Here is a 142,650-nt window from a genome sequence, read left to right on the forward strand (position 1 = left end):
ACCTAACAATTCTTTGACATATATCCTCTATATTGTCCTCATGTTTTATTAATATGCACCTCAAGTTTAGATAATATATTATTTAAATTATCATTTTTTAAATATATAGTTCCCATCAAGTGGTAGATTTTCCTTTTTTTTGTTTCTTTTTTCGTTGTATTCTGACCTCGCATGAAATTGCATAAGTTAGAATTGCAACTAAGCAATATCTTACCTGCATTGATATATTATTCCAGCATGCGATGATCAATGTCATCTTTTCTCTCATATTAACAAAAGAAGAATAATTTGTAAAAATATTCCTTTTTCGGTCAGCAAGAATGATTTCGAAGGAATGTCTCATTCCTGGCCTTTCAATATAAAGCATAATATAAAATAAAAATTTACCTTAGATTGGTCGATAATCTGCCTATTCTATGATGATGCTTTCTTTTTCGATGGAAAAAAATTGGACAAGAATTTGTTCAGATGATTTCTACCCCCGCAGAGAAATTTTATGCTGTCGTTCCCAATGTCGCAGCTCCTCCTTCCGTGCCGTATTGCCAACCCTGGTCCACGTAGGATAACACGTCATCGACAGCTTGCATCCAGATTCGGGCCCGCATGCGCCGTGTCCTAAGCCCTGCCGCTCCGTGCCAGGACAAAACACGTGCCGCTTTCACCTAGCATGTGACCCCCACACTCCGCCTCGAGTCGCCGCCGCGCCCCACGTTTCCAAGTGCTCCCCGCCCTCTCAATTCCCACGATACCCAACCCACGTTCCCAGACTAACCCCCCAAAACATAAAATAATAGAAAAAAATTCGCCCTTTCCGTAAAATAATAGAACAGCTCGCGATTTAATAGTAAGAGTATTCCATTTTTAACCCTCATATTTTCCCTTCCCAAAATGCACCCCGTTACCGTTTTTTCCTCTATTTAAACCAGCATCTCCTCCATCCCTTCCCCTGTTCCAAGGACAAACAGAGAATTGGTTCCAAAGGATAACACCGAGAGAGAGAGAGAGAGAGAGAGAGAGAGAGCGCTCTTCAATGGCTGAGAAGCAAGAGGTGGAGCAGGAAAGGTGCCCAGTGGAGGAGGTGGCCCTGGTGGTGCCGGAGAACGACGACCCCTCTCTCCCGGTGATGACTTTCCGGGCTTGGTTCCTCGGCATAACCTCATGCACCGTCCTCATCTTTCTCAACACCTTCTTCACCTACCGGACCCAGCCGCTCACCATCTCGGCGATCCTGATGCAGATCTCCGTGCTGCCCCTCGGGCGGCTCATGGCGTCGGCGCTCCCCAACAAGGAGGTGAAGGTCTTCGGGAGGTGGGGTTTCAACCTCAACCCGGGGCCGTTCAATGTAAAGGAGCATACCATCATCACGGTGTTCGCCAACTGCGGCGTGTCGCCCGGCGGAGGGGATGCCTACTCTATCGGGGCGATTACGGTGATGAAGGCTTACTACAGGCAGAGCTTGAGCTTCCTGTGTGGCCTTATCATTGTGATTACCACACAGGTTATGGAAAGAACTCCTTTAGATTTTCCTGTTTTCTATTAATTTAGCTTAACTAATTTTTATTGATGTCAGGAGGAATAGAATATATGCATAATTCTTTGTTGTTTTTCTCCCCATTTTTCTAATTTTAATATGTTGAAGATGTTTGAATTTATCTATTTTTTAGGTGAGGAAGGACGCGTTTATCTTCCTTTTTGATGTGTTAAAAGCCTCTTCCTTGACTATGCTTTTTTCCTAATCTAGTTTTATTTGAATATCTGTTAATTGGTTAGAGCTTAGGATTTAATTCGGATGTAAAATTTGTTTTCATGCATTTGTTTAATATAAAAGATACTACTTAAAAAAGCTATTTTTGCGAACAATTCAGCTTTCTTTTCTTCTTCTTCTTCTTCTTCTTCTTCTTTTTTGATGAGAATTCTAGCTTTTTTCCATTTGAACTTCCCCCCCTCTTCTCTGATTTCCTATCTATTGTGCAACCTATTTGCTGTTTCTGTATATCTGAATTGGTTTTTCAAAGCAAAACAAGTGATCAATAAATGTGGATACAGCCATCATGCCAGATTTTCTTCATGGAATTGATATCTTTGACGTGTCAAATGACTGGAATGTTATAAAATTAATAGCTAGCTAGCTAGCTAGTTAGTTCATGACTATTAACAATTTGAGGTGGCTCCCTTCTGTTTCTAACAATGGACTTTAATTGAATGGCATGACATGATTACTTAGAACTGACCCTATATAATTTCAGTGACTTTCCATCTAATGTTTATAACTTTTAACATGCAGTTGCTAGGCTATGGATGGGCTGGCATGCTGAGGAAATTTTTGGTAGACCCTGCTGAAATGTGGTGGCCTTCTAGCCTGGCTCAAGTTTCCCTCTTCAGGTTTATACATTTACTTACTCATTGTTTCAGACTAGTATGAGGATAAGTGCTTGATTGATTTTTTAGGTAGTAACATAGCTGGATATCAGCATCCTAAGTTATTAGCAGATTTACATGAAGATCTCATGTATAAGTACTTACAATTTAACCCCTTTTCTGTTATGTTTGCGTGATACTGTACTTAATTCTTGCTTCTTAGCTAATGCTGGAATTTATGTTGCAGAGCTCTCCATGAGAAGGATTCACCTTCCAGAGGACCAAGCAGGATGAAGTTCTTCCTAATATTCTTTGTTGGAAGCTTTCTCTACTATGTGCTGCCCGGCTATCTCTTCCCCATCCTAACATTCTTTTCATGGGTATGTTGGGTGTGGCCTCATAGCATCACTGCCCAGCAGATTGGATCAGGATACCATGGCCTTGGCATTGGAGCATTTACACTTGATTGGGCTGGAATCTCAGCTTACCATGGTAGCCCTCTGGTGACCCCATGGTTCTCCATTATCAACACTGCTGTTGGCTTCATCATGTTCATCTACATCATAGTGCCCTTGTGTTATTGGAAATACAACACCTTTGATGCCCGCAAGTTCCCTATATTCTCAAATCAGCTCTTCACCTCTAAAGGGAAAAACTATGACACTACCAAGGTGCTGACCCCTCAATTTGAGCTAAATGAAGCGGCGTACGATGGTTATGGGAAGCTCTACCTGAGTCCTCTCTTTGCACTCTCGATAGGATCAGGGTTTGCCAGATTTACTGCAACCCTCACTCATGTCTTCCTGTTCCATGGCAGGTAGGCCTTGGAGTTCTGCTTGCAAAATTTATACCATGTTGATTTACATGTGCCTCATGATGCTTTCATCATTCTTCATTCCTTTAACTTCTCGATATATGCTACTCATCATCGAACAACCATGGAGATCTAATGGAACTTGAATTCTTTAATGTCGACCGTTTATTCTCTATATGATTTATCCAATCATTTCGATATATAAACTTCGATATTCTTTTCCTTCATCGAAGTAGAGTCATCTGATATTCGAGATCAAGGTAGGCGTTGGTGCATCACAAATACATCTGTTCTTTGTGTAGTGATATCTGGAGAAGGAGCAAGTCAGCAATGAACTCCTTAAAGCTTGATGTCCACGCCAAGCTGATGAAGAACAACTATAAAGAAGTTCCTCAGTGGTGGTTCCTCATCCTACTAGCAGGAAGCGCCGTTCTATCGCTGTTGATGTCTTTCGTGTGGAAAGAGCAGGTGCAGCTGCCTTGGTGGGGCATGTTATTTGCTTTTGGATTAGCTTGGCTTGTAACTCTTCCTATTGGAGTAATTCAAGCAACCACGAATCAGGTAATTGAATTTAAAGCTCACCGAACTCAAAGTTTTGATATCACCAAAAAGTTTATGCGATATCAGCTTGCGCAAAGCTAACATGTTATCCTCGGAAAAAAAAAGCTAATATGTTATGTTGTATTATGATTCAGATACAGATTCATAGAGTTTAATCACAACAATAATGATACTGTCATCGAAGCTATTTCATTCAGATACTAAACATTTTTCTCATTTATGAGTTCTACCAGCAACCTGGCTACGATATCATAGCCCAGTTCTTGATCGGCTACATCCTTCCTGGTAAGCCAATAGCTAATCTCCTCTTCAAAATTTACGGGCGAATCAGCACTATCCATGCCCTCTCCTTCCTCTCTGATCTCAAACTCGGCCATTATATGAAGATTCCACCAAGGTGCATGTACACTGCTCAGGTGAGCCGCTACTATAACCTCTTATCCATGCATCAATGCTCATGGTTCTTGTTATTTCACTAACATCCAGTCCTATTATCCAGCTTGTAGGAACCATCGTCGCTGGCGTCGTCAACCTTGCAGTGGCATGGTGGATGCTCGAAAACATCGAGAACATCTGCGACACCGACGCATTGCCTTCTGATAGCCCATGGACCTGCCCAAAATACCGTGTCACCTTCGATGCATCTGTTATATGGGGTCTGATAGGCCCAAGCCGGCTCTTTGCTCATGGCGGCCTCTACCGGAACTTGGTGTGGCTGTTCTTAATTGGTGCAGTCCTTCCTGTGCCCATTTGGCTACTGAGCAAGATGTACCCCAAGAAGAAGTGGATCCCTCTTATCAACATTCCGGTCATCTCTTATGGGTTTGCCGGAATGCCTCCTGCAACACCAACCAACATCGCTAGTTGGCTCATTACAGGGACGATCTTCAACTTCTTCGTACTCCGATACCGGAAGGAGTGGTGGCAGAAGTATAACTATGTCTTGTCTGCGGCTTTGGATGCGGGAACTGCATTCATGGGTGTGCTGCTGTTCCTTGCTCTCCAAAATCAGCATATTGGCGTGCATTGGTGGGGGACGGAGGTTGATCACTGCCCCTTGGCATCATGCCCGACCGAGCCGGGGATCGTTGTTAAAGGATGCCCTGTGTTCTGACTATGTGATGCTTAGAACTTGCGAAGAAAATTTGTATGGAGAGCGAATGAAACTGAATGGTAGTCTTGCTCCTGGCCTTGATGCAAAGGAATTGTCTGTAGCATCTGTTATAGTCTTCTTATACTTCTACCTCTCTCCTTCGTACATATTCATGATAATTAATAATAGTTGAGTGAAGTAATTCACTTCCTCCATACTCTCTCTCTCTCTCTCTCAAAAACAGAAAAGAATGAGACTGAATGGCAGTGGAGAAGGAAGAGTTAGAACTATCAGGTAATTGGGTGTTAAGTTTTAGTTTTTAAAAGTTTCTTCCCCTCCTTTGCACATATTAGTGATAATTAATAATAGTTGAGGGAAGTAATTCACTTCCTCCATGTTCTCTCTCTCTCTCTCAAAAAAAAAAAAGAAGAACGAAACTGAATGGTAGCGGAGAAGGAAGAGCTAGAACCATCACGTAATTCGTTGTTCAGGTTTAGTTTTTAGAGTTCCCCTCTTCTTGCTGTGAGAATTTTTTTTAGTAAAATGATATGTGAGTATTCTTTGAAGAGGTACGATATCAAGTCTCAATATGACATTTTTTTTTTTTTTTGATGCAGCAGTTACTCGCACCAATCATGTGTGAGCGCACTCAATAAAATCAGAAAAAAATATACGGCGAAGAGAAGAAGGATCCGAGTCCTGATCCTTCCAAAGAAGCTCTCCCGAATGATGCGCAACATAGAAGACGACCCAATCCGTTGCACTATTTGCCTCCCGATAAACATGAGAAGCTCAGAAGTTGCTACACTCTTCTACGAGCCCCAGAATATCTCGAAGAAGTGGGTGCCGATCATCACAGGTATGCTGACCTCGGATCCACTCAATTTTTGTTGTTGAGTATCCCTCCAGATGGATACTATCTGCTCCAAGCACCCGCCTCGCATAAATAATCCTCTCCCAGGATGCCCTCAACTCAACTCTGCATACTGACTCCTCAAAGGTACATCGCCCTTCGGCCGCAATGAGTTTGGCGCCGTGATCCCTGATCACAAAGCCAATACCCCCACTGCCTCCAGCCTGAGAGCTATTGCCATCAAAGTTAACCTTGAGAGTGCTAGAGAAGGGGGCTCCCAGGATACAAAAATCACCCTAGTCGTTGTAGCAGCTGAGTGAGAGCCCCAAATGTCCCTGGCCACCCAAAGTGAAGCCACCGCAGAAGTACTGGTAATCTCTGAAGCATGAAGTAGACCCCTCCAACTTCCGAACCAACTGACTCATCTACCGAATCAACGGCATAATCATCAGAACCGACTGCAGCTTCATCGACTGAATGAACTAGTCTACAACCGTCCTCGGGTGCGCCCTTCTATCCTCAAAGATCCAAGCATTCTCGTCCATCCAAATGTGGTAGGCCACATAAGTGCTCCTGATGGCACACTCTTCCCTATAAGGCCTTTGCTCGGACTCCTTTAGGTGGCCTAAGAAGTCCTCTATCGAGTTTATGGCCTGCAGCATGTTGGGTAGAGCTATTGGGCCACGGAACACCTCCATATTTGAGCTGCCCACGGGCACCCAAAAAGGATATGGTTGATCGTCTCCACCACCTTTGGGCACCACACACAAACCGGGGTGACTCTCACTCTCCTCCTGACCAACATATCTCTAGTCGGCAAACATCCCTATACCACCTTCCATAAGATCAAGGTGACACATGGATGGATGCGTAACCTCCATATCTAGCCCCCCGCAATATGCCGGATCATCCTCCCTCGGTCAAGGTCTCGTAGGTCCCGAGCACTAATCTTCGATCTCCCAATCCCTCTCCATACTCTCATGTCCGCATGTTCTCTTATGGGTATCGGCATAGCCAGCACTTTCTCGGCCAGCTACTCTTTGAAGGCTCGATGAACCAAGTCCATGTCCCATCGCCTCTCCCTCTGAACGAACAAGTCACAAACCTTAGAGCCCGTCAGGCTCCCAATGTCGACCATGGTGGGCCACCAGTCAAGTGGCTGCTATGTCAGCCATCTGTCCTTCAAGACATCAATAGGTCCGCTCATCTCCATTCACCCAACTGGTCAAGAGGGACACCCTCGGAGTCCGGATGTAAATCTCCCTCTAAATGAAGGAACTGTGGCCCCCAGCGCGAAGGCTAGGGTCGGGGTCTCCATACTTGGCCCTCATCAAGATGCACCATAGACTCTCAGGCTCCAGAATAAACCGTACCGCATGCCTGGTTGCCAGAATTTTCCACCTCGCCACCAAGAACTGAACACCTAGCCCTCCACTCCTAATCGGTTGATAAATGACATCCCACGCCACCAAATGAGTGCTGCTCCTCCCCTCCTGGCTTTCCTAGATGAATCTCCTAAAAAACTGCTCCAATGACTGCGGAGGTGCCAGTGGCACTATGGTATTGGATAGCAAGTAAACCGAGATCGAGCTCAACACTGACCAAACAAAGATAATCCTGCCCATCATGGATAGAGATTTCGCATGCCAGCTCTCCAGCTTGTATCTGATGCTCATCTCAACGGACGTGTAGTTGTCTCTGTGGGGGTGTCGGCTGGTGATGGAAACCCCAAGCTTCCTTTTTCTTCGAGGAAGCCATTATCTTAGCACAAAAACACAAGATTTTTTTTTTTTTGAAAAAAAGAAAGGAGATCCACACCCTATAATTACCTAGAAACTAGAATCTTTAGTTGTCAAACGAAGGGTGTTATCACTGGGCAAGTCTCGGTTCACTTAAAAACATAAATTCTAAGACCCATAGGTTTGGATTAGCTCATATTGGAAATGTCGAGGCTCGTAGTTTGGAAACTACCAAATGATGGCCAAAGGCCATATAACTTGCACTTTCTATACTAACCTGGTAATTAGAGAATCTTGTAGAAATATAGATACTGAACAAATACTCATAGGATAAGACTTGTGAAGATAGCTTTTAATTTATCCGACAGAAATATATCATTACAAAAATTTATTTTCAACAATATCTAAATAATTATTTGCTCGAGCAAATAACATCATTGTTTTGAAACAGTAAATGATGATTTTGGACTTTAGAGGGGGTTCAATTTTTTAAACATTAATTAAAATGAATCCCTCTAATATAATGCGACATCAATCTTTTCTTCCATCTTTATCCTGGGATTGTATTTTTTAAAATAATTTTTTTAAAATTTATCCATCTTAGTTCAACTTTCTTTCACCTTTTGGAGAGAAAGAAGCTTATCAACAAAAAGTTATGAAGTGCATACTATCAGTCTTAACCCAGTTTTTAAACTAGTTGAGCGGACCTGAAGAAGCCTGGATACGTTGTTTGTGCATGCCTCACACATGCCATGAGGAAGAGGACTCTAGATTGGAGTTTGTCTTTATCCCTGACTCTGTCGGGTGAAGGAAGTCTAGGGCACGCTAGATTCAGGCGGAGCCCTAAGTTTTATTTATAAAAAAGACCCTTGCTTCCTCTATAGCACCCCACCACATCCCACATTCGAGTTTCTTTTATTAGGGTCATTGTTTTCAAGCTCTTTTCCATGAAAAATTTCCTTAGGTTTTCATTGATCCACCCTCGAAACCTCACTGAAATGGAGGTAATAGGCCCTAGTCCTTCTTTTGCCCATTTGATAGCCCTAAAGACGTCATCACCGGCCGATCACCGGCCATATTGGAGGTGGCCAATCACTGGATTGCCTTGAATAGCACTCCAATGTTCGGCCTTATCCCCTATTTTTCGTTTGTTCATCCACCATCGACCACCATGGTTGTTGTTGCTGCGCTGCCTTCACCGAAGGCTGAGCCGAGACGGATGCTTGCTATCACCGCTGGCCATCTTGAGGTCTCCATCAGATCAAAAGCAAGACCACTTTTCTGTTTCTGTTTTCTTTTTTCTTTCCGTCCTATCGACCACGCCGCCGCCACTGTTGCCATTAAACACTGCCATGGGCCACCACTATCTTGCCATAGCAATTGCTCGGGTAGCCTCCCTATTCCCTTGATGTGAGGAAGAGAGAGACACCAAGTCTCTCTTATTTTCCTCTTGCTTCTCTCTCTCTCTCTCTCTCTCCTCCTTTCTCTCTTCTTTCTTTCTTTCTCTCTCCACTCTCTCTCTATATGGTTTATTAGGCCCAATGGAGGATCCGAAACTTTTACTTTGTGAATCCCAAATTGACCGTAGTAGATGGTCTTGGATCGATATTTCTCCGACCATCCACTCTAGCTTTCGTAGAACACCCATCGTTGATAATGCTGCCTTTGAACTGATTGGATTCTTGCTTCATGATCTACTAGTTGAGTCACCCAGATCCAGCCCACTCGGGCTTTATCTAGGTAGTCATATCCTTTTCTCTTATAAGTTTTCCACTATCGACCATAATCACTTTATGATTTTTTCTGATTTCGATTATATATGGATGCAATCAATTGGACAAAAAGATGTTGAGCAAAAGGTTTTACATTCTAGTTCCTAAACTAAGGTAAAATTCTAATTTCTTATTTTTTTTTGAATTAAGATGGGATAAGAAATTTGGGATTAAGAATAACTCGAATATTAAAACTCAAAAATAAAAAAATTAACATTTTAGTAACTGATCAAGGATAGACTGATTATTTATTGGTGTAAATTAATTAGACATGCTAGACGTGTACTTGAACTGGTATGGTACTATTATAAGGCACGAGAACTACTGCAAAAAGATGTGATATATCAATCTTGGGGGATTGAGGGAGACCCAGTAACTACCACCAATTGGCTTTCTCTATATTGGAAATTACTAGTTTATCAAGAGGTTGATCAGTTTGCTAATTGGCTCTTGCTCGACCCACCATAGAATTATGGGTAGACAAATTTCTCCCGCTCATCTACGATCTACCTAGGATTGTTGAGATTTTTGACTGTCTTGTTAATGTTAGTGTATTCCAATTTTGCACAGATACCCTCCCAATACTACTATTTATATATGCTCTTTAAAATCTTTTCCATTTACATGTGTGCCCCTACCATCACAATCCAACGTTAGCGTGAACAGAAGTTAATTGAGTTAAAATTTAACCAAAATTGAAAGTTAACTGTTTGGCCCTTTGTTAAAATATTGAGCACCCAACAGTTTAAAAGTCCTTTTGTCTAGTTTCTAATGATGTTGGATGGCAGGCTAATCACAAGATTAGATGTGAAAGCAAAAAAAAAAAAAGGTTTCAAAAGCTATACTTGTAAATAGAATATTTGAAAGGTATGCAAGCAAAATCAGATGTTCGTTAGGATATATATATATATATAACTTATAAAAATATAAATTTGATGATGATCTCAATTGTCTGCCATTCTTCTTCTTCTTCTCATGCATCAAATGCGCTCAGTGCCCATCATCATTGCCTTATATTCAAAACGTGTATAACCCTCTTTTAGGATTATTTCTCGTCTCCTGATTCTCATGTATACTGAGATTAGAACTGAAATAAGATCGAATATGGATCAAATATTAATATCTCTCTATATATATTTATTTTATTTGATGAATACAGATATAAATATGGATATAAATTGAATAATTAAACTTTATAACCATAGAATCAAAAATATTACTAAGTGGATAATAATCAAGTTTATAACATATTAATATAGTAATTTATTTTTTTAAGAAAATTATAAGTGCTATATAAAATTAAATAGAATTACAAACGAGATCAGATATTCGGATATAGATCGTATAGTTGTCTATCAAAATTAATATCTATTTTTTTATGGATATAGATATGAATATGGATATTAGTCAAAAATGGATTCGAATAGATATTTTCAATCCACTTTTATCCCTAACTGGGATTGGTGATTGTGATCTCAGCTTCTCTAACCATCAAATTACGTAACGGATTGTGGTGCTGGTTAAGTACATAGTTTTATTATGTTCTCTTAGTTTGGAATGGAAGATGTTCGGAAGACCAACCTCATGAAGCAACTACAAAAGGAAGCCCACAGGGACTTCTTGTTTATAGGTATTTTCGCAGTGTCTAATTTTTTCCCAATTATTTTTGTGTCATAACTCCTACAGCCTGCGAATAAAATTTTAGAGTAGGTCATTTCAAATCCTTTTGCTTATTTGTCATTGCGAGGAGTTGGAGGAGCAGCACCCATGGAATTGATATTGAATGTGGAGGCGGGGGCAGCATGGAATTGCAATTGCTGGTGGAATTAATCTTGGCATGGCGATGGTGGACGTTGTGGTGGAATGATTAATTAGCGATGGTGATATCACGACGGAGAGCAAAGGACATAGCTAGGATGGAGTCTCAATTGGTGGTGATGACCTTGGTGGAATTAATATTAGTAGGGACGGCAATGGTGAAATGTGTATAGGTGATGCCTGTATTGGTGGTGGTGGTCAGGGTGGAATTCACATCGACGCCTTTTCAGCTGATAAATGGAGTACTTTCTAGAATGGGTTCGGAGTACTCCGTGTGTGTATTTGGAGCAAGCCTCTGATGTGATGCGAGAGGCACACCAGGAGTTGCCGGAGGCCATGGGCGGGTGGTGATGGTAGCTTTTAACAATATGTTTGATGTTGGTTTATGGCTAAAGATGAAAATGTTGCCCAAGCAAAGGCCCTGAAAAGGGCTTTCACTTAGTTCACTTGGGAACAACGATACCGCCTGTAAGAGTGATCAAACAGGTCAAAAATTCAAACTTGAATCTAATCTTTGTGTTAAACATGTTATCTAGCTCAACCCATATATAAACTATTGAATAAATGGGTAGAATCAGGCTAAATAGATTTTGAATATGTTTAAGAACTTTTAAATAAGTTTGATGTGTTAAATGGGTCTTAAACACCTTTGGTCGCTATTAACTAGGTCAAAATAGGTTAAATGATTCGAAACTCTGATCCATTTAATAAAAGATTACATCAAACTTATTTATTCGAAAACTGAATCACTTATAGCAAGTGGGTAGCAGGTTGAGTTGGTCGGTTGGGTCATAAATTGCTGTCTGAAATGATCCACTAGTTACAAATAATTCTATTTTCTAAATGAGCTGCCAATACATCAACCAACAATGCTCGAAACTTACAAAGCCAGATACCATTCCTTGGAGTTCAGTGATTCTCGTGGATCATGCTGAATTCTCATGGCTTTAAGTATGATATATGCTCGCCCCTACCTACAATTATTGTTCATGTCATCATAAATTCCTGCGACAGGCTACTCACTCTTGGTCAAAGAATGCAAAGCTAACACTTGATAGTGATTAACATACCATCCATTGGGCATAGAACCATATATGCTGATGAAAACATAAGCCTCCCTGGGTTGTCATCTTAATAACCATATCTCAATCCCAAAAGGGCCAGAGGGCAAAAAAAAAAAAAAAAAAAAAAACTCAATAACCATACTTATAAGAAAAATCTGAAATACCAACCATGGCACTCAACACCTGAGCCACAAGGTAAGCACTACCAACCGTCACAATGATGATGAGGATTGCAGTGATGGGATTCTTCAGTAGCTCCAGTATGGGTTGGAATATGGTGTATATGACCCCAGTGCTGACTGTAAGGAAGTATAGTGCATACCTTCTCATGTTTTCCCAGAACTCCTCCACCAAGGGCCCCTCAGGCCCCAGAGCCAAGGCATCTTGTTGCCCATCAATTCCCAAAAGAAGAAAGGCAAGGCCAATGGAAACACCTCCCAAGAGCATCCATCTAGGAATTCCTTCTGTGGGAGCTTTTATAGGCTCATTCCCAATGGTCTTTGGGGATTTAGGCCTGGCTCCAAGGGTTGGCTTGGGAGAGGACTTAAGGGACGTAGGACTGGTGTTTGTTGCTGCTGGTTTTGGCTTTAGAAATAATGAGTCTATTGGGAGGGTGCGGATGGGATGGGCATGCTTTTGGAGATGGAGAAGGTGAGGTTTGGGGTGGAAGGCAGACACTTTCATGGCTCTCTTTCTTTTTGCAGCTTGGAGTTGTGGGAGAACAAGAAAAGACTAGAGAGACATGATAAGCCCCGTGCATTAGGATAGGCTTGTTGGCCTTCAAGCGAGTGGCTGGGCGAAGAGTTGGTGGGTCACGGTTCTTGCGTCTATCTCCTAATGATACGTTAGGAACTGAAGAAGATATCGGCAGTGGTAGAAAACCTGTGGTATCGGCAGGCTCAGGAGTAGTTTAGAGATAGGTGGATATTGCCTGATGGGCGACAAGTTCGCAAATAACTCCATTTTGGCTGAGGGTGAACTATGTTAGGTTACAAATAATCTATTAGTTTATAGTTGTGACAGTTGTCCCAGTAATTTTTTGAGGGTTATTTATAATTGCACTGGAGCTGCCAAGGTGATCTGGCTCCTGTGGAGGATTTCTTAAAAATATCGAAAAATTGAGGCCCCATTCTAGAATTGACTGCAATTTGGTGTTTAAACCTGTTGCCTAACCATTTTATTCTCAACTTTTAATTTTGATGGCTATTTTGGTTGTAGCCCCTCTTGCATGGATAAAACAAAAAAAACTACGTGCATAATTACATAACCATATGAAGAAACAAATCTAATTGTGTGCAAGAGGCTAAAAATAAAATGCTAGGTCAAGGACTATCCATGGGTTAAATAGCGAAAGAGGGTCGGGTGTTAAGTTGTCCTCAAAACTAAGCCACTCTCTGTCCATGTAGACTAGCTTCGAAAGGATCCAATGGAAATCCATCATCAATTGCATGAGAGTGTAGCCTAGAAGTTCTTATTTGAGATTTAATCAAGAAATTATCTAGCTATTTTATATGGATGATGGTTAATAGACAAGGAAGAACTTTTTCTTAGTCCTGTATAAGTACCTAAGATCTTTTCGGCGAATAACCGATGTGGCACTAAACACACACTAGCACGGGTTTTCACATACTCTCTCTATCCAAGCCCTGACGTCCTTGTTGGGCTAAGGGTTTAAATTCATTCAAATATAATCCCAACTACCACGATCGGCTTGCAATCAGCTCCATAAATCCTTGTTATAGTTCCCTAGTTTACATAGGCTATAAGCCGAATTCACTTTTATACCATTTGTCACAAATCAGAAACTCACCCAAAAAGGCTAGCTGGAAGTAATATTTTAGGGTACCTTAGTCCTATATAAGTACCCAAGATCTTCTCGGCGAATAATCGATATGGAACTAAACACACACCCGTACGAATCTTTACAATAAATTTTCTTAACTCTCCCATGACCTTAATACCTAACCACGAGCAATGTACATTTGTGCCCTTCTACATAACACTTGGCTCTACCATACATCAACTAGAGTAGTATTGCCTAAGATATTTTAAAGAGTAGCTATGAATTTGATCCGATCATGGAGATGGAAGAATTTACTCAATCGGCTTAATTTGAATCTTTCAAAGAAAATTAAAAAAATAAAAAAATTGCAAAACAGAGTTTACATCCCCTCTATTTATAATAGTAGTAAGATTTTCCGTTGCACAATTCGGATTGAATTCCTCTCATAGTTCGAATAGGACTAAGTTTTTGAAAATAAATATGACTAATAAAAATAATCATGAAAAAAAACTAAAATTCTACAAAAGGGATATTCCGACTTTTACATCAATTTTGTCTTCTATCAATCCACCTAATTCTTCACAAATTGGAACATACATTCGCTCAAAATCTTTTTGAAAAAAAAAACTTTTGATTTGATTGGCCTATTTCAAGATCCAAACAATTGAATTTCAGCTCATTTTAACCCGTTAAATAGTTAATATTATGTTGTAAATCTTGAAAAGTTATTTATTTTTTTTAAAAAAAATCATTTTAATCGAGCTTCGCGATCTAACTTCTTGATATAGCGAATCTTACTTCTAGATCTTATCCATCTCTATTTATAGTAATCAAAGTGGTCTATATCGAATCTATAATCCTCTTGCATCAGAATAGAAGCCTTCTTTTCATAAAGAAAATATGGATTGAAGATTTAAAAGAGGCTCAAACGGCTAATTCTAAAGTAAAAGAAGGTAATTTCAAATTTGCAAGAGATTTCATTATTAAAAACAGCTTTTGTTTCAGCCTTTTAATCCATCCAATGATTTAGTATCATTTATCTCCACTGTCAATTCTAAACACTTCTTGGTACCTTCGTCATGCTCTCATGCCTTCGTTGATGCTAAAGCACTGCTTCTATCGGCGAATGCGGTATGCATATCCTTTTTTAATAATTATTGTCATGTTATACCTTGTTTAAGGAAGAGGGGACAAAGTGTAGTAATTGGAAGCGGGAGTATACTCTATTTGTCTCATATAAACACTGCCTTCCTGATTTGCATCATTAGCCTCTTGTAGATAAAAATACAAACACATACATTTTTCTTTGTTAAGCTGAATCATTATACCAATCTAGCAAAAATACATTCATGAGAGTAAATAACAAAATAAATTATACAAAAACAAATGCTTACATTGAATTGCTAATGAAAGATGGTTTCTCAATATGTTAAGTTAGCCAGTTAATATATGTATGGCGATAAAATTAATTATTTAGGAATAGGTGGTTATTTTTTATGCACAAGTTCTTTTATCCCATGCTACGAGAGGAACGAGGTGACTCATGAAGATTAGTACCATACATGTGATTTGCGAACCAAGCACCATGCGGGCCCTAAAAAATTTTGGTGCCTTCTAAGGTGTGTGGTTGCAATGCATTTTCCACAAATAACTCACTTCTCAACAACATGTCTTCTATCATGCACGCAAGTCACATGATCGTCATACAAAATCACCACAAGTAATTTCTAATTGCAAAAACCCTAATGTCACATGATCATCATACAAATCACCGCAAATAATTTCTAATTGCAAAAGCCTTAACGTCACATGATCATCATAAAAAATCACCACAAATAATTTCTAATTGCAAAATCCCTAACGTCACGTGATCATCATAAAAAATCACCACAAATAATTTCTAATTGCAAAGGCCCTAATGTCACATGATCATCATAAAAAATCACCTCAAATAATTTCTAATTGCAAAGCCCTAAGTAACATTAAAAACCATTTGGAATGGTGCGCAGTGTGCGCACGATAAGGGCCGGGGGGAGATTCCCGGCCGTATTCCTCACCCACCCCTCATTGGACTTGATTTATTCAACCTCTTAAAGGAAGAGAGAGAGAGAGGGAGAGAGAGGGCGTTCTTCTTCCCTTCTTACCCGCTGTTTGCCGCTCCTCCTCCTTCCCTGCGGCGCGTGAACTCCGTTCTGAGCCTCCACAGCTATTCTTCTTCCCTTCTCCTCTCCTTCTTTTCTATCTCCAAGTTTAGGGAGAAAGCTAGAAGAAGACAAGAGCCGACCTCTTCTCCCTCACCCTCGGGCTCCCAAGCTCTCAACCGCATCCCCCGGTCGGCTCTTTTTTTTTTTCCCCCTCCTCCCTCAGAGCTCTCGTTTGAACTCTTTTTTCTTGCTTTTTGGCTCCTCCGCCGCTGTGGACAAGGCTTCCCCTTTGGCTCGCCCTTTTCTGGTTGGTTTTCGCTTCGGATGGAGCCTTGGAGGACCCAGGTTTGATCCTCCTCTTCTTCCCCCCAGCTTTTGGTAAAGATTGGAGGAGACCCCATCTTTTGATCCTTCTCTGGGCTGGATTTCACCGTCATGGAAAAGTTTTTGCTCAACCTAAACCCGTTCCGGTTCAAGCAGACGGTGTTGATGAGAAGCCCAGTTTTGCACGGTCGAGTTCTCTGAAAAAGGTGATGTTTTGGGGGGATTGTTTGTTTATTCGGCGCTTTTGGTTCAAAAGATAGGCGTGCGAGCGAGCCCGGTTCTTAGATTTTTTGGGGGTTTCCCGTTGGAATGAGTTGACTTGTGGAAACCCTAGTTACTGACTCGAGCTCTCTGACATTGTTGCTCGAAATCTCCCAGAGTTGTTGCCCTTTTGTCCCCCCCTTCGTTTCCTGCGCTGGTTCTGAGATTTTTGAACTCTCTAAGCTTGATCTTTTAGGGTCCCATAGGTGGTTTGGAATGCTACTTTGATCTGGTGTTGGTGTTGTCTACTGCCACGATGTCAGGAAACAGTCCTGATTTTGTGAAGTGGAGGGAGGAGTTCGTCTCACAGGAGCGTGGAAGCCGAGTCGTCCACTACTACCTGGAAGACTCCAAGGGAGATTCCCATCTTGCCGTTGTTGGCACCGAAAGGAGCCTGAGGCACATGCTTTATGTGGTTTCGGAGGAGTTCTGTCAGGCCTACGGGCCGGACAAGTCGGGGGTCTCTTGCCTCAAGTGGAGATCGAGAAGAGAAGTCGTAGATTGGCTGACTTCATTTCTTCCAGCAAAGACCAGCACCGAAAATAATTCAAGTACTTATCCTCTCCAAACGCAATTCTGTACTTGAAAGTTCATTTTCACTTTTTACCTGGGCATTTGAATACGCTAATGTTTCTCTACTTCGGCACCTCACATTTAGATTTTATGCCTGGATTAGTGCATTGATATGCATTTGCTGTATTGCCGGAAAGCTCTTTAATATATTTGGTTTGCATTGTCCTATTTTTCCTGTCATTTGCAGACTTGTGCTTCTGCACCTAGTAATTTGATGCTGGTTCATCATCACAAACGTTATTTTGATCAAAATGATTCGACATATATGTGGAAGCTTTTACTTGTCACAAAGGGTTGATTTGGTCTCTTTCTTCTTATGTTTTGCCTGCTTGGGTGGTGAAATGTCCTGCAAGATATTCATCTTCTGGTGTGTCATTGCATATTAATTCTCCTACTCTAACAAGTTGTCTTGCAAGTAGTGCTTCCTCGGGTGTTGCTGAGATAATATGAAGGATATGAAAATGCCTGATGATGGTTTCATTCCATTCATTTAGTGATGGACTTCTTTAATGCTAATTCCCAAATTTCTATACTTAGACTATTGTCAGGCTTTCAACCATAGTTTTTCAGTATAAGCATGGGAGTTATGCAGTGTTAGTGTTTATGTCTCTTTACACCCTTCCTTCTCATTTCTTTTTTTTTTTAAAGGTAACTTAGGGTTTGAATGGTGTAAAGTGTTAGCCTGTAAAGCTTGCCAGTTCCCTAGTTTGCCTCCCTCATGCTAACACATTTTTCTTATTAAAGTTACATGGTGATTGAGACTTGTTTCTAGCCTCAGATTGCTTTGTATCGTCGAAACCTGACCTGAGAGTTGGAATTTGAAATTGAATATTGTATGTTTCTAACTCCATTCGTCATGAGATGCAAAGGTGCCAATATCCATTCTGGTTTAAATAACCAAAGGAATGAACTCTTATCACAATATACAACAACCTAAAACATTCCATTGGTTGTTTTCATATGAATCTGCCACCTCATCAAAGCCTTTTCATCTGTTACTTATGTTAAATGCCATAACTAAGCCTATGAACCGAAATTCTTCATCTGTATCACCATATGGTAGGCTCAACACCTCAGGTGAACTTCTTGCATGCTGGTAGCAACAACTCTGTTCTTCAAAATCTTATCCAATCATTAACAATAATGCATATTTTTTTCTCTTTTGCTTTAACATTCTGTTTAACCCTAAGTAGCTTAAAGCAATGAATCTTAAATCAACACACCAGTGCCTCATGGTCTTTATGCTTTTTTATTTTTTGGTTATCCCAGTGTGTATGTGGATATATTTTTCCCCAGCCCACATTTATGTGAGGCCAGATGCAATATGCTAGATTGGCTATGCTGAGAGATAACTATCTGAGGGGAAAAAGCAGGCACTTCAAAATAATCATTTTCTTGTTACTGAATTGATAGTGATATTAATCATTAAAATGTGGGATCAGTATAGAGTAATGGATTCCACCCAAATAAAAATCTAAAACTTGATTAATATCTGAAACATAAGTTCAGTTTTCTGGTTTTGTCTTGATATCTGTAGTCTGGGTTGTGTCCATGTCTCCATTACTAATGAGGCAACTCCATTTCCCAATCCTGAAGCATAATCTTCAAAGAGAAGAAAAAAAGATGAGAAATACTTAGTTTGAGTTTGTTTTACATGAGAAGAACCGCAAATTATAACAGTAAGACTTATTTTAAACGAAGTACCTTCTTTTTTAACTTGGTCTCTTGACACAAGACTGTCTTCCCTAGGTTTTCTCTTGAAGAAAGAATAGAAGAAAAACAAAGGGCTCAAGAAGTCCAGGTGAAGGATTAGGGGTTGATAAGGATTCGGCCAACAAGAGGTTTCTCTATTATGACTGGCCCCAAAATTTAGTTGCCCCTGATATCTCCCACTGCGTGTATTATGTGGGATTTCCAATTAGCTTCCCTCAATTAATTGCTTCTTTTGACAAGAAAATGGGCTCCTTGATGCTAAACCATGGTACTTTAGACTTAAAACTAGAAAAAACAAAGAGTTAAAAGGACTACTGGAGACCTCCAATCTTTTTTTTCTTGATCAACTAAACACCTAAAATCCTTGGAAAATTAGTTTTAAACCACTATCGGATTGAAATCTCAAAAACTATTTTTTATGCTGAAAACTCCCTCTTTTCGTCAGTCGTATGGCGATCTTCAAACTAGTCTAAATTCCAATATCAGCTTGAATGCTTGATAGTCTTTATTGGAGGGTGTGTGGGATATTTGCAACTTTACGTTGTGAAATCAATCTTTGCTCACCCAACATTAAATGAAAATCCTAAAAATTTGACAAGTTGACCTTGTTATCTAAAGCTTCTCGATCATATAATGGTGAATTTTTTTCATGTCAAAGAAGTCTTGTTAACATTGCTTTCAGCTATCAACCTTGCTTTAATTTGAGGTATTGCAGTACCAAGGAAGACTTTCTAATGGCCTATGCCACATTGCAAGGACATGCAACTAGCGTCTGCTTGTCTTGTCGAATTTTTATAAGCAACCTTATGAAAAGAGAGAAACAAAAACATTGATCTACCATGTGATGAAAATGCATTGGCAAATGTGCTTTGTGATTATAAATCAGGATTATGAAGGTGAGAATGGGGTCACATGGTCAGCCTACTGGTAGCTACTGCAGGATGTCCAATATAAGTAGTTCGTAAAAGTATCGGACACTTTTGGAGATCAGCATATGATGCATTACGGATACTTTACAGACTTTATGAGTGGCTACTGGGAGAATGAAGTCACATGGTTGCTATTATCTTGAGTGGCAAATTAGATATGGCATGAACAAAAAAAAGTTGCCTTCTGATAGAAGATGATATTCTTAAACCACAATGCATGGTCAATTAGCAATTTTGTATAGATAATTTTCTTGATTGTAAACACTCTAGAATATGGCAGAAGTCTCCTTAATGCTTCATACAACCAGGCATGGCAATTGTTCCATGACCAGCTTAAACATGGGAAGTCCTACGTGACTTCATGGGCCTTTTTCAGCTATTAAGCTAGGTGACAACTGGTCCTGCATGTTAAACATCACAACACAGATTTATATATGCCCGGTGAATCCTTTCTTATATCTCCTTGTCATAGTATCAAAAAATTCTTAATCCTTGATATTCTTGTGTTGAAGTTTATTTTGGTGAAGCTTTTGTCGCTTCAAATAGTTTTTTTTTCTGTTTTATTGAGCAATGTCATATTTCAAAGAATAACTATGTCACAACACAATTCTTTATTTAAAAATTAGGAGGCTTTTGTTCAAACAGGTCATTTAATTTTGTTCTTGCTGAATAAAGAGTTCTAGCTGATTCATTTGAGAAATCTTACTAATCCAATTATGCTGTGTTTGTCAATATGAAATAAGTACTTAACTACCCTTTACCATGTTACCTTAGAATCGGAAAAATATGAGTTACCACAATCTTTGATTGCTGATGTGGAGGTGAATGGATTCAATGAGACTGGAGGATATCTATTTAAACATATGGTAATAAATTGTTGGTCAAATTCTCAGTTTACACATAAATTTATAAGTCTATTTGTGTAACTTTCTTAATACTTTGTCTTAGGATAAAGGCCACAATTCAGACATTGTGTGGTCTGGTGTTTCCTGGACTTGTGGCAAACAGCTTCGGCATTACCAAGCATTCTGTCGCAATGGAACCACCATAGCTGTAAGCACCGTCACTTCCATGTAACTTAATTCCCCCAGTCATATTTTGGTGCCAAACAAAGATTCTCTATTGTGCAGACCCATTCGTTTGTTCTTGTCATGTCTGAGGTGGTCAATCGCTATCTTGCTTATTTAGAAGATATGTATGAAGACAAAAAAGGGCAGAAGAAGGTTAAAGTACGATGGTTTCATCAAAATCAAGAATTTGCTTGTACAATACCCCCACCTACTCCGCATCCCAGTGAAGTCTTCATCACACCTTACTCTCAAGTCATCAGTGCAGAGTGTGTGGATGATATAGCTACTGTTTTAACTCCTGAACACTATGAAAAATGCTTGGCTTCATTGCCATGTGCTTCTACAGCAGGAATCCGTTTATGCTTTCGGCAGTACAGCAAAAACAAATTCAAACTCTTTGATTTAAGAACTTTGCGTGGATATTTTAATCAGGCAGTTCTTGCACGCTTGGATATAAGCACCGTGTTTGAGAAGGAAGAGGAAGAATCTGGTCATGGAAGAATCACAAAACGTGCTGGTCCCAAGAGAATAAGGTTCATCAAGGGGCACCAGAAATTTTCAGCAGACCGTTTAGCTGCAAAGATGTCAAGCCATATAACAGCCTGCAGACCAGCTTATGAAAACCTAAGGTATGAGTTACCTGGTAGAAGACCACTGTCGGTGAAGTTTGTTGGACCACGCAATTGGCCTACCCCACCTTTTAAGGTTGGCGAGAAGATAGAGCTGCTCTGTCAAGATAGTGGCATCAGAGGCTGCTGGTTCAAATGCACTGTTTTGCAATTATCTCATAAGAGGTTGAAGGTTCGATATGATGATTTGCAGAATGTTGATGGCTGTGGGAATGTGGAGGTAAAGTAGGCCATTTTAAATTGTTGGTGGGCCATAACTTAAGAAAAAGAAAATTTCATTTTTCAGATTTCATATTATAGGCAGATGTCAAGCTGCTTCCTTTGTCTTGTTTCTAGCTGCAACCTGCTGTTGTTCATGTGTTACTTGCATATTTTTATTCATCTGAAAACAAATGCATATATGCAGCTCCCCACCAAGTAAGTTGGGATTAGTTTTAACTATAGCGCATTAAATTTTATATGCGCAGATTGATTTCTATGACTTATGAACAAAGAAAAAAATTAAGAATATTATTCTAGGTTTGGAAGAATAGGCACTCAGACAGCATTTTTGTATTTTCAGTATGCAACTTGAACTGTGTATTTAAGGAAACAAAATACTGCACAGATTTCATATCATATAAATGCGGATAGATATTTTGATTGTTCTCTTTATCTTGTTTCTAGCTAAATTTATTGTTATGCATAATTGCATACCTACTCATCAGGATACAGACATACGTCTACTAGTATAGATGGTAAGCTGCAACTACGTAAAATATGGTGCCTTAAATTCTTATTTGCACCGATTAACTATTACAATTTACAACAACTATTATTCCTGAAAAATATTATGATATTGTTTCATGAACAAGAATTTCCACGTATGTAGAAATCCTCTCTTAAAAATATATTTGAGATATTTTCGACTCTGCTGATTATCTGAATGCTTCTCTGTACAGTTTTTCAGAGACAACTACCTAGACTTGGATAGTCCCCCAATTGCTCCACATAGGACCAATTGCCAAGGCGGCATGGCCACCTAATAGGTGCCTAAGTAGCTCATCTAGGCCTGGGTCCCGGTTTGGTAGGGTTTGAACTATTACTCTGGGGTGGGTTGGGTATTATGTGGGACAAGATAGGGTATCATGAGTCAGCATATTAAACAATTTGATGAGGTCGAGCTCGGTTTGGGCTTGGCTTGAAATAGGCCAATTCAGCTTCGCTTTGAAGATAAACAAGGTGGGCTTGAGCAACAAGTCAGGACTGAAATTATTTTCGAGCCGAATGAAAAAAAAGAGCCGGCTCAATCAAGCTTGGCTCAATAAGGCTCAGTATTACCTTGTATGCATACACACACATATATATATACATCCATGTATATATATATACACACACACATGCATATCTATATCTACACACACATACACACACACACACACATATATATATGTATATATGTATATATATGTATGTATATGTATGTATATATATGTATATATATATATATATATGTCTGTGTGTGTGTGTGTATATATATATAGACACACACGTATGCATACCCGTTGGATTTATGAGCCAACATTCCACTCTATTAGAGACTTACGGCTCTTACCCTGCATACCTCTTCCGAGTCATGACTCCCAAGTCACTCTGCACTCTCCTACAACTCCCCAAATTCCTTTAGCTCCACACCTCAACCTCCCTTCTTTTCTCCTCGTTTGCCGGCCATCACTGCCACCAAGGCCCTGTTTGGGGGAGCTGTTGGCAGTAGAGCTGTTTGAAGTAGAACTGTTATAAAAAGCTATTTGCTGTTTGGTAACTATATTGCTAAAGTACCGTGGCACTTTAACATATGTTTGGTAAACAAACTGAGAAAGTACTTTTATATGACAAAATTACCATAAAGGACATTGCATAGTATTATACAACAGAGTATAATAAAACATAACATATATTAATACATAATATACGATATAGTATAATATTACTATAATATAAAATAATATTATTATAATATAGTAATATGACATTGCATAGCATAGTATAATAGTAATATAATTATTAGAGTAAATTAATTTTTCATAATATAACATAATATTAAATTATTTAACATAATATACTAATGTATTATGATATAATGTAATATGTATTATATTTATAGTATAATACAATAATAAAGGTATAAAATATTATAATTATTAGTATTAATTAATTTTTCATAATATAACATAATATTAAATTATTTAAAATAACATATTAATGTATTATGATATAATGTAATATAATATAATATGTATAGTATAATACAATAATAAAGGTATAAAATAATATAATTATTAGTATAAATTAATTTCTCATAATATAACATAATATTAAATTATTTAACATAACATATTAATGTATTATGATATAATGTAATATAATATTATATTTATAGTATAATACAACAATAAATATATAAAATTTTATAATTATTAGTGTAAATTAATTTTTTACCCTTCCAATGACAATTTATCTCTTTAACAGATTATCTCTTTACTTAACTATTTGCAATGGTGACAAATTCACTGTATTTATCAATATCATAAAGATCAGATTATTTGCCACTCACTCATTATTTTTCTTTTTATTTATTTATTTATACGTTCATTCGTATATTTATTTATTTATTTATTTATTATTTTATTCATTGAAATATATTTATTTATTATCTTATTTATTTATTCATCCATTCATTCATTTATATAAATATTTATTTATGCATTTATTTATTTCTTTATTTTTTCTTTTCTTTTCTTTTCTTCTCTCTTTTTTTCTTTCCTTTTCTTCTTTCCTTTTCTTTTTCTTTTCTTTTTTTCTTCTCTTCTTCTCCTTCCTTCCTCTCCCCCCTTCTCCTTTCTTCTCCTCCCACGCGGCCGGCGGCGCCAGAAGGAGGCCAGCCCACGGCAGCCGCAGGAGGGGGTCGGGCCGTGGCCGGCGACGCCTGCGGCAGTCTCGGCTGCCCCCTTGGGACGTGTTCTCCTTCCGCGAGGCCGACGGTGCCGGAAAGGGGCCGGATCGTGGCGGACGCGGGAGGGGGGCGAGTTGTGACCGGCGACGGCTGCAGAAAGGGGGAGGGCGCCCCCTTCCTCTTCCTCTTCTTCGGCACCTCCCCACCGTGGGGAACTCCTTCGGCAGACGCGGGAGGGGGGCGAGTAATGACCGGTGGCGGCCGCAGGAAGGGGGAGGGCGCCCCCTTCTTCTTCCTCTTCTTCGGCACCTCCCCACTGTGGGGAACTCCCTCTTCTTCGGCACCTCCCCATCCGTTCGTGACGGAGAAATCGTGGCCGGCGGCGGCCGCGGAAAGGGAAAAACCAACCCGTCTTCCTCTTCTTCGGCACCTCCCCACCGAGGAAGGGGAGAGGGAGGGCGTGCGGCACTGCGGCGGCGGGGGAGAGGGAGGGGGTGCGGCACTGCAGCGGCGGCGGGGGAGAGGGCGGCCGGGGTAAGGGGTGGGGAGGAGGGTTGGGTGGGAGAGGAACAGGCGGTGGGAGAGGATTTTTTTTTTTAAAATGGGGGTATTTTGGTCAAAAATAGAACTTTCCAACAAAGCTCAAAATAGCGTTTTCGGAAAGCTCCAAAATGGAGCTTCTACCAAAGAGCTGTTTTCAGTTTCCCGCAAAAGCTGAAATAGCTTTCCAAAAATTTTACCAAACACCATTTTTTATCTAAAAGTACTTTTGGAGGGCCACAACGTACTTTTTGGCCCTCCAAAAGCTCCCCCAAACAGGGCCTAAGTCCTTGGCCACTCTAGCTCCCACGGCCGCCACAAACTCCTCTCTCTAATCTCTTCCTATTGTTCTCTCCATCTTCTCTTGTCACTTTAAAACCTAAATTCTTGACCTTCCACGACCACTATGACACCATGGCTTCCACCACTATTGTAGTCTCCTCTCTGGTGAACTTTCTTACCTGTTTCTCTCTTGTATTTGATTAATTTTTCAAATCTCTGCTTCTGTTCTCTAAAACCTAATTTCCACAAGATTTTCGCAATATTTTGAGCTCTGGCTTTGTCGTCGGTCACCACCACAAGTGACCACCACTACCTCACCACCACCAATGCCACCACCACCTCCAAGGCAGGCAGAGAGGTACCCTCTCTCTCTCTCTTGCTTTCTTCCTCTTTTGAATCAAACTTGAAGTCAAGCTTGAATCAAGCTTTGATTCAAGCTTAACCAAGCTTGGTTCAAGCTTGAATTGATTTCTAGCTCGATTAAGGATTTGCAAGCTGTTCGTTTAGTCTTGCATTTGTTTTGATTCAAAATTGGGCTTGAATTGAGCTTGAAATAATGGTAAACAAACCGAGCTTAAAATAGTGGTAGACGAACGAAGCTCTACAATTTCCGGTTCGAAATTAATTTCAAGCTGAGCTTGATCATTTCCAGGCTCGATCAAGCTCGGCGGATTGAAACTCCTAATTATGAGTTTTAGGTGGATACTGGAACTATTTCTCATTTGGCACTTGGACTAGCTTAGTTATATGTCTAGCAATTCTTGATTGTTTGTTTATTTCTTACTTTGGTTGACTATTCAACATGGATAGACTTTCTAGTTGAATTAATCCTCTTGAATATTTGATCATGTATTTATGCATGATAAACTTATACTATTCTATAATTTGTGGGGACGACTTGTAGTTTTACTAATTGACATGCCATGTTATGCTAAAATAAGTACTCCAATAAATATGATAGTGTTTCCTTAACTTAGTTTTTTCTTTATCGTTTTTTTCTGATTTATTGATAATTTTAGTTATTTTATACGTGTGATTCTTTATTGATTTTTGGTTTTCTTATAATACAATACTAGGCATCTGCCTTCTACCTAAGGACCATATGGTCTCTGCATCTAGGAATAAATTTACTACCTGTCTTGCCTGTATTTATGTTAGTTTGTGCTGTGTAGGAATGGATCCCTGCCTTCAGACCAGCAGCTCCTGACAAATTGGGCATGAGATTCTCAGGCCGCCCAACAATTCGTCCTTGTCCTTCATGTGATTGTTTACTCGATACTATTGCTTATGTTAATGGAACCCCGGTGGATGCGTGGTGGAATGATGGTTGGTGGGAAGGAGTTGTTGTTGGAACAGACAGCTGTGAAGATGATAGTCTGCAAGTATATTTTCCAGGTATGTGCTTCCTTATCTGTTTTTAGTGCTAAACTGTTATCCCCTTTTTTAAGCCATATTTTTGTTAGTAGTGTTGTTTTGTTCAAACTGCCATCTACTCTATTTTTAGTCAAGAATGGTAGTGAGACACATACAACTTGTGCTCTCCATTTTCAGTTTCCCATAGTCTCTCTTCTCACAGGGTGTTTTGGAATTGCCAGTAAAAATAAGAATTCAGAGCAAGGGGTCTTTCAGGAGGAAAAACAGTATTTATGAACCATTGCACATCCATTTATCTAGTTATGTAGCAATCCATTATTTATTTTATCTAGTAAGCTTGTCCGGAGTTGTTAGTACATTTGATGTTTCAATTGCATTTTTAGATAATGGATAGGAAATATTGTGAGGCACCACATATTTCTGAAGGGCAGGTTTTTTGGCCATTTCTATCTTGATGCTCTAGTAGATTAAAAAGAGAATACACAAATGTACTCAATCATAAGCACATTTTTCCTGTAGTTCCAGTAGGAAGAAATGGTAAAGGAAGAGTTGAGCTGATCCCAAATAGTTGGAGAGCTGCTAGTTATGTTATAGTTTATGCAGATTAGGTATATTATAAGACAGAAAATAGCAAAAGTTCAATCCCAGCCCTAAATTTTCTCATTGACCATTGTCTTAAAGAGATCAATAGAAGTACAAAGACTAAGATTGCTTAAATTCCCGGGGGTCTATTTTGCATTTGTGCTGATTGGATGCTCCAGTTTTACTCTCTGAAAAGTCGGATGTCCTTTATGAAATGTTCTTTTTTAAATAAGTAAAACAATTAGTGTCAGATAAGGGGAAATAGCATAGACATTTTTGCCTAGGTTAGTAATTAGTAGGGTAAGAATATGACATATATATGTTGTTCTTAAATTGCAAAGCATTCTGTAACCAAATACTTTGGCAATTTGCTGTTTCAAAAAATACTGCATTCATTGTACTCAGATGGACATCTTAGTTTTAAGAGGCTAGCTTTTTCATATACTTGAAGTAGAAGGGAATAACCACCAGGCCTTAATTCAACTATTCAGATCAATTTTGTCAATCCTTCACTACTCATTCCCATTTAAAGGCTATTGATGCAAAGTATTCCATATCTTTCTCCCAACTTTCAGCCCTGTTATCTTGGGTTCTTGTTTCCTCTCTCTTGCCCTTTGACACAAGTCCAGTCAAGACCACCCCCACCCCAATGGCCCAACAAAAAAAAAGAAAGGGAGGGGGGGGGGGGGGGGATAAAAGATCCTTCCTAGGTCAAGTTATTCCCAGAAAAGAGGAGAATTTATAGATTTTGGATGGGAAATATCTTTCAGGAGAAGAATGGCACAATCATCTTATTACTTGTCAAACAACACTTCAATATAACTTGCACTAAAAAAATAATAAATTTTTCGAGTGTACCTCTTTTGTATATTTAACATTGCTTGAAAGATACATTTGGTATTTTTGATGGCTGGATTGAAACCAGATATGTTAACTTTATGTACAACACAGATTTTGACTAAAACTATATACGAAGCCAAAACTATCTGAAATCTTCCTAGACCGGTTGATGTTGGTGGCCTTCCTGGTGGATTCTTTTCAACATCTGGTCAAATGTTTCTGACCCTGTGCTAACTGATACATGCATCAAGATCATACTTTCTACCTTCCAGTTTAATTTTATAGCTCTTATCTTGATATATAACATTAACTAATGATTGCAGCATTCCTTACCTTCTTCGCCGCACATTCACATTTTTCAAGCATCTCCTAGGCTGTCGTCGCCTAGAAACCATTGGCCTCTCTCCCGCATTTTCAGGCTTATCATTCTTCAGTCTGGATGTCTACTTAAGTCTGATTTAACATGCTTAGCTAGCCAATTTGGTGAAATAATTATTTTGGCTGCATTTATGTTTTGTTGTCTGGACTTCAGCATTAATTTTAAGTCCACATTCATCTAAGGCTAGTTTAAATGGGAACAATTTATCACATGTCATCAAGGTTCTGGCAGTTGCAATGAGAATTCATAAAGCTGACAGGAAAATAGTGTTGGGACAAGGCTGAATGGTTATGTATCAAGGTTCTGATGATTTGGCTGATGCAGACAAGGTACTAGTGTTATACGTGAACTAGTCAGGCATTTATGACTAAACACCCTATTTGTGTATATGCAAATAGATGAAAGTACATAACATAAAGAAAAGCCTTCTGTAACCTTTCATTTTTGACAAATATATACAAATCAACCCTGATATGCAAGCAAGATTTCAACAGGTCAATACTGGAATTTTCTTATTAACCACCTGCAGTCTCCTTGCAACATATGCTTAATTTTGATTAGTAATGTGCATCAAATCCTTGTCTGGTGCCATTCAATTGGGCTCTCAGAGCTGCAATTTCTAGTTCTGTTTTTAAGAGCTACATTGACACATCAGAAGGGGGAGAAATGATTTATGAATTTCATGTGATCCAGGTGAAGATGTCTTCTTAATATGCCAGAGAAAAAATTTAAGAATTTCTAAAGACTGGGTAGGGAATCAGTGGGTCAATATCCAAGCCAAGCCAGATATCTTGTCAGCAATATCTTCAGTTAGCCGTGGTGCAGAGCTAACTGAATGCTTAATCTTCACCAAGAGGGCGGAATCCGGCAGTTCTATAATGTCAGACCAAGAAGTCCTTGCTACACAAGCCAACTCAAATGAAGAAGATAAGCAAGCAGAAGCCAGCTTGAGTGATAGAACTGACCTAAACATGAGGCAAGTTAATTCACGAAAGCGGCCGAAGGATGAAGGTGCTGAGGAAGACTCTGAGGAGAAGGTAGGCATAGGTGGCGATGAGAGTTGAAGGCTGGCAATTGTAGTTGGAACCAGGCTCGCTTTCAAGTTTTTCTCTTTTTTTTTTGTACATAGACGTGTGAGTATAAAGTATCATATACAAACACGATGATGTTACTTTCTAGTGCCAAGTTAGCTGCACTATAATTAGGAGAACCATGGAGGTGAACTGACTGAAGACTTGGTGATCTTTGTGGCTTTAGTTTAAGCTTTTGACATTCTGTTTAGCAATTTAATTCCAGATTAAGACCATGAATATCTGGCAGGGAGTGGCTCCTCCAGCTTTGTTCGCTGACCATAACATCCAGTGACAGCTGCGAAGCTGCGAACGCAAACATACTTCTGGATGAGGGGGTGGCACAGATTGAACAAAGCGATGGGAACCATGTTCTGATGCAGAAATTAATAATTCTAAGCAATTGGAGGGCTGCTTTGCAAAATTTTTGACGAGGAAAGGAGGAAAAAGAGAACATTTTTACAACCTTCTATAGGCAGATGGGGATTGCACTTCAAAAGCCAGCATGAAGCAATGTAAAGAACACTGAAGTCCAGCAACAAGAAAGGAAAGATAAGAAAAACGCTCGCCAAATCAGAACTCGCTGACCGCATAACCAATAGCTTGTTTAGAAACACAATAGTATTTTTAAGTGCTCCTGGATTGAGCACCTAAGTTAATTGAAAGCACTGCTCTTCTTTTTTTATTTTTTTCAAACTGACAAGCGCAAACAATAAGGACCCATGTAAAACATTGCATAATGGGACCCTGGTCTCTTCAAAAGAATGAAAATTCAAGTTTGAGAAAAGAGATACAAGGACTAACGGGCATTACGTAATACCACATGGTTGCATGCAATGTCAGTCCAACTGATATCGGTAGATGTACCGATGATCTATCGGATTGATTCGGTACTGGTTCGGTTCGGGCCGTACCGAACTGGTACCATTGGTTCGATTGAATTTCGGCTACCGCGCGGGGTTTTTTTTTTTGTTGGAGGGGGAGAGAGTTTTCTTTCTTTTGGATCTTTTTCTATGAATGTAAGTTCAATTTCTTTTTTTTTTTTAATGTTTCTATGTTTAGGGTTTGAGATAGATGATGCATCTTATTACTTCCAATTTATGATACAAATCATAAAATGAACAACATAAAATATCTTCAAATCAAGATACATCAATTACATACTTTTACAATATTCTCGGATATCTAAAATCAGGATGAGTAATGATAGCTCCCGTAGATATCTAAAATCAGGATGAGTAGTGATAGCTCTTATAGATATCCAGATCATAAGTGCAATCCAGAGGAGGCAGATCAACCTACGCCTCTACCCAAGCGACCTTGTAGTCTTGTCTGCTCATCTTAGAAAGAATGTGTGCCGGGTTATAAGAATTTTCGGATCTCTTGCTCAAGCTCTGGCTCTATGGAGGGGCCCATCTGAATATAGCGGTAGCAAAATCCAACCCATGAGATGCTCCAAACTGCGTAGGGTAGTAGCCAATGGAAGATGCCTCTGACGCACCATATCCATATATGTATCTGTATGGGTTATGGGCTGCCTCAGGCTGCGGATAATAGGAACTAGTATATGACTCGGAACCCGATACGTCTATGGATCCTACTCCACCTGCGAGATCATCTGCAGCTACATCCTGTCCTTCTGAACGACCTCGAGGAGTCCGTCTCCTATATGCAATGATATCCTCGCAGGCTCTATAAAATAGTTGATCATAGTCCATATCCTTTGTAGCATGTATAAACTGGGACTCACCAATGCATCGAAGACTAGCCTTCGACTGTATCTCATAAGAAGTACCATACTATCTTCACTCCCTCTATGGCTAGCAGATCCATCACCACCAGAACCTTCATCGGTGCTGCTCTGTCTCCTCCTCGACACTCTCCATTGAGGCCCTTTATAAATTCAGAAAAAGAAGATTTCTATCTCAAAAATTACTTTTGAATTATGTAGAATGTACTACTATTTTTTCAATTTTTTTATTTTTAATATTTTTTATTATATTTTAAATTTAAAAAAATTAAATAATAAAATTTTAAAAAATAAAAATATTTATGTCAACATCCACATCCTCTATAGAGCTACAACATATATAAAAAAACATGTCCAAATCTAAAAATTTGGCATGATTTACTTTTATTTTGTAATTTTTGAGCTATTTTTTCTGAGCCCTTTAAAAAATATTAAAGAACAAAAGATAGGGAAAAGAAAACCATAACTTTGGGAAAGAGAAGAATGCTCTCTTACCTCCTCAATTTTTTTTTCCTGAATCAATTTTGGGAAGGCCTTCTTTAGCCTTCCCTTGCCTCGACCATTCGACTTTTATAGCCGAACGTGCGAGGCGTCGAGAGAGACTGTGGCCAAAATGGCCACAGTGTTAAAATGACAGTGCGCATGCATTGTCGCCGAACTGGCGACAGCGCGTGCGTGCTGTGGACGAAAGGGCTAGGCAGTGTAGCCACACTGTCCGCCACTTTGGGCCACAGCGCCGCGCGCTGTAGTCAAAAAGGCTACAACGTGCGGCGCTTTGGTAAACTGAAGGTGTATCGATGCGAACCGGACTGGTTCGCACCGGTACATGCCCTGTGGCAAACTGAAGGCATACCGGTGTGAACCGAATTGGTTCACACTAGTATAAGGCAGTACCGGTCTTGTACCATTGCGAACCGGTACGCTTGGGGTCGGAACCGTTTTTCACCGCAGGGACTGGACCGGTCTGGTATGTGTCAAGCTGACCGGTATGTATCGGTTCAGCATATCATGGTTGCATGGCTTCTCTACGCTCACTTATATACTCCTGGAGAAATAAATATATTCACTCTCTCCCCTTACCATTCGGAGCTATATCCGTGCTCCCTGCACTACCCTCGAATCGCCATTGCCACCCGTCGAGACCCAGATGACCCAGCCGTAAGCCTTATCGTTAAGATTTGAGTTCCCAGAGTCAATCTCTGCATTCAGGTCATCCCAAGAAATGAAATCGACGTCCTGTATTTGGTTTCGCTGACAACTGAAGACCCTGCCTAAAGCCAGGACTAAAAAACTGAAAACAAAGTCGGGTCGCTGCTTTAGAGCTTAGCGTTCTTCTGGGTCCCAAAAAAAGTGGAAGTTAAAGGGAGTGGAAGCGTAGAAGGGGTGGGAGACCGATGATGGTATTAAACGTCGAGGAGAGGATGGTGGGGTGCCTGAAGATGGTGATGATGACCCATTATGGAATGAGGTCTTCGAATTGTTGTTCTCCTCTCCTCCCCCAGTGCACCCACACTTGTTGAGATGATGCTATGTTGAACTAGAATTCGTGTGGGCATATATTTAGTTTCATATCAGCCGTATATTGGATAGATCTTGGATACCTGTATGAGGCTAAGAAATTTAAATAACATCTTTCAGTACATTTTTTTTGGATGAAATTCTGACTTGCTACAAATGTTATCAAAGCAACTCGATCGATGACCTAACAGACTAAAAGGCACTGCAGCACATGCTCATTAGATCGATTACAAACTGATCGTGATGTTTATTATTGGATTTGCAGTACTTAGAGCTTGAACGTGAGGAGCATATGAGGACCCATATGGGCATGTGTTTAGTCCCATAACAGCTATACACTGAATGGATCTTGAATATTTATACGAGATCAAGGAATCCAAATAATATATTTTGGCTAACTATCTTTGGATATTTATATAAAGCCAAAAAATTCAAATAACATCTTCTGATTACTTTTTTGGATGAGATCCTAATTTTTTTTACCCAAACTATTCATATGCTAGGTAGAGTCATGGGTCATGACTGTTTTAGGATGACCATGATGATATTCCATGCCTTGTGTGATATCATTACCTAGCAACTGCTGACACACTCTCTTTTCAGCATAGGGCGCGGGATCATGAGTCTGGTTCTTTTGGAGACATTCCAGCATATTGGAGACACAATTGGTCGTCACTTCAACGACTGTGAAGAATAGGAACAAACACATTATCACAACAGGATATGGTGGACATCACATAATGTGATAACGCCATGTTGATTCCATTATGCATTCATATATGTTGGTCTTGTTCTAGGCCCTAAAGGATGGAAGGTGTTGTGGTTCAAATCTGGCCCGAGGGTGACCACGCTGGAGGAGTCGGAGGAGCTACCGGAGCGCGGAGAAAGACAAGGGGAGCCACCTCCCGCGACGGACCGGGGTACCTGCACAAAGCCTCACTGGTGTTTTCGGTGAGGGCTCTCCGACGATCAAGTTAGAGTGGAGCTTAGTCGATCCAGCCAAAAGTCCCCTCAATATTACCTATCGGAAGTTTTTATAGTCCCGGTAGGGGTACTCAAGTAGCAGAGGTATGGCCCGTTCCCATCATTAAGGGGAGTGGCACGCAGCCAGAGCTTGCTTGTAGCGCGCAGTGGAGTCCGTTCTTGGAAACGGTAAGGCGTTGACGGTCATAACGGGGTATGGCCGGAGTAGCATGATGCTGTCCTTGGACTGCCGTAGGCCAGCTAGCAAAGCACGGTATAGTGGTGTTGCGATATACGACCACGTAGGAGGGCATGGGCACGCACATGGGTGCGGCCATCAGCAAGGCCGAACTCGTTGAAAAGTCGCATCATGCATTTGGTGAGGTCGGCTTGACGGGTGCTGAGGTATGTTTGGCAAAGTGCCCCGAGCTCAGAGGTCAGGGCGTGTAATTGGAGAGAGTGCCCCAAGCTTGGCCGGGGCGCATCGGCGAACAAGGAGGGCGCCCCGAGCTTGGCCCGGGCGCGTCGGCGAATATCCGAGGTTGAAGGAGCTTTCGGCGGAGTCCGAGGCTGGGCTGATTTCAGGCCAGACTGAGGACACATCTGGTTAGGGTTGATGCCTATCAGGCCGAAGCTGGGTGGCCTCTTTTGTCCTGGGCTGGACGATCCATTTTACCCCCCATCAGAAGGTTTTCGATACCTAAACGTAAGCTACTTTCCAATTATCTCCCATATGACTTACTTGAAGGTAAGCCTACTTTCCAGTTATTTCCCATATGCTTACTAGCGATATATCCATCAGTCTTATCAAACTGGACAATCGATGCAGTGACCCTACTTGTAAAAGAGAAACTATATCCTGCACCACATGCACCAATATGGCATGCACCATTTCAATCGTCTCGTCTTATTTTTGTAGGCTGTTTGTTGAGACAGGCGCATGATGATTAGGACCTATAAAAATGAAACGAGATGATTGGCATAGTGCATAGCCATGTGGTGCATGCAGTGCGAAATATTATTTCCGTCGTAAAGGAGCTTTCTAACAAATCACCTCCTATAGGCCACTATGGTATATCAACCATCCCTCTCGCACCATCCATCTCATGGCCTGCATCCTCCTACTCGGTGCAGCTCTTCTGCTATCCCATGTTCTTGCATGATATTCTTGTTTATGTAGTTTTCGACATGTATCTGGTGACTTGTGGATGTATCTTATATAAGATCAATACTATGTTCTATGCCTGCTAGGTTTCCACCACGAAATCCAGGATGAAGTAACTCTTGTTTATTTTTTTCTTTTGTTATTTGGGTACTTTGTGCTACTAGTATTGCGAACCATTACTTTCCTAGTCTATATATACAATATTTGTATCGAATTATATTCATATGCATTGGCATTTGGTCATATTTATATACATGTGGTAACGCCATGTCATTGTGCGCTAGCGAAGAATTAATTAACGCGAGGCTACTGGCGAATGGGAGGGGGAATCTGAGGAACGAGAATCTCCATATTTGCACCACAACAAAATGCCTCCATATTTGGCCAATTTTAAGTAGATAGGAGAAGGGTAAATATTTTAGAGCATCAATATATATATATATATATATATATATATATATATATATATATATATATATATATATACATACATACATATATACATAACATTGGACGAACCCAGGGGCGAGATAAGGAGGGATGGGTAAGTGGTGTGAGAGTTGGGAATCAGAATAATGGACATGAGAAAACCCATCCATCCATAGCCAATTTTTTTTAAACAGAGATTGACGATCAATAGCATCGCTTCAGGCCGAGGGTGGTAGGACGTGGGGAAACGTTACAGGGGAGGTAGAAGGGTGGCTCAAATTTCCCCAAGATAAAGCCTCCATATTTAGCCATTTTCCAATAATTGGTAGATTTTTTCAGTTAAACTTTCAGACCATATAAAATTTCAGTTAGCCCTTTTGACATGTTCTGCCAAATATATAGCATCACGATAGGACTACCCCTCCCACTTGTTTCTCCAACCAAACACCATAAATTCCTAGAGTGGGGAAAGTCTTCCGTGTTCTCCAGCGAGAGCCCGCGCCAGGCCTGGAGTGTGCTTGGATCTGACGATTCGAACTTCACCCGAAGGTTGCATTATTTTTGTGGAAGATGGTCTGGAAGTACCTTCTGATGAGATCGATGCTGAGTAGACGAGGATTAAGGATTTCCCCTCAGTGCTTGGAGTATAGTATTGACGAGAGGTGGATCACGTGTTGTTCCGGTGCTCATGAGCGAGAGAGACCTAGAGGCTTACTGGGATCTCACAAGATGCTTGGAATCAAAAGGATCTCTTCTTACTGGCTATCTGTCAGTGGTCGGGCTTCCCTCAGATGCGTCGGGTGGCTATTGGAGCGACTTGCACAGTTTACCAGATTTGGCTGGCAAGGAATGTTCGGACCTTTAGCGAGCGCAGCCAGTCCTCGAGGTTCGTTGTGGAGCGTGCGCGGGCATAGGCGGCAGAAATCAGTCATGCTACCTCATCATATGGGTCTTTGACAGCTCAGAACACATAGGACCCCTATTCTACTCAGGCAGTGTCCCATATAGTGTTTTTCATCTAAGAGCTCCCACCCTCGAGTTTTCTCAAAGTCAACTTTAGTGGATCTGTTTTGGAAGAAGGTAGGAGGGAAGGTGCTAATTTTGTCATCAGGAACCCGAACTCCAGGGAGACGGATGCCAGCTCTTTAACATCTCAGCTCCTGGTGCTAAGTTGCGGGTTGCTTGGCCCGCCTTTGTCATGCATGGCGAGTGTTATAGGTCAACTCGATTATATTAAAGGATGGCTTAGCCATAGTAATCAGTTGGATCTAAGAGGATCCGAGCAGTGGTAGGGCGGGTCACCCTCTGCTTCGAGACATATACGCGATGGTGAGGGATGGGGTGGCCTTTCAGGCTAAGCATGTATGCAGAGAGGTTAATGGAGCTGCGGACTGGGTGGCTGCTTATGTTGCCAGCCACTCCGAAGGCACCCTATGGGCCGGAGAGGAAAAGTTACTATGGGCACTCCATGACCTATTATTTTCTAATTTTATTGAATGTATCCGTACTCGTATTGCATGAAATACCTATTTTATCAAAATAAAAAACCACAAATTCCTTAATCTCGTGAAATAAATCCTATACCCTCTACAGTACCGAGATTACAACTCTTTGTCCCCTCAATTTATTCTACAATCAAACCTAAAGAAAAAACCAAACCACCATCTAAAGCTCATGCAAGAATACAAAAGATTTGCAAGTCATCCAACATCTATGGTGTCACAGCCAATTTACCTCGTTTATTACATGAAGTGGTGTGCCCACTGTATTTAGTTGCATGAGACTAAATATAAAGAATGTTTGGTCATTCCCAATGATATAGCAAGACCATGTAACCATAACTTTAATCAGACATGATTCATGCAGTGTCTAATATATGCGTACAAGGCTTGAAGGCATCCTAGGGATTTTTTTATTAAACCCAGAGATTCCAAATGTCAGTATGATCAAGGAATGCCATAATTAAGTTGCATGTTATTAGGAGTGCAACATTTACTGGAATATGTTATATTCAAAATCTTAAAGGATTTCTTATTCAATCCAATACATTATTTTTCGATCCATCTAAGCACTTCTATATGTGCCCACCAAATTACTGAAAATGATATCCATACTACAACAGTAAATCAAATTGGGAGATAAGTTAGTTGAACAATTACATTTATAAAGGATATTAACTCACAAAGCCAGGACAAGGCTTCCAGTTACAACTATGGTTATGCACATATAAATTCACAGCTGCCTTATTTTGTTGAAGCTCATGTTGTTCATGAAACCAAATAAAGCATATGGAGTAGTTTTAAAGAGCACTCACATGGCAAACTCTTCCCAGATTCTAATATTAGTGAGAAAAATAAAGTAAGAGTTACAGTAATGATTCATTGGTGTAATTCTTAACTGCGTGGCATCTTGCAAAAGCTTGCCTTGAGCATGCACCCAGAGCTAAAATTTAGAAAGCAGGAAAACAAATTTTCTGCATGCTACTGCTTAATGAGGAAACAACCTTGGCAAACTTGAGTACATGAAGCTGTTGATAGATCATACTCAAAAAGAGAAATCTCCGGGCCCAGGAACATTTGCCGCAGCTTATTGGGCTCCCATCGATGAGAAGGCTGATGGTTTCACCTTAGGCTTGCTGCTGCCATCCCTTTGAAAATCCTGCAGTTCGGCATTCTGCAGAAAGAAATGCAACATACCATTATACTTCTTTTAATTGATGCAGAGAATTATTCAGAAATGATTTGAGAAGCTAGCACCCCAGAAAGGACGATGCAATGGCCCCAAATTACAAACACTGGGCTATATGTGTGTGTGTGTGTGTGTGTGTGTGTTACAATCTTTTGTTTTCGGCCTTTTAGAGGATTTGATTCAAAAAATTAAGAACAGAAAGTCCAATTTACTGACATAAAGGTACAAAAGAATGAAATGGCATATTGGTTTTGAACAATGAGGAAGATAATCACATTAAGCTTCAAGGTCTCAGAAAGCAAACAAAAGGTCATTTATAATTAAATCTAAAGCATAAAAATAATTATGCCAACTAGAAGCTAAAAGAGCCGAACAAGCAACTAAATACCAATAACAATCAAAAGAATATTCCATTCTAACTATCATAGCACAAACAGTATGTCATCTGTCTTGTGTTGGCTTCATGTAGTCCATTCCAACATTGTTCCCAGTCTATCACTGAAACCTCTTTAGAACTTTCCCAAATCTTTGACCGGTGCAAAAACCTTCCAACAAACTCAGCCATACAGAAAAATCAAATCTGAAGGAAGCTAAATACATTAGTCTTCCATGTTGGGTTTTGACCCACATGACCACATCGTGGTCAGTTACGATTCCGTGAGAAGTGGAAGCATTATCCTTGATGGTAGGATAACATAACGGGTCTCACCCTCTGCCTGGCAAGCGAACAGAAAATTGGACTCCATCTCCTGAGTGTTCGAACAGGGGCCAAGAGGGAGATACGAACTAAGGACTTGATCATCCAGAAAACAAAGGAAGCTTTGATCGTTCAGTCTATCATGGATCCAGGTATGCTTCCTTTCAAGATTGGTTCTATTATGATCCTATTTATAGATGTTTCTACATGTGGTATCAGAGCCTGGTTCATCCTAGAACCAGATCACTGTAAAGGGTAGAACTAGATCATGGTAAAAGGCCCATTTTTGACAGTCCATGGATAGTCCTCCACGGCCGCAGGGACTTGGCAATGGGATGGTCCGACCCTGTGATGGCCGGCAAAACTTCCCATTCCAATGCCGGATCTGGCCGGCATGTGGCGCCGAGAGCCATCAAAGGATCCGGCGCAACCGCCGGCCATGGCCTCCATTACACACAAAAAAAAAAAAGATAAAACTCACCGGAGTCAGTGCGGGTGGTTCGACCGCCCGGGTGACGCCGTCGGGCGGCGTTTCGTCCGGCACCGGGCCCATCCCGGTGGCGTCGTCGGGCGGCACTTCGTCCGGCGGCATGATCGCCGCCCGCTGCTCCTAAGAGCCGACGGGTTGGGTTCGGCGGAACCCCAACCCGCCGGCGTTGCCCTGCTGGCGTGCGACCGCCGGTGGGCTCGCCATCGGGCGGCGAGTCCACCGGAAGGAGGCGGCGCGCTCGCCGCCCGGAGACCGGAGGCAGGCGGGCTGGGTTCGGCGGAACCCTAGCCCGCCGCAAAAAGAGGAAGAAGACGGGTCGGGCCGACCCGTCTCCTCTTCCCATTTAAAAAAAAAAAAAGGGTTAATTTATGCTCTAACGGGTTTCGGGCATGGGTTTCGACCCGAACCCGGAATAGGTAACCCGTCTGCATATTTAAAAGGGGCATAACAGGCATAACGGGTTCGGGTGTTTGGGTTTCGATCCGAAACCCGAATTCGTTTGACCAATAAAAGAGGAATTTTCAGTTAAGCCCCTATGGAACATTTTATTTATGCATACAGCCCTTCCAGGATGTTAAAAAAGAATGAAAATGTTTCTGTTAAGTACCTGTAAAACATTCTATTTATACTGAAGTCTTAGAGGGCTGTTAAAAGATGAAAATGTTTCTATTAAGTCCCTGTTAAATATTTTATTTATACTGAAATCCTTAGAGGGCTGTTAAAAGATGAAATTGTCTCTGTTAAGACCCTGTAAAACATTTTATTTATGCTAACATCCTTCCAGGGCTATAAGAAACAAAATATTTTGATTTAGTCCCTGTAAAGCATATCACTTATTTAGAGGTCCTCAAAATATGTTAATTTAGTCCCTATAAAACATATTATTTATGCAGAGGTCCTTGTAGGGTAATGTGATAAAAAATTTTGTCATTTATTTTACATTTTAGTATACTTGATAGCATGATATGACATATGTACTGATTGTATAGATTAGTAAAATATTAAATACATGTTTTATTTTAATTTGTCATATTATGAATTGTCAATTATGTGCAATGTCATTATTTTAATTTGATGTCTATATTATGAAATAGTTTGGTAGTTGCCAAAGTAACCCAACTAGAATGTTTAATAGACATCAAGTCATCAAATACTCTAATCCCAGGTATTAAGATAATGACTTTGCAAATTATGACTTACAGTTTTTCAATCATGAGATATTATGGATTGGCCCAAAGGTGCACCACTTTCAAATGATTGATTTGCTGAGTTAGGATAATTAATGAGTATTCTTGATTTAATAGGTTTTGGATGCTCAAAGGCAACAGACCTATTTGAATTTTGGACCTATATCATTAATTATTCCTAGGTGAATTGGGAATCACCATAATAGTAATTTAGTATTTCATAATTACAACCCAAAGGTGTATTATGGTAATACTGTTTATGTTATTCATCATTATTGCTAACTCAAAGTGTTAATGTTGTAAGCATTTTCTTATTGTTAATTTTCTTATTGCAGTATCTATTCTTGTTTCGCTTCATTCGCAAGCTTCATCTGTTACGATCTTTAATGGATCTAATTTCTCAGAGTGGAATGAACAAGTCCAGTTTCACCTAGGTGTTCTGGATCTTGATTTAGCACTCCGATCTGAGAAACCGGCTGACATTACTGATTTGAGCAGCTCGGAAGAAAGATCTTTTTATAAGACTTGGGAAAGATCGAACAGATTGAGCATTATGTTTATGCGGATGAGCATAGCGAACAATATCAAATCAACGCTTCCTGAATGTGACAGTGCTCAAGCATTATTGAAAACTGTGGAAGAACGTTTCCGATCTGCTGATAAGTCTCTGGCTGGGACATTAATGGCTAAACTTACCACCATGAAATTTGATGGTACTTGTGGGATGATGAGCATATCCTTGAAATGACAAATATAGCTGCTAAGCTGAAGGCTCTTGGGATGGATGTGAATGAATCCTTTTTAGTTCAATTTATTTTGAACTCCTTGCCTCCTCAATTTGGATCATTTCAAATTCACTATAACACTATTAAGGATAAGTGGAATGTGAATGAATTGACCAGTATGCTTGTACAAGAGGAGACAAGACTTAAGCAACAAGGATATCATTCTGTCAATCTTGTAAGTCATGGAGCCAAGAAGAAATGAAAGAAGCCAAGAAAGGGCATGAAGAGTGGACCATCCAAGGGTAAAGAGCCTCATCATGATACCGAGGTTCATAAAAAGAAACAAAACAAAGATAGATGCCATTTTTGCAAGAAATTGGGACACTATCAGAAGGACTGCCATAAACGCAAGGCATGGTTTGAAAAGAAAGGTAAGCCTTTGGCTTATGTATGTTTTGAATCAAACCTTACTGAAGTTCCTTCTAATACTTGGTGGTTTGACTCAGGTTCTAATGTTCATGTTTCAAATACGATGCAGGGATTCCTTACAACCCAGATGCAAGATCCAAATGAGAGTTTTATCGTTTTGGGGAATGGGGTTAGAGTTCCTGTAACAGCTGTTGGAACCTATCGTTTGCTTTTAAATACTGGTTGTCATTTAGATTTGCTTCAGACTCTTTATGTTCCTTCTATTTCTAGAAATTTAATTTCTGTTTCTAAACTTGATGTTGAAGAATATTTCTTTAAAATTGGGAATGCTAGTTTGCGTCTTTTCAAAGACAATGTCTTTCTTGGTTCTGGTGTTTTGTGTGATGGCTTATATAAAGTAAATCTTGATAATCATTTTGCTGAAACTCTTATGACCTTGCATCGTAATATTGGAATTAAACGAAACATGATAAATGAAAGATCTTCTAACTTGTGGCATAAAAGATTGGGTCATATATCCAAAGAAAGATTAGAGAGATTAGTAAAGGATGGGATTTTGTCAAACTTAGACTTTACTGATCTCGGTATGTGTGTAGACTGCATTAAGGAAAAGCAAACCAAACACACAAAGAAAGTTGCCACAAGAAGTGAAGAACTTCTTGAAATTATCCATACAGACATTTGTGGGCCTTTTGACTCTCCATCATTTGGTGGAGAGAAGTATTTTATCACCTTTATTGATGATTTTTCACGTTATGGTTATGTCTATTTGTTGCATGAAAAATCTCAGGCAGTGGATGTCCTAGAGGTATACATTACTGAGGTTGAAAGACAATTAGATAGAAAGGTGAAAATTGTCAGGTCTGATAGAGGTGGTGAATATTATGGTAGGTATGATAAAACAGGACAACACCCTGGCCCATTTGCTAAACTCTTAGAAAAGCATGGCATACGTGCTCAATACACTATGCCGGGAACGCCACAGCAGAATGGAGTAGCTGAAAGGCGTAATCGTACACTTATGGATATGGTTAGGAGTATGTTAAGTAATTTTCCGTTACCCATATCGTTGTGGATGGAAGCCCTTAAGACCGCTGTATACATATTAAACCGGGTTCCTAGTAAGGCAGTTCCAAAAACTCCTTTTGAGTTATGGACAGGAAGGAAACCGAGTTTAAGACACCTGCATGTTTGGGGTTGTCCGGCGGAGGCCAGAATTTATAATCCACATGAAAAGAAATTGAATTTTAGAACGATTAGTGGATACTTTATAGGTTATCCCGAAAAATCCAAAGGGTATAGGATTTACTGTCCTAACCATAGTACGAGAATTATAGAGACCGGTAATGTCAAATTCATTGAGAATGGTGAAACCAGTGGGAGTGATAAACCACAAAATGTGAAAATTCAAGAAGTTAGGGTGCAAGTCCCTTTACCCATGACTTCTAAGAAAATTGTTGTTCCTACAATTGTCACACAGTTTAATAACAATGAACAACAAATTAATGATCAAACACTCCATAATGAAGTTATCACCACTGAACAAGTTGTAGAAGAACCACAAGGGATGACATTAAGGAGATCTCAAAGAGAAAGAAGATCTGCCATTCTAAATGATTATATGGTTTATCTACAAGAATTTGATTTTGATATAGGGACAAGAAAAGATCCGATTTCTTTTAAACAAGCCATAGAAAGTATTGATTCGACTAAATGGATTGATGCCATGAAAGATGAGTTAAAATCAATGGATCAGAATGAAGTCTGGGATGTCGTTGATTTGCTCGAAGGTTGTAAGACAGTTGGGTGTAAGTGGGTCTTTAAGACCAAGCTCGACTCAAAGGGTAATGTTGAACGACATAAAGCCAGACTGGTGGCCAAGGGTTTCACTCAGAAAGGAGGCATTGATTATAAAGAGACCTTTTCTCCTGTATCTAAAAAGGACTCATTTAGAATTATTATGGCTTTGGTTGCACATTATGATTTAGAGTTGCACCAAATGGATGTAAAAACTGCTTTTCTAAATGGGAGTTTAGATGAAGAAGTCTATATGGACCAGCCCGAAGGTTTCCCATTAAAGGGAAAAGAACACATGGTTTGCAAATTAAAGAAGTCAATATATGGTCTTAAACAAGCTTCCCGACAATGGTATCGCAAGTTCAATGATACCATCACTTCCTTCGGTTTTAAGGAAAACACTGTTGATCGGTGTATATACCTGAAGGTCAGTGGGAGCAAGTTTATCTTTTTGGTCCTATATGTTGATGATATATTGCTTGCCAGTAGTGATCTTGGCTTATTGTATGAAACTAAGGTTTTTCTCTCAAAGAACTTTGAAATGAAAGATATGAATGAGGCAACCTACGTGATAGGCATTGAAATATTTCGTGATCGATCACGTGGATTGTTAGGGTTGTCTCAAAAGGCATATATAGACAGAGTTCTAGAGAGATTTGGTATGGAGAATTGTTCAGCCAGTGTTGTTCCAATTCAGAAAGGGGATAAATTTAGTCTCATGCAATGCCCACAGAATGAATTGGAACGTAAGCAGATGGAAAATATACCTTATGCTTCTGCAGTTGGTAGCTTGATGTACGCTCAGATCTGTACCAGACCGGACATCAGTTTTGCAGTTGGAATGCTAGGAAGATACCAAACTAATCCAGGGATGGATCACTGGAAAGCTGCAAAGAAGGTGATGAGATACTTGCAAGGAACAAAGAATTACATGCTTACATATAGAAAGTCAGATAGTCTTGAGGTGATTGGCTATTCGGATTCAGACTTTGCTGGATGTGTGGATAGTAGAAAGTCAACGTTTGGCTATTTGTTCCTATTAGCTGGAGGAGCAATCTCATGGAAAAGTGCCAAACAGACAAGCACTGCTTCGTCCACCATGGAAGCAGAATTTGTGGCATGCTTTGAGGCCACGGTTCATAGTTTGTGGCTGCGTAACTTTATCTCGGGACTTGGGATTGTCGACTCTATTGCCAGGCCGCTGAGAATCTTTTGTGACAATACTGCAGCCGTCCATTTCTCCAGAAACGACAAATATTCTAATGGTGCCAAGCACATCGAACTTAAATATTTTGTTGTCAAGGAGGAAGTTCAGAAACAAAATGTGTCTATAGAAAATATGAGGACAGAGCTCATGATTGCAGATCCTTTGACGAAAGGTTTACAACCGAAGACTTTTAAAGAGCATGTTGAAAGAATGGGTCCTAGTTGTAATCCATGATATTTGTTGAGGATTGTATTATGTTTATTTCTTTGACACTCAGATATAATTGATTATGTTTCTGTTTTTCCTGTTCTTCAAATATATGTACATGTATGGGTTTGAACGTATGATTACAGGAATTGTCTCTGACAAAGACATAATGTTTGACCATTAAAGATACTTCTCATTTATGGACTATGGTTAAATAATTTGCTAGTGTTGTAGTACTTGGAAGGAACTATGTCATTATATTGATGTGGAACCGCCTTGACTCGCATTAGTAAGTTGTTTAATTATGGTATTATGATGACCCAACTGACTATGGATTAGAATGATGCGCGCCTAATGTTTATATCATTTCTAACCAAAGTATGGTCATATGGGCCAAGTGGGAGAATGTTGGGTTTTGACCCACATGACCACATCGTGGTCAGTTACGATTCCGTGAGAAGTGGAAGCATTATCCTTGATGGTAGGATAATATAACGGGTCTCACCCTCTGCCTGGCAAGCGAACAGAAAATTGGACTCCATCTCCTGAGTGTTCGAACAGGGGCCAAGAGGGAGATACGAACTAAGGACTTGATCATCCAGAAAACAAAGGAAGCTTTGATCGTTCAGTCTATCATGGATCCAGGTATGCTTCCTTTCAAGATTGGTTCTATTATGATCCTATTTATAGATGTTTCTACATTCCACACCTCTGAAAATGCGCAATATCTTTTATACATGAACCAAAAGTTCGTATATAATTCAGCTCACCCCCAAGTGCTAACCCAGTCCAACAAGAAGTAATCAATACATATACATAACAAATACCAAGAACTATCGACTTCAAATTTCAGCCTTAATCTCATTTCTTTTGTGTTGCTTTCAATGCATTATGCTTCAACATTGATCCCAATTCATCACTAGTAGTCTAGTTCCAATATAAAATTTTACCCAATATTTCACCAACAACACAACCCTCAAAATAAGTGAACTAACAAAAGATCAGATGAAAACACTGGTGATTTCTGATTACTTCAGAGGACCTCAGAAGGCATGAATTTTAACAAGAAATTGAGAACTTAAATTTTGACCTAACTCCTAATTCACATGATCCAACAAGCAATGATCAACACATGGTTTAGAAGCAGTAAAGACTCGAACTTTCAGCTCTAATCTCATCTATCTGGGGTCGATTTCGGGCATGAAACTTCACTATCATTCTCAATTCATCATCGATTTCACTATAAAATCTCCCACGATATTCTATCTGGACCAACAAAAGATATGAGGGAAGCACTGAAGCACTGAGACGAGAGTCTTTATTGCTCCAGAGGATCTTAAACAGCTTAAATTCGAACAAGAACATGAAAATTTAAGTATCCGCCAATGAAACATTTCAAGAAATTAGACAGAAAACCCCAAGGTGAGGGGTTGGATCTGAACCTTCGGATGGCGAGGCGGGGGCTCGAGATCGACCATCCGCATCGACATTCGGACGATCTCGGAGACGGCGGCGTCCCGGACGGCCGGATCGTCGCTGGCGAGCTCCTCGTAGGCCGCCTCGAAGGCCTGCTGCCAAAATCGCGGCAACCGGATCCGGAGACTGTGCGCGTAGATGTCCCACATGTGCCTCACCACCTTCTCCCTCTCCTCCATCTCCTGCGACGATAATTCCAAACAAGAGTACGAGAGATCGATCAGAGAAATGAGAGAGATTTCCAGTAGTGATCGAGATGGAGGGTGGGGGAAGATTGGGGACTTGGAGTCAGACCAGGACGTCCAGATCGGCATCGCGGAGCGGGGGATCGAGGAGGTCGTCGGAGAAGCGGTTGAGGCTGCCGGCGGACCACTTGAGGGTGACGGTGCCGGTGAGCATGGACCAGAAGGCGAGGAGGATGATGGCAGCGAGGGCCCAGAACTTGTAGCGGCCCTTTCCGAAGAGGGCAGCCTCGGCGGCGGCAGAGGGCTTCGCCGACGTCGGGAGCAGATCTCCCTCCTTCATCTCATCAGAAATTGGACGAAAAGCGACCGCTTGCTTGCTCTCTCTCGCTCTTTCGCTTTCTATGGAAGAAATAAAGGGAAAGTGAGTTACGGGAGCATTTGGTTTTCGATTGCTTAGAATTGGGAAAGTGGGGGATTTGGACGTACGTTTTGGCTTCCAGAGGGAGTAGAAACACGATACGGAGTGATTCGTTTCCTATAAATCATAAGGATACGCGGTTAAGATGCAAAATTTTGACCTTTTGTCTTATATGATATGATTCCAAAAGAGTCACACCCTCTCGGTTGCAAACAGCAATTGCCTACCAATATTTTTGAATCCATTCCATCACCGTATCCGAATCTTTTTCAAGATGAATGTAGAAATTTTAATCCTTTAAAAGTGATTTGTTTTCTTTTTTTTTTTTCGGATTATGAAAGGCTGATTCATACCTTCTACCTTATTTTTATCTCGCATTGAACGTCCATTCTTTTATCTAGGGGTACAAATGGGTCGGATCGGGTCGGGTCCTAGGTGACCCCGATCCGACCCGATTTTTTGTTCGGGTCCCAATTTGGACCCGGACCCGACCCGGTTGAAGATCGGGTTGGGTCGGGTCGGGTCCGAGTCGGGTTCGGGTCGGGTCTGGGTCTGATTCGGGTCGGGTTCGGGTCCGATCGGGTCCAATTTTTTTGTGCTTTTGGAAAAAAATTTGAGCAAATCTAATTTGGTCATATCATAATTATGAGGTGCTGGGTGACCCATGACTTGAAAGACTTGCAATTGAGCTCCAGTCAGAACAGATGACCCATGACTTACTAACTAAGTCGGTCTACAAGCCAAATTTCATATCACACTATTTTTTATCTATATGACTGATTGGACGGAACTCGGTGTCCCCCAGCTCCCCTCTCACGAGGACAAAAAAAATCCCAGACCTTCTTCCAAAATCCAATTCCATTATAGAAAACTGGCACATGACCCATATTCAGTTGCAGTGTTCCCTCACTTTCTCCCTTCAAAAGTTAAAAGAAACAAAAACCAAAAAAAAAAAGGCAGCTACCGAGACACCAGAGGTCTCAACAGTGTAATAGATCGAGAGAGAATCCTGACGGGCCGACGTTCCTTTGGATTCTGTGAACCTATGCTTGTTGCTAACTTGCTATCCTCCCACACTGACCAACAGTACCACAACCCACGCCAAAAAAAAAAAAAGAAAAAGAAAAAGAAAAAGAAAAGACTTTCTTTTGCTTTTTCTCTCTTTCTTCGAGTCCATTCGGATCGGGTCGGGTCCGTTTGGTAAACCCAGACCCGACCCAGAAAATGATTCGGGTCCAATTTTAGGACCCGACCCGGACCCGCGGGTCCTAAAATTCGGGTCGGGTCTACGCGGGTCGGGTCGGGTCACGGGTCGACCCGACCCATTTGCAGCCTTACTTTTATCTAATGGCAAGTGGTTATACCACGGATGGTGATAGATAAAGAACCATGGAAGCCAACCCTACTAAAATCAAATAGCTTGTATTAATCGATACAATCTGCAATGGACCATGCGTGTATTATTCAAGCGTCAATAAAGCTTGCAAAAGTTATACTGACATTTGATCGAATGATTTTTAGCAATCCAGCTAGCAAAGTTATATCTTCATTAGTTGATAACCAACTGGCAGAGCCTGCACATGATGCTTACTCCTATCTTTCCAGATGATTATTAATCAAGCCCGCAAACACTCTTCTTGTCCTTGTTTCATTTGCTTTGCGTAGTCTCACCAATTTAAAATGTTCAATATAAAATAAAATTATTATACTCGCATTAAATAACTTTTTTTAATTCTATATTAGAGAGGAGTAGCTAAGCTTATCCCCTTACTACAATAAAAAGTGAACTTTAAGGACTACGCAGTAAGCACATTCTTTAGACATGCAATCTATAATCAGATTTTCTATTGGATGATTATAATCATTTTCAAGTGCACCAACACTATATATTCCACCAACCTGCAGTTTCCATTCATCGTAGAGAGTAGATAAGCAAACTTCCACCGGGCCGTGAGTTCGTTCGCGGGGGCACCGACAAGCACAAAGCTCGATGGAGTCCTCAGAATAACATCTATGTCCATGGTAAAAAAACACTAGCTTTCGCTGCCAACCAACCCTTCTATCTTGTACCTAAGGGTGTAAATTGGTCGGGTCGGATCTTGAATGACCCTGATTTAATCTGATTTTTTGTTTGGGTCCTAATTTTGGATCCGATCCAAAAAATTCGGATCTGAATCGAGTCTGGTCTGGTCCGGATCAGGTCTAGTTCGGATCTGAGTCAGGTCCGATTCGAGTCTGGTTCAGATCAGGTCCGGGTCGAGACCGTCATAAAGCCCACTTTTATGAAATGGATGCTCTCGTGACCGTCGGTCGAGTCCGAAATAGAGAGCCAATTGAGAGACGAGTGCTTCGAGATGCATCATGTATGTTGACTGCTTGAAATGCACCAGTGGGATCGCTGCACATCTCAATGTTGTCTCTTCACCTCCTCGCTGAGCAAACCTACCTATGCTCATGTGTGCATGAGGCCAATGGGGGCCATTGAGTCTGCTGCTGCCGACACCCCCATCTACCGCTGAAATTATTTGCTGCTGCCGACGCCCCCATCTACCGCTGAAATTGTCAAAACAGCTCCCTAGCGTGTATGGAAGGGAAGAACTATTGGAGCTGATCTTTAAACAAAGGACGAAGGAATTATTCTCAATGCAACATATATTACGGTTGGAACCAATGGACATCACAGATGGAGATGTCTCATTTCTCCCATAGAAAAAAATGCATTCACACAGAAAGTCAAGTGGAAAATAGAGCCAAGGCCAGCACTCAGAAGCCAACAAATGACATCGACCAACACCATCTTTTAGCATTCGTGCAGCCCACTTATGCATTTCATCAAACATATTCAGCACAGCATGCATGAAAAACAAAATACCAATCACCACAACATCAAACAATAAACAGTCAAAAACATTAAAAAAAATGCTGAAACCTAGGATTATACAAGGACCCGAAACGGAGTAATATCTCAAGAAGGAAGACCTAGGGTTTCGAAGAACCGAAGAAGGGAGGAATATCTAGAGGAAGTATCGAAGAAGGGAAGATGGAGGATAACAATGTAGGGCAAGTTGCAGATCTGGGTTTCGAAGGAGGGAGATACCTTAGGAGAAGGGACAAAGCGCGCCAAAGTCGTCGGATGCCAAAGAGACTCGCTGAATCGCTGCAGGCTCTAGAGTTTTGCACAAGCACGAAGGGGGAGATTGATCCGGAAAGGAAGGGTTTTCTCCAAATGTTCCTCAGCCTCAGCCCTCAGGGGGAGATTGATCCGGAAAACCGACTGTCGGAGCAATTTTTCCTGCAGGCTACATCTGCAACTTGTGGGCTTGCGAGCCTAAATGGGTATCGGGTTTGGATCGAATCAGATCAGGTCGTTGGGTAAACGATCCAAAATTGACCCAAAAAAAAAGGATCGGATTGGGTCTAGGTTGGATCGAGATTCAGTCAACTCAGACCCGACCCAAAAAATAAAATGGTTCTAATTTTAGAACCCGACTCGACCCATGGGTTTTCTAAAACAAGTCGGATCGGGTCACGGGTCAACCCAACTCATTTGCAGCCTTATCTATACCCATTATACGATGCAAACTTGTAAGTCAGACAACAAAGAAATCTTCTAATTGCTCGTGATGGAATGGAAGTACTTTAAGATACTCTGTACTAGCAAGAACCAAACGAATGGCTGCCATGTTTGTGACTTAGGACCATTATCGATCACCATACAAATAGACGTTATGATATCTACTCAAATATTACAGGGTAACCCTTTTTTTTGTTTTTTTTCTCTCTTTTTTTGTTACAGGGAGTGCAAAGAAACACTGCAAAATGAAACACCTGCAGCATTTGCTCGAAGAAGATGAGCCGATCAATAAAGCAATTCATCACTCCAAAATAATTTTGTTACGGGATTTTTTGGGCCCACGCAACAGCATAGCCCCAACCGAGCCGAGCAGAGAAAGAGACTGCGTCCCTCACGAGGTATTGTCCGCTTTGGGCGCTCCAGCCCGCGCGTCCAGTGCTGACGGGAGGATACCCTCACGGTTTTGTCCTTCAAAAGGCGCCTCGTGAGGAAAGGTTTTGGCCTTCCCATTACAAAGCACAGACCTTTCTGCTGAACGGTCGATATGGGACTAAATTCGAGCCCTCCCACAACAGATTTCAATTGACAAGAAGAAGCCAAATTCGCAAGATAGCCTGCTACCAAATTAGCCTCTCCAAGCACAAAATAACTTTGCTCTTTCGGTGTTGCACGGTAGAAAGAATAACACTTGCTACCCAAGTCTAAGGTCCACAAAGTAATGTCCTTTGCGCAAGGAGGAAAGAAGAAGACAATATTCATATCGCATAGGAGTTGAACCGTGATACGCTATGGGGGACCAACCACCAAATCAAAAAGGAGACTCTTGAGATATTGACGCATACCAAACCACCATTTTTGGGGGGAGAGAATAGACCAATAAACAAACAGCAGGCCTGCCACTTTGAAGGATCTCTGCAAAGAAGTCACACTAGTCGGCAGAACCCACAGATGACTTCATTAATTTTGGCACGTTTAATTGCTACCATAAATCATGCAGTCACAGTAGCATGGAATCTGAAGGACTGCCAACTAGTATTCTTCAAAAAAAAAAAAAAAAAAATAGAATTTTAAAGAAATAGAGAATGGCTGCATGTGACCATATTATTAGGTATAGCTTGAAATTTTTAGCACATAAACTGATGAAAAAAATATTGGACATCTCAACCTCAAACCAGACCAACCGTATTGACCTTGGATATAAACTGAGAAGAAAAACCTTAGCACCAGCTGAGCAACTAATCAACCAAGGTGAGCGACTTCGATCCCAATCGAGAAGAAAACATCAGCCGAGGAGAACAATCAATATATGCCGACAAGAACTGACGGTCCTAACAACCGGCAGCTCTGGCAGCCCATGGTCGTAGCAACTCCAACCAGCACTGCTCATTGCCCACACGGAGTGGCTCCCACGCAGTGGCCTTACTACTGGTGTTACCCGACCATCATTGCACACCACATCACGTCAGGTAACGACAAAGTAAGCTCCTCTATATAAAAGAATAGCCCGGGAGACTTCAGGTACACAATATATGACATTCATCCCTCACAAAGAACCACACTGTGCTGAAATCTCTTCCTTCCACGGTGTTACTTCTCTATTCTAACTTAGGCATTGGAGGATCCTCTGCCGAAAACTCACCGGCAAGCAGACTTTCTTGTAGGCTATCTCCAGAGGAGCCCAGCACCCGGCACCCCAACCGGCCTACTCAGCTCGTCTCTATCCGACCTCAGGATAGTCCGAGCTGCACTCCCACTTCGGTCCGAATTTAGCGGCAACGTAAACCATATTGCAATATGTATTTACAGTTATTATAGGCTTGTATCAAGAATCAATACTAAACCTATATATTTTTTTACGTTAATTATGGATCAACTTACTGCTGATATTCAAGAAGATACACCATGCTGTATGCTTTTTGTGGACGATATAATATTGATTGATTAAAAACTAAACTGGACTTATGGAGGAAAGTATTAGAGGATAAGAGCTTATAGATTAGTAGAACAAAGAGCATATGAAATGTAAATTTCGTGGGAACAGAAATGAAGATGATACCAATCAAGACTGATAACCATGCAATAGCACAAAGTGCTGTTTTTGTTACTTAGAATATATTATACAAAGATATATGTAAGAGAATTAGAGCCAGTTGGATAAAATAGAGAGGTGCCTCCGGAATATTATGTAATAGGCGCATACTTTGAAGACTTAAAAGAAAAAAATTACATGATAACAGTAAGACCTACCATGTTGTATGGCTCAGAGTGCTAGGCAATAAAACACACATATGAAAGTAAGTTGAGCCTAGTAAAATAAGAATGTCAAGATGACCATATAGTAAAAATAGAAAAAAAAAAATATATATATATATATATATATATATATGAGGAGATGTAAAAGTTACATAAATTAAGGACAAAGTATGAAAAATTGATTGAGATGATATAGATATACATTACGAAGATGTGAAAAGTCTCCGGTAAGGAAATATACTTAAATTTGTATTGAAGGTAGGAAGAAAAAGAAAGAAAGGCATAAGATGACATGGATGAAGAAATGCAGAATGGAGAATGCATGCGATATCAGGTATAAATTCAAAGGGGGAAAAGAAAGAAAAGAGCAATTTGACAATGGTTGGATCAGAAATCAGTGATGGCATTAAAGCAACTAACTTGGTGGAAAATACCGAGGGAATCATATCTATCAGAACTCAGAAGGCGACCTCGCAGATGACACATTCCAGAACAATTTGTTACATTCTGAACAGAGGATTTTCCAGATAAGCTAGATTACCATTTTCCAATAAATGGACCTTTAAGAACTAGTTTTGTCAAACAGAATGCCAATGGCATTTCTTAGAGCTAGTTTTGTCCAACATAACTAATCAGTTTAGAACAATAAAACAAAAAATACCTGCATTAGAGTGGTCTTTAAGTGGAATCTCTGGGCAAACTTAATTCAGCATGCCTGGATGACCCATAAGGAAGCCAATGCTGTAGTTGAAAGATTGCTTTCAAATTAGTGGAGATCAAGAAACTGGACGAAACATGGTGCTTCTAACATGGCTCGGTTCTTTTTGATGGCTTAAGCTAAACCCTTCTAAGCAGTGGCAAGGGTTTATCAGCATGATTGGGACAAATGAGTTGGGAATGATAATAAGAGAAGACTCCATAGCCACTAATTACTAAATGAGATTCTTTTCCAGAAAATTTTCTTATAAAAAAGTTGAATCCATGTAAAAAAGGAGAGCATTATGACTCATAGGCTATATAGAAAATCCTAGATAACAGTAAGAAGTTGTTTATAGCTTGTCGAAATAGTATCTATATAACTCCACAATTTTGGACCTGTTTGGGTGCCTAAATATGTTATCACTGTATAAATTGCCCATTCAACCAAAGATTTAGAAAGAAGAGGCAATGGGAGAGAAGAATGCAAGGGGAAGCCTTGAGATCAAACAATCCCAAGAAAATAGGGATTCTGCATTCTTCTTAAGAGGTGATTTATAATATTCCCATTTTTTAAGGACTCTAAGATCAAAAGTTGCCTTAAATGAATAAAATTCATTTCTCCAATGGATGATCTGTTCTAGTCCTTAAGCATATATGGTTTATTTGAAGGATTATTAATGTGGACATCCAGACAGCTCCTTCAGGAACACAATGCATCACTTTGCTGGCACTTCCAGCTGTATCTACTAGACAGAAAGCTTAACAAAGAGCCATATAAAAGTGGTTCCACAAAGCTGCTCAAGCAAATGCAGTTGTAGGAAATTAGTGTTTTTGCTAGAGAATGGTTACCAAAATTTCAAAATCTATGATAAGTATTTACTTAATCACAACCCTAATAGAGGAAGAGAAGTATAATCACACTGAATTTTTGAGCCTTTCATGTTTGGGTTTATCAATATGAGGACTAGGAGAAGGTAAGTCTAGAAACAGGTATGGAAGAAAATGCAATTTTAAAGATTAAAATAGCAGAACAGCTGTCAAACGGTGATATTAAAGTAAATTAACAAATGTGAAACTTAAAGTATACTAACATACTTAAAGCCATCCAAACTTCTATTTGGTTATGTAGATATGTGAAGCTCGGACAATCCTAAAGTTACCTTATATTATTTTAAGTGAAAATGATTCATCAAGAGGTTGGATTTGCATACAACAGGCTTTAACTTGGAATTCAATCTGACCTCTAACTGCCAAATAGATCATAGAGGTCATGAATTGAAAGAATTTTTGTCTTCTTCCAACATACAAAAAATTGTGATAAATTATATTTAGACAAATCCCAAGTTCTTAGTGGATTAGTACATTGAACTAAATAGAGTGAGAGGAATGAGCAAAATTAAAAAAGAGGTTAGGTCAAATAAATTCATAATTAAAAAAAAAGATTAAAGGGCTTATGAGGACAGAATAGTGTATACCAATATCCATTTTCCTTCAGAGTCAAGGCTCATATGACTCCTATCATTTTAGACATACCAAAACAGGATGGTGAAAAATCTTGTGCAATGCTCACAGAAAGTTGGTGCCACAAATGGTCTCTCCATTTTGAACTACACAAAATCTGTAGCCTCCAACAATAAGCAATAAAGAGGCCATTAATGTCATAAAGAAACAACTAAAATACAGGTCTCTCCATCCCAGGAGAACTATTGTAGACTGGGTCATTAAAGCTATCATAGGTGTACCTAACAGTAAACTAGTGATTGAGTTGATAAGGGTGCTTCTAAGAAAGTTGGACCATTTTCAGTGTTTAACAGAATTGGGACCAATGATTATGGGGATAAACTTCTGCCAAGCTAAAATACTCTCAAAGTCTTCAATGTCATAAATTTATACGAGTATAGGAGACAATTGTTAGCAAAAGAGCAATCTGTTTTAGCATTCAGTATTCTGCCGAGTGGGTTAATAAACTACTTATCAAGGTCACTTCAGTTGTGTGAGAGCTAAAGAAGACTCATCAAAAGATTATTGAGAACTATGGCACAAAAGAAGAGAAACCAAGAAAGAGTTTTTTTCAATCGAAAGGGGATCAAGGTTTTTAATTACAGAGATCTTGGCCATTACAGAGGGATCCGGATTCCAAGGTGGACCAATATCTTGGTTTATCTTCGCCAAGATAGAAATTTGGAAGAATAGGAACTAAGCAAGATTTCCAAAATCTAGGCTCATAGTATAGGAACCAAGATTTCCGAGATTTTAGTTATTATAGTAAACTTGGCTTAACTTCCATGTTAAGACAGTGACTTGAATGTTGAATAACTAAAACATCAATTTAAGATTCTAACAGGAAGATCAGGAAATTAGACAATATTATGATATTATATCGTCCTATATAATAAGGGCCAAGATATAGGTTATATCATACTGGTGGAAGCCTGATACTAACACAAACCAATGTCTCTCTCAGCTGAGATATCAGCTCAGATGAAAACTTTGAAGGGGTCGGTTGCAGAATGCCAGGTTATCAAATTCTGTAACCAAAAGGCCGATGTTCGCAGGTGATCAACAACTGAGACACTCAAAATGCTCTAAGATTGATGTAGATACATTTTTGTGATCATATGCTAGTTAATGTTCACTGAGGTTGGGAACCAAAAGAAGTCTCATTTACATTTTGCGCAAGTTTAAATAAGTATTTGGGTGTATATAGGTTCATTCGAGTCTTAGTTTCCACTCAATCAGTTGCTTAGATGCTCAAGCTGGCCAAACTGACAGCTGACTAGGAATGTCAGTTGAAGTTAATTATGATCAGCCAACAGAACAAAAATTAATTAAGGCAAGATTTTGATTATTTTGGCAAATGGTCTTAAATTAGGTTGAGCAAAGGAAATCATTTGGAGTACAATTTATCAGCACAAATATAAGAATAAGGCCTGAGATAAAATAAGAAGGCGAATTACACCCTACACTAAAATTGCAAAATGAAGGAATAGTAAAAAATGCAGCATAAATAAATAAAAATTCATGAAAATATTCACAACAATTCATGATTTTTTTAAGGTAGCACTGGCCATATAATTTAATTCCAATAGCTCATATAAACTCATAAGAGAACATCTTACAACCCTTCAAGCATAGCTCCAATATATGCCATCAATCCTTCATACACTTACAACTTTACTAAATAGGATCCTTGTTTTACACAATGCTTTCAGTAAATCCCACTCCTTTCGTACATATTCGAATAATTGAAAAGCATCGAAAAGATAACGTCGCCAAGCGATCCTCAAATACTATGTTTATCGACGAAGCAATGCATGTGAAGCTAATTAACTTAATATTGTTAAGTCTTCACATATAAAGGAACAATCTTGAAGTCATACAGCATAACAACAACCATTTCAGAATCAATTAGGACAGCAGAAAAGTAGCCAAGAATTGACGCACCTACGGAGCTCCGTCCTCCGAAAACCGGGCATCGAAGGGGGCGGATGTATGGGGATGGGGAGCGGCGCCAGCGGCGGCTCCGGCACCGTGCTGGAGCTCGATGACGAGCCACCGGACGGCCTTGCTCATCTGCTCGAGGCGGACGGCGCTGATGGGCGGGATCCCGGAGGCGGCGGGGGGGCGAGCGGGGGCGGCGCCGGTGGCCTCGTCGACGAGGCACTCGGACCCGATCCGTTGCTTCATGGACTCGACGAACTCCTCGGCCTGGTCGCAGGAGACGCGGAAGAGCTCCCAGCGCTGCTTGAAGAGCTCAAGGGCGGCGTCGGTGGCGGCCGTCTTCTTGCCGCCGGACTGCTCCTTGGCATCCAGGACACCCGCCGCCGCGGCGACGAACTCCTGGTAGGCAGCGCTCAGCGCCTCCACGGTGCTCTCCATGAGCGAAGTCCGAGCAAGGGATCGGGGAGGAGGGTGAGTTGGGGGACCAGAGGCCTACAAAAGGGTTCGTATCCTGGTACTGTTCGAAAGAGAAGAATTCTTTACCTACGCTTTTTTTTTTCGCTCCGGATGATTAGTGGCAGCAGATGTAGAATATGATAAACACATTCCTTAAAGGTTTGTGTAAATAAGCATCTGAAAATGGGAGATCGGAGAGCACTTGTTTGACTCTATAGTGGAATTTTCTTAAAGTTCCATCTCATTGCTGATTTTGTTTAGAAAAAAAAAAAAAGCTTTTTGTTGGGGGCTAAATGATACATATTTAAGGATTTATCAATGATTTTGTTCCTGAATGTAAATGTGAGAGATGGACAGATACTTCCAACAAATAGATATCAAATATTCAAATATTTATATAATATATATATATATATATATATATATATATATATATATATATATATAATTTTTCACAAAAATGTATCCAATATTCAGTAAAAGTACATCTTATTTTAAATTTATTTATTATCTATTTTTACTCAGGTTCAAGAATAAAATGCTTCAAAATATTAAACATGTATTATTCTTAAAAATATAAATTCAATCTTTTTCTTGCAAAGTCAGTAACTAAATGAATTTTTCATGCTTCTGTGAAATGAAAAAATATATACTAATTTCCACTAACTGAACAGGAGCAGAGACAAATTAGAATAAGGAGAAGCACGGCAACTTGTTCATCATGATTAAGGGTGCTAGGAACAAATCAGAGACATTGTCGAAAGAAGAGTTTGAAAGGTTGCCTTTACAAATGAAAGTTTGCTACAATTGCTACTTCATAATTATCTACTTAGCCCGGCAAATAGTTTCTGATGTATAGAAGGAAAGATAATTTGCCCATGATCTACATTGTTAATCAGTGTTCTTGAGTTATCAAGATTCTTGAAATAAGGAAAATATTTTTTCTTTTGGTAAGACAAATCGATCATGAAGCCCTCGACAACTAGCTTCTAATTCATCCGACACATCACAAGCGTCGCAGCAGCGAGAACAAATGGCTCTTGGGACAGAACTGGTTCGAGGACATTTCCAACTAAGAAAGCTAAGACATGCTGAGCACACTCCTCCAAGAATGGAACAAAATTGGCAGAAACTCAATTGCAAATAATAATTTTCTACACCTTAAATTGGCATTATCCATTTAAATTACAAGACAAGTGAGTTAATGATCAGATAATTCCATTTAAACTACAAGTTGTTTGGAATAACCCCGGCCAAGCTTGATCAGCAGGTTTAGATTTGGGTCCCGTGAAGTAAAATTTTTAACAGTCATAGATCCGAGGACAATTATGCATGAGATCATTAAATTGGAGACTGCTGCTGCTTGCTGAGTGAAGGCTTTGATTTTCTGAGCTCAAAAGTCCACCACTGGAGATAAAAGGAGACAAACCAAGCATCAAAATCTGCAAATTGTAGTAAGTCGACGTCCAAGTGCGGAATGCCAGATCCACGAAACTATCAGACGGAAAACTCTGGTTTCTGACCAATACCCCATCGATAAGTCCAAACTCCAAGGCCTGAAAGGGAAGCAAACAAGAATGTAAGAGCACATCACCAACTTCAAAATATTGGTCAAAGATTTGTTATAACCTGTCTGTAGCTTGACATTTGCCAGGGGTGAAGTACCGAATATGTATCCCAAAAGAGAAACTTACATGACGAGATTGAACAGCTTCTTTCACCTGCTGCCTCACATCCTCCACATGACCCTGAGACAAGATGTCAATGGTCAAGAGACAACAATAAATCACTCAAAAGGTCAGCAAGAATGACAGGTTTAACACTTATTATAGATTAGCCCTTTCAGTGTGATGCAATGACCTACAGCATGATATTAATTCATACCCCACATCCACTTTGTGGTTGATGTATCATTATGTGAGCATTTGGCATCGCATGGCGCATTCCCTTCTCTCCCCCAGCAAGAAGAACTGCACCTTGGCTTGCAGCCACCCCAAAGCATACAGTTCCAACCCTGGGCTTTATCTGGTTATTCAGTGAGACAAAAAAAAAAAAGCATCACTTAGCTTCCAATAGGTAGTAAATATATAATATTCTTCAAATTGACGAATAATCATCAAAATCAAAGAGTCTGCCTACTAAACATTCAATATTATGAAGAGAATGAGCAGATGAACAACTATCTTGGGGATGGTAAAGCAAGCCCACAAACTTAAATTGCATTCCCGTATGCCTAGATTTGTGCTACCTCTGATAATTATAGAGCAGGAAATGGTACTGATGTTAAAGAATGTCGAGCAAAATAAGGGGCAAATGTTATTGAAGATAATGCAATTATTTTGATATTGTTTGATAAAATGTTATTTAATCAATAGTGTTTCACAAAGAAAAGGAAAGGATTTGGGGAGAACATTTGATAGGTACCCAAAATTATAAAAACATTTAGAAGATACCGCAGTACACGACTCCTTGGTATTCATGATGATATCCTGCTGCCAAGTTTTCTTAAAAGCTTCAACAAAGTATGTGTTGACGTACATTATGAGGAAAATGTCGTGTATTATCCATAGATGAGGAAGTAAGATGAAATTATGTGAAGGTTATCTTTATAGTTGAAGTGGACAGCAAGCAAGAATATCTCACTTCAAAGACTGACAGAACTTACCTTCAAAATTTTCATCTCTCATCATGGAAAAGAGTTGCTAGAGAAGGAAATTAAGAATGTGTTATTTGTGATATCTATCCAAAATATAGTTGACACTGTACTAAACATAATTATAACCATCAAGCATCCGCACAACTATTCGGGGTCAGCTTCAACATTGTACTAATCAATATCTTACTGTTTTCTCAACTAATAATAATCACTAATATCAAATAAAATTCTGCAGAACCAAGTTATCTCCTTTGTTAATATCTAGTTATCTCTACTATGTATTAAGTAGTACTTTTTTTGTAGAATGTATATGTGAAATTACATAATAGTATGTTAGATTATGCACATATAATCTGTGCTGCCATCTTAACATGCATGTAAATTATGTCTTATGTAATGGGTACAATGTTTATCCTCCCATATGTGTAGGAAAACTATTTTATGGATCTCATAGTTATTCATATGTAGCATGTCTGTGTTAGTTTTATATAGAACATGGGTTATGATCGACTCAGCCTATTAGACTTCATTATTTACTACGATCATTTATCCTAAGCCTTGCAACTTGATACGGTGGTAGTGGGGAAGGAGCCAAATGACAAAGGAAGCTATAATTTCTCTCTCTTTACCACCTCAATTTTCCTTAGTTATGAAACACGGGATGATGAATGATTGGGGACTGAGTCATGCTTCATCTTCAGCCAGATGCAACTCTGAATTGGTTTCATGTCAAAAATTTGGATCTACTTTAACCCAGTTAGCTCATGACATCCAGTTGTGTTTTGGGTTAAAAGTCAAAACTGAAACTTACAAGATATAAATTCTTCAACTTTTCTTCATTTTCCCCTAAGTTCTTCTAGTCAAGTCTAGTTTTTTGAGTTTTAAGTATTTCTGCATTTCTGCATCTGTGTCTTAAGTAGTAGAATGTGGGTGATATCGAAAATGTGATTGTTCTACAATTCGCATGATTACAACATCTTGAATCGAAACAATTTAAACGAAGTTGCAAGTGCAACAATGATCAACTTCATGAAGAACCAGGAATTGATATTCTTTGACCATCGTTTGGTTGGTAATTTTGGTCGCCACCATCACATATTTAGACAAGCCAACAGCATATAAGCATGACAGAAAAATATATTCTGGTGCATTGTCTATAAGCCCGACATGGACACTTATTGATAGCAACAATGCAAAATTGGTTGAGCTCTAGCCCAACTTGTGTTGTAGCCTAAGACATTTTGATAGTGCCTTTCATGATTGTCACAAGAAACACAAACAAAAACACAAGGACTCAGAACAATGAATTCATACATGCAAAAAAAAAAGGATTGACAAGGAGACAAGACAGACAGCTTTACAGTAAAAATCTAGAGCATGGTCAATCATATAAAAAATAATCAACAAAACTGACAAAATTTAAGTTCTTACCCATGACATACAGTCATAAATTGCTTAGACAGATTAGGTACTTCCACCAGGGCAGTTTAGGTAGACCGGGTAAAAAAGGTGTGTGTCTTGCAGTTAACCACAGAAATCGAGAGAGGTTGAAGCAGAAAGAAATATAAGTCTGGGGTCAGCTAAAAGAGTCAGCTCAAAGCTTTTTATCAGTAATTCCAACAACACATGGAAATAAGATAAAGAGGTACTGAAATATTCCTCACCAGAATATCAGCATCCTCATCAATAGAAGCAAGTGTTAGAAGCTGTGAAATAACACGTTGTGCCACTAGCGAGTTAACAGGCTGTCCTATGAAGATAATACGGTTGTGGAACAATGCAGATGAAAGATCTAAGGGTCCTCCTGGAGTCATGACAGCAGGCATTATAGGAGGGTTCCCCCTTTTTGCTTTAATGTCTGCATCATACCTGGATGCATGATGAAACTTCGTGATGCTAGAGAAACCCAATCAGATAATACAAAATCTAGTATGACAAAACATGGTTTCAAATTGTATTTGGAACATTATAGTTCTTCGAGATGTCAGCATTGTAGCCAACACACAAGGCAACCAGCATATACCAGTTATTAATATGCTCTTTTTCACGTTGTTTCAGAAAGAGGCATGGTTTCATTCGAGGTTTGCTATGTTGGTACCAAGAACCATATCAATACCTTACCAGGTTAGTATGGCACACCCAGTATGGTTCGATACCTCTCCTGTACCGACATAGGGTCAGGAGACCCTTTTTTCACACCCAACCATAGTAACGTCCAAACAGTGCAGTACAGCTTGGTACAACATGAAGCCAGGCTGAACCATTCAGTTTTACCTGGTTGTAGGCTGGTTTGGGCTCTACACCATATCGAAACTTGGTAAGTTGGTATCATACTGGTACGGTAATGGCACCTCCAATACCAAGTGATATGAGTCGGTATGGTGAACCATAGTTTCATCCAAGAGAGGTAATGTTTCAGCTGTTTTCTATAAAGCAAGCAAAAACAATATGTTTCTTCCATAAATCGATGAAAAAGAAGTAACCAACCCATATTTAACATACAAAATCACTTGATATATAAATTTTGTCAGCCAAAACATATCTAGACACACAACATGAAGGGAGACCAGTTGCTTTAAATTACTCATGTTCCCATTGTTGAGGATAACCCACCCAAGACTCAAATTCAGGACCTTTGCTTATTAAGCAATACCACTGCAGCAATATCCAGTTCACACCAGGATCACCAAACTAATAATAATATTGAGAAGTCTGACAAAACTTGCTTTATTGGGCTTTCTAGGCTGGACACATGATTTATATTTATGTTAAAAGATGTCTTATTCCATGCATGTTATTAATTCATATTTTGGTTAATTTACCTTCTTTTCCAGCACAATTCTTTTTCCTTTTTGGTTTTGTCCCAAGCAATTCATTTACATATTGCTCATGTATGGCCTCCAGAACCAACCAAGATTTCAGAGAAAGAAATACAAAAAGAAGTAAACTTTAAAATAAGGGAATTCTTACTGCCTCCAAAGATACAACTAAATCATGCAACAAGAAGAGAAAGCACTAAAGCAGAGATGCAATTCCATGAAAATATTTACCACCTGCCCCATAAAACTTCATAATTCAGGCTGTGCTAATATATAAAATTACTCAAATTTAACCATCTTGAGTGAAATTGCCATTAATTCCTACCTTTTCTGGTGCTAAAACTGGTGTCCGCCAGAGTTGCACAGCTTTATCGCACATGACAAACTTTATGACTTTTATTCGATGCAGAAAACTACCAACATTTAGGTTGATGCGAAGATTCACATTGCATGAAAGTACATGGTTTCATTTATAGCTATGTCTTCTAAGGAAATAAAGGTGAATATTGGGATTCACCTTTTAAGGAGCGCAAAATGGGTATTTCTGAGAAGTTAGCAAGCAACTTTTTACCTTCCAAACCAATTTACCCCACTTAGCCCCAGAACAAATTACTCCATCATGTAGGATGAAGTTATTTATTCCAAAGTAAAGAGGAGTCTGAGTAAATTAACCCATTTACTCTGGGTTAACTTATTCCGCTTGATTTTCCTCTTTTAGCACCCTTCCTTTATTCCAACAACTCTCTTCTTTCTTTTCTCCTCTTCTAATCATCCCATATCCATTTTAGTCAGAAATTGCCCCTTGTTTATCACTCTTTCATCCATTCCAAAATTTCATAACCAAAAAAAAAAAAAAAGCTTGATGTCCTATGCTTATAATCGACTTGTCGTGCTGATATGGAATCAAATGTAGGGCTGTTAACGAGCCGAGCCGAGCCCGAGCCTCCACAGGCTCGGCTCGGCTCGTTTCACTAATTTCCTGGCTCGGGCTCGGGCTCGGTACCGAGCCTTGTATTGGGCTCGGGCTCAGGTGGCACAGCCCGGCTCGGGCTCGGGCTCGTAAAGCTCGTTTGCCCGAGCCAGAGCCCGAGCGGCGAGCCCGAGCCCGTCCCATCCCCATCCGGCCATCCCCATCCCCATCCCCATCCCCATCCCTGCCCCCATCTCCGTCGCCCGTCGGAGAGAACAACGAGTAGCCGAGCTCGGTTCCGAGTCCCGACGGTTCGTCATCGGAGAGAAGAACGAAGGAGAGAAAGAAAAGAAGAAAAAGAAGAAGAGAAGAAAGAAGAAAAGAAAGAAAAAGAAGAACGAAGGACTCACCTCATCGCGTGCGGCGGCCGCCGGCTTCGGCCGCGAGCACCTGCACCGCCGGCACGGGCATCGGCTGCAGGCACGGCCGAGGAAGCCGCGGGCTCGACCGCGGGCGCCGCCGGCCTTGGCCCGACCCTCCCGTGCGAGGGACTCCTCGGCTCCTTTCCTGATTCGCCGGTGGAGGAGAGCTTCTCATCCCCTCCTCTATCGCAGTCTCGCCGGTAGAAACGGAGAAGAAAGAGGGGGAGGGGCCTCGCGTGCTTCTTTCCCAGGCGGTGGAAGGAGGCAGCAAGTCATCGGCGGCGGTCGGCGGAGGAGGAAGGCGAGAGGGGAGTCAGGGGAGGGACACCGCCACACTGACACCAGGTGCGGGAAGCTTCTGAAAAAACCCGGAAGGAAGGAGAAGAAAAAAAAATAAAAAGAGAGAGGAGGTGGTCAGGTGGAGGGAATGGGTTATTGGTTGGGCTCGTGAGCTGCTCGGGCTCGAGCTCGGGCTCGGGCTCGAATTTAAACGGGCCTCATTTTGGGCTCGGGCTCGGGCTCGTTTGACTAACGAGCCGAGCCCGAGCCGGGCTTTTACCAAACCGGGCCCGAGCAGCTCGGCCCGTTGACAGCCCTAATCAAATGTCAGACCTCAAACTATGAAGCAGGAAGCTCGGCCAAATACTAACAGAATTGTTCTAAAACATTCAGATGATAAACTGAAAATCACCAATTACCATTTCATTTTCTCCATTCATTTCAAAACAAATCCACCTGCTGGCATCCAAATGTTTCGCTTTTTCGGAGAAATCCATTCGTGATAATTTTAACGACCTGGACAACGAAATCAATCGTCCATAGTATATAAATTCCTCTCATAGGGGATAATGGAGACAGGGAGATCAGAGATGAACTCACCTCCGTGGTCGAGCGAGGCGGAGGAAGCGAATCTGAGCAAGTTTCTGGGAGGAAAGACAAAACCAAAGAAAGTCGAATTCTCAAACGAGTGAAGGAAAATAGCAACGGAAATCGAAAGAGGAATGAGCGGGCGAGCGAGAGAGCAACCTGGGAGCGGATGGCGAAGGGGAAGCGGAAGCCGGGGGGGGCGACCGCGAAGCCCAATGGCGTGGAGATGGACATCGACGCCATTAGAGCCGCAGGCGGAGGAGTTCCACCGAGGGAAGAGACCGGGGAAAAGGGATGGCGGAAGGGAGCCGGGCCGGAGACTCGGAGGCTGAAAGCGACGATAGGCCCAAGGAATTGAGCCAGAGCCCGGAATTGATGTCGGAATTCGGAGGCTGAAGGCCCGCAGGTTCGGGTTCGGATTCGCCATAACCATCTCGCACTTGAGGTTGTATTTATCAAAATTATATAATTAATTAGAAATTAATCAGACTGAATGATCATGGTATTTATGGTGTTCCTCACATTCTTACATTAACTATTTTTCATGACAAAAATTGCATGTTATCATCAAAGACAGCTTGAAGTATGTCTAAGCAAAAATTTTCTTCAAGTTATAAAAAATCTTGCCAAGTTGCAAGGGCTAGATGTTGAAAGCCTTTTTTTTCGTTAGAGATTGAAAGAAATCCACCAACCTCTCGGTTTGAAAGGATGCGGAGGTTTCTAAGTCGAAAGTAGGATTATCAAATTATATGAATAATAGAAAAGTTTAATTACAATAAAGGATCTGAGCTATTCAATTTTCGTACTGTTTTTTACTTTGGAATGAGGATGGAATTTTTTTCTTCTTCTGCATAATAGAAGTATATTTATGAATATAACATTATTTGATTAAATTTTTCATGGATGGTGCACCCACCAAGATCTCTAGTGCATAATCAAGAATAGTTCCTTCTGCATCGATTATTCAATTTTCAATTCATATTTCATGAGTTGACCATAAAACCGTTTCATGATCACCGGATGAAATATGCAAATTGAAAATTAACAATGAGTAAGAGGTTCCTTAGTTGTTATTTTTGAAGTGGGAGATTTGCATAAATCTTTTTCAAGATCTTAATTCCCCAATAAAAACTATAATGTAATTAAAATTTTATAGAACAAGTTGTTGAGCTTGTAATTTATGAGGCCATTTCTCCCTCAGTCACGTTTAATAATGGATTAGGAAGGTTTTGTTTTCCTTTACCCTCTCTACAAACTTGAATACAGTTTGAGCATGAGCTTTGCGACGTTTTGCAAGCATGAATCTTAAGTAGAAGCTGTTTGCTAAAGAAGGAAGAAGAGGGAAGTAGTTTGAGGAACCAATAGAGACATTGCACCTTGGACTTTTCAACAGGATAAATTCATCATATTAATTAACTAGTTGATCCGAAAAGCTTCAATTCATCAGACTTAACAACTCGAAAAGATGACTATTAGTTCCAAAGTTTTGGATCCATCCTTTTGCTTCATTTCTACATTCTCTTGGCACTTTCAATGGGTATTGTAACATAAATAATGTCATAGACATGACTTATCTTTTAATTTATACCGAGCAACGGCTATCATATGAAAGAATCGACCTTCTCGAATAGAGGCTGTTCTTTATACTCGAGACATCATTAGCAGTCGGATCCTCCCTAGAATTTGTGTACGTATGCGCATGTATTGAGAATGCTAAGAGCTAATGCTTGCTCACAGGGCTCGTTTGGTTCGCAGGAAAAGAAGGGGAGAAAGTGTGGTCAACGGAAAAGTAATAAGATGCCTCTTGTTTGGTTGGAGTTTTTAAAAAAAAGAGATGGAAAAGTTGTATTCCCATAGGAATATGATTCCCACATTTCGGGCTCGTTTGGTTCGCGGGAAGTATTTTCCCTCCTAGGAATATGATTCCTGGGAATCAGATTCCTAGGAAGAGGATACCTAGGAAAGTACTTTTGACATGTTTGGTTAACCATGGAAAAGTGACTAATTTCCAAAGTGCTTATGTTTGGTTGACCATCCACTTTCCTAGGAAAGTTATGTATAATTCCTATTATGCCTTTAATAAAAATTAGGTCTTTAATGCCTCTTTAATGCTTCTTTAATGCTGAAGGGTCTTTTTGGGAAAAAATAAAAAAGGAGTGATTCCCACCTCATGGGAAAGTAACTTTCTCATGTTTCTCATGGGAAAGACTTTCCCATGAAATGTGCGAATCATATTCCCATGGGAATACAACTTTCCCATCTCTCTCCTTTGAAAACTCCAACCAAACAAGAGGCATTTCATTACTTTCCCGTTGACCACACTTTCCCCCCTCGTTTTCCTGCGAACCAAACGGGCCCTTCATGGAAAAGTCTTTCCCATGAGAAACATGGGAAAGTTACTTTCCCATGAGGTGGGAATCACTCCATTTTTACTTTTTTCCAAAAAGGCCCTTCAACATTAAAGAAGCATTAAAGAGGCATTAAAGACCTAATTTTTATTAAGGGCATAATGGAAATTATATATAACTTTCATAGAAAAGTGGAAGGCCAACCAAACATAAGCACTTTGGAAATTTATCACTTTTCTTTGGTCAACCAAACATGCCAAAAGTACTTTCCTAGGCATCCTCTTCCTAGGAATTTGTTTCTCAGGAATCATATTCCTAGAAGAAAAAATGCTTCCCGCGAATTAAATGAGCCCACAGAGTCACAATCTCCATTTTCCGAAGAAGACCATCAATATATCAATACTACTCATACAGGATGGAGAAAATGCCACGGCAGCCCTATCATGGGTCCTTCGAATCATCCAAGGTACTGAATCTTATGATCCAAAAATAAAAGGAAGAGAGACTTCCCACGTATTGAGCTTCATGGAGAACACACAAATAATAATGATGATAATTCCGTGAGATTTTTCATGCAATTATGTTGGCCCTCGTGACCCATAGACTTTTTCAGCGGCCATGACTTATAGGCCTTCTCATTTAATGAATTAATGTGGCTGGTTGAGTTATGAAAAAAAAATTTTACTAAAATATTTTTTTTGAAAAATTGACATTTGAATATATGATGTATGGAAAAAATTGTTTTTGCATATTTGGCTGTCCATTGAAAAATAACATATTCTGAAGTGGCTTGTGTTTGATTGAGCATTTAGCTTAAGGCCATTTTCGAAAAAAAAAAAAACTTTTCTATTTTCTATATAGATTTTTTTTTAAGGAAAACTATTTTTTTGTTGAAAATTCTAATTAAATATGACCGGGCAAACCCTATTTGCTATCCCAATCGGCTAAATCTGCTTGCAGATCAAAATAGGATACTGGAGAAAGAGATCCCTTGAACAATTGGATCGTACATCAACATGGTCAACCAGGGCTCTGGCATGAACCGTTGCTCCATATCGCTAAGAGGTCTCATGGAAAGGCTTAAGTTGAAACTTGAACGGCTAACTAGAGATTTTATGCCTGAAGGCCAGTTGGTGGATCAAAAGAGCCCATTTGTTTCTGCTGGTTTGAAGTCATGTAGGTAAAGCGGGGTTCTTGATATTTCTGGTGCACTAGAGAAGCATATAACTGAGAAGCGTAGTCAGCAGTAATAAAAAAACATGGACCTTTGGCCACAGGGTCATATAGTCAAAGTGCATCACAAACTTAAATGACCATTATTTACCATGCGTTATGCATGTCCCGTCCACGGATTGCAGGGCAAAGAAAAAAAAAATCATGAGAGAGAGAGATGACGTAGAACAGCTTTCTAGAGAAGTACGAGAAATCATGCAGAAAGGCATTTGTAAAGGAAAATGATTCATTGTGACGAAAGATGATGTGAGAATGTGAATCGGAACACTTTGTGGATCAAAACCACCCCTTTGAAACTTAATCCTTTCTTTGAATTTAGGCATTGAATTCCCTTGCATGTTTCATGTCAAGAGGAGATTGCAGTCATTATATATTGCGAGCTAAACCAGTTCCTCTGTGAATGCACTCAGAAGTCAAACGAGGGTAGAGTCCTCTCCTCGAAGTTTCTATTATAATAGGAAAGATTGATTGGTTAATCATGCCAAGCTTGCCTCAAATACAAATGAAATTAAAATTATATTTTCCAATAGGTTTAATCGCCAATATCTGGCACGAACATATATACTTATATGCATGTATGTATTCGCCCCCTCCCTTGTTATGACGTGATTAAGTGAGTATAACTATATCAATCATTCTAGCATGCATGCCCCCACGGTTCTTTTTTGTTTTTAAGCCATCAAATTCAAGTTGAAACACAAATGTTTTGGCATGATTGAGCAACATTAGTGGCATTTTCGGTATGCCATATATTGTTATCTTGTATGTTCCATTTTTTGATGCACTAAGGCATAGGTTATTGCCATGTTCCATGATCTCACAGAAAGATCACTTATCTCGTATTTTAAATATATGATATTGCAAAAAAAGAGAGAAAAAAGCCTAACTATAATATATTAAGCAACCGAATGAAACCTGATCTTTATGGAAGATAGAGTAAATTTGATTGTGAAATGCCTTTCTTTGTGAAACCATTACATTTCATATTTTTCGATTAGCAAATTCTTATCATAGGGCATACTACTTTATTATCGCCATTAATGAAAATACAAGGAAACATGGTACTTGGGCAGTCCATGCTTCGGCAAAGTAAGGACTAATTGTTATACCATTAATGGAAATAATGCAAGGAAACATATTAGTTAGGTCATTATTGTTAGGGTAAAATTGGATGGACCTCAGTTAACGACCGTCATCTCCGTTTATAACGGATACGGAGGGCTTACACAAGTGTTCCCCTTATACGGACTCACACGCTTTTTCCACCGATAATATCTTCTTTCCCCAATGCCCCACCACAGCCCATAAAAAAAAAAAAAAAAAAAACGGCTGGCACCGGCCGACGAAACACGCTTCTCTTTCTCTCTCTCACAAAAGAAACACAACGCACTGAACCACACATCCACCGTCCAAATGGTCCACGTCATCGATCCGCGAGTTCTAATTCAACGGTTGCCATTGGCTCCGCCGCGCAAAATAAAAAAAGAGCGCCCCACCCCTAGCTCGTTCGGACCCGGTTCGGCGCCGCCGAATAGTTGCCGGCTCGAACCCGAGACGTGACCCCGAGCCACCGAACCCATCCAAAAATTAAATAAATCAAAAATAAAAACTCGAATTAAAATAGAAAAAGAAATAAAAGGGCGAGGGTGAGGGTAGAGGAGAGAGAGCAGGAGGGCGGAGAGGGGGAAAGCAGGAAAAGTGCATCTCGGACTCGTCGCGAGGGTTCTCTTGCTGGAGAGCTCGCTGGATAGAGGAGGGAGGGGAGAAGAAAATTAGAGCGAGAAATTTTGAATTTCTCCAACTCCTAGGGTGAGAATCAGGGTTTCTTCGCTCATCTCCTTCTTGGTGAATCTAGCGTTCGGTCTTCTCTTTCTCCTTTTCCAGTTCTCCTTGCTTCCTTGTTCTTCGTTGATGAGTGCAATCGATTGATTGTTATATGTTGGGGTTGGGGGGAGCTTGATAGATTGAGAGGTCTTAATCGCTTATTCTTGTTTTTTTTTTTTTTTTTTGGATTTTTGGATTGGGATTGGGAATATAAGGTTTGTGCATTGGTTTGTAGGAATGGACGAGGCCTGGGAGAGAGCCGTGGAGGCGGCCCTCGAAGGACAGGCGGACTTGTCCTTGGCGCCGCGAACCCTAACCCTAGATGGGGCGGTGAAGTGCCTCCAGGGGCGGCTCCCTCCGCCGGGGCTGCTGGAGAGGTACCAGAGCCTGGAGCACCTCTCGATCGCCAGCATCGGGGTCTCGTCGTTGGAGAAGTTCCCGCGACTCCGGAACCTACAGCGGCTTATCCTCTCCGACAACCGGATCGCCGGCGGGCTCGAGTTCCTGGTGGAGGCCGGGCTCGATTCGCTTCGGGATCTCGATCTCTCCAACAATCGGATACAGTTCCTCGAGGATCTCGCGCCTCTCGCCCAGCTCCGTCTCGTGTCGCTGGATCTCTATGAGTGCCCCGTCACCAGGGTCAAGGACTACCGATCCAGGGTGTTCGGGATGATCCGGACGTTGAAGTATCTTGACAAGATGGATGCTGATGAGAACGAGCGGCCGGAGTCGGACGAGGAGGAGGAGGATGAGGAAGATGACGAAGAGGAGGAGGAGGATCCGGGGAGCGTTGAGGTTGATGGCGGGGATCGGGTTGGGAGGTCGGTGGATGGCGTTGGAGGAAGTGGTAGAGGGGTTGCGATTGTCGATGTGGATGAGGACGGTGAGAGTGATGCTGATGAGGAGGAGACAGAGAGTGGTAGGAGGGTGGAAGCCAATGGACTGGGGCGGGGGTCTCATCACCACCTATCAAATGGGTTCCGGGTGGAGCCGGTCGGAGCAGCTTCCACTGATATGGAGGACGAGGAGGAGGAGGAAGAGGAGGATGTGGAGGATGACGATGAGGAGGAAGAGGATTTGGTGGAGGAGATTGATGAGGAGGAAGGGGAAGATGATGATGTGGTTGAGGTGCATGATGTCGGGGACAGTGATGATGATGCTGACGGGGTCGAGGAGGTTGGGGAGGATGAGATAGATGAAGAGGGGGATGATGAGGAGGATGGGGATGGGGATGAAGATGAGGAGGATGTGGAGGATGAAGAGGATGATGGTGACCCGGGCAGCACGGGGAGGTTGACGAGCACGGAAGGGGAGATTGATGCGCATGAGCAGGGGGAGGAGGATGGGAACGGGGAGATTGGTGAGGAGGATGAGCAGGGAGTGGAGGAGGATAGGGAGTATGAGGAGGGTGATGGTGAGGATGAAGATGAGGTATATTCCCATTTTATTCTACTTTCAATAACTAGTTTATATATCATTTTGATTCATAAATATATTCTCTTCATTGATTTAGAGATGTTGTGGGTTCAGTGCCTTACTCTATTTTGTTATTCATATTTTATGCAGAATTTTTATGTATTTTGTGTTTACTATGTTGATCTACAGGGATTCATTTTCTTCGTTTGGAAGCAGTGTACTATTATCCTTTGTATTTTGCCATGCTCTTCGTATACTTCTGTTGTTTGTTTTTTTTAATCTTTCATTGCAAAGACATGCTATGTCTAAGTTGGATTGGCCTATAATTCCATATTCTGTTATTTGTCTCTGATTCACTTACAAGTAGTATGAAACTAGAAGATGTTGCTTCTTTTCTAATTTTGCTGTTCTTAAATATCTTCTGTAAACAATATCTACGATGGTAATATGCTTTGATTACTGTGTGGCATATGAAAATACCAAGCAATGGCATATTTTGATTAATATGTTGACAGGGTTCTAGCTGGGTTAGTCCTCGTGAAAAAGCTGTAGAATGTGAGTTGGCATGTCTATGATCTGACAGCAGTATTCTTTAGATCTCACTGCCTGCATGGATGATAATATTTTTTTTTCACGAATACAGTGAAGCACAAAATTATGTTTGCCTTCCTCACAGAGAATTTCAGTCTTTCGATCGAGATGGTTTAATGTTTCTAATCAGTGATCACTTGTTATGGAATGCATGTTTGTTATTAATAGCCTCAAAGTTCTCTTATGCTATTTTGGGTTTAGCAGTTATCTGTAAAATTTTTATTCTGCTATACTTTTGGTGATTTTATGAATCTATTGATTCTGGCAAAGTTGATTTCATTGGCAAGTAGGTTAACTGTTTCTTATTTTCAGGTAGCAGGGCTTTTGCCATGCTAGTGTGATGTGTTTGACTCAAAAAGTTAAAGTCAAGGAGGTTTTATGGGTAATTGTGATTCTGGTGAGCTGGCTTTGCTGGTTGGTAGTATGGCTTAAGAAATGGGTTAGCCCTTTTGTATTATCAGCTAATGTAGCTTTACCATGCTACTAATATGTGTCTTGACCCAGAAATGGTAAAAGAAAAGGGATTAGGTTTTTGCTTCGTTTTTTGTGGCTTAATAGCTTACAATTGCTATCCGGACATGAATTGTTAGATATTTTACATGTTTTAGCAGATATGATTTGGAAGGCTAGAAGAATATGGACGTTTCAGTTCCTTTTTTCTTTTAAAAAAAAATTATTACATAGGAACAAGGATATATGGATTTGAATATATAAATAAATGTATTCAAAGTATCATAATTGTACATTAATTTTTTACCATGTTGTGATGTCTTGGAATCTTTAAGCATTTTTTTGTCCTTGGTCTGGATATCGGTACCCCTAGGTCAGTTTAGGTTTTATGAGTTTAGGTATGAGTTGGACAAATATTTTGGCATATCTAATGCATGTTTTTAGGAATCTGCTGGAAGTATTCTTCATTTCCAGGGTTCGCTATTAATGTCTTAGCAGTGCTTTTGAACAGGTTTTTACAATTTTATGGTTGACGGCTTTTGCCTAGGTCATTGACTCTGTAATTATATATCTGCTGTGTAGTATTTTATTTATTTATGTTTTGTAATCTGTTCCTCTTTGCTTTCATCCTCGCATCCTTGTTTTGTCTACTGCTTTTGGGTTATTGCTTTGTCATTGTTGTATGCTGACAAGTTGTTTCAGCTAGGTGGACTTGGTTAATAAATATTGGAGGATTTGGCCGATCGTACATGTTTTTCTTTTGGATCATTATTCTTGCTTGATTATTAGTTCATAAAAATAAGTTAATTTTGAATATTTTCTTTGTGCATAATCTGTTACTGACCTTTTATTATAATTTTTGTAAATTGAAAGTATGCTTTCTAATATGCAATTATGATTTACATTTTGGATGTCATGCTGAAGAATTTTGAATTTAATATGTTTGTGCCTGATGTGTGGAGTAATTTTGCTGTAAGCACTAGTAGAACTTCTGCTATTTCCCTGGCATTCGGGATTTCTTCACTTGGCTAGATATTGATATGCATATAGGTTCAACTTTGTCCTTTAGTTCTTTACAATCATATTTCCTGTTCCTGTTTCATTGTATTTTTTTTTTTTTTGACTTTTTAATGGATACTCTGCTGTTGTTCGTCTGTTCTTCTTTTCTTTTCCTTTTTTTTAATACTTTTTTTTGTTCTTTTTTTATTGTTTTAATGTGTGTTTTTTTTTTTAAACCTTTACTTCCCAATTTAACTAATGCATGCAATGGCGGTTTCTGATATTTCTGAACTTATGTTTTTTTGTAGGAAGAGGATCTCGGAACAGAATATCTAGTGCAGCCGATTGCTCAACCTGTGGATGAGATTGGAGGAAGTGATTTTGATGCTTGCAACGAAGAAGATGAAGATGAGGTTGATGATGATGAAGTTGATAATGAGGACAATCACAGCAATGGTGTCCTGCCACACCCTCCTCCGTCTTCTCAACCCAACAAGAGAAAGAGAGATGAAGAAGATGATGACTGTGTTGAGGAGTTGAGGTCTTCAAAGCATCACTGATGATGATTCAGCAGCAGTGTACATGGATGCTAGTAGAAGAAACAAGGGGTGGGTTTTTTTCCCTATATCTATGTCAGTGTAGACTTGAATTTGGTAGTTTAAACTTGGAGGGAATGAATTTGTCGCTTGGTTTATTCCCTCCTCCTTTCAAAAGTTCGTTAGTGTTCTTGTAAGAACACGGTTCCTTGGTCGACCGTTGCAACCCTTACTTTCAAACGACAGGTATATATACATATATGGGGTTTGAGTTTTCCCTCCAAATAGCTCAGGAAGTTCAAAAACAAGTAGCCGTTGCATGCTGTTCAAATTTTGTAGATTCCGCTGTGAGCCAAAGTTGTTACTTCGTGGTTAATTTCTCTGGTACCTGTTTGGACTGCGACTATTCTGTTCCCGCTTCCCTCAAAGCATTTATTCTGACGCTCTTTGTGTTCGGTGTTCGTGTGGCGTTGGCGGATGCTTTCTTTTTCTTGCAGGTCTCGCGGCGCATACGGACGGGGGAGTTGCACATGTATTGCAGGAAATTTGATGCGTTGATGAGGGCTGGTAAGATTATTCTACGACTACCTTTTGTTGTGTGTTTCACAGCTGAGTACTTTAAACACATCCACGTCACGTCTATTGGATGCTGGGGCTGAGATGAGCTCCACATCTTTTTTTTCCTTCTTTCGACCAATTGCGAGTTAGAGGTGTCATTGCAGCAGCCTTGACATCTCTCTCGCTCTCAATATTTTTAATAATGTGGGGTTGGATGGTTCCGCCAATCCACCACTGACTTCTTCTTCTCGTTCTGTCCACCACGTGGTCGTGTTACCTATCAGAGTGAAGGAATTGGCTTGGGCGTAGGAGCTGTCTTTTGTCTGGACGTAGCGTAGGACGCTGCTCATCTGGTGTTGGGATATATATAAAAAAATGATGAATATCCTGTTGGACGTCAGATGGCTGCAATCTGGTTGTTGACCGGTTGTGGTGGATTGGCCTTGCGTATCGGTTACGCATTTCCAAACACGGTTGTCATGGGCCCCGTTCTGTCGTGTATAAAGGGAAGGTGTTTTGAAATTTGTCGCTCTTGGGGCCCGAATGGACCGAGAAGGCCCCTGACGACGCGCATTATGCTCCGATTGGATCTGTTCTAAATGGCTAACCCACATGGCTGTCTCTCTCATGATAATCGTGTAGCTGTTGGATCGTAGAGCCTGGATCATTTATATCTCCATATCTCGGCCTTTGTAATCATCCGCACATCATTTACAGGGTGTGAGTGGGTTTGCTCGGCCCAAACCAATGCAGCAAAACTAGATTTAGGTTTTGATCTAGGAGACATGGTTTGCAGGGTTCGGGTACATGATAGTTTGGGCCTTTGGAACGTATCTGGACTGTTGGATCATCTCGCGGTGACCATGTGCAAAATTGCTCTAATTGAAGCCTTTTGTTATTTTGTGGCCCGTGATGAAGTGCTCGGAATTTTCTTTCAGAAAATAATTACGAACCTTGGAGCGGAACAGCCTACAAATCTTGCCTCCTTAATCTCCTCTAAAAAGGTGCCGAGGAGTCCCATGTGGATGGAATCGATGTTACTTACGTTATTAATTATAAATTCTTTGAATTTTTAGGGCGTAAGGTAACCGTCAACATAGGAACTGATGGGCCTCTATGTTATTCATATTTGGTGGGTCCACGTCCGCTTTCCAGTGGTCGCATGTCTAATAAATCGAACCAAACTTGACTAGGAATAGCGGCCTGGCCGAGCAAACCGCACCCCACTTCTCAGTTTTCACATGGCCTGAATTTTGTGGCTGTCCTAATCGGACGGTGGTTATCATCTTGTGGTGCAGATCATCATTCCTGATCTTTAATCGGACGGTCGGAGCTCACGAGAAACGAATGGTTTCTCGACACCAACGGGAACGAAGGCGAGAGCCGAAGACAGCCCCGGGCTCCCTATCGTAAATGGCGTCGTCTCTCAGAATGCTGCGGTCACGTGCAAGGCGAAGGACGCGGGGATTGGCGGCGGTGGCGGGCCTTCTGGTGAACCCGGTGATCGGCCTGTCGATGTACGCGCTCAAGACGACCGGTTGCGTCCTCCTGCCGGGGCCTGGGGCGTCGATCGGAGCGGCGGAGGCGGTGAGCTACCTGGTGGCGGCCAGCGTACGTCATGGGCTGGTCTGTCTACAGTAAAGTGCGAATTGTTCGGGGCCGTCGAGGGCCTCCTCGTCCCACTCCCTGGCAACCAGCGCTTTGGTTGAGGCGATGAGTTTCCGCCCTTTGTCCCTTGGATCTACGTCGCTAATCTGTTTCTTTGCTTCTTTTCTTTATTTGTCTCTCTGGTTCTCTCTCTCTGCTTCATTAAAGGGAAGGTATACTGCATCAATTGCAAACATTAAGATGTTGGTTTGGCCTTCCGAGCCGAGTAATCAGAGCGACAGCCATTATTAGTTGATTAGGTTGATGAGTTCTGCATTGCTTGACTTGCTAACAATGTCCACTTTTCAATATATGTACATTTATGTATGTATGTATGTATTCAATTTCTATGTATGTGTGTATGTATTAAACAAAAAGATATCACAAATCTGGTCAGCATCAGACTTTATCCTTCCTACTTATACTAGAAAGCTTAATATAAAAATGCCACAATATTCCAAACAAGATGAAAATGTAGTGATACATGCAATGCGAGGATAAAAAAACTAGAATATAAAATAAACAAAGCAAATAATGTTAAGAGCATACTGCTTGTTGTCTTGCTTTGATTGGTAATTGGACCGTAAAATAGATCATCCTCCTTTCTGGATTTTGATTGAGCAGAAGTAGTTCAGTTGTTTTTTTTTTATAGGTGATGCAACCTTCATTTGGATGGAAGGTAGAACCTTGGATGGAGATGATCCGGGAAATGGCCAAGAAGAATCACTCACATGACCATTCCGACTTCATTGAACCTTAGCAGGAATTGGAATTGGAATCGGATGCTGCTTTCTTTTCCTGTTCCCTCTAAGTGTTCCTTAATGATGCGGGGGTTTCCGAGTCTTCCCTAAGTCAATAGACCCTGCTAGAGATAGAGTTTGCTTGGGCCCCTTTCCAGGGAATAAAATCTTGCTAAAGGTGGATCAGCTGGTGGGAACGGGGTAAAGACACAGTCTCTAGCTGTGTCTGACAAGTGCTTTTGTCCTTCTCAATATAGACATTTGGAAAGCAGAGGGATCAACTGAAGCCACTGGCAATGGCATCTTAACTCCAGCACCTTTAGCCTTATCTGCCTTCTTATGGCTTCTTTTAGTGTCCTTAGCCTCAATAATGTCATCACCATTGACAGCTGAAAGGTCAACAGTGTCCTGGACTTATGATGGAATTTGCTCTATTCATAACCGAGTAAGCCTTCCCTGCCTCTTAGGCAAAGCTTTCAAATGAAGCTGCAAGAGAGTGGGGAAGATTAGAAAAGGACTAACATCTCCAATAAAAAGAGTATAAGATGCTTGGGGAGTTTTAGATCTCAAAAGAAGTTCTACTTTGAGAAGTTGGGTTGCAAATGAGGACCCTTCCCTCTTACATGGATCTAAACTATGATCCATGGTGACTGGGATTTGCAACTTGTCCTTCATCTAATAAGTTAGAATTCTTTAGATATAAGATATTTATAAACCACCAAAACATTCAGAAAATATCTAAAACAAGATTTGTTGAATCAGTATCGGAAGGCGTACAGGCTAACAGCTGGGTTCGGCACATTATAGGTCTATACCGTGCCATTCCAGGGCGTATCGACATAGGAAGAGCTAGAGAGGGAAGGGGAGAGGGAGAAGAAGAGAGAGTAAAAGAAAGAGAGCGGGGGGAAGGGAGGAACAATAATAAGCTGTCTCAAGCAACATTGGTGTCCTTTATATCAAGAGAAATTGGGTATCTGTGCCTATATGGGATAATTTAGGGAAAGAGGTGCATAGAGAAGTTGTGTGGTAGTTACCTCATGGACAATATTTCTAGTTGTCTATTGATTTGACTTGGCAACAACACCGACCCAGGGGGCTGGTGAAACATTTGCAAGGTCAACCATGAAAGCAGGCTCAAAAATCATTGCTATTTTTTGAGTCCGATATCATTTCTACTGCTGAATCTCTAGGAGGGACTTTGCCTTGGGCCCTTGATCCCTGAAGCAGGTTTCCATGCTCGTTGACTTGAAGTTGTTTGCGAGTTAAGTGGCAAAATTGTGATCTCTCCCTGCCCAGCTTTCATTTTAATGCTTTCAGCTTCTTTAGTGGAGATGTTCATCGATAAAGAAAGCTCAGCTCGTTGAGGAAGTAGAGTTCTTCAGAAGGTATTTCAGATATTTTTCCTCCGATTATCAGCAGTAAAGAGTCCCATTAAGTGATTCTTCTGCTTCTCTTTGAACCATTGAGCTGGAATCACCAGCACTTGCTCCCTTAACTCCAAAAATTTTATTTGATTGCCAGCTGGAAATCATCTGATCAGATGATCCTTTCCCAGAGTCTGAAATTGATTGTTCTTATGAGTTCTTTTGCTCCCTTGGTTTCTTCTCCAAAGCTTTCTTTACCTCCCGTATTTCTATATTTTTTGCTAATTTTGCTGATGGTGGTTCAGCTTGCCACTGTTCTGGAATATTTTCTGAAGAAATATTCACATCATTTACTTGCCCAAAATAGAGTCATATCAGACATACTCAGAGCATATTTATTTCTCAAATATTGGTAAAATATTTTAGAAATAACCAAATATGAAATAAATATTTGTAAAATATTTATTTCACATATGATGCCTTGATCAGCATATACATATTTTGTGAAATAAGTATATGAAATAAATATCTCATATACTTACTTGGCCCATAAATAGGCCCTGTCTTTCTTCTCGGTGCTCTTCTTTTTTCTTTTGACTATCTTGATGCCATCACCTATTCTGAATAAGACTGAGTATTGGTCGGAACAATTTATTTATTTTGATCATCCAACTTTTGATTGGTTTACTAAGTTGAAATATCGTCACAAATCAGGATGTCACAATAAATAGGTTGCATTGCCGAATTATAATATCATTACCATTGATTTGCTTTTTGTTTAGAGTTTCCAATTTGGCAAGTCAATCTCTTCTCGATCGGCTTTTGGCTAATCATATGTTTTCATTTTTTTCGGACTAGTTCAAGTGGACCCTCGCACATTCCTCTCTTATCACCCATGTCTGCAATCTAAGTTCAAAGTCTATTGCACTCGGTCTACCTTTGTTGCAATCGAGAAGAAGTGCGGCAAGCAGAACATTAGATTATTTCATATTTATTTCTAAAATATTTATTTCTAACATATTTTGACAAATATTTGATATAATTATTTAATAAATATATGAAATAAAGATTTTTAATTCAAAAAATTATGTAACTTTGGCCCATGTGTTCCAATTTCAATTTAAATTAAACAAGTCATAAGATTAATCTAACTAGCTTTGGGGCATACGCTCAAATAGCAGAAGTCAGTTCCAGTGATGGTAATTAGTTACTCTTAGTTGAGAAGAATGACCAAAAAAATCAATAGTAGATTGCATTATCTCGTGTTGACATCACTCTTAGTTGAGAAGAATGACCAAAATAAATCAATAGTAGATTGCATCATCTCGTGTTGACATCAAGTTTTCTAGAAAAAATAATGATATCTTTGTAAAATTCTCACCTCAATAAAAGAACAATAACTCATCGAGCAATGAGGAGAATAATTGTGACTCAACTGCTACAAATGATGATCATAACATAGATAGGTTGAAACGTGCTGCAGTTAGTGCACTCTCTGCTGCTACCGTGAAAGCTAAGTTTCTTGCCAAACAGAAAGAAGATCAAATCCGGTAGCTCATCTTTTTTTTTGGTTATTGAGAAGCAGGTATTGTATGAGATCATGGAGATGGACATCCATACTTCTTCAATTATCGATTTTGGATGAATGATAATAAGCAAGATATGTTGTCAGATTTGATCATCAAGCTGGCATTTTTTCCTTCTGTTCTAAATTACTAGAGTGGTGCCAATGCTAATTCTTGCGTTTCTGCAGTTGCATAAGCTGGAGGCTAAATTGGCATTCTTCACTGCCATTGAAAGTGTCATCATGAGGGTAAGGGAACAAACAGGCAGAGCAAGACAGAGGCTTCTTCATGAGCGTTCACAAATAATTGCAGCTTGACTTGGCCTGCCCACATCCTCATTTAGAGCAAATCCACCGTCCCTACCTGCAAGAATTGCAATGGTCTATGGCACTACAGGTCCAAGGCCACTTACCATTAGAAGGCCATGATGTCTGGCTATCTAGATGTTCCTTCTATGTACCCGTATGTATGGTCATTCTTCTTCGGTCTTAGGTATTTGGGATTTGAGAATTGGGAGAGACTGAGTTCGGAGAGCGAGGGCCTAACGGGTTTTCCGAATTCAGATCACATCGTAAGATTAGAAATCCAAAATTTCCTCCAAAAATCAAATAGATTGTGTCGGGTCGGGTTCGAATTTAGTAAAACCAAACCCGGCCCGAAAATAAAATAGGTTTAATCTTAGAATCTGACCCGGCCGCATGGATCCTTTAACACGGGTCGGCTCGGGTCTAAGCAGTTTAGTAAAACCATATGCAGCCTTAGTTATTGCTCATGCGTGTTCCTCGTGCAAATGTAGCATATTGCTCCCTGCAACGATTTTCCATTGCAAGCAATTCGTTCCTTTTTATATAAAAAAAAGTCTGATAAAATATTCATACGACCTTTTTGTTGGTTCAAAACTAACAATCTTATAATCATCAGAACTTTCAGGTTCGGCATCATCAATGTAAAATCGCTACTTGGTGCTGAGGTTGTATTCTCCTGTTTTTGTGAGCTTAACATAACCTGTACTTTATTTTATTGTGACGCTCCTCGTCATAAGATCATTGTATACAGAACATATTCGTCTGATTCTTTGTGCATTTACCTGAAAAAGAAGTCTTATATGTGCGGTTGTTATCTAATTTCACTGTGTAAGCATTTCCGTTTAATTACCAGTGGAAACTCATTGGAAGACTCGGTGCAGGTAAATGTGAAGTAATGTTTGCAGAAAGTCCATTTCATCATGGTTCGTGTGCAGGCTGCGCTCAGGCTGTGCTCATCATGGCCAGGCCAAGCTGCTTCCCGTGCTATTTGTGGCTTGCTCTGGAACGGCTATGCTCCCACAATTGCCGATAGATCATTGTATAATCTAAGAAACCATTGCTAGAGGCATAGTTCAGGATTATGAGCATTTCTACAAGCATAATATAACTACTGTTAGAGCTTTATGTTAATAGATCTTTTGGTGTATGTAATCCGCATGGTTTTTTTAATTTAAGAAAGGAGTATTTGATAGATAGCTATGACCAGCATTTATCAAGATTGTGTATAGTAAAATTTATGAATTTATTTTTTTTTTAATTTAGTTTATATACTCTTGAGTTGGCTTGCTCTCCCTTTGGAAGGATTGAGATTGTAATCCAATTAATCTAAAATCAATAGTAGAGAATCCATTCTATTGATTATGATTCCCATCACAAAAAGCACTTGGAAAACAAAAATCAAATTTTAGTATCGGGTGGTCCAAAAATGCATAGTTTGAATGGCTTGATATGATGTTTTGCATATATGGTTAGGAGATATTCAAATTTATGGAATTTTAGTAGGTACATATTTTATGAGGTGTTGATTATGGTTAATGGTGTGGTTGTTTAATTTATATTTTACAAAATAATTTGATACACTAATGCTATTACATTCATTAATGTTCATGCCCGTATGATTTATGGTAGGAGGCTTTTCAAAATATTTTTGACTTTTTTTTTGTTTCTTGATAGTTTCTATGATATAGATCATGATCAATGGTTTGAATTCTCAATTTAGAATGTATGTTGTCGATGTTGAATTGGTAGGATTCAGGCCCACATCAACTTTATATTCAATTATATGTTATTTTTTAGTTAAACGATTATATGGTTATTTACTACAGAATGAATGTAAGGATTGTATTTTTCTGAAAGTGGAGAAAAATTATAATAAGATGGTGGTTGGCTTATAAGGCTAACTGGAGTTTGTGTAATAATGGCAGAGATATTCAATTCAATTCCTATTGTTTTCCCAGTTGAATCATTGAAAGTTAGACCATGTCAGATAATGCAATGTAAACAGTTTTATAAAAATTTTGTTCAAGGTAGCGAAAATTTGGCTGTCCTTAGTGTATAATTAAATGATGCAATATTCATTGAGAAAACTTTATTTCTGGTAACTGCAAACATGTTTGAAAAATTCTCTCTAGCAAAAATTAGTCTCTGCTTTGCTTGGTTTTAATTTTTATCCTATTCTTTCTAAAAGAGCAAAAGCGCACTCATAGACCAAATATGGAGAGCTTCAACAGCTAATACGTGAGCAGGTATCCTTGCTGCAAACTTCTACAAGCTTATGCATAGCTACTTGCAAAATTCTGTAAAGCAAGTACATATTGTTAACTACCAACATTATAAAATTCAAGAAATCATTAAATGATAGCCAGTATACGATTAAGTTAAAGAAGTTTCCACAATAAAGATGCAGCAGTTGCTGTTTTGAGGGAAAGATGCAGATGTTGTTGAAAAGGAGTAAAGCATTAACCATTAGCTTTTAGAAAGGAGAACAATGGAAAAATATTGGTGTTACATGAGTAGAATTTGAGTTTAAAAGACACAATCTTAATCTAATGAACATGTCATATAACACCTGTTTTTTTTTTTTTTTGAGTGATTGTAACTGCTGTTATATAAAATCTTATTATGGATAAAATGAGGTCTCTAAAATCATTACATAATTATTAAGGCACTATTATTTTAAATCTTGCTTCCAGGAGGCTTGAGAGGAAGTAGGAGGCAAATTTGTTAATGGAAGTTTAAAATTGATAAATTTGGGAGTAGGGGACAAATTTGTTAGTTAAAATCTGAAAGTTAAATTGGATAACTTTGCTTGCTTTAAAAAAAAAAAAAAATGCAAGAATATCCTCCTAAATATCGAATTTTATATGAGTACCCTTTCAAAATTGATATTTGCATGTATACCCTCGTAAAATACTTGTTTTGTTATTTTGCCCTTTTTATTCTTAATAGGTAGATGTGCAAAAAAAAAAAATTTATAAGGCGAACACGATAGAAGACTAAAATGTAATTTCAAAATTTTATTTTATTTTTAATTAAAATAAATATGATTTTTATTGACAGTGTTAGAAGAACCGTTATATCAGAGGCATTTATGCAAAAACAATATTTTATAAAAGTACAGAAATAAATATAAATTTTAAAAGGATATTCACGTAAATTTAATTTTGAGAAGGGTGTTTATACAAAAAAGAAAAAAAAAAAGAAGGAAGTATTTGTCTTTGGCCGTGGTGTTTGCATTCCCGATAGGAGTTGTTATGAGCCCAACACCAAATCCAGTCTCCTCCCCGTTTTCCCGTGTAAACTCGGCTCCTCCTGTGGTATTACAATTTTGCCAGGATCGCGGCTTCTCCGGAGTCCGGATGGTCCGCGCCCTCTTGTGGTCGCAACCACGACACGTGTCCCAGATACCGTGTATCGCACGGTCGCGCGGGCGTGGGTTAACGACCGGTTAAGAATAGGAAAAGCCGGCAACCAGAGTTGGTGGAAGAAACTTGTTGTGGGCCTTCTGGGCTTTTCATTTCTTTTTTTTCCTCACAAATCTTTTCTTTTTCTTCTTTTTTTTTTTCTATTTTCTTGACCTTTTTTTTTGCTGAAAAATTTTCTTGACCTTCCAACTGTAGAACAAGCACAAGTGGATGGCAAAAAAAGTGAACAAAAATAGCGAGTCCCAAATAAAATCCCAGGAGAATGGAGGTGGTGGTTGGAGAAGGATGGAGCCGAGTCATAGTGTAACACCTCTCCCCAGCATCCTTCTCTGAGAGCCCTTTTCATCTTCAAAGGAGGAAAACAGAAAAAAAGGTGCTCTTGATCTTAAACCCTCCTCCCTTTTTGTTATGAAATTTTATTTGGTTTTTGAAGAAGAATTCAATGCAAATATGGTGGATCACAGATTTTTTATTTCCTGAAAAAAGAATTCTATAATCTTAAAAGAACGTTTGATTTTTTTTGCAGAGATGTTCTCTTTTATATATTTAGAGAGAGAGAGAGAGAGAGAGAGAATAGCATAGTTTTTGTCGCACATTGTCTCACCAAATGCATGAGTTCACCTCCCTTCCTGTTATAAAAAAATCATTCAATTTTTGCAGCACAAAATCAATGGAGTCATGCACAATTCTAAAGTTTTTTTTTTTTTTTTTGGAAGAAGAATTCTAGAATCTTCGATGAATATTTGGCCCTTTGCAAACGCCTTTTTTGTTTTTTAAAATACAGTGTTTTGCTTTCTTCTTTTTTTTTTTTTTTTTTTTGCATATTGCTCCAACCGGTGCATGAACTCACCTCCTAATTTGTTATAATCATCGAGTTTTCATATCACAGATCAATTGTAATCATGTAGATTTTTTTTTTGTAAAAATAGTTAAAATAATATTAGGCATTTTTGCAAAAACTTTCTTTTTTTTTCAAACATAGAATAGCATATTCTTTTGTTTGCGCTTTTTTCTCACCAATGCATTGACCAACCTCCCTTGTTATCAAAATTCATTGTTTTTTTCTAAGCAAAAATCAATGTAAGCATGTAGAAAGCTAGATTTCTCTTTTGAAAATAAAAAAAGAATTCTTGAATCTTAAAAGAAATCTGTTTTTGAATTTTGATTATCCTTCCTTAGAAAAAGATTCAGAATTTCTGCAAAATCTCTCTCTCTCTCTCTCTCTCTCTCTCTCTCTCTCTCTCTATATATATATATATATATATATATATAGAATAGCATAGTTTTTTGTTACACATTTTTCTCACCTATGCATGCTCTTTGAAGTGCAGTCTGCTTATTTCCCCTTCATGATATGAGTGTAAAAACAAACCTCCCTCTCAAGTTTCTTCCTTCATTGTTTCCATTTTTTGTTTTTTTTGAGTAATCATTGTTTCTTGACTATTATTTGCATCTGTTTTGAATTTTGTCGTTTCTTTTGCAAATTTTTTTGTACGGGTTCTTAGTGGCGTAGGTGAGCAACGGCAAGCAGCCAGGGGGAGGATGGAGTCTCCTGAGCTGGTACTCCATCTTCGTAGAAACATGGCCGAGTCTCCCCCTCTTTCCAATTCTTCATCCCCAGCACCTCAGGCGGCGCCACCCCCAAAGTCTTCGCCGCCACCGCCCCCATCACCACCACCCTCCTCGGCACCTCCACCCGCCACCCCAACTGCTCCACCTCCAAAGAATTCTCCACCTCAATCAAACAAATCTCCCTCTCCGCCTGCTCCACCATCTGATTCTACCGTGCCACCGCCACCACCAGCTCAGTCGGGTGCAGTGCCTGGGCCCCCTCCAAAGAGTACTTCTGGGAAGACATCACCTTCGCCGACACCCAAGGTAGACTCGAAGCTACCTTCGAAGAATGACAAAAACAGCAGCAGCAGCGCCGGCCAAGGTGGCGGCCAAGGCGAGGCAACTAATTTACCCCTTGTTGTGGGGACTGCTGTGGGTATAACTCTATTCGTCATTGCTTTGCTGGCCGTTGCGATATGCTGCTGCTTTAAGAGGAAGAAGCCTCGCAATAACATGCACTATTATGATCCTTCAGTGCCCAAAGGTAATTTTGTTCAAAGGATTTCACAAGTTCATAATTCTATTTCAACTATCACAGAATGCAACAAATTTATACATAATATATACTGAATTCATTTGCCATTAGTCTATGGAATCGCCTTTCTGATGCCGCGACGCTAATGATACATGACATGCCACCGCGGTTTATTTATTATTTCTTGTTGAAGATAGTTGATTTCAATGTGGCTGGGTGAGCTACTGTTAAGATGCAAGCATCACTATTCTTGCGAAAACCAGTTCTCTGCTTGTGTTAAAGATGAGAGAGTGATATTTGTAACCTGAAATTAATTTCCTGAACTATTAATAGTTCTGATGGACTGATCATTGGCAAATTTTCTGGCAGGCAATGATGAATGGCTTGTGAATTTCCATGCTTTTACTATCTAAAACCTGTCAGTATGCTTTGATGCATTTTTCAACCTTATTTATGGTGGTGAATATGGTAATCTCTTTAGGTGATGGCTACTATAACAATGGATCACTCCCAAAATGGCAACACCAAGGGATGGACCCCATGGGCAAGATTCCACCACCTCCAGGAGTGGCTGCCCCAGGTGGAGGCGGGTGGCAGCAGTCGCCACCTCCGGCAATGATGAGCAGCGGTGACATGAGCTCGGGTTACTCAGGCCCCCATGGTCCTCCGTTGCCTCCCCCTTCACCCAGCATTGCCTTGGGGTTCAACAAGAGCACCTTCACCTACGAGGAGCTGGCGGCTGTAACAAACGGGTTCTCTCAGGGCAATCTCGTAGGGCAAGGCGGGTTCGGCTACGTGTACAAGGGCATACTCCCTAATGGAAAGGAGGTCGCCGTGAAGCAGCTCAAGTCGGGGAGTGGACAGGGAGAGAGAGAGTTCCAAGCTGAGGTTGAAATCATCAGCAGAGTTCACCATCGCCACCTTGTGTCCCTTGTTGGATATTGCATTGCTGGGTCGCAACGGATGCTCGTCTATGAGTTTGTTCCCAACAAAACTCTTGAATACCATCTTCATGGTTAGCTCTCTCTCTCTTTACGTAGTTATTTCAGTTAAATTAAAATCTGTGGTGTATGTGTTTCATTCTATCTCGGTAGAATAGTTAGTCTGAAGAGAATGGGTATTTCTGCACTCCAACTGCATATAATCCGCTGCAGGATTCAAATTAATAGTTTGCAACTATCTTTTCCAGGAAAAGATCTTCCGGTAATGGATTTTCCAACAAGAATTAAAATTGCATTAGGATCAGCAAAAGGCCTTGCCTACTTGCACGAAGACTGTGAGTTCCATGTTCATATTCTCTTCCTAGACACTTAATTTAACTTGGTTGAATTACCATATTTAACTGTTCTTTTTCTTTTGTATCTGCATAAAGGCCACCCTCGCATTTTCCATCGTGACATTAAAGCTGCTAACATTCTCTTGGATAATAAATTTGAAGCCATGGTAAGGTGGCCTAGACATGGTTTTTCTTATTATATGACAAACACCTTGTGCGATGGTCTTTTAGTTCTCTTATCATTATAAAGGACCTGACCAGCTGTATGGTTACTTATCCAGGTTGCGGATTTTGGACTGGCCAAGTTAAATTCTGACAATGACACACATGTTTCGACGCGTGTGATGGGAACTTTTGGGTGAGGAAGATCATCCTAGAGTAATTAATCAAAGATTAATAGCAAATCCAGATGGATTCCCTCTTATTGACACAATCTTCTTCCTCAAATGTAGGTATTTGGCTCCAGAGTATGCATCAAGCGGTAAGCTGACGGAGAAATCCGACGTCTTCTCGTTTGGTGTGATGCTTTTGGAGCTGATAACTGGACGACGCCCTGTTGACGATACCCATGCATTCATGGAAGATAGCTTGGTTGATTGGGTTAGTGTGCTACTCAATTCTTTCTTTTCTCATCAACTAATGAAACTCCATATATCTAACTTGCTTGTTCGGAGCAGGCAAGGCCTGTTTTAAGCCGTGCATTGTCCAATGAAAATTTTGATGAGTTGGTAGATCCGCACCTGGAGAACGATTACAATGCAATAGAGATGCAACGCATGATAGCATGTGCTGCTGCTTGTGTTCGCCATTCCGCGAGGAGGCGCCCCAAGATGAGTCAGGTATGGAGCCTTTACATCATCTTCCTGCCCCCAAAGGAAGGATGGTGCATCTAATTCCTAATGATTTGACAAGTCCTATCATTCGAAGGTTCGGATGTGAGAAATGATTGTTCTGAAACAGATTGTGAGGGCATTGGAGGGTGACACATCGCTTGAAGACTTGAATGAGGGGGTGAAGCCCGGGCAGAGTTCATACTTCAACTCAAGCTCAGATTATGAGTCAGGTTCGTATAGCGCAAACATGAGGCAGTTCAGGAGGGTTGTGCTTGGAGGCGAGGAGTTCAGCAATGAGTACAGTGGACAGACCAATGACTATGGGCTCAATGCCTCTGACTTGAGCAGCTCTGGGGAGTTGAATGCCTTTGGAAATCAGAGGCACAGAGCTCGTTGATCTCCCTGGAAATTAAAAAAAGAAAGAAAAGAAAAGGAAAGGAAAAATATGATCATGATAGAATTAAGATATACTCAATCATGAAACTAAGGAGCTTGTTGAATTGAATGTGTTGTAGCCTTCTTTTGTTGGTGGGAGAGATGATTTGGTTAATGTCTATCAGTGCCTGTTCTTATCAATATTGTAATTATTGGACTTGGCTTCTATTATTTACTGGCAGCTTGGACCATTATTGTTTGAAGTGAGGAAAAGGCTGGGGATTTTCTAGAATTCTCTCGCCTCACTTTTTTTCTATGTTTTTTTTTAAATCTCGGATACTTATACAGAATCAAGAAACCCCAAAAAATATCTTCTGGCTAGCCTTTTTGGGTGAGGTCCTGGATTGTTACAAGTGGTATTAGAGCGAATTTGGCTTATAGCCTATGTGGACTAGGAGACATTGAAGTACGGGTTCATAGAGGCTGACCATGGGCCGATTATGGTGCTTGTAATTAGATTTGAATATATTTGAACTCTTAGCCTGACGAGAATGTCCGGGCTTGAATGGAGAGAGTATGTGAGGATCCGTGCAGGCATGTGTTTAGTCTCACATTGATTATTCGTTGAGGAGATTTTCGGTACTTTCTATTGACTAGTTTGAAGAAATTTGATATTTTACTGCTTGCAGGCCAACATGCTACTAGTCACTTGATTAACATTGGTTTTACTTCAGTGGATCTCACAATTAAGGTACTCTTCTACTGGAATATCAATGGGCTGGTTAGAGCATAGTCAAATTCTTAGGGTGCCTCGTAACTATGCCTGAAAATTTTAGGGTCTGGTTGATAAGTTTAAGTAGTACCCCTTGTTTCTGCTTATGAAAAATAGCAACTGGCTATTTTTGCTAGCCTCCTAGCAATGGAAGTTTTACCTGAAATGCTAAGTTTTACTAAGACATAAAATAATCACCTTTAGTTCCATATAAAGCAGATCTCATAAAAAATAACCAAATGATTGTTTGATAAAACCGAATTATCTTAACAGATTAAAAAAAAGGAACTATCTTATATAAGTTTTGTATAAACGCATTCTAGTGAAACCTGAAATGCATGCATGCTAGTGGGGGTAGGAACTTCTCACCTTCTTGATATTGTTTCGGATCCCATAGAAGAGCATGTAAAGTATGACCCCCAATTGTAAAGAGACTTCGTATGCCATCTCTTTGGCAGCCAAAGTCTGACCTCGTACCATTAGCTCTCTCCTATCAAATGGATTGAAAGAAGCTTGTGGAAGGCTTTAATTAGTCTTCCAAGAGCTTAATCTTTCTTTCATCTAAGAAGAGGGGAAAGAGAGTGTGGCTTGTAACCTTTCTTTTAATCTCGATAGTTCGGTTGGTTTGATGTCTGAGGAAGAGGAAAGCAATGGGTGGAAGACGGGAGAGACGTAGGGGCTGGCTTTGGTGCTCCGCCTGTCCTGGAACATGGTGATTTTAGCAGAATGGAGCCTTGGATCCTCTCCAATTCAAGTAGGAAGTGGTCGCAGTTTTAGTGATAACAGCAGCATCATAGAGAAGAACCACAGAGGACAAGAAGCATCTCCTCGCCAACCTCTTCCATACTCTCTTCAACGCCAGAAACTCTTCTCAGTTCTCACACTCATGTTTGGCCAGTACGAGACTCTCTCTCACTCTCCTTATATACATTCTTCTCCTTCTCTTTTGTTTCTCGAGCTATTTGATGTCTCTTTTTGTTCCTACTGAGTCTTCTTGTGGTGATGAAGACTGAAACTGAAACAAGAAGGGAATACCGGCAGGAGCTGAAGTTTGGGTGGAGGGTCGTGGTGGGCTTAATCATTAGGTTCAGAGGGCCTGCTTTCGGAGGCATCGCTGGAGGTGGTATCTTTCTTCCCATGCTCACTTTGACCATTGGTTTTGACCCAACGACCTCAACAACCGTCACCAAGGATGAGTGTCTCTGCTCTGTAAATGGCTCTTCCCTATGTTGGTATTGTTTTTTTTTACGAACATGAAGGCAAAGTCATCCGGCCTTTATTTAAAAAAAAAAGTTTACAGATATTATTTATAAAGAATTTGTAATAAAAAAAAGAATAATATTTTTTTATAAAAAATAATGGTTTGTAAGTAGATATGTTAAACTATTTAACAAGCCGAACAATCTCATAAGTGATTTGAAAGATCACTGTATTTTCAATGTGTAACTATATAAGCTCTGTATTCTGATGTGAGTCAGCCCTTTTCTAAAGGATAGATCAACGTCTTTCAACGTGTAGCGCTGATGTTGTAAGATTATTCCAAAAAATAAAGAACTAACCATATACCATTTTCCTTACTTCGAAGTTATGGTCATCTTCTTATTTGCTGACTCCCACAGATATATTTATACTTGTTTGGTCTGATTTGTCTGGCTTACTATAAAAAAAAAAAAAGTATGATCATAGGGGCCGTAGGATCTACAGTATACTGCAATTTGAGGCTGTGACACCCAACACTTGGACTTGACAATTACTGATTATGACCTTTCATATCTACTCCAGCCCATGCTTATGGTAGGCATCAGCATTGTAGCTGCCTTCAATGTCATCTTCGCAGATTGGGAACTCACTGTTCTACTCATCACCATCTTCTTTGCATTGAAAATGGTGGAAGAAAAGGTCTCAGTTCAAGCACAACTTCGAAAAGTGATTGGAGGAGAGCTTGAAGGTTATTTTGGACCGTAGGGAAAGATGACATTGTTATCCACCGGCAAGGCTTGTTGCCAATAGAAGCAACACGGGAGGAACTAATTAAGCAAGATCAATATGCAGTTCCCAAAGTTTACCCTTGAGTACATGGGTTATTTCTAAAGGGGGAGGAATGTGCCATTTAGTCTAGTTACTACGTTCCCTATTTTCACTCGGCAGGTTTTAAAATCATCACAAATCTCCCTATTTTTTTTTAATATTTTTTATATTGCAATTTCTCAATTATTATATGATGATTTCTTAACTTTTTATATAAGCCGGGTGAATAATCATTTCGTACAAAATAAAAGAAGTAGGATATTTTTCTATTGGGGATATCCGTTTCGAATCATTATCTAAATTGAATTCCTTATTAAATTTTATAGTAAAGACACTTATGCATGCATGGCCGGTTATATGCATGCAAAGCCATGTATGGTGTCCTCTAGTATTTGTGAGTTACTTGTTGGGTTTGAGTTAATCACGTTATTCATGATGTATTTAAGTCAAAGTTGAATAATTTTTGTGAACTGAGATTTAGGATTTATGCTAAGTGGCTAGAAAGATATATGGGAGTCTATAATCATTTAAAGACTCTCATGAAGGAATAGAAAACTATATTAGGTTGGTTTTTTTTTTGGTACAATGGCGATTCACACCCTGCGGGTATGGATGCGGCCAACAAAATTAGAAAACAACAAAACAGATAAAGAACCCGGTACTCTCTATCATACAAATCTGCCAGAGTAGTGGGCCGCATAGGATGCAACCTAATCTGCTGCTCCATTCGCTTCTCTATAGGTGTGTGGTCTGGTGGGCATCACACTCTTGCAATAGTCTGCGACTATCGAGAAGTAACGGTCTACCCTTACCTGCACGATCCCGATCCTGGATCCAATCAATCACCGTGGTCAAGTCGCCATCTAGAATGAGCCGGACCGCACCCAATGTCCGTCGGGCAAAAGAAATGCTTTTCCAGGCAGCTCTGAGCTAGGTACACACCACCGAAGCATCGAAAATCTGCTGACCCCCCGCCGCCACTAGTTTGGACTCATAATCTCTGATGACGAAGCCTGCACCTCCCTATCTCCCGTCGTCTACCACACTGCCATCAAAATTCACCTTCAGAAAGCCGGGGGTGGGGGCACCCAAGATATAAACACATAACTGGGTGCTACAAGAGCAGAAATGGGGCCCCAGATGTCCCTAGCTAACCCGGTGGGTAAAGTCTCAGCAGTACTAATGAACTCCACTGCGTGCAGTAGTGCTCTGGCCGCCGCCACCCTGGAGGCGAGCTGCTGCTCTCAAAAACTCGGGTGCTCCTGCCCAACCACAAGTGGTAAGCTAGATAGGCAACATGAATCCCTCTCTCCTCCAACCTAGATCCAAATGCTGACTTCTCCAGAAAGAGCATGAACTCCTCAATGAATGACCACCTCTAGAAGGTGCATTGTTTTTTTCACCCATGTTGTGTGGTCAATTGAATTGAAGCTGCAGCATTATCATTTGCTGAAATCAAGAGCTAGGTCATAGTTTATATTGATTAAATAAATTGTTGAAATCTTTAAAATGGCATAATGATGATTGCAAAATTAGGCAAGTTAGTTATTCTTAATGAAGTTTTTGGAGTAAATGTTTCAAGGAATAGACTCATAATACTAGTCCCCTCGGATTGCCATATTCATGATTTTTATTCTTGTAAAAAAGCAAAACTAAATTTTCCATTGCCGGGATTTGAACCCGGGTCGCCTGGGTGAAAGCCAGGTATCCTAACCAGACTAGACGACAATGGAAGGATGAAAGTTGTAACTAAACAAATCCTTTATATAATTTAACATCAAAGAGCCCACAAACATAACTTTCAGACTTTTTAAGTTCCCATAAGGCAAGGAACCAACGATTATTGTAAACCCCGGACCAGATGGACCGGCGTGGACCAAAGCCGACGGCCCATCTGGAAATTTTGGAAGGAAGGAGGTGGAGGGCGGCAACTGTTGAGGCGGTTATAACCGCCTAATAGCCGCGGTCCCCCCACCCCTCTGAGATTGATGGAGGGTTATAAAAACCCTGGAGTCCTAAGGACGGGAACCCACCGACTACACTCCTCACCTTCATTCCTCTGTGCAAGGAACTGGATCGGGAGCAGTGGCGCCGGAGGAGGAAGGATCGCCAGTTCGACGCCGCACTACACTGCCGGAGCAGACATAGCAGCTCGCCGGGAACACTTCACGGCTTCTCGGAGCTAGGTAAACTTCTAACTCCTCCATTTACATGCTGTTAAGCTAGATTTAACCTAGCTAGGAAAGGATTAACAGAGGAAAGAAGGGGAAGATCTCACTGTGAGCAACCGTGATCCAATATTGGATCGGTCGATCGAAGGCCATGGACGGCCCATGCCGAATTAGCCTTTCCCCCTTCCACTCGACTGCGATTTTCCTCTTCCCATTAAACCCTAGATCTAAACCCTAAATGAATACTTACCTCTGATGCACGGAAGAGTCCTCGGCTCGGACCGATCGGATTTCCATAGGTGGAACCGGTGTTGGCCGGAGAGGATCGGAGAAGGAGAGCCAAAGGGGATCTCCCTACTGGCCGTGGACGCTACCGGCTCGGGCCACCATGGAGGCCATCGGACCGACAGCGGGTGTCGGCCGTGCACTGTGCGTGCACCACCGGCTTCGGCCGGTTCTGCCGCTCCTCGACGGGTGGCCATGCCCATCTCCCCGACCGGAGGTGGAGGAGGAGAGGTCTCAGCGGCCGTAGGCATCGCAGGTGGAACCACGGCCGCCGCCAGTGCAGCCGGTTGGCTGCAGCGCCGCCGGCTTCGGGCCAGACTCATCCCGAGCCCTTCCGAGCTCACCCCTAGCTTCGTGGGGGGAAAGAGGAGAAGAGGAGGAGGGGATCGGGATGGAAAAGGAAAGAAGAAAGAAAGAGAAGAGAAGAAGAAAAGAAAGAAGAGGGAGGAAGCTTCGGGAAGGGAGAAGAGAAGAAAAAGAAAGAAAAAAAAAAGAAAAGAAAAGAAAAGAAAAAAAAATGGCTGTGGGCCTGATTCCGGAGTGGGCTTCAAATAAACTTGGCTTTAGGAGCCTGAGGCCGGGCTGGGCCCTGATCCAAGCCCAATGTTCTTAAAATCAAAACTAATTGTGTTTCTGGGCCTGAATACAAATGGGCCCAGTAGTTGAATCAGGCCAAGGGTCTGATCCAGAACCTAATTAAACGTCGGGCCTGAATGCAAATGGGCCCAGACCTGAACCAGAGGGCAATTGGGTGGAATTGGGTCAGACCCGAACCAGAATGTGAACCAGAAATTGAATTGGGCCATGGGCCTGAACCAGAAATTGAATTAGGCTACGGACCCGAAAATGAAATTGAGTCCTATGGATGGGCTGTAAATGACTTTAAGATTATAAATAAATAGAAATTAAATGTGCAAGTGACATGTAATTTAATGATCTTGCTAGGTATTGGAGAATTGGCATTTGGTGAGCAAATTAAAGTAAGTAACATGTCTTAATCTTATTATGGATCATGTATCACGTTTTATATGGTGAAAAAGTATTATTTATAAAATTGGAATTGTGTATATGAATTGTGGAAAATATAAGTAACCCGGATATAATCTTATGTTTTATCAAATACTTGTGACTATTTGATTATGAAATTGTATATGATTAATTATGTTTTCACAAAATTAGGATCCAACATGTGTTAGCAAATGATTGCATGATTTTGGATAAATAGCATCCATAGTGATTATTATACTTACACATTATTATGATGAGGTAGAAAGATGCATGGAAAGAAAAATAAAGTTTTCAGCATGATCATGAATTTTATTCAGCATGATGCATTTACTCACTTTCCAATGTACCGATGGGAAAAGATTTATGAAAAGCATGATATGTTTTTAAGAACTCTCAGATCGCTATGTACGGCCCTCGCCAGCGGGTTATAGTAGCTTGGTTTAGACCCTGCCAACGGGGAACAATAGTTGGCAAAGATTATGGCCCTCGCCAGCGGGTTACAGTAGCTCGGCATACGGCCCTCGCCAGCGGGTTATAGTAGCTTGGTTTAGACCCTGCCAACGGGGAACAATAGTTGGCAAAGATTATGGCCCTCGCCAGCGGGTTACAGTAGCTCGGCATACGGCCCTCGCCAGCGGGTTATAGTAGCTTGGTTTAGACCCTGCCAACGGGGAACAATAGTTGGCAAAGATTATGGCCCTCGCCAGCGGGTTACAGTAGCTCGGCATACGGCCCTCGCCAGCGGGTTATAGTAGCTTGGTTTAGACCCTGCCAACGGGGAACAATAGTTGGCAAAGATTATGGCCCTCGCCAGCGGGTTACAGTAGCTCGGCATACGGCCCTCGCCAGCGGGTTATAGTAGCTTGGTTTAGACCCTGCCAACGGGGAACAATAATTGGCAAAGATTATGGCCCTCACCAGCGGGTTACAGTAGCTCGGCATATGGCCCTCGCCAGCGGGTTATAGTAGCTTGGCTAAGACCCTGCCAACGGGGAATAATAGTTGGTAAAGATTATGGCCCTGTCACGGATAATAATAGTGACCATAGCTGCACTATCATCTGAGAGCACGAATTTCAAAGTATGAATAATGATAAGTACGGATTTCAAAGCATGAATAATGATGAGTACGGACTTCAAAGCATGAATAATGATGAGCACGTATTTCAAAGCATGAATAATGATGAGTACGGATTTCAAAGCATGAATAATGATGAGCACGGATTTCAAAGCATGAATAATGATGAGCACGGATTTCAAAGCATGAATAATGATGAGCATGGATTTCAAAGCATGGGATAATGACAAAAGTTTTATGATGCATAGCCATGTTTATGAAGTTGCATTAATGGACATGCATAGTTTATATGACTGGTTTGTTATATGAAATGCTTACTTTGTTACAACTATTAGTTTCTTAAATTAATGCACTAGTATGAGAAAGTATTATGATTGATCAGATAAGATTATGCATGGTTACTTACTGAGCTTTATAGCTCATACCCATTTATTTATGTTCTTACAGATGAATAGGAGATGCTAGGAACGAGGAGCGTGACATGCTTCAGGGTTATGGGGAAAAAAAAATGACACATTAAATGTTGTTATTTTTAGATGCTTTATAATCAATCTTTTATTGATGAAACATTTGATAACATTCAAGAAAGAAATTGTTCATAATTGATTTAAAGTTTTATTGTGGCTGCGTGTTATTGCGGGCAAGGGTTCGCAATAGCACGGTTGTGTCATGAACCAAATTCGGGGCGTGACATTAAGTGGTATCAGAGCAATAATTTTAACCATGATTTAAAAACTTTAAAATTAATCATGGGAATGGGTAGCTAAATTAGTTTATACATAATTGGAAGCACAGTAAGAACAATAATTATATTTATATATAATGTGATGAAATGAATAATGATTAATATATATTTTGATAGGTGACGATGAGTGATAGCGAGAACGAAGTTCTGGCTAGCTATAGAAGAAAAGGAGTGAAAACATCATCTCAAGAAGCTACCAACATGCCAGCTAGGCCAGCTGCAAATGCTGTAGCCACTCAGGCAGATCTTGCTGGGGTATGTCAGGTGGTGGCACAGCTTCTTCAGCAGCAGCAGCAGACGCAGCTCTCTTGCCAACCGGTATCGTTCACCGATACCTATTATGAGAAATTTCGGAGGCTGCACCCTCCAATGTTTGAGGGAGGTGCTGATTACTTGGCTGCGGAGGCCTGGATTCGGGAGATAGAGGAGATGTATGATGCCCTACAATTTCTCGAGGAGGTCAAGGTCAAATTGGCGGTTCCAATGCTCAGAGGAAACGCTAAGTTCTGGTGGATAGCTATGAAGGCTGCTGTTCAAGAAAATGGTGAACAACTGACATGGAAGGAATTTAAAGGTAAATTCTACAACCAGTACTTTCCTCAGTCAGTAAGATTGGTGAAGCAGAATGAATTCTTGGCCCTGAAACAGACCGAGAATATGACAGTATTGGAATATGCTAGCAAATTTAATGAGTTGGGCAGGTTTTGTCCTCAGTTCATGGAGGAAGAGATAAGTAAAGCTAATAGGTTTGAACAAGGCTTGAGATATAGGATCAGGTCCAGGTTGGCTGTTCTGCTTTTCACTAGTTACCGGGATGTATTGGAAAGGGCTCTAAAATTGGAAGCCGAATTGAAGAGATCAGAAAAAGAAAAAAGTGACCAGAAAGAGACCCAAGATGACAGAAAGTCTGAGTGACAGGCCACAGAACCTTGAAGGTAATACAGATAAGAAGAAGAGATTTGAGGCATGTACCTACTGTGGCAAGACTCATAGGGGGCCTTGTTTTAAGAAGATGGGAGTCTGCTTCATTTGTGGTCAACATGGACATTTGGCACGGGACTGTCCAAATAAAAAGAAGGACGATTCGGAACCTACTGAATCGGGAGCTCAGCTTTTGCATTGATTTAGTAGAATGCTGATACAAGTGATCAAATAGTGACAAATATCATTCTAGATAATGCCATGAAGGCCAGGTGTCAATTAATTGTAAATCTTCCGACCCCTTTGTATCTTATAGGTTTCTAATTCTCTATAATGCACACCATAAGAATTGAACCAGTCTTTATGTGATGTCGTCTCCCTTAAGAAAACTATTCTTATAGATGTTATGTTTAAGAATTAAGGTATGTAAATTTCGAGGACGAAATTTCTTTTAAGGAGGGAAGAATGTAAACCCCGGACCAGATGGACCGGCGTGGACCAAAGCCGACGGCCCATCTGGAAATTTTGGAAGGAAGGAGGTGGAGGGCGGCAACTGTTGAGGCGGTTATAACCGCCTAATAGCCGCGGTCCCCCCACCCCTCTGAGATTGATGGAGGGTTATAAAAACCCTGGAGTCCTAAGGACGGGAACCCACCGACTACACTCCTCACCTTCATTCCTCTGTGCAAGGAACTGGATCGGGAGCAGTGGCGCCGGAGGAGGAAGGATCGCCAGTTCGACGCCGCACTACACTGCCGGAGCAGACATAGCAGCTCGCCGGGAACACTTCACGGCTTCTCGGAGCTAGGTAAACTTCTAACTCCTCCATTTACATGCTGTTAAGCTAGATTTAACCTAGCTAGGAAAGGATTAACAGAGGAAAGAAGGGGAAGATCTCACTGTGAGCAACCGTCATCCAATATTGGATCGGTCGATCGAAGGCCATGGACGGCCCATGCCGAATTAGCCTTTCCCCCTTCCACTCGACTGCGATTTTCCTCTTCCCATTAAACCCTAGATCTAAACCCTAAATGAATACTTACCTCTGATGCACGGAAGAGTCCTCGGCTCGGACCGATCGAATTTCCATAGGTGGAACCGGTGTTGGCCGGAGATGATCGGAGAAGGAGAGCCAAAGGGGATCTCCCTACTGGCCGTGGACGCTACCGGCTCGGGCCACCATGGAGGCCATCGGACCGACAGCGGGTGTCGGCCGTGCACTGTGCGTGCACCACCGGCTTCGGCCGGTTCTGCCGCTCCTCGACGGGTGGCCATGCCCATCTCCCCGACCGGAGGTGGAGGAGGAGAGGTCTCAGCGGCCGTAGGCACCGCAGGTGGAACCACGGCCGCCGCCAGTGCAGCCGGTTGGCTGCAGCGCCGCCGGCTTCGGGCCGGACTCATCCCGAGCCCTTCCGAGCTCACCCCTAGCTTCGTGGGGGGAAAGAGGAGAAGAGGAGGAGGGGATCGGGATGGAAAAGGAAAGAAGAAAGAAAGAGAAGAGAAGAAGAAAAGAAAGAAGAGGGAGGAAGCTTCGGGAAGGGAGAAGAGAAGAAAAAGAAAGAAAAAAAAAAGAAAAGAAAAGAAAAGAAAAAAAAATGGCTGTGGGCCTGATTCCGGAGTGGGCTTCAAATAAACTTGGCTTTAGGAGCCTGAGGCCGGGCTGGGCCCTGATCCAAGCCCAATGTTCTTAAAATCAAAACTAATTGTGTTTCTGGGCCTGCATACAAATGGGCCTGAATACAAATGGGCCCAGTAGTTGAATCAGGCCAAGGGTCTGATCCAGAACCTAATTAAACGTCGGGCCTGAATGCAAATGGGCCCAGACCTGAACCAGAAGGCAATTGGGTGGAATTGGGTCAGACCCGAACCAGAATGTGAACCAGAAATTGAATTGGGCCATGGGCCTGAACCAGAAATTGAATTAGGCTACGGACCCGAAAATGAAATTGAGTCCTATGGATGGGCTGTAAATGACTTTAAGATTATAAATAAATAGAAATTAAATGTGCAAGTGACATGTAATTTAATGATCTTGCTAGGTATTGGAGAATTGGCATTTGGTGAGCAAATTAAAGTAAGTAACATGTCTTAATCTTATTATGGATCATGTATCACGTTTTATATGGTGAAAAAGTATTATTTATAGAATTGGAATTGTGTATATGAATTGTGGAAAATATAAGTAACCCGGATATAATCTTATGTTTTATCAAATACTTGTGACTATTTGATTATGAAATTGTATATGATTAATTATGTTTTCACAAAATTAGGATCCAACATGTGTTAGCAAATGATTGCATGATTTTGGATAAATAGCATCCATAGTGATTATTATACTTACACATTATTATGATGAGGTAGAAAGATGCATGGAAAGAAAAATAAAGTTTTCAGCATGATCATGAATTTTATTCAGCATGATGCATTTACTCACTTTCCAATGTACCGATGGGAAAAGATTTATGAAAAGCATGATATGTTTTTAAGAACTCTCAGATCGCTATGTACGGCCCTCGCCAGCGGGTTATAGTAGCTTGGTTTAGACCCTGCCAACGGGGAACAATAGTTGGCAAAGATTATGGCCCTCGCCAGCGGGTTACAGTAGCTCGGCATACGGCCCTCGCCAGCGGGTTATAGTAGCTTGGTTTAGACCCTGCCAACGGGGAACAATAGTTGGCAAAGATTATGGCCCTCGCCAGCGGGTTACAGTAGCTCGGCATACGGCCCTCGCCAGCGGGTTATAGTAGCTTGGTTTAGACCCTGCCAACGGGGAACAATAGTTGGCAAAGATTATGGCCCTCGCCAGCGGGTTACAGTAGCTCGGCATACGGCCCTCGCCAGCGGGTTATAGTAGCTTGGTTTAGACCCTGCCAACGGGGAACAATAGTTGGCAAAGATTATGGCCCTCGCCAGCGGGTTACAGTAGCTCGGCATACGGCCCTCGCCAGCGGGTTATAGTAGCTTGGTTTAGACCCTGCCAACGGGGAACAATAGTTGGCAAAGATTATGGCCCTCGCCAGCGGGTTACAGTAGCTCGGCATATGGCCCTCGCCAGCGGGTTATAGTAGCTTGGCTAAGACCCTGCCAACGGGGAATAATAGTTGGTAAAGATTATGGCCCTGTCACGGATAATAATAGTGACCATAGCTGCACTATCATCTGAGAGCACGAATTTCAAAGTATGAATAATGATAAGTACGGATTTCAAAGCATGACTAATGATGAGTACGGACTTCAAAGCATGAATAATGATGAGCACGTATTTCAAAGTATGAATAATGATAAGTACGGATTTCAAAGCATGAATAATGATGAGTACGGATTTCAAAGCACGAATAATGATGAGCACGGATTTCAAAGCATGAATAATGATGAGCATGGATTTCAAAGCATGGGATAATGACAAAAGTTTTATGATGCATAGCCATGTTTATGAAGTTGCATTAATGGACATGCATAGTTTATATGACTGGTTTGTTATATGAAATGCTTACTTTGTTACAACTGTTAGTTTCTTAAATTAATGCACTAGTATGAGAAAGTATTATGATTGATCAGATAAGATTATGCATGGTTACTTACTGAGCTTTATAGCTCATACCCATTTATTTATGTTCTTACAGATGAATAGGAGATGCTAGGAACGAGGAGCGTGACATGCTTCAGGGTTATGGGGAAAAGAAAATGACCCATTAAATGTTGTTATTTTTAGATGCTTTATAATCAATCTTTTATTGATGAAATATTTGATAACATTCAAGAAAGAAATTGTTCATAATTGATTTAAAGTTTTATTGTGGCTGCGTGTTATTGCGGGCAAGGGTTCGCAATAGCACGGCCGTGTCATGAACCAAATTCGGGCCGTGACAATTATGATCCTCGAATTTAGAAAAGCATGTCATTTAAAGGCGCAAATTTAAGCCACGTTCCCTCTCAACGAGGACTCAAACACTTCTGCAGCAGAAAAGCATGTCACACTGATACAAAATATGATGTCTCGCTCTTCATGAAGGGATTTAGAATCTGTTCATGGACACAGCATTGAAGAATAAAGAAGTGAGTTTTATGATTAGAGATCATGACTCACAAAGCATAGCTGCGGATGAACGATGCACTTATGGCTTGACGGCCTTTGGGACAGAGCTCAGAGCCGCATAAGAAGACATTTTCTATGCCAGGAGGAGGCTGGAAGGCGGAGCGCATCATCATTGAGGGAGATTCGGCGGATACGGGAGGAGAGGAGTAAGACGGACGGACGCCCTCTTATTGACGACATTCAATGGATGGTGCAAGATTACAGGGAGTTTTAGGCGGTACACGTGTATAGAAAGGCAGGGCAGCCAACTTGGTCGCCTTCTATGCAACGCAGCATTCCGGAGAAGCCTTCTGGATGCATTAGGAGACCAGTCCTCCACAATTATACCATTTTGTAGCTCTTGACTCTGCTGGCTGCATCTATACCAGGGTAGGATGAGTAGCCGTTACACCTCCTCCTCCAAAAAAAAAAAAAAGAAGAAAGAATGAAGAATCTTGAAAAGAAGGTGAACTCCTTCTATTGCTCACATACACGATAAGCACGTTATATAATTCATTTCAGAACCTTCACTCAGCTGGTGAAGCTGCCTTACCTAATGTACTTTGGAGGTCATTTTCCAACATAACATCATTGAGAGATGCTAGTAAATCATTATTGAATTAGAAAAGATATGCTTACAAATTTTCCACTTTGTGTGAGCATGTAAAGTTAGATACTGATATGCGGACTACCATGTATTCTGGAGAGCTGTGGCCAAATTCAGCTTGGCGAATACAATAGGCCAGGTTATGGCACAGATGAGTATGTGGTTTGCAGTTACCGACAGCCAAAGTATAAAATTCAATTGCTCACAAAAGCTTTAATCTTGTGCAGTGGCTGGTTTTGGGCTTTTCAAAGCAATCACATAATCTCAAAGTGTTGTCTTCACCTCCACGGCAGACAAGATCTTAGGAATTGACATGCCACCGGAAATAATAATTTCTGCAACAGAAAAAAGAATAGCAAGTTACCTATTTGGCTGAAAAGGGATGCATGACTTCTGTTGTGACCCTTACCAATCCCTTCTCGAACAGATAAATTTGGCCTGATGAGTTCCCTAGAGCTGATGAGAAAGATGTCCCCGAGGTAAAGGTGGTTGGTAGGAACATAAACACAGGAGAGCTCCTCATCTCCTGTGCTCCTATTAAGAGCCACAGTAGATGTAATGAAGCCGATGGCATATTCGCCAACACGTGGATGCCTTATGATGACTACTTCTTTGAAGGCTCGAGAACTCTGATCTGCACAAGGCTGCAATTTTAGTTGAAATTTAGGAAATAAATGAGCTTGGCTCATTATGTTGCCTTTTGAACTCAGGAAAGTATAACACCATTTTGTTACCTGGTGATATTGCTGCACTTATTTGCTTTGAGGCAGAGTAGATAAGGCGGACTAGTGGCATTTTCTTGATAAACCATTCACCAAGGCTAAGAAGAGAAGTTCCCAACCATGATGACATGAACATACCCACCAGAAAGATGAACGTAATTGAAGTGATGAATCCTAGGCCTTTAAACTGAAGCAGATCAGTTGGGATTTGCTTAAATATACAAAAATATCTATAGTATTAATATGATATTTCAGACAAATTTTGTTCTAGTAAGCCATCCTCCAAGACAGCCTTTTGCAGTCCTGTAAAAATCATGTTAATTAACTCATCTGCTAGTTTACATTGAACTGAGTACATTAATGAGCTAACTAGAACAATGACTGCTTTTTTCTTCAGGTTTTATAAGCAGAACCAGTTATTCCAACAGGACTCTGGTCCTTTGATTGACACCCATATCCTCATTACACTTGAGGAGAGGTTCTTGGTTCGAGCCCAGATGGTGGCATCATCACCATATTTATCGGGGAAAAGAAAAAAGATATGCAGCATTGGTGATGATCGTTTTTCATATACCGGTTACAATGAAGGAACGAGAATTGCAATAAAGTCGAGCATCTACTCTCCAACGATATTCCAATTGGACACTAAATTACTAATTGATTTCTAATAAGGGAAAAATTCCAGTTCAGATAGCCTTCATAGGGATATCTGTGTGGGCTCCAGCTCTCCACCACTTGCCCCATAGTACATACACCCTTCTTCCTATGTATTGCTCATCAATCTCTGAATGCAGGGAGGGTGGCTCCACGCATCAACAGATGGGATGGCAATGCCAGGCAATCAATAGATTCAATACAGCTAATCTGAATTCTGTATAGACAATATATGTAGGCTATCCACACTCAAGCCTTGTCCAAGAAGGAGCTTCTTAGTGTTTCCTATGAGTTAAATGGCCTAAACTGAATTTATCAATTGATATGATTTCATGAGACTTAGCCCCTTTTTCCATCTAGACTAAAACAAAAGGAAAATTTCCAGGCTTAAGCTACGAAGAAACAATTCCAATGCCCTGAGAGTATCCTTCGGACCTTCTATTACACTGGATCTACTTTCATTTAAAGTTAAATTTGATTGGAAACCAACCGGGGTGCCTAACGGTGAAATAATTCAATATTTCTATTTAAGGCAAATTAGATGAAATAAAGTTCCTACAAGATTTAGAATTTCACAGAGATAAGCAGTTTGGACACAATAAATTATGGAAGGGAAACAAACGTAGGCTTCATGATATCTAGTCAGCACCTTACAGCTTCTATGAAGAAGTTGACATGAGAATATGCTTACCAAAAACATCGATCCCAAGATGAGTATAAATAGGTGAAAAGAATCCATCCACAAAACGAATAAACCACCAAGTAGTGTAAAATGTTATGGCTATGGGAAACAATATTACACTGCAAGACAACAAGAAATGTGTCATGATAGAGCATGTCTTATTCTAATATACATATTCTCCTACATATTAGGCCAAAAACTGAAGATATAGAGAATTGCATTTGGAGAGTGCAAGCAAGTAGAAACAATTTATTTGTTTCAGTAAAAAAGAAGAAACCATCTTGTCCAAATTTCCCAATCCGTTATTCCTCCTTTACATCTGTTGCATCTTATTTCATGAAGAATGTCCTTTTTAATTTCTTCATTATCTTGCTGAACTAAGGTAATGGTTCCCCCACCCTTTCCATCCCCAAAGAAAAAGTGTAAGTATACACCACACTGGTTTATTGACATCAGAAGTACAAAATAATGCTGTTACAATTGTTGCAGTAAGATGGTTCATGGGGATCTTTGAGAAATACATATGGTGAGGGCCCCTGTAAAGATTAAGCAGGTTATGGTTATGATCTATTGAATAGCCATTGGACAATTGTCAACTCCAAGATCTTCTCTTCATTAAGCACATGCATGCATTAATTTTGGTTTCATCTCTTATATATCATGATTTAGGAATGGTCTTGCATATGTAGAATATCAGTTCCAATAAAGGTTTCAGAGCCTGTAGTACTTTTAGGCAAAGGATACTCCCACATAAAAATATATAACATGATGCAGAGCACATTGAACCAAAAAGTATGGCTTGTGAGTATAGATAAGCATGCAAAGTGATTAGTTGCCACTACACTTTTATGAATTGGCTGGTGCAATGTTGACCAGCAAAGGACTCACCATCCTGTCATGAACTTTGTTGAGGCCCAGCTGCGGATGACCATGGAGAATGCCTACAAAATTGAAACAAAAGGTAATAAAATAGCCCAATTATTATAGAAAACCTATGTTCAAGATACCCTATTAGTCTAGACTGAAGGTAACTAAATATCAAAAGATTTCAATCCCAATAACAAAACCAAAGAATGCATAGGTCAACAATCCCAATAACAAAACCAAAGAATGCATTATTTCAATCCCAATAACTAAAGTAGCCTCACTGGTGGTTGTCAAACATTTTATTTTGCAATGAGCATATTTTTCATAATTTTGCATATAAATAGATCGAGCCTTAACTCATAAAGCCAACTCAAATAGATGGCATAATGATTGTTTCTGATGGTTATAGTACATGTTTACTGGTTCAGATAACTTGCTAACTTGAGTCGAGGCTTGTTCAATGAAGATGATATTTTTTAAGATTTAAACTCCTCCCGACTGTTGTCTGCATATTAACATGTATGTGCCGATATCATGAATTTCATTCATCAAAAGACCGATTTTTCGACAATAAATTTTAGTTACCTGTCATTAAAACAATGAAATTATCATAAATTCATACTTAATGGAGATACAGTATTTATCATCATCACCACATCAATTGAGTCCGATCTTTTACTAGGCTCATTAGAACCATTGCCATTATGGATTGAGTGGAGATCCACTTAAGGTTTGTTATCTACTTCGGGCTTAATATCAGAAAATAGTAACAGAATAAACCTAGAATTGGTACGGGGTCAGTCTTATAGAGAAGCAAAAACTGTCTTCATAAATCCTTCATCTACCATCTTCAGCAAGCTTTGAGCTTTCTGATAACACCACCAATCATGACAGGCGTCCTTCAAGATCTTCCATCAAACCAAGTTTTTCATTTTTAGGGTTTTCATCACTACACTAGAGATGCATCGTTACCAATTCCAAGAAAAGGAATTGAACCCCTGCGGTTGCCTTCCAGAGTTCCACTCTACCTCACACACACTTTGTTGGACAATCTCCAATTCCGCCCAGGATTGATCAAAAAGATCTTAAAAACTATCAGAATGGATAGACTTAAAGAATAGATTTTTAAAAATCAGCAACATAATATATAGAATTAAACATAACAAAAGAAAATTAACTAGCCGATAAAAACAGAAACCGGTTCCTTTTAGATCAATTACAGAATCCACACAAAAAAGAAAGACAAAAAAGAGATTTTCCTATCAAATCATCAAAAGATTAATTAGGTCCAAATTCAATACAATTTTTTTTTAAAAAAAAAACTATTTTCCTACAGCGGATATGGAAACGAGAACAGAGCCCAGGCAAAAAGGAACCACTTTTCGTCGAGTAACCGGATCGCGAATCGGAAAAAAAAAAGTAAAAATATAATAGAGAATAGAAGAGATCACAAGCTAACCTCGATGCCGGTCGGTGGGTGGTGGAGGTGGAGGGAGGAGGGAGGAAGGGTGGAAATGACGGGGGAGGCGGCGGAAAGGGAGGCCCCATCGCCGAGTTCTAGGGTTTCGCCGACGGGGATGAGGAGTTCTCGGTCGCGGTCGCGATCTCGATCCCTGTCTCTCGGGGTGGCCATGGGGAGGGCGGTGCCGCGGGGGTCTCTCTTCCCTCTCCCGCGGGCCCATCGCCTGATACTATACGGACGGGCGGGTAACGGAACGGAGTTGTCGGGCTCTCCGTTGGGCTTACCGCTCTCCACCGCTCCGTTACTTGGGCCAACGAGTCGAGCGGTCCTCGAACCAGACCGGACATCGAGCCGGAAAAAATATTCCGGTCTGATCTAAATAGCTTGGGTTGGCGATTCGGCCAATCGAACCAATGAACCATTTCGCATCCCCATGTCGCCTGCGGCCGTTCTCATATCCCATGATTACGTTTATTTGGAACTAGCATTTTGTCACGTGCAATGCACCTGAGATAATTATTTAAAATGTATTTCATCAAAGTTTTTTCTTTCCTATTCCGAGTTTGATTTTTAATAAAAAATCAATTAGGAGTTGAAGAAACCTTATATTTTGTTCTCTCGCGTGATCAAATATTTGAGTTCTTGAAATTACAAATAACTTTACTGAGCTTCTACTTGATAAACATAAACGTTAATTTTAGGAATTTTCTTATTATTTTTAAATTTTAGTGGATATAAATAAGAATATCCTACTCCAAGAAGAGACCTAGTCACTAAACATTATTATTATTATTAAATTTGGCATTATGAAGCCTAAAAAAGAATGGGCGAGAAGGAAAAAGTATGTAGGGTCAACGAAGTTACAAATCTTGCAAAGACTATTTTTGTTGGAATGCGAAACATTATATTTGTGAAGTTTTTAATTTCTTTAATGACTCATTCTGTAACATAATATTCAAATTCATTGTTATGGAATAAGAATAGGGCTAACTGGTAAATAAGAATAGTATAATGAATGGGGCTAACTGGTTGAAATAGATACCGGTTATATGTATTTGATCCACCCTTATCTTGATTTCCACCAGCGTTTTTCCTGTCCTAATTCTCATAAAAAGAAAAAAAAGAAAATTCTCAAATATTATTATGACAACCAATGATGGGTCTTATTATCTTTAGGGAGATAAAAGGTCGAGCTAAATTCATCATTTATCATTCATGAAGAGACGTTGTAGCGATGATATTGCAAACTTTTGCATTTCTTAGAAGGATATCAAGATAGATTTTATTTATTAAAATACTATACACCTTCGTTTACCACTTAGTAAATACTATGCATGGATATTGAGGTTGGAGACAACTTTTGCACAGCATGCCATTTCCTTGCTTTTATTTTCATTTTGTTGGAAGCAATAAACTTTTGATGCCAAAGCTTTTAAGATATTACAAACACTTAAAAAAAAGAGTTCCAGGGTTTATTTGTTCAGTTTAGTTTAATTTTCTTGTAAGATTGTCTGATGAAAAGAATGGATGATAAAAGTAATACTAAACAATGAAATATATGCATGCAAAAAAAATATTAATTAGATGTTAGGCTTTTTTGCATATTGCATCGAGAAATTTATCAATATAAAGTATAACACTTCCCCTTTTTCTTATTTACAAATCAACTTAGGTAAGCCATTATTATTGGTGTAAGTGGGTACTATTAAATATTTTTGACCAAAACAACCTAATGAATTCTTTGCAGGGAATTGATGGCCAATCCCTCCATTGATCAGGCTATAATTTTTAATCCATGTTAATCGGGACTTTAACACGTATCCCAAATTTTAAAGTTTAGATTCCCAATCCCCAGTGGTTGTACACATTTATACCCTATTATATATACAGTTACAAATAACTGTATACATACAAATATAAAAGTATTCAGGGACAATATAACTAGGTGCATGGCGATATGTAAGAACTAATATAAGTATAAATATATGCAAATCATGTATAAATATGTGCATGGCTAAAATTAAATGCTAATGGTCAAAGGACTGTATGTTAGAGTACGGTCAAAGAAAGGTCTGGGTATTAATTTTCTCTCCCATTGGTTTCCTTTCTTTTCCATGCTTCTACTTCCACATTACTATTGACCCCATTTCATCCCCTCCATTGCCATGTTCCCTTCAAGAAACCATAGTTTCCAAAAGCTTAGACATGAAGAAACACCGTAAACGAAATCATTTAATATCATAAAAAGTATAAAAAGAATATATCATTAAAAAATATGTCTATAGTAGGAGAATCTCTTCTTGGTTCATACGTGCCCTTGCAAAGAGAAGAAACAGGGATTTTATAATGTACACTTTCTTAGCAAAATCAGCAAAAAATAAAAAATAAAAAACTGAATTTTTGGCTTACAAACTCATAATTTCTGACTTAGTGTACGAATGACCTTGGTCAAAGCAAATCTTTGGCTGTTGCTAAGAAAATGTAGGAATAGAGTAGTCATCTATTAAACTCTACTAAGAATCTTGGTTGCTGTAGTCAATAGAAGGCTAATAGATGGGCCTTCTTGCAAATAAAAAGTAGTTTGATTTGAATTGATTTGTAAATAGGAATAGTCTCTTCAAAAACATATGATAAAATTGGATTTGTAAATAGGAACAAAAAAAGTGTTATGTATTATATTGATAAAATCTTAGATGTGATATACAAAATTTTTTTTTGGATTGCACTTGGATCAAGGATATAGCATTTATCCCTAGTTTATCTTGGAACAATCAATTGATAAGCAGATAAATTTAGCCCGTTCAATCAAACATGTTTAACGAGGCTAAAACAATACCATAATTTGAACTCAGTATAAAAAAGGCTAGTAGGATCATTTTATTGAAATGATATATAATATGTATTGTCACCATATCATGTGCCGCAATAACATGATAATATAAAATTATAGTATATTTTATTATACTATATTATATTATACAATAAACCAATAAGTAAGAAATAATAATATAATATAATAAAAACAATAATATATACTATACAATGTACAATGTGATAAGAATCAAGGAAAATAATAATAATATAATAATATCTTACTATATTATATGTTACATAATACTATATTATATTATAATATATCTTGCTATAATTTATAATATTCTAATACATATTAAAATAATTATGATACATATAGTAATAAAAGAATAATAATTTAATATGGTATGCTAGATATTTTAATTGTACTGGTGTGATATATCATATAACTTTAGAATAAGGGGGATTGGAATTGCAAACTTGTGCAATTCAAGGCAAAATCACAATTTTGATCCACTTATATCCAACAAATATTTAAACAATATTTGTGATCTCCTGTGAGCATTCTAACATTCAGAGGGAACTGCTTGGGATAACGCAATGCTTTTAAAATGAAAAAAATAAGATCGATTGAAAAGAAAAAAAAAACCCCCCATCTCGATCTAAACGGAGTCTCAATCCTAATATAACTTTTTTTAAAAAAAATTTAGTTCCATTTTATGAGGTTTTGCCATTTAGCTTCCGTGTTTCATTTCCAACCACATTTTGCGTTCAGTTTATGGTCTCCTCATGCCTAACTTTTTTTTTTTTTCCTATTCGAAAGAGCCATCAGACCGACCTTTGAAAAATGTCGACAGTATTTGGCAAGTGGATTATCTCGACTTTCCCATCTTTCTTGACCGGCTCCTCGTGTTTCTTGCCTCACAGCATCCTAAATCCAAACACTATTTAGAATCCCGCTATCATCGGGATTGGGATCCAAAATCCAAATCACGGATCTCCACCCTTCTCAAACCCGCTTCTTAGATCTAATCCAGAGTGCGCGGATTTCCTCTAGTCCCATCTCTTTAAGCTGATAGTAGTAAAAAAAAAAAAAAAAAAAAAAAAAAAAAGTCTTTTACCACTCTCTTCATAAGATAGATTTATTTATATATTTTATATTTTTTTATCCTCCCTCTCATATATAGGTCGGACTTTTCTTTTAATGGATGAGCCCAATATGTAAAATTTTTAATAATAGGGCTAAAGAGTGCCGAGACAGGGTTCGAACTCAGAATCTCTGCTTTGATACCATATTGAAATCACCACTTGTCATAAAAGCTTAAGCTCAATTGGTGATTTCAACATGGTATCAGAGATCCTGAGTTTGAATTCTGTCTCCATACTCTTTAATCTCATTATTAAAAATTTCACATATTAAGCTTATCTATTAAATAATAATCCGGTCTGAAAAAGTGTAAGAAATATAAAATATATAAATAAATCTATTTCATCTTATTAGTTTAAGCTTTTGGGACAATGATGATTTCAACATGATATCAGAGCACCTTGGTGAAGTCCCTCGTCAGATTCAAAGTAGGGGTGGCAATCGGGTCGGGTCGGATCATAAACGGGTCGGGTTACATGCAGGTCGGGTCAGAAAATCATAAACCTGAACCGACCTGTTTATTAAACAGGTCAGAAATTACAACCTGAACCTGACCTGTTTATTAAACAGGTAACCCGACCCGACCCGTTTAACCTGTTTAATAAACAGATAACCTATTTACCCAACCCGACCCGACCTGTTTAATCTGTTTGTCCAACCTGACCCGTTTAACCTGTTTAAACCTGTTTAACATACCCAACCCAACCTGTTTAACCTGCCCAATCCGACCTGTTTAGACCTGTTTAGATCCGTTAACCTGTTTATACCTGTTTAACCCGCCAACAGTTAAACGGGTTAAACGGTTTAAACGGGTCAGACATCTAAAATCCGTATCCGACCCAATTAATAAACAGGTTAAACGGATCGACCTGTTTACAATCCGAACCTGTTTAGACCAAACCCAAACCTGTTTATGGTGGGTCGAACATGGATCGGGTTGGCGGGTCGGGTCATATTTTGCCACCCCTAATTCAAAGCCATTTGCAAGTATTAAGACCGGGAGCGAACACTTCAAAGATGACGTCTTGCGCCATGGAACGTTGATCAACGTGCAGGCACTGTAGTTATATTGATGTAGCTATATTGCTTTGTTGATGGGAGTTGCAAAGAGTACAAAGAGGCATTGAAAGATCTCTCTAGATTCCGATATAAAGAGGAGGATCTACTCGGTCTTTTGATGCGTGCTTCAGGTCTTTATGTTTTCTGATTCATCCTTCCTTCAGATTCTTTTCTTCAAAGATGGAGATGGGGGACCAGAGGAAATCCGTATACTCTGTGTTGGATCTAAGAAGAAGATTTGAGATGGAGTCCAATTTCTGTGGGAGGAGCTGCATGATTTGAATTTGGATCCCAATCACAGATAAAAGCAGGATTCTAATCGAGTCGGCAACTGATTTTGGATTTAGGATGCTGTGAAGCAAGAAACGTGAGGCGGCTGGTTGAGGAAGACAGGAAAGTCGAGAGGATCCACTTGCCAACAAGTGCTGCTCTTATGTTTAACTAGATGTTCATTTAGTAGGGTTACTGTAACAACCTAAGACCTCATCCAAAATGGCTAGCTGGAAGATATTATTTGGTTCCTTAATCCTTTAAAAGTATCCAAGATCTACTCAGTGAATAACCTCCGTAAAGACCACCAAGGTGGTAGCCCAGTTGGAACGGGGCGTTTGCTTCCAACCAAGTGGTTCCAGGTTCGAAACGCGCGGGCGTCGATTAAATTCGGGGACCGGATGCCCCACGCCTGGACACGGGGTCTGGAAGCGCTACTGGTCGGCTGGTAGCCTGGGTGGTGCCAGGTGTGACGTACTCACACGGAGGGTCGGGTCGGATAAAACTGAGCCGGCCCACGGGTGGGGAGGGTATGAGTAAAATAGGTCGGAGTGCCCAACACACGACTCGGTCTACCCGCATCGAACATTCTCCTGGCGGGGTGGGGGCCCAGTGGTCGGGGCTGCTACGCGGGGGTGGGGCTTGTCCCTTCCTCCCCCTTCCCCTTTTTCGCATTAGCAAAAAAAAAAAAATAACCTCCGTAAAGCCCTGAAAGTAAGATTCTAATCGAGTCGGCAACTGATTTTGGATTTAGGATGCTGTGAAGCAAGAAACATGAGGCGGCTGGTTGAGGAAGATGGGAAAGTCGAGAGGATCCACTTGCCAACAAGTGCTGCTCTTATGTTTAACTAGATGTTCATTTAGTAGGGTTACTGTAACAACCTAAGACCGCACCCAAAATGGCTAGCTGGAAAGTACTATTTGAATTCCTTGATCCTATAAAAGTATCCAAGATCTACCCAGCGAATAACCTCCGTTCAAGCCATGACGTTCTTGTCAGGCTAAAGGTTCAATTCTATTTAAATCTAATTACAAACACCGCGATCGGCCTGTGGTCAGCCCCAATAGATTCGTGCTGCAGCATTCCCTGGTTCATATAGGTTATGAGCTAGGTCCGCTCTGTTACCATTTGTAATAACCCAGGATCTCACCGAAAATGGCTAGCTGGAAAATATTATTTGGGTTTTTTGATCCTGTATAAGTACCCAAGATCTACCCAGCGAATAACCGATATGGGACTAAACACACGCTCGTACGGATCCTCACGGTTACTTCAAGCTGCCCATTTTTCCAAAAATGGAGCCACTGGCTGCTGCTCAAGCAAGGCATTTGCAAAGTAATTCATGTGTTTCTTCTGAAGATTTGGGAAAAAAAAGCACATATTGGCAGATTCTTCAAAACTTATTAAAAGTGATGCTAGTGTGGATCTTTTGAATGAACGATTGTTGCTTATTGACGGAACTGCAATTATGTACAGGTCTGACCACAAAATACAAACTTCTGGGCATACCACTGAACTTCGCTGCAGTTTCCTCTGTCTACTTAATTCTGTTCTGGAAATAGATATATCCGCTGGTATTTTCTTGACATCTTTCACAAGTTTCTTGGGACACCATTATTGTTGCTTTCTTATTCAACTAAGGTCCTGTTTGGGGGAGCTTTTGGAGGGCCAAAAAGCACTTTCTAGCCCTTCAAAAGTACTTTTAGACAAAAAATTGTATTTGGTAAAATTTTTAGAAAGCTGTTTTCAGCTTTTTCGGGAAGCTGAAAACAACTTTTGGGAGAAAGTTCCAATTTGGAGCTTTCCAAAAACGTTGTTTTCAGCTTTGTCGGGAAGCTATATTTTTGATCAAAATACCTTCAATTAAAAAAAAAAAATTCTCCCAAAAACCTCTCTCTCGCCGCCTGTTCCTCTTCCACCCAACCCCGCTTCCTCTCGCCCGCCGCCGCACCCCCTCCCTCTCCCACGGTGGGGAGGTGTCGAAGAAGAGGAAGACGGGTGGTCTTCCCCTTCCCGCAGCCGCCGCCGGCCACCATGTCCCCGTCATGGAAAGGGAAGGCGCCGAACAAGGTGGGGAGGTGCCAAAGAAGAGGAAGAAGGGGGCGCCCTCCCCCTTCCTGCAGCCGCTGCCGGTTACGACCCGCCCCCCTCCCGCATCCGCCACGGCCCGGCCTCTTTCCGGTGTCGTCGGCCTCGCGGGAGGAGAGCACTTTCCGGGGGGCTAGACGCGACCGTCGAGACTGCCGCAGCCGCCACCGGCCACGATGATGGGACCTCGGGCCGCCGAGCCCAAATCCGGAGTCCATGGCCGAGCCAAGTCCCAAGGAAGCCGACCTTCACTGTTTGGAAGGATGTCCAAACAGTGGACATCAGCCCCGGCCACAGCAGCCGCGCACAGACCACTGCGTGCGCCCACAGCAGCGCGCCAGCCACGGCGCGCCCATACCAGCCACGCGCGGCCAACCGCGCACCCACAGGCCCCAGCAGGCGCGCGGCCATCCGCGCGCACCCCTGCAGCGCGCACGCCCGCGCGCACCGGCCCAGCAGCGCGCGCACCCGTGCGCGCCCGACTTCCAGCGCGCGCGCCCGAGCGCGACCACCTTGCAGCACCCGCGCCCGAGCGCGCCCACGCCCAGCCTGCCGCGCCTGCCTCTGCGCGCGCCCGCGCTCAGCCAGCAGCGCACGCCCATGCGCGCGCCCGAGTCCAGCCAGCCGCGCGCACCCCTGCGCGCGCCCAACTCCCGGCCGGGCCGACCCACGCCCAAGCGCCAGGCTGACCCGACCGCGCCAGCAGAATCCTGGCGAGGTTCAGCCAAACGAACCTCGCCTCAGCTGCAGTGGCCCAGTGCACTGCCAGGACACCAGGCCACGCCGCGCCAGCACCCGGCACACGCGCAGCAGTCTGCCACACGCGTGCCAAAGATGAGCATGGACATGGCCGATGTCCAGGGGCACCAGCCCGTGCGCGCGCACCTAGGCACGCACGCACAAGAGGAGAAGACCCGAGCGCAACAAGTCCACAGTCCGGTCAGCCAACCAAGCGGCCGAGCACAATCCAAGCCAAAGGGTCAAGCAAGGCAACCCGGCACGAGCCCGCGCACATTGCGCCCAAGTCAGCCAAGGGTAGGCCAAGCCAGCGCACAACCAATGGCATGTGTGCGCCCGACAGAATTAGCAAGGATCTGGCCAAAGTCCAAGTGGCGCCCGACCAAGCAATGCAGCCATCAAGACATGTGCGCCATGCCTAAAACAGCAAGCCACGACACATGGCAGCACAGCCAAGCAAGGCGCCCAGCATCACGCCCAGCCAGGACCACAAGGCAGCGCGCCCAGCAGAAGCGCCCAACCAAGCGCACGAGCAGGGCCACATGGCAGCGCGCCCAACAGAGTCGCCCGACCAGGCGCGCGGCCATAACTGGCCGCGCCACATGGCAGCAGTCCCAGTAGCGGCGCCCCAGGCTCCGCCCAAGCAAATCCCATGTGCGCCAAGGCAAAACCGAAGGGGAAGCCTGCAGGCTTTCCCATAGCTATCAGGCAAGCAGATTCATGGGCGGCCAAGATGCATCCGGCTACCAAACCGAAGGCCAGCAGCAAGCCAAGTCAAGGATCCGCGTGAAGGGGCAACAAGCACAAAAGCACACTATCAGCCCAACAGCAAGGAGCATTCAAACCGGCGCAAGCACCAACTTGAAGACCTTCCTTAGAAGGTTGGAATCCAAATTCAAACCGAAGCCGGCCAAGCAACTCATGAAGCACATGGCCGAATGCATTTGAATTCAAATTCAAATGAAGTCAGCCAATTCCCTTTTTGAATTCCGAAGGCATGAAGCCAATAAGGCACTAGGCCTATAAGTAGAGGCCCTTAAGGCTGAGTTAGACATCTTTCATCATATTTCATTTTGACTTAGAGTCTTGTAAACGGTTTCATCCCTTAGGTCCCTTAGGGGTCATTCGGCCGAAAGGCTTGGGCTAAGGAAGAGCATATCACTCCCCTTAGATTGTTCTTAGGATAGGGCAAGGACACTTTCCGTCCCTTGGCCAACCATTCCATGTATTCGTTGTCCTCTTGGAATTGAATCTCAGTTTGTTTTCCCCACATCATCGATTCATTTCCTTTGCCATTTCCCTTGTGTGGACTATGCATTGGTGAAGGCCAAAGACAACAAGAAGAGCCACGTTACCCACAAGTCGGTCCCAAGCAACAAGGCAACCGAGCCACATCAAATCGGAGGATTGGGCCGGGGATCGGGACCGCAAGTCCCCGGGTACCCAACACCGGTGCTTTCATTGAGAGAATTCTTCAAGGAGATCGTCGGGAGCTCGACTAGTTTGAGACCCACGGAAGGTCGATCTCAAGTGGTAACGTAAGCTCTTTCGGATCTACACACTCATTGTAACTTCTATTAGATCTGAAAATTAGATCTTTGTTTTTCTTTTTCATTTTGTAAGATCTAATTGGGGGTGAGTGCATTGCTTGTAATACTACTCTTGGAGGGCTGGATCATCCTTTGGGTGACGGCCATAGGAGGTTCGGATTGGTTTTCAAAAGGGAGAAAAATAGAAAGGTTGTCATGGAGTCGGGAGGAGACTCAAACAACCAAAAGCTAATTGAAGTCATTGAAGGGAGTAGTGCTAGGTTAGGCAATGTCCTAGATAAAATGATGGAGACATTGACCGAGATGAGGAGGGAGAGCAATGCCAATGCCGAAAGGCTAGAAAGAAGATATGGAGAGAGGGAGAGCAATGGTAGTGATGGGCTCCGAAATGAGAGAAGAAGGAGAGGAAGTAGGAGTGGAAGAGAAGAACCATTTGAAAGATGGGCCGATGGTATCCATGAGGAGGATCGGCCAAGAGGGTATGAGGGAGAAGAGAGTGAGCCCCAAAGGAGTCCTCTACATCGAAGGCCTCATGGCCGGAGAGAAAGAGAGGAAAGGAGGAGAAGAGAGGATGATGATGATGCTAGGGTTTCGGATCGGCATGATAGGATCCGTAAATCGAAGATAGATTTCCCTACCTTTGGAGGAGGAGACCCTTATGAGTGGTTGGATAGGGTGGAGCAATACTTCCTAGTGTACGAAATTCCTAGGGAGGAGAAGGTGACTCTAGCTTCCTATCACTTGGAGGGGAGGGCCAACCGATGGTGGAGGTGGCTAAGGAGCCTCTATGCTAAAGAGGGGAATCCATTGGGATGGACGGAGTTCATGGATGAGTTCTTGAAGCAATGGGGACCATCGCCGACCATCAATCATCATGGCCAATTGGCCAAATTGAAGCAAGAAGGGAAGGTTCAAGACTACATCGATCAATTCCGCCAACTACAAACCATGGTGGAAGGGTGGTCCGAAGAAGCTCTCCTTGGTACGTTCGTGGATGGGCTCAAACCGTGGCTATCCAAGGAGATCAAGCTCAAGCAGCCAACTCGACTTCAAGAGGCCATGAGGATGGCCGAAATCATGGATCAAAACAACTTCCATGACCGGCGGCCAACCAAGGAGTCAATCAACCACAAGGACTCCAAACCTTTGCCAATGAAGTCTCAAAAATCTGCAACAACGACCTCCAAACCACCTCAACATGAAGTTCGAAGGCTCAACCGGGAGGAGTTGCAAGAATACATCAAGAAAGGCCTATGCTTCAAGTGTGGCAACAAATGGGAGAAAGGCCACCAATGCAAGCCCGGCCAATCCTTCGCCATCTACCTTGAGAGCAGCGAAGATGAGACCGATGCAAGTGCTACTTCATCCTCCGAAGATAGCACCCTTGATGAAGAAGAGGAAGCCATAAAATCAGCCCATGAGAATGCCAAGGTGTCATTGCATGCACTATCCGGAGTACAACGACCATCGACGATGAGGATGATGGCATGGATCGGAAGACATGAGGTATCCCTCCTTGTCGACAACGGGTCCTCCCACAACTTCATCAACCCGGATGCCTTGCATAGAGTCGGACTCAAGGGAGTAGCCACCGAACCTTTTGATGTGAAGATTGCAAGTGGAGATCGACTACAATGCCAAACCATTGTCAAGGATGTGCGGCTCAATATCCAAGGAGTCCGCATAGTGGCTGATCTACATGTACTCCAACTTGTTGGCCTGGATGTGGTTCTAGGCAATGCATGGCTTCGAAGTATTGGTAAGGTCATCACCGATTACAAAACGATGACAATGGAGTTCAAAGTCGGCACTAAGAAGAAGGTATGGACAGCACTTCATCCAAAGGAAGTTCGGCCTTGTGAAGCCAACATGCTTGAGAGGCTATGCCGTGGGGGAGCTTTATGCCTCGCCGTGGTCATGGCCAACCAAGGAGGGGCTGCGGGGGGACCTCAACCGCAGCCAAATGAAGACATGAACACCCTTCCATTGCAAGTGCGCCAACTTCTTGAAGCTCACCAAAAAGTCTTGGAGCAACCAACCCATCTTCCACCACAAAGATCTTTTGACCATCCGATCCGGCTCAAGGATGAAAGCAAGCCCATCAATGTACCTCCTTACCGGTATGCACATTTCTAAAAAGGTGAGATCGGAAGGCAAGTGGAAGAGATGATGAAGCAAGGGTTGATCCGGCCAAGTACAAGTCCATTTTCTTCCCCGGTCCTCTTAGTAAGGAAGAAGGATGGATCATGGAGGTTTTGCACGGATTACCGAGCTTTGAATGAAGCCACAATCAAAGATCGCTTTCCTATACCCACGGTGGATGAGATGCTAGATGAACTCCATGGCGCAAAGTACTTCACAAGATTGGATCTAAGAGCCGGCTATCATCAAATTAGAATGAAGGAGGAAGACACCCACAAGACGGCCTTTCGCACCCATTCCGGCCACTATGAATACCTAGTCATGCTATTTGGTCTATGCAACGCTCCATCAACCTTTCAAGCGGCCATGAATAAGGTATTCAAGCTTCATCTCCGAAAGTTCGTCATAGTTTTCTTTGATGACATACTAGTCTACTCAAAGTCCAAGGAGGAACACATGAAGCATTTAGATCAAGTCATGAGCATCTTGGAAGAACACAACTTCTACATCAAACCTTCCAAGTGCGCCTTTATGCAAGAAGAACTTGAGTATCTTGGGCACATTGTTTCCGGCCAAGGCGTGAGGGTGGATCCACGCAAGATTGAAGCCATGACCGATTGGCCCTTGCCCAAAGACATTTCGGCCTTGAGAGGGTTCTTAGGCCTCACCGGCTACTATAGGAGGTTTGTGAGGGATTATGGCCTCATTGCCAAACCCCTTACCAACATGCTCAAGAAGGATGGTTTCGAATGGACTCCCACCGCCAAGCAAGCCTTTGAAGAACTCAAGAGAGCCATGACTCAAACCCCGGTGCTTGCCCTTCCAAATTTTAGCCAACCATTCCAAGTCTACACGGATGCAAGCAATGAAGGTATTGGAGCGGTCCTAGCACAAAACAAGAGGCCCTTGGCCTACATTTCTAAGGCTCTCGGTCCGCAAAAGAAGGCTTGGAGTACCTATGCCCGGGAGATGCTTGCCGTGGTCCATGCGGTCAAGATTTGGAGACCCTACTTGCTTGGGAGACGCTTCACCATTGTGACCGATCAACAAGCTCTTCGGCATCTCCTTACTCAAAAGATCGTCACTCCGGATCAGCAAAAATTTTTGGTAAAGCTTCTTGGCTTTGAATATGAAATCATTTATCAACCCGGGAAGGAAAACAAGGTGGCGGATGCATTGTCGCACAAAGAAGGAAGCCCCGTCCTAGATGCTGTTGGGGTATGTGGAGACCTTTAGTGATGAAGAGAATTGAAGAAGAATCAATTCTGAATAGTTCCGTCTGGTGGACTGTCGGAGTCGACTCGAGCTACAGTCGAGTCGACTCGGGAACAGTCGAGTCGACTCGAGGTCTGTCGAGTCGACCCGAGAGGAGAAAGCCGCAAAAACCATGTTTCTGTCTGGACTGTCAGAGTCGACTCGAACTACAGTCGAGTCGACTCGGAGCATCGTCGAGTCGACTCGAGATACAGTGGAGTCGACTCGAGATCGTGCCAGTTAAACTGGAAGTTGTTCAGATGTGCCAGAGTCGACTCGGACTTCAGCCGAGTCGACTCGGGCTCGCGGGAAATCATACGGATGAGTTTCTTTTGGTGTTTTGTTGGCGTTTCGACGGCTATGATCATCTGAAGGTCTTGAGACTATATATAGGACTCATGAGAGTCCTAGGGTTAAGGGATTGGCCGTATATTTGAGAGATACTCTTGTTTGTGAGGCTAGGGTTCTAGAGAAGAAGAGGATTGGGATCCTACTTCTTGTGCAAAGGGAATTCTGTGTGAATCTCTTGTAGATCGATCGCTTGTGATCGTTCGGGTGTGTGCTATCTCTGTAATCAGTTCATCCTTATTGAGATTTGGAGCGGTGGAGGACGTAGGCTATTTGTAGCCGAACCTCGTTACATCTTTGTGTTTGCTTTGCTATTTTCTTCCTTCTTCTTCCTTTGATCTTTGATAATCCGTTGCGGTGCTCAAGTGTTTTATCCTACTGATACCACGGGGTAATCTTTTGCCCTTCGTAGGCGGAGCGAAGAGGTGATCCTTGAGTCCGGAGTCGAGGGAGCGAGAGAGTGCTTATCCGTTTGTATCTCTCTTGCTTGTCCGACGTCGGTGGCGGCGCTGGTGTGAGTGGGTTCCGGCGTGGGGCGACTACAACAATTGGTATCAGAGCTATTGGTTATTCTGCAATGGCGGATGAAGGGAAGTTGCGAATTGAGAAGTTCAATGGCACGAACTTCGGGTTTTGGAAGATGCAAATAGAAGATTACCTTTACCAGAAGGATCTCTATTTACCTCTTGGAGGTAGAGCAAAGAAACCAGAGAAGATGTCCGATGAAGACTGGGAGGTCCTCGATCGGAAGACGCTTGGCACCATCAGATTGTCACTTGCATCCCAAGTGGCATTCAACATCAAAAACGAGAAGACGACGATGGAGTTGATGGCAACATTGTCGCGGATGTACGAGAAACCCTCAGCATTAAACAAGGTATTTCTCATGAAGAGGTTGTTTAATCTTCGTATGAAAAATGGCGGCAGCGTAGCAGAATACCTCAACGAGTTCAATGGACTCATGGCCCAGTTGGAGTCAGTGGAGATTAGTTTTGACGATGAGATTCGGGCATTGCTAATCCTCTCCGGATTGCCTGATAGCTGGGAGGGCCTGGTGATGGCGGTGAGCAACTCTTCGGCAACGGGGAAGTTGATTTTTGATGACGTTGTGGGAGTGCTTCTGAGTGAAGAAGCAAGAAGGAAATCTTCTGGAGCTACGGAGTCGTCTGGAAGTGCACTAAACACCTCTGACCGGGGAAGACAAAAGAAGGACGGTCGATTTCGAAGCGACTCGAAGTCGAGATCCAGCAGGTCTCGAGCACCTCAGAACAAGGGAGCGAAGTGCTGGAACTGCGGGAAGACGGGGCACTTTAGGAGGGATTGCAAATCTCCTAAAGGGAAGCAAGGCGACCACACCGAAGGAGTCAGCAAGGATCTGGCAAATCTTGCTGAAGACGGTGATATGGATGCCCTCGTTCTATCTTTGTCTACCTGTGACGAGTCTTGGGTGATAGACTCGGGCGCGTCTTTCCATGCTACATCCCAACGGAAGCTTCTTGGAGGATATGAGAAGGGAGACTTTGGCAAAGTCTACCTAGGGGATGGAGAGCCTTGCACCATACAAGGAAGGGGAAGCGCGGAAGTGAAGTTGGTTTCTGGATCTTCACTTGAGCTTGAGGACGTACGGCACGTACCTCAACTGCAGAGGAATCTGATTTCTGTTGGACAGTTGGCGAGCCAGGGGTACAAGGCTACTTTCACAGCTGATCAGTGGAAGATATCCAGAGGTTCGTTGACGGTGGCTAGTGGCAAGAAGGTTGGGACACTTTATGTCACCAACGGCACGGAGAACTCTATTGGAGTTGTTGCAGCAGATGTGGACACCAAGTTATGGCATTGTAGACTTGGGCACATGAGTTATCAGGGACTGGAGGTGATGCACCAGTTGGGAAAGCTGCAGGGTCTCAGGAGTGTTGAGATGGACTTCTGTGAGGATTGTGTTCTCGGAAAGCAGAAGCGTGTTTCATTCAAGAAAGAAGGTAAACCTCGGAAGCAAGAAAAGCTAGATCTCGTGCACACGGACGTGTGGGGGCCTGCACCAGTTTCTTCCATTGGTGGATCTCAGTACTATGTTACTTTTATTGATGATGCTACCAGGAAGCTTTGGGTGTTCTTCTTGAAGCACAAGTCAGAGGTATTTGGGGTCTTCAGGAGATGGCAGGCGATGGTAGAACTCGAGACAGGAAAGAGGTTGAAATGCCTGAGATCGGACAACGGTGGTGAGTATTGTAGCAGGGAGTTTGAGGACTACTGTGCAGATGCTGGGATCGTCAGGCAAAGGACAGTTCCAGGAACACCACAACAAAATGGAGTTGCTGAAAGGATGAACAGAATAATTAATGAGCGTGCCAGGAGTATGAGGATACATGCTGGATTGCCACAGCAGTTTTGGGCGGAAGCAGTTAACACTGCTGCCTACTTGATCAACAGAGGGCCATCAAAGAAACTTGAATTTGGGATTCCTGAGGAAGCATGGACAGCGAAGAAGATTGATTTGGCGCACTTACGAGTATTCGGTTGTACCAGTTATGTCCATGTTGATTCCAGTCAAAGAAGCAAACTAGACGCCAAATCAAAGAAGTGTATTTTCGTTGGATACGGAGGTCAACAGTTTGGGTACCGGCTTTGGGATCCCGAACACAAGAAGATCATTCGTAGTAATGATGTGGTATTCAATGAGAAAATGCAGCAGAGCACTGAATCAGAAACAAAACCTGTTGAGCCGTGTTTTGTGGATCCTGAAGAGGAGTCTACAAATTCTGGTCAGAAGACTCAGTCAGAGCAAGAACCTGAAGCAATGGCACCCCCTCCACAACTAAGAAGGTCCACTCGTAGTACTCATGGGAAGCCTCCTCAAAGGTATGATGGGACTCTTAGTTATTTGCTGCTCATAGATAATGGCGAACCTGAATGCTTCACGGAGGCATTGGAGGTTGATACCAGGAAGGAGTGGGAGTTGGCCATGGATGATGAGATGAAGTCATTGGAACAGAATCAAACGTGGGATTTGGTGGATCTGCCCAAGGGGAAGAAAGCACTGTCAAACAAATGGGTTTACAGGCTGAAGGAAGAGCAAGGCGGGAAGAAGCGATACAAGGCCAGACTGGTTGTAAAAGGATTTCAGCAGAGAGCAGGTATCGACTTCACAGAGATCTTTTCTCCTGTAGTCAAGATGAGTACTATTCGAGCGGTGCTGAGCATGGTGGCAGTAGAGGATCTTCACTTAGAGCAGCTTGATGTGAAGACGGCCTTTCTCCACGGAGATCTCGATGAGGAGATATATATGCAGCAGCCGGAGGGATACATTGCAGCTGGCACGGGTGACTTAGTCTGCAAACTAAAGAAAAGCCTCTATGGTTTGAAACAGGCACCCAGACAATGGTATCTCAAGTTCGATAGTTACATGCTTGAGATAGGATACAGGAGATGTCAGGAGGATCACTGTTGCTACTTCCGGGACTTCGGTACATCTTACATTATCTTGCTATTGTATGTTGATGACATGTTAGTTGCAGGAGCTAGCATGCATGAGATTGCAAAATTGAAGCTGAAGCTGTCAAGAAAATTTGCAATGAAGGATCTAGGAGCAGCAAAACAGATCCTTGGGATGCGGATCAGCAGAGATAGGTCTAAACATATCCTCAGACTATCTCAGGCGGAGTACATCAGCCGAGTACTCAGGAGATTCTGCATGGAGGGTGCCAAACCTGTTGGCACACCGCTGGGTGCCCATTTTAAGCTCTCAAACGGGCAAAGTCCGAAGACGCGGGTGGAGGAGCTCAATATGTCAAAAATCCCGTATGCATCGGCAGTGGGGAGTTTGATGTATGCTATGGTGTGTACGAGACCAGACATTGCTCAAGCAGTGGGAGTTGTGAGTCGCTTCATGAGCTGCCCAGGCTTGGAGCATTGGCGCGCGGTCAAATGGATACTGAGGTATCTGAAAGGCACTGAGCACATGTCATTGTGCTATGGAGGTTCTGAGATCCGGTTACAGGGCTATGTGGACTCAGACATGGCAGGGGACTTGGACGGCAGGAGAAGCACGACAGGGTACTTGTTCACCTTGGGCAGTGGAGCCGTCAGTTGGATTTCCAGGTTGCAACCAGTTGTTGCATTGTCGACTATGGAGGCGGAGTATGTGGCAGCCACAGAGGCGTGCAAGGAACTAATATGGCTTCAAGGCTTGATGAAAGAGCTTGGGAAGGAACAGAAGGATTGCATGTTATATTCAGACAGTCAAAGTGCAATTCATCTGACGAAGAATTCAGCTTTTCATTCAAGGACGAAGCATATTGACATACGGTACCACTTTGTGAGGTCATTGCTCGAGCAGGGACTCGTCAAGTTGGAGAAAATTCATACAAGTCAGAATCCTGCAGATATGTTGACGAAGGTCGTCACGGTGGAGAAGCTGAGGAGCTGTTCAGCTTCTGCTGGTCTTCATGTTTGAAGACGTTGAGGAGGCATCGTACCGATTTCACTAGGATGATCCAGTTTCAGTGGGAGCACAGAGGAGAACCAAGTAACAAGAGAATATACCCAAGGTCTCCAAGTGGGAGATTGTTGGGGTATGTGGAGACCTTTAGTGATGAAGAGAATTGAAGGAGAATCAATTCTGAATAGTTCCGTCTGGTGGACTGTCGGAGTCGACTCGAGCTACAGTCGAGTCGACTCGGGAACAGTCGAGTCGACTCGAGGTCTGTCGAGTCGACCCGAGAGGAGAAAGCCGCAAAAACCATGTTTCTGTCTGGACTGTCAGAGTCGACTCGAACTACAGTCGAGTCGACTCGGAGCATCGTCGAGTCGACTCGAGATACAGTGGAGTCGACTCGAGATCGTGCCAGTTAAACTGGAAGTTGTTCAGATGTGCCAGAGTCGACTCGGACTTCAGCCGAGTCGACTCGGGCTCGCGGGAAATCATACGGATGAGTTTCTTTTGGTGTTTTGTTGGCGTTTCGACGGCTATGATCATCTGAAGGTCTTGAGACTATATATAGGACTCATGAAAGTCCTAGGGTTAAGGGATTGGCCGTATATTTGAGAGATACTCTTGTTTGTGAGGCTAGGGTTCTAGAGAAGAAGAGGATTGGGATCCTACTTCTTGTGCAAAGGGAATTCTGTGTGAATCTCTTGTAGATCGATCGCTTGTGATCGTTCGGGTGTGTGCTATCTCTGTAATCAGTTCATCCTTATTGAGATTTGGAGCGGTGGAGGACGTAGGCTATTTGTAGCCGAACCTCGTTACATCTTTGTGTTTGCTTTGCTATTTTCTTCCTTCTTCTTCCTTTGATCTTTGATAATCCGTTGCGGTGCTCAAGTGTTTTACCCTACTGATACCACGGGGTAATCTTTTGCCCTTCGTAGGCGGAGCGAAGAGGTGATCCTTGAGTCCGGAGTCGAGGGAGCGAGAGAGTGCTTATCCGTTTGTATCTCTCTTGCTTGTCCGACGTCGGTGGCGGCGCTGGTGTGAGTGGGTTCCGGCGTGGGGCGACTACAACAGATGCCACCCTTGAGGACAAGGGTATTTTCCAAGGAGGGGGGGATGATGGGGACCTCGGGCCGCCGAGCCCAAATCCGGAGTCCATGGCCGAGCCAAGTCCCAAGGAAGCCGACCTTCACTGTTTGGAAGGATGTCCAAACAGTGGACATCAGCCCCGGCCACAGCAGCCGCGCGCAGACCACTGCGTGCGCCCACAGCAGCGCGCCAGCCACGGCGCGCCCATACCAGCCACGTGCGGCCAACCGCGCACCCACAGGCCCCAGCAAGCGCGCGGCCCTCCGCGCGCACCCCTGCAGCGCGCACGCCCGCGCGCACCGGCCCAGCAGCGCGCGCACCCGTGCGCGCCCGACTTCCAGCGCGCGCGCCCGAGCGCGACCACCTTGCAGCACCCGCGCCCGAGCGCGCCCACGCCCAGCCTGCCGCGCCCGCCTCTGCGCGCGCCCGCGCTCAGCCAGCAGCGCGCGCCCATGCGCGCGCCCGAGTCCAGCCAGCCGCGCGCACCCCTGCGCGCGCCCAACTCCCGGCCGGGCCGACCCACGCCCAAGCGCCAGGCCGACCCGACCGCGCCAGCAGAATCCTGGCGAGGTTCAGCCAAACGAACCTCGCCTCAGCCGCAGTGGCCCAGTGCACTGCCAGGACACCAGGCCACGCCGCGCCAGCACCCGGCACACGCGCAGCAGTCTGCCACACGCATGCCAATGATGAGCATGGACATGGCCGATGTCCAGGGGCACCAGCCCGTGCGCGCGCACCTAGGCACGCGCGCACAAGAGGAGAAGACCCGAGCGCAACAAGTCCACAGTCCGGTCAGCCAACCAAGCGGCCGAGCACAATCCAAGCCAAAGGGTCAAGCAAGGCAACCCGGCACGAGCCCGCGCACATTGCGCCCAAGTCAGCCAAGGGTAGGCCAAGCCAGCGCACAACCAATGGCATGTGTGCGCCCGACAGAATTAGCAAGGATCTGGCCAAAGTCCAAGTGGCGCCCGACCAAGCAATGCAGCCATCAAGACATGTGCGCCATGCCTAAAACAGCAAGCCACGACACATGGCAGCACAGCCAAGCAAGGCGCCCAGCATCACGCCCAGCCAGGACCACAAGGCAGCGCGCCCAGCAGAAGCGCCCAACCAAGCGCACGAGCAGGGCCACATGGCAGCGCGCCCAACAGAGTCGCCCGACCAGGCGCGCGGCCATAACTGGCCGCGCCACATGGCAGCAGCCCCAGCAGCGGCGCCCCAGGCTCCGCCCAAGCAAATCCCATGTGCGCCAAGGCAAAACCGAAGGGGAAGCCTGCAGGCTTTTCCATAGCTATCAGGCGAGCAGATTCATGGGCGGCCAAGATGCATCCGGCTGCCAAACCGAAGGCCAGCAGCAAGCCAAGTCAAGGATCCGCGTGAAGGGGCAACAAGCACAAAAGCACACTATCAGCCCAACAGCAAGGAGCATTCAAACCGGCGCAAGCACCAACTTGAAGACCTTCCTTAGAAGGTTGGAATCCAAATTCAAACCGAAGCCGGCCAAGCAACTCATGAAGCACATGGCCGAATGCATTTGAATTCAAATTCAAATGAAGTCGGCCAATTCCCTTTTTGAATTCCGAAGGCATGAAGCCAATAAGGCACTAGGCCTATAAGTAGAGGCCCTTAAGGCCGAGTTAGACATCTTTCATCATATTTCATTTTGACTTAGAGTCTTGTAAAGGGTTTCATCCCTTAGGTCCCTTAGGGGTCATTCGGCCGAAAGGCTTGGGCTAAGGAGGAGCATATCACTCCCCTTAGATTGTTCTTAGGATAGGGCAAGGACACTTCCCGTCCCTTGGCCAACCATTCCATGTATTCGTTGTCCTCTTGGAATTGAATCTCAGTTTGTTTTCCCCACATCATCGATTCATTTCCTTTGCCATTTCCCTTGTGTGGACTATGCATTGGTGAAGGCCAAAGACAACAAGAAGAGCCACGTTACCCACAAGTCGGTCCTAAGCAACAAGGCAACCGAGCCACATCAAATCGGAGGATTGGGCCGGGGATCGGGACCGCAAGTCCCCGGGTACCCAACACACGACCCGGCCCCCTCCCACGGCCGCCGCGGCGTGGCCCCCTTCCGGCATTGTCGGCCGCGTGGGAGGAGAAGAAAGGAGAACAGGGAGAGGAAGGAAGGAGAAAAAGAGAAGAAAAAAAGAAAAGAAAAAGAAAAAAAAAAGAAGAAAAGGAAAAAAAGAGAAAAAAAGAAAAGAAAAGAAAAAAAAGAATAAATAAATAAATGCATAAATAAATATTTATATAAATGAATGAATGAATGAATAAACAAATAAGATAAAAAATTAATATATTTCAATGAATAAAATAATAATTAAATAAATTTACATTATTAATTATTTACACTAATAATTATAATATTTTATACCTTTATTATTGTATTATACTATAAATATAATATTATAATATATTATATCATAATACATTAATATGTTATGTTAAATAATTTAATATTATGTTATATTATGAGAAATTAATTTATACTAATAATTATATTATTTTATACCTTTATTATTGTATTATACTATAAATATTATATTATATTACATTATATCATAATACATTAATATGTTATATTAAATAATTTAATATTATGTTATATTATGCAAAATTAATTTACTCTAATAATTATATTACTATTATGCTATGCTATGCAATGTCATATTACTATATTATAATAATATTATTTTACATTACAGTAATATTATACTATATCGTGTATTATGCATTAATATATGTTATATTTTATTAGGCGCTGTTGTATAATACTATGCAATGTTCTTTTATGGTAATTTTGTCATACAAAAGTACTTTCTCAGTTTATTTACCAAACACATATTAAAGTGTCACAACACTTTAGAAATGTAGTTACCAAACAGCAAATAGTTTTTTATAAAGCTCTACTTCATACAGCTCTATTTCCAACAGCTCTACTTCCAACAGCTCCTCCAAACAGAGCCTAACATAAATATACATGTCTTACCCAATAAAGCTGTTAATCGCATTTTTTTTTGCATAGGCTTCTAACAAACACAATCTATAGTCATGCGACAGAGGTGTGTCAGAAACTTGGGCTGTAGAGAGAGACTCTTGAACATTCATGTTGCTCTTGATTGTTTAAGGTCATGATTGAAACTTGAGGTTTCATATGCCCAGGAGTTCAAAAAATTTCATAAAATTTCACATTCAGTTATAAGCATCACGTTTAGGATTCTGTAACATGTAGAATCTTCAGTTATTCTCAAACCCCACTGAGAACGATTACTCCATAGAAGTCAGACAAATTGGTCCTCAATCTGCTGCATATCTTCTCTGCTTTGCTGTACTGAACTGTTATTTTTTTCTGCAATAATTGCCATACTAGCAGGACTCTCTCTCTCTCTCGCTCTGCATGCATGCGCGCATGTGTGTGTGACAAGGATGTATCAATCAGAATCCTAGTTATTCTCAAACCTAACTGGGAACAATTAGTCCGTAGAAGTCAGACAAATTGGTTCTTGATCCGCCACAAATCTTCTCCGCTTTCCTGTACTGAACTGTTATTTTTTTTATGCGAGTTGTTATTTTATATATGTAGGACAGACTTCTTATATTTGAAACTTCCATGAGTTCAATTAGCCACGATATCCGCGTTCTGTGATGATCATTCAAGCATCTGAAAAGGTCCTTCATGGTTCCATTTGAAACATCCGACTTCCTGTTTCGGAAACCGGAGGTTTGTGCTATTCTTTAAAATTGACATACTCAATTTCTTAGAAGAAGTTTGTTAAGTCCATTTCTCAACCAAGTAACCTATTATCTGGATACAGGATGTTGGGGGAATAAGATTTTTCCCCCCAAGTGACACAAATGCCCCCAAGAAGCCGCACAATCGCCGACCCTGAACAGCCGAAGTCGGCGTCCGACCTCGGAACGCCCGACCTCAAGACATCCGACCTCGAGATCTCCGACCTAGGAAAATCCTGATACACAAGGTCTACCCTTGTCAGCCACCTACTACGGCCGTACTCCTCTGAGGTCCAACTGAGGACCATACCCTGCCACTGCTTCAGCATTTATTGCGCATGGCCGCTGTAACCCTCCGGTTCACTCTACAATTAATGCGGATCTCCGGCTTACTCCACCATTAATGCGGATCTCCGGCTTACTCCACCATTAATGCGCATGGCTCCTGACATCTACGGATCCTCGGCTCTCCACGGCAAGTTAGCCCAGCAGATTCTGGTCAACCATGATAAGTCTCTGATCTCGGCCATACCTCCGACACCAATGCAATGATTCGCCTGGTAGCGTACTGGTTCGGGTCGTACGACGCCCTCACCGCCGACATCAGTACAATGATTCGCCTGACCGTGCGCCGACCTGAGCCACATGCCGAGCCGTACTATGGCCTCGCCCTGTTACATCACAGGTAAACCGACCCCCACCTATAAAAGGGAGCCTTGGCCTCTCAGGAGGGGGTTGGGAAATTCCGCGCCTTACAAGCACTGTTCATCTCCTCCTTACACTATCTGCCCCCTCCCTGACTTGAGCGTCGGAGGGCCGGCGCTGGAAAACCCGGCCACTGGTTTGTCTGCAGGCACCTAGACGGAGGACGCCGCCCGCTGACGGATCGCTGCCCCGCCGTGAGGACCCCCAGCTCCCTCTCTCCGGCCACCCCAGACGGAGGACGCCGCCCGCCGACTGGTCGCCGCCCCGCCGTGGTGACCCGCAGCTCCCTCTCCCTCGACCGAAGATTGCCCTCGGGTCCAATTTCCAGCAACAGTTGGCGCTAGAGGAAGGGCCCGAGTAGCAGTCATGAAGTTGAGAAGCAAGGGAGCCTCCAACGTCTCCCGGCGTCCCCCGCAAAGTCCTGGACGCTCCGTCCAGAATTCTCCAACCCCGACTGACCCAATTCCTCAGGTCCAGCCGGAACAGTTCAACGCCTTAGTACAGCAAGTCCAGGCCCTGGCCGCCGCCGTTCAGGGCCTGCGACGCGAGGAAGCTTTACCAACGCTTCCCCCGCGGGCTCAGTTCCCGCCGAAATTTCCTCCCAACGGCCCGGTTCTCTCCGGCCAGAATTTACATGGCTCCTCCAGAGCCAATAACGAGGAGCGGACTTCCCCCCAGAGAGAGCTACCGGAGGAGGATCTCAACAGAAGGCTCCAGCCTTCTGAGGCTGAGTCAGCCCCGGACCGCCGTGAGCCGGTGCAAACCACGGCAACAGTTCCGCAGGCAGGGGAGCTCGACCGAAAAGTTGAGCATCTGGAGCGTCAGATCGCGGCACTCCACAGCAAGAAGGCGAGGCAAGAGGGAGACTTTGAGTTCACTACCAATTCCCCCTTCTCCAGCCGGATCGAGGATGAGCCGGTTCCCGCGAGGTTCAAAATGCCTCAGGTGGAGCCCTACAGCGGAATCACCGACCCTCTCGACCACTTGGAGAGCTATCGGGCCCTCATGGCCCTACAAGGGTCCTCGGAGGCCATACTTTGCAAGGCCTTCCCAGCAACCATCCGAGGGACCGCTCGGCTTTGGTTTTCTGGACTGAAGCCGAACACGGTGTCCTCTTTTGAGCAACTCGGCAGGCAGTTCGCCACCAACTTTGCTGCCAGCCGGCGCCAGCGACGGACGTCAGACTCCCTCCTCGACATCAAACAGAAAGAGGGGGAGTCCCTCAAGGAATACCTGGACCGCTTCACCGCCGCCACATGGGAGGTTCGCGAGCTAGACCAGTCGATAGCCATGTCGGCTCTGAAGACTGGGGTTCGCTCCTACTGATTCCTCTTCTCCATCGAGAAGAGCTTTCCGGCCGACTTCACCGAAATGTTGGCCCGGGCCCGGAAGTATGCCAAGGCCGAGGAGGCAGTCGCCTCTAGGCGGGGAGCAATTGAGCCCGCCTCGAAGAAGCAGAAGAAGCGCCGCGAGGAGCGCGGCCAACAGAGGAGCTGATCCCCTCGCCATGAGAAGAATCTCTCCCGACTGAGGAGCCCGCCCCGTCAGCAGGGGCGACCTCAGCAGAGGACCCCTCCTCGACCGAGGTCCCCACCACGGCCTCGGACGTACCCGGGAAAGTACGAGAACTATACACCCGTCAACGCCCCCCGGGCCGAAATCCTGATGGAAATCGAGGGTCGGGACTTCTTCCGACCCCCGCCGCCTATGCGAGACACGGAATTTCTCCGTAATCCCAGGAAGTACTGTCGCTTCCACCGAGACCGTGGGCACGACACGGAGGACTGCTTCCAGCTCCGGGACGAGATAGAAGCACTCATCCGTCGAGGAGTACTCAACCGGTTCGTGAGAAATCGGCGCGAGGAAAGGAGGCCGGCGGAGGATGTCGTACCAACCGAAAATCTGGACGACAACAGGCCCATTGCCGGCACCATCAACATGATTGGAAGGGCCTCAGCAGGAGCAGCCGCCCTGGGAGCACCCCCGAAACGCCCACGCACTGATGAAGTCATCTCGTTCTCGGACGAGGACTTAGAAGGGGTCGAGACCCCTCACGATGACGCTGTGGTCATCTCAATGATTGTAAATAAGTTTGATGTAAAGCGTGTCCTAGTTGACAATGGAAGCTCAGCCAACATTTTGTATTATCATGCCTACCAAAAAATGGAGTTGGCAGAAGGACATCTCCGGAGGATCAACGCCCCACTGGTAGGGTTCACCGGAGATTCGGTCCCGGTCGAAGGTGAGATCAGCCTCCTTGTCACAGTTGGCCTCGCCCCCCGGGAGAGCACTGTGAGGACGGACTTCCTGGTGGTCCGACTGCCCTCGGTCTACAACGCCATCCTTGGGCGGCCAGGGCTGAATGCCCTTCGAGCCGTAGTTTCAACCCACCATCTGCTCATGCGGTTCCCCACCGGCCAAGGAGTAGGCGAGGTCCGAGGAGACCAGCTGGTCGCCAAGCAATGCTACACGGCGGCCCACGGAGTAAAGCAACCGACCGAGGCGACAATTCAGCCAACGGGCCCTTCATTGCCCATAGAAACCCTCGATGCGAGGGACACCCTCTGGAAGAAGCAAGTAGAGCCCGGTGAGCTTCTTGTTCAAGTTCCACTAAAAGAAAATTTTTCCGAGCTAACCGTGCAGGTCGGCTCCGGCCTCGGCACCCGCGAGAGGGATCGCCTCGTCAGCTTCCTGCGGGACAATGCTGACGTCTTCGCCTGGTCGCCTGCGGACGTGCCGGAAATTGACCCTGAGGTCATGGTTCACCGACTCCAGGTGAGGCCAACCAGCAGGCCTGTAAAGCAGAAGAAAAGGGGCTCCGCCCCGGAACGGCAACGTGCTGCGGCCGAGGAGGTGGACAAACTCCTCGGAGCCGGCTTCATCCGGGAGGTCTCCTACCCGGACTGGCTCGCCAACGTAGTCCTCGTAAAGAAGGCCAACGGGAAATGGCGTATGTGCGTGGACTACACCGACCTGAACAAGGCTTGCCCGAAAGACAGCTTTCCCCTTCCAAGCATCGACCAGCTCGTCGACTCTACTTCAGGGCACCAACTGCTAACTTTTATGGACGCCTTTTTAGGGTACAATCAAATCCGAATGGCGCCAGAAGACGAGGAGAAGACGGCCTTCATCACCGACAAGGGCACCTACTGCTACAAGGTGATGCCCTTTGGCCTGAAAAACGCTGGGGCCACCTATCAGAGACTGGTCAGCCAAATTTTCAAAGACCAGATCGGCCGAAATATGGAAGTCTACATGGACGACATGCTGGTGAAAAGCCGAGCGGCGGAACACCACATAGCCGATCTCGACGAGACATTCGCCAAGCTCAGAAGATACAAAATGAAGCTCAACCCGGCGAAATGTGCGTTCGGGGTCACCTCGGGCAAGTTCCTGGGTTTCATAGTGACCCAGCGCGGAATTGAAGCCAACCCGGAGAAAATCTGGGCACTGCAAGAGATGTCGCCTCCGAAGACAGTTAAGGAGGTGCAACGGCTCGCAGGGCGAGTTGCCGCCTTGGGAAGGTTCGTCTCTCGATCAGCCGAGCGCTGCCTTCCTTTCTTCAAGAGCCTCAAACGGCCGAAAGACTTCCAGTGGTCAGAAGAATGCCAGCGAGCCTTTGAAGAGCTCCGGAGCCTTCTGGCCTCTCCCCCGCTGCTCACCAAGCCCCAGAAGGGCGAGGTCCTTTATTTATACTTGTCCGACTCCCCAGCCGCAGTGAGCTCAGTCCTCGTCCGGGAAGAGGACAAGCTCCAAAAGCCGGTCTATTACACCAGCCGGGTTCTCAGGGATGCTGAGACCCGATATTCTAAACTTGAGAAGACCATCTTCGCTCTCATCATCTCGGCTCGGAGACTCAGGCCTTACTTCCAAGCCCACACAATAGCTATATTGACCGACCAGCCTATGAAGCAAATATTGCAAAGGTCGAATCGTGCGGGGAGGATCGCCAAATGGGCGGTTGAGCTCGGAGAATTTGACCTCGAGTATCGGCCCAGGCCGGCCATCAAGGCCCAAATACTCACCGACTTCATCGTGGAGTATACTCTGCCGGACGACCCCGAGTTGCCACCCGTATCCGCGGAGGAAGCCCCGAGGCAGCCATGGGTCCTGCACTCGGACGGGTCTTCAACCTCGGGGGGTAGCGGAGCCGGACTCATCCTCACCAGTCCAGACGGAGTAGTGGCCGAGCAAGACTTGCGCCTCGAATTTCCGGCCTCGAACAATGAGGCCGAGTATGAGGCTCTCATCGCCGGGCTCAAGCTGGCGAAAGAACTGAAAGTGGAAGACCTGACGGCCTTCAGCGACTCCCAGCTGGTAGTGAACCAGATCCAAGGAGACTTTGAAGCTAAAGAGCCATCCATGCAAAAGTATCTCCAAAAGGTGCGGGAACTTACGTCTGCCCTGAATTCTTTCAATATTCAGTACATTCCCAGGGCGGAAAACTTCAGGGCAGACCAGCTGTCCAAATTGGCAACCTTCCGCATGAGCGAGCTTCCCAAGGGAACTACGCTCGAGTATCTCCAGATCCCCAGCACGGAGGAACCCGAGCCCACCATGTGCATCGACTCCGAGCCAAGCTGGATCGATGGGCTCGTCTGCTACCTCCAAGACGGGACCTTACCTCATGACGAGACGGAGGCTCGCCGAATCAAGCGCCAAGCCCCCCGGTATGTCCTGTACGAGAATAGACTTTATCGTCGATCATTCACTTCTCCCCTTCTCAGATGCCCCTCCGAGGCGGACTATGCCCCCGCCCCTCCGAGGCGGACTATGCCCTCCGAGAGGTCCATGAAGGGATCTGCGGAAATCACATGGGGAGTCGGGCACTGGCCACAAGATCCTGCGGCAAGGATATTACTGGCCCACACTCCAGAAGGATGCGACGGATTTCGTCCGGAAATGCGATCGGTGCCAGCGAAACGCCAATATCCAGCGCCGACCTTCGGCCCTGCTGACTTCTATCATCGCCCCCTGGCCATTTGCCCAATGGGGGATCGACATCCTGGGGCCCTTTCCCCAAGCCTCCGGACAAAGGAAGTTCCTGGTCGTCTCCATCGACTACTTCACCAAATGGGTCGAGGCCAAACCCGTCGCCCAGATCACCGAGCAAAAGATGCGGGACTTCGTGTGGAAGTCCATAATCTGCAGATTCGGACTACCCCGTATCCTTATATCTGACAATGGTCGACAATTTGACAATGTTCATTTCAGGGAATTTTGCTCTGAGCTCGGCATTGATCACCGTTTCACCTCGGTCGCTCACCCCCAGACAAACGGGGAAACTGAGGTAACTAATCGCACTATTTTACAGGGACTCAAGGCTAGGCTTGATCGGTCCAAAGGACAGTGGGTCGAGGACTTGTACAATGTCCTTTGGGCGTACCGGACCACGTTCCGACTGCCCACGGGAGAGACCCCCTTCAACCTAGCATACGGCACTGAGGCCGTCATCCTGTTGGAGATTGGCCTGCCTTCTCCAAGGGTGGAGCATTACGACCCCGACACCAATTCCTCCCAGCTCAGGAGCAACTTGGACCTCGTCGAAGAGACAAGAGAGGTTGCCCGGGTCCGCATGGCGAGATACCAACAGCGAACGGCCCAATACTACAACTCCAGAGTTAAACCCAAGCTCTTCAAAGTGGGGGACCTCGTCCTCAGGAGAGCCGAGGCTTCTCAACCGACCGAGCAAGGAAAGCTCGCCCCAAATTGGGAAGGGCCATATCAAATCGCCCGGGTGCAACGACCAGGGGCGTATAAATTAAAGTCCCTAGAGGGGACCCTGATCCCGCGAAGCTGGAACTTCGAGAATCTACGAATGTACTACCAGTAAAACCCCTAGGGGTTCAAGACAATCAGGACAATGGGCTCAGTTCCTTTTCTGCAAATAATTCTCTTATCTTGATGACTGTAATTCTCTCCTAATGTTGGGCCGTCTGTGATCCTCAGATTCTCCGGCCAAAATCGGGATGCCTCGAGACTCGACCGTAGAGTCCCAGACTCCCTCGACCTCGGGAAGAAGCCGTGAGGGGTGGAAAGGGTGGTTCCACCCGGGGCGCCACAAAGTGGACCCCCGGGAGCGGTCGACGATCCCCGATCTCCGATCCCCGAAGCGGACAATACTTTCCCTCGACTAAGGTCGGGATGCCCCGAGGGTCTACCGTAGAGAACCAGACTCCCTCGACCTCGGGAAGAAGTGGGTGGAAAGGGTGGTTCCACCCGGGGCGCCACAAAGTGGACCCCCGGGAACGGTCGACGATCTCCGATTCCCGAAGCGGACAATACTTTCCCTCGACTAAGGTCGGGATGCCCCGAGGGTCGACCGTAGAGAACCAGACTCCCTCGACCTCGGGAAGCGTCGCAGGTCGGTAGAGCGTGTCCAGACCCGCCGACCTGACAAACGATCCCTCGACTAAGGTCGGGATGCCCCGAGGGTCGACCGTAGAGAACCAGACTCCCTCGACCTCGGAAAGAAGCCGTGAGGGGTGGAAAGGGTGGTTCCACCCGGGGCGCCACAAAGTGGACCCCCGGGAGCGGTCGCGATCTCCGATCCCCGAAGCGGACAATACTTTCCCTCGACTAAGGTCGGGATGCCTCGAGAGTCGACCGTAGAGAACCAGACTCCCTCGACCTCGGGAAGCGTCGCAGGTCGGTAGAGCATGTCCAGACCCGCCGACCTGACGAACGATCCCTCGACTAAGGTCGGGATGCCCCGAGGGTCGGCCGTAGAGTCTCAAACTCCCTCGACCTCGGGACGAAGCCGTGAGGGGTGGAAAGGGTGGTTCCACCCGGGGCGCCACAAAGTGGACCCCCGGGAGCGGTCGACGATCCCCGATCCCCTGACAAACGATTCCTCGACTAAGGTCGGGATGCCCCGAGTGTCGACCGTAGAGAACCAGACTCCCTCGACCTCGGAAAGCGTCACAGGTCGGTAGAGCGTGCCCAGACCCACCGACCTGACGAACGATCCCTCGACTAAGGTCGGGATGCCCCGAGGATCGACCGCTGAGTTCCAAACTCCCTCGACCTAGGGACGAAGCCGTGAGGGGTGGAAAGGGTGGTTCCACCCGGGGCGCCACAAAGTAGACCCCCGGGAGCGGTCGACGATCCCCGATCCCCGAAGCGGACAATACTTTCTGAAGCAGAGCTCTGCCATTGAACTAGCGCGCACCCTACTTCGGTAGAGCGCCCACAGGCCCGCCGACCTGACACAAGACTCCTCAACTAAGGTTGGGGCGCCCCGGGGTCCGACCAGAGGGTCTCAAGCTCCCTCGACCTCGAAAAGAACTGTAGATCAATAAAGCCTCCCCAGATCCTCTCAACTTCGGTGGGTGTCGTCGGGTCCGTGAGAAGCCCGAGCCCCCTTACAAGTCAAAAATGACTCCGGAGGACGACGAGGAAGGGAAGCAACCTACTCCGCCATGTGAAACACAACTCCGAGAATGCAAGAGGTACATCTAATTCGATGCCCTCCTCGTCAAATTTTATCTACATACCGCTAATCATCTAACGTTGGAGTCCTATCTCGCCCCAAAGTCGGGCTACTCCAATGGGTCGGCTTAAGACCGATCTCCTAATTACATTATGCATGCTCCGTTCGACAAGTCTCCACTCGTCAAGTCTCAACTTGAGCAAAGTCTTCGTAAGTTAGGGCCCAACTCGGCCCCCATACACAGACTCCGATGTCTAGCTGAGAAAGTGGTCTCAGCCACGAACATACCAGCCGAACACAGATACTAAGGCGATCTTTAGAGATTCCTGCCTTACTCACCGAAATCTCGGTAAATTCCGAGAACGATAACTATGGAAATCTTCGGCAATAACTTAATTATCAGCCCACGTTCCCCACGAAGGGTCCGGAGTTGAGTTCGGAAACTCGACTAAACTCCCCGAATAGCGGCACGGACAGACCGACCCCGGTCTTACTCGAAGGGCTAAGGCCCGACCTCGATGCCTTGGGATTTCCCCGAAGGCCGAACGTGACGACTTTCGCAATTCTAAGATCCGAGTTGTGGGACTTAGAGAAATTTGCTAGAAACCTAAGCTCGGAGCTCCCTTTGGTCGGAATGACTAAAATCCGAGAAGGCCAAGATATAACTTGGGAAAAAGGGCAACTTCGTTAAGCAGCCCGAAAACCAAGATACAAAGTTAAAGGCGATTAGCTAAGGCTCTAGCCTTATTCACGACGAGAAAGGAAAAGACGAGCACAGAATGATGAAAGTATTTTTTCATTGACAAAGGGCCGGAGGGCCAATTACAAAATTGGAAGTCGGCCATTCAAGAGCCGACCTCGGATACAATGAAAAAGAAAAAATACAAGTCTCAAGCTACGGGGGCGACATCCGGGGGGTCGTCTGGCACAGTAATGACCTCAGCCGGCACAGGCTCAGGGTCGGGGGCAGGGGCCTCGGGTGCCGCCTCCGGGATGTCGTCCGTCTCGGCCGCCGGTGTCGCCTCCGGGACGTCATCCGTCTCGGCCGCCGTCGTCGAGGGCCCGGCAGGGTCTTGTTCGTACAATCCTGCCTCGGACGTCAAAATGGCAGGAAGGTCTTGCATATCGGACCCGTAACCCAAGTCATCCTCGGACGGACCGTTAAAAGGTCATACTGGGGGCAGTACCGGCACATCTGCAGCCGGAAGTTCTCGAAGCCCCGGAGGAACCCGTCCACCGTCTCCTCCTCGAGCATGTCGCGGAACTCCTGCGACCCTTTGAAGAGCTCCACGGCGTGATCAGCCCGCTCAAGTGCCCTCCTCTCTCGGGCCTCAAGCTGCTCGATTCGGAGGCGGGAAACCCCGTCCTCATACTTGAGGGCCGCGACCTCGGCCTGGACCTCCCCCAAGCGCGCCTCTGTGCCGCGCAAGGCCGACCTGGTTAGGGCGTGGGCGGCCTTCTCCTCCCCGAGCCCTTCCGCCATAGCGAGGCGCTCGGCCTCGGTGGCCGCCCACCGAGCCTCGGCCTCGGCCAACGCCGCCTCCAGCTCGGCGACTCTTTTCTTGGCCGGTTCCAACTCCCGGCAGACCGCCGGGTCTCTTCCTGACAACCCTGGGCGATACACACCCGGGCGTCGAGCTCGTGAATATGCTGTAAAGAAAAAGACAAAATAATCGTGAGTTGAAAACATATGGACTCGCTGACGACCTTAAGGAAATCGAGAAAAAGAGCTAAACCGGGCGGTGTAGCAGTAAGCACTGTCAACGACCACCTCCAGCGGAATGTTCCGGAACTCGGCCCGGTCCGCTGGAAGCATCGCACGCCAAAACACGGAGCGTGCGACCTCGGCGTTATGAATGGCCGAGCTCCCCTCGGGAATAGGGGAGTCCGGCTCGACTGACTCCTCCCGGGAAGCTCGGGAAGGGCCCGGCATGCCCGAGCCCGAGGTCCCGGAGCCGCTCGCTTCGGGGCCTCGAGTCGGCTCAGGTCCCGGGCGCTGCTGCCGGATCGTGGACGGCTCCCCCCGCTGGGCAATGGGGGCAGGGCAAGGAGGGGCTGATGGGCCCACGTCGCTGACGACCCGTGCCCGCCTCGGGTCGGCTGTGGAGGCCCCCGCCTTGGGGCCACTCGTCCCGGCCGACGTCGAGGCGCCGTCTGACCTCGCCCTCTTCCGAGGCTGAGGCATAGCTCCGCCGGCCTCGGCCTCTCGCCTCCTCAGGCGGGAAAAAAGCGATGTGTTGCTGGTCGGCATGAAGGGAATGTCTGAACGAAAATTTCACTAAGTGTCAGACCAGTAGCAGTGAAAACAAAGGATAAGGAAAGAAAGTAATATAACTACCCTTACCCTCGGGGCGTGCCGAGCTCAGACCCACGCTCGCCAGGGCGCCCTCCCGCAGGAGCTCGGTCAGGTCGTTGCCCCTCCCGAGGGCTCGCAGAGAGTCTAGGGTCCTCAGCTCCCTCCCCGACGGCTCGGAGAGCTTGTTGAGGGCCTTCAACCGAGGGTGTCCCCACCTCGGGCCGAACCCCCAAGGCGCCTCGGACGCCAGGAAGAAAAACTTCCCCTTCCACTCATGAATCGAGGAAGGGGCGCCTTGGAAGAGTGACATACCGCCCCGAAAGGCAAAGTATAGCCACCCTGCGTCCGCCGGGTTCTTCTTCAACAGAAAACACCGGCGGAAAAGACCCACTGAGATCGGGATCCCGTGCCCGAGGCACAGGGACAAGAACCCGATTATCGTCCTCCACGAGTTCGGAGCCAACTGCGCCGGGACGAGCTGGTACTCGGCCAGCAGGTTGTTCACGAACTCGTGAACGGGAAACCGCAGACCAGCCCAGAGCGTCTCGCGGTAGACCGCGATCCGACCTGGGGGCGGCTGCGTCACCCTGTCCTCCGGCCCCGCGGTTTCAAGGCGAAACCCGGGTTGGAAGAAGAAGCGGGAGCGGATCAACTCCAGCTCCTCCTCTGACAGACTCGACCCTACCTCCTCGGGACCCAAACCCATTTTTACAGAAAAATAACGGGGAACTGAAGATAGGGGAGGAAGAAAGGAAGGAAACCCTAGTTAAAACAGGGTGAAAACCTACTGGACATCGCCGGAAATCGCTCCGGGCACCAACGGCAAGGTTCGGTTGAAGAAGGAAGCAAGGGAGAAAGACAACAAAAATAAGAGGCAGCCAAATAAAACCTTTAGGGCAACCTCAAGGGGTTTATATAGACCCCCCTGACGGCCCAGATCAACAGGGTCGGTTCCCATCCCCCGACCGGGTCGCGCCACGTGTCGACCTCGGAGGCCGAGGCACCATATTCACTCTGGATCAATAAATTGGGTACGAAATCGAAGCCCTGTCTCATCGGATCCCGGGGCCTCATTATGGGTCCGCAGAATCGAATCGCCTTGAAGAACGAACGGACGGCACCTCCGCTCCCCTCATTTAATAAGGCCCTGGGGCACGTGGAGCCCCGACGTAGCCTTCACCTCGCCGGATCCATGATCCAGTAATACGAGATCGGAAGCGTCCGATCCTAGGTCATGCCGCGTGTCCGTTTTGAACCCCGTAACGGCACACTCATTCATGAGCGGAGAGTCTCGATTACGGGATCGAGGCGTCGCCTCGTCGAGCCCAAGGACCCTCATCATGGGTCCGCCACACGAAGCGATCTTGGCGATCCAAGAGACGCCACCCCCGTTACACCCGCTCCGAGAAACGTAAAGACACGAGCTCCACCATAAGTTCGCTGAATAAAGCAACCTCGAAACGCCCAAGGGCGCGGGTCTCGCCATAAACACTCCGAGAAACACGAGGGCGCGGACGAGATTCGCCCCCCAACTTTAATGATAGACTTTACTTCCCACGTCCGAGCCCGCAAGCCGCTCGAACTCGGAAGTCGGGGGGTAGTGTTGGGGGAATAAGATTTTTCCCCCCAAGTGACACAAATGCCCCTAAGAAGCCGCACAATCGCCGACCCTGAACAGCCGAAGTCGGCGTCCGACCTCGGAACGCCCGACCTCAAGACATCCGACCTCGAGACCTCCGACCTAGGAAAATCCTGATGCTCAAGGTATACCCTTGTCAGCCACCTACTACGGCCGTACTCCTCTGAGGTCCAACTGAGGACCATACCCTGCCACTGCTTCAGCATTTATTGCGCATGGCCGCTGTAACCCTCCGGTTCACTCTACAATTAATGCGGATCTCCGGCTTACTCCACCATTAATGCGGATCTCCGGCTTACTCTACAATTAATGTGGATCTCCGGCTTACTCTACAATTAATGTGGATCTCCGGCTTACTCCACCATTAATGCGCATGGCTCCTGACATCTACGGATCCTCGGCTCTCCACCGCAAGTTAGCCCAGCAGAGTCTGGTCAACCATGATAAGTCTCTGATCTCGGCCATACCTCCGACACCAATGCAATGATTCGCCTGGTAGCGTACTGGTTCGGGTCGTACGACGCCCTCACCGCCGACATCAGTACAATGATTCGCCTGACCGTGCGCCGACCTGAGCCACATGCCGAGCCGTACTATGGCCTTGCCCTGTTACATCACAGGTAAACCGACCCCCACCTATAAAAGGGAGCCTTGGCCTCTCAGGAGGGGGTTGGGAAATTCCGCGCCTTACAAGCACTGTTCATCTCCTCCTTACACTATCTGCCCCCTCCCTGACTTGAGCGTCGGAGGGCCGGCGCCGGAAAACCCGGCCACCGGTTTGTCTGCAGGCACCCAGACGGAGGACGCCGCCCGCTGACGGATCGCTGCCCCGCCGTGAGGACCTCCAGCTCCCTCTCTCCGGCCACCCCAGACGGAGGACGCCGCCCGCCGACTGGTCGCCGCCCCGCCGTGGTGACCCGCAGCTCCCTCTCCCTCGACCGAAGATTGCCTCCGGGTCCAATTTCCAGCAACACAGGACAATGGAGAAAAATTAGCAACCCTCTTGAGAGCTCTGGGAGCATATGCAGAAGGCTTCTCCACGGATCCTATTATCAGAAGAGCATCTTATTTCTGGAACGAACTTCAAACATGATTAATTCGAGCTGGCCATTAAGAATGTCCGAAGTTCGCAGAGAGATTATCCTGGCAAAGAAAGAGCTATGCGAGTATCAGTTCTTATGCAAGACTATGGGTGCCCCTGTTGTGGCTAGTAATGGGCATCAGGCCGTGCCGGGCCGGCCCGGCCTAGGCCCACCGGGCCACGGACTAAACGGGCCGTGCCTGGCCCGGCCCGCTTCGTTAGCGGGCCGTGCCGGGCATGGCCCGC

General features: G+C 43.0%; 10 protein-coding genes and 1 non-coding gene across 18 annotated transcripts; 5 read left to right on the plus strand and 6 right to left on the minus strand.

Moving 5' to 3' along the window:
* The first annotated feature begins 973 nt into the window (after nt 1–973).
* On the plus strand, nt 974–5,041 carry LOC103704224 (oligopeptide transporter 3-like). The gene is made up of 6 exons (XM_008787426.4): nt 974–1,498; nt 2,285–2,382; nt 2,606–3,175; nt 3,475–3,733; nt 3,967–4,149; nt 4,233–5,041. Exons 1-6 carry the CDS (start codon nt 1,031–1,033, stop codon nt 4,845–4,847), a joined length of 2,193 nt encoding a protein of 730 aa, XP_008785648.1. The 5' UTR covers nt 974–1,030; the 3' UTR covers nt 4,848–5,041.
* Nucleotides 5,042–12,045: 7,004 nt separating this feature from the next.
* LOC103704226 lies at nt 12,046–12,841 on the minus strand. The gene has a single exon (XM_008787427.4). The coding sequence runs from the start codon at nt 12,754–12,756 to the stop codon at nt 12,202–12,204; it is 555 nt and encodes a 184-aa protein (XP_008785649.2). The 5' UTR covers nt 12,757–12,841; the 3' UTR covers nt 12,046–12,201.
* Nucleotides 12,842–15,927: 3,086 nt separating this feature from the next.
* On the plus strand, nt 15,928–29,733 carry LOC103704227. Its single transcript, XM_008787428.4, has 6 exons — nt 15,928–17,135; nt 20,574–20,665; nt 20,748–20,852; nt 20,930–21,718; nt 26,425–26,647; nt 29,121–29,733. The coding sequence occupies exons 1-6, from the start codon at nt 16,841–16,843 to the stop codon at nt 29,489–29,491; spliced, it is 1,875 nt and encodes a 624-aa protein (XP_008785650.2). The 5' UTR covers nt 15,928–16,840; the 3' UTR covers nt 29,492–29,733.
* A 7,849-nt stretch (nt 29,734–37,582) lies between these two features.
* LOC103704228 lies at nt 37,583–46,839 on the minus strand. Its single transcript, XM_008787429.4, has 3 exons — nt 46,520–46,839; nt 46,192–46,407; nt 37,583–37,995 (listed from the first exon to the last, which is right to left on the minus strand). The coding sequence occupies exons 1-3, from the start codon at nt 46,748–46,750 to the stop codon at nt 37,909–37,911; spliced, it is 534 nt and encodes a 177-aa protein (XP_008785651.1). The 5' UTR covers nt 46,751–46,839; the 3' UTR covers nt 37,583–37,908.
* Nucleotides 46,840–56,412: 9,573 nt separating this feature from the next.
* Nucleotides 56,413–57,382, minus strand: LOC103704229 (mediator of RNA polymerase II transcription subunit 32-like). Its single transcript, XM_008787431.4, has one exon. It carries the CDS (start codon nt 57,231–57,233, stop codon nt 56,799–56,801), a length of 435 nt encoding a protein of 144 aa, XP_008785653.1. The 5' UTR covers nt 57,234–57,382; the 3' UTR covers nt 56,413–56,798.
* A 981-nt stretch (nt 57,383–58,363) lies between these two features.
* LOC103704230 (ATP-dependent Clp protease proteolytic subunit-like) lies at nt 58,364–65,373 on the minus strand. 3 transcript variants are annotated; one of them, XM_039134116.1, is made up of 6 exons: nt 65,085–65,344; nt 64,938–64,981; nt 64,757–64,853; nt 59,136–59,276; nt 58,946–58,999; nt 58,534–58,807 (listed from the first exon to the last, which is right to left on the minus strand). In XM_039134116.1, the coding sequence occupies exons 1-6, from the start codon at nt 65,166–65,168 to the stop codon at nt 58,553–58,555; spliced, it is 675 nt and encodes a 224-aa protein (XP_038990044.1). In that variant the 5' UTR covers nt 65,169–65,344; the 3' UTR covers nt 58,534–58,552. The 3 variants fall into 3 exon arrangements, with proteins under 3 accessions (XP_038990042.1, XP_038990043.1, XP_038990044.1); XM_039134114.1 differs by lacking the exon at nt 64,757–64,853 and having other exon boundaries at nt 58,364–58,807; nt 65,085–65,373; XM_039134115.1 differs by lacking the exon at nt 64,757–64,853 and having other exon boundaries at nt 58,364–58,807; nt 58,881–58,999; nt 65,085–65,373.
* A 4,771-nt stretch (nt 65,374–70,144) lies between these two features.
* Nucleotides 70,145–76,923, plus strand: LOC103704231 (acidic leucine-rich nuclear phosphoprotein 32-related protein 1-like). Of its 6 annotated transcripts, none has more exons than XR_005515047.1 (5): nt 70,145–70,315; nt 70,566–71,761; nt 74,095–74,394; nt 74,820–74,889; nt 76,179–76,923. XR_005515047.1 is itself a non-coding variant. In XM_039134117.1 (3 exons), exons 2-3 carry the CDS (start codon nt 70,568–70,570, stop codon nt 74,344–74,346), a joined length of 1,446 nt encoding a protein of 481 aa, XP_038990045.1. In that variant the 5' UTR covers nt 70,159–70,477; nt 70,566–70,567; the 3' UTR covers nt 74,347–74,709. The 6 variants fall into 6 exon arrangements, 1 of the variants encoding a protein (XP_038990045.1); XR_005515046.1 differs by having other exon boundaries at nt 70,159–70,477; XR_005515048.1 differs by having other exon boundaries at nt 70,159–70,367.
* A 7,226-nt stretch (nt 76,924–84,149) lies between these two features.
* Nucleotides 84,150–88,791, plus strand: LOC103704233 (proline-rich receptor-like protein kinase PERK4). Its single transcript, XM_008787436.3, has 9 exons — nt 84,150–84,299; nt 85,432–86,024; nt 86,497–87,030; nt 87,205–87,291; nt 87,388–87,458; nt 87,573–87,649; nt 87,744–87,891; nt 87,969–88,130; nt 88,252–88,791. Exons 2-9 carry the CDS (start codon nt 85,469–85,471, stop codon nt 88,519–88,521), a joined length of 1,905 nt encoding a protein of 634 aa, XP_008785658.2. The 5' UTR covers nt 84,150–84,299; nt 85,432–85,468; the 3' UTR covers nt 88,522–88,791.
* A 4,167-nt stretch (nt 88,792–92,958) lies between these two features.
* TRNAE-UUC lies at nt 92,959–93,032 on the minus strand. The gene has a single exon. It is a non-coding gene; the product is annotated as a tRNA-Glu (tRNA).
* Nucleotides 93,033–96,708: 3,676 nt separating this feature from the next.
* Nucleotides 96,709–97,500, plus strand: LOC103699370. The gene has a single exon (XM_008781394.2). It carries the CDS (start codon nt 96,709–96,711, stop codon nt 97,498–97,500), a length of 792 nt encoding a protein of 263 aa, XP_008779616.2.
* A 4,564-nt stretch (nt 97,501–102,064) lies between these two features.
* LOC103704234 (protein LIKE COV 3-like) lies at nt 102,065–106,796 on the minus strand. The gene is made up of 6 exons (XM_008787437.4): nt 106,576–106,796; nt 105,138–105,190; nt 104,259–104,368; nt 102,926–103,093; nt 102,601–102,825; nt 102,065–102,526 (listed from the first exon to the last, which is right to left on the minus strand). The coding sequence occupies exons 1-6, from the start codon at nt 106,747–106,749 to the stop codon at nt 102,456–102,458; spliced, it is 801 nt and encodes a 266-aa protein (XP_008785659.1). The 5' UTR covers nt 106,750–106,796; the 3' UTR covers nt 102,065–102,455.
* Nucleotides 106,797–142,650: the final 35,854 nt, after the last annotated feature.

This window comes from Phoenix dactylifera, chromosome 15, assembly GCF_009389715.1.
Source record: "Phoenix dactylifera cultivar Barhee BC4 chromosome 15, palm_55x_up_171113_PBpolish2nd_filt_p, whole genome shotgun sequence".
Classification (NCBI taxonomy): Eukaryota; Viridiplantae; Streptophyta; class Magnoliopsida; order Arecales; family Arecaceae; genus Phoenix; species Phoenix dactylifera.

Coding starts and splice junctions, on each gene's coding strand:
- LOC103704224 (XM_008787426.4), top strand. CDS start 1,031: ATGGCTGAGAAGCAAGAGGTGGAGCAGGAAAGGTGCCCAGTGGAGGAG. Junction 1,499..2,284: donor TCATTGTGATTACCACACAG/GTTATGGAAAGA, acceptor TTTAACATGCAG/TTGCTAGGCTATGGATGGGC. Junction 3,734..3,966: donor TTCAAGCAACCACGAATCAG/GTAATTGAATTT, acceptor GAGTTCTACCAG/CAACCTGGCTACGATATCAT.
- LOC103704226 (XM_008787427.4), bottom strand. CDS start 12,756: ATGAAAGTGTCTGCCTTCCACCCCAAACCTCACCTTCTCCATCTCCAA.
- LOC103704227 (XM_008787428.4), top strand. CDS start 16,841: ATGTCAGGAAACAGTCCTGATTTTGTGAAGTGGAGGGAGGAGTTCGTC. Junction 20,853..20,929: donor GCAATGGAACCACCATAGCT/GTAAGCACCGTC, acceptor TCTATTGTGCAG/ACCCATTCGTTTGTTCTTGT. Junction 26,648..29,120: donor TCTGCAAGTATATTTTCCAG/GTATGTGCTTCC, acceptor CATGTGATCCAG/GTGAAGATGTCTTCTTAATA.
- LOC103704228 (XM_008787429.4), bottom strand. CDS start 46,750: ATGAAGGAGGGAGATCTGCTCCCGACGTCGGCGAAGCCCTCTGCCGCC. Junction 46,408..46,519: donor ATGCCGATCTGGACGTCCTG/GTCTGACTCCAA, acceptor TTATCGTCGCAG/GAGATGGAGGAGAGGGAGAA. Junction 37,996..46,191: donor CCCCGCCTCGCCATCCGAAG/GTTCAGATCCAA, acceptor TTCTTTCTGCAG/AATGCCGAACTGCAGGATTT.
- LOC103704229 (XM_008787431.4), bottom strand. CDS start 57,233: ATGGAGAGCACCGTGGAGGCGCTGAGCGCTGCCTACCAGGAGTTCGTC.
- LOC103704230 (XM_039134114.1), bottom strand. CDS start 65,358: ATGGTTATGGCGAATCCGAACCCGAACCTGCGGGCCTTCAGCCTCCGA. Junction 64,982..65,084: donor CCTTCGCCATCCGCTCCCAG/GTTGCTCTCTCG, acceptor CTTTCCTCCCAG/AAACTTGCTCAGATTCGCTT. Junction 59,000..59,135: donor AACCACAAAGTGGATGTGGG/GTATGAATTAAT, acceptor ATCTTGTCTCAG/GGTCATGTGGAGGATGTGAG.
- LOC103704231 (XM_039134117.1), top strand. CDS start 70,568: ATGGACGAGGCCTGGGAGAGAGCCGTGGAGGCGGCCCTCGAAGGACAG. Junction 71,762..74,094: donor ATGGTGAGGATGAAGATGAG/GTATATTCCCAT, acceptor GTTTTTTTGTAG/GAAGAGGATCTCGGAACAGA.
- LOC103704233 (XM_008787436.3), top strand. CDS start 85,469: ATGGAGTCTCCTGAGCTGGTACTCCATCTTCGTAGAAACATGGCCGAG. Junction 86,025..86,496: donor TGATCCTTCAGTGCCCAAAG/GTAATTTTGTTC, acceptor TAATCTCTTTAG/GTGATGGCTACTATAACAAT. Junction 87,031..87,204: donor TCTTGAATACCATCTTCATG/GTTAGCTCTCTC, acceptor TATCTTTTCCAG/GAAAAGATCTTCCGGTAATG.
- LOC103699370 (XM_008781394.2), top strand. CDS start 96,709: ATGAGTGATAGCGAGAACGAAGTTCTGGCTAGCTATAGAAGAAAAGGA.
- LOC103704234 (XM_008787437.4), bottom strand. CDS start 106,749: ATGGCCACCCCGAGAGACAGGGATCGAGATCGCGACCGCGACCGAGAA. Junction 105,191..106,575: donor ACCCACCGACCGGCATCGAG/GTTAGCTTGTGA, acceptor TCAATTTTGTAG/GCATTCTCCATGGTCATCCG. Junction 102,826..102,925: donor AAGTGCAGCAATATCACCAG/GTAACAAAATGG, acceptor AGCCTTGTGCAG/ATCAGAGTTCTCGAGCCTTC.